We start from the raw sequence: 133,169 nt of genomic DNA on the forward strand, positions 1-133,169 counted from the left end.
TTCATACATTGAGATGTTTAAGAGTTTGAGTTTGAATCAACTAAAAAATATTGGCAAACGCTAATAAATGAGGGTAATGTTTTTAAAACCATAAAATTGTTAAAGAAAATAAACGATTTGATTTTTTTAGCTATAAATGGACTTATACCTTTTTCAATAATAACAAATTATGAAAAATATAAACATTAACAATTTTAAATTTATATTTTAATTGAAGTTGGCTTTTCTGATATGTATTCTGATATTAATGTAAAAAATAATAATTAAAATGAGAACATGCAAGTAAATAAATAATCAACTTTATTAAGAAATATTTTCAGTGGTATTATATAAGAAGTTTTAAATAAACCACTATGAAAAGTAAATTACTTCGTTAAGATATCAATAACTAAGTGGCTGGATGACCGAGCGGTCAATGTTAGCAGCCTGCTGCCCTGGAGGATCCGGGATCGAATCCGGACGAGTCGAAAAATCCCCAGGAATTTTTCGGGAGGTGGTGCATCCGGATACGTCGGTCCCCGTCCCACACCACCCGGCCGCCCCATTGTTGGCCTGGCCGAACCCATAATGGGCTTGTTATAAGTGGCCCTCTTAGTACCTCACAGGGCGACGGCCGGATGGCCGAGCGGTAAAGGTGGCAGCCTACCGCTCTGGGGGACCCGGGATCGAATCCGAACGGGTCGAATAATCCCCAGGAATTTTTCGGGGGGTGGTCCGTTCGGATATGTCGGGCCCCGTCCCTCACCAGCCGGTCGCCCCATTGTGGGCCTGGCCGAACCCATAATGGGCCTACTAAAAAGGCCCTCTTAGTGCCCACAGGGCGGAAAGAGTTAAAAAAAAAAAAAAAAAAAAAAAAAAAAAAAAAAAAGTACCCACAGGGCGGAAAGAGTTACAAAAAAAAAACAGATAATAATAACAAATGTATTCACATTTCAATCTTATTTCTTCTTTACACTTAGAATTAGCTATTTTACGTTATAGAAAGTTATTTCAATTATTGATTATTTTTTATTTTATTTTTTTTTTTTTGTAACTCTTTCCGCCCAGTGGGCACTAAGAGGGCTTCTTATAGCAAGCCCATTATGGGTTCGGCCAGGCCCACAATGGGGCGGCCGGGTGGTGAGGGACGGGGACCGACATATCCGGACGGACCACCCCCCGAAAAATTCCTGGGGATTTCTCGACTCGTCCGGATTTGATCCCTGGTCCACAAGGGCGGTAGGCTGCTAACCTTGACCCCTCGACCATCCGGCCGCTAACAATTATTGATTATTACGAATGGACTTATTCCATTTTCAAAACAAACAAATAATAATAATAAAACATTTTACAGTTAAACTTCTTTTGATTAATTTATGAACATATTGTATACCATTGACTTTGTTATTATAAATATAAAAAAAGAGCATGTATGCCTCTCTAAAACTATTATTAACTCATTTTTTTCCAAAAATGGGCTTATACCACTTAAAAAAGATTCTTATTCGTAATCAGCGCAAAAATCTTTGCAAGAAGTAATTTGCTCTGTATTTTTAGCTGAGATATTGTACAGTACATAGCTTAAAGTCCAATTTAGATGGTCTCAAAGTACAAGGGGTTTCGTGGTACTTTTTAAAAAAAACTACCAGGGCGACGCTCTGGTACGATTACACAGCTGATAAAAATATATCACACAATAGTTTACAGCTGCATTTTAAATTACAGAATATACTAAAAAGCTATTAATTACTATGTCCGCGCGTTATTTTACATTTTTCTCTTTAAATTTTAAAAATTTTTAGACGCGCAGGCTCTTTAAATTGATGTCAAAGGCAAATGTCTTCTTTTCTTGTGCATGAGATAAATATTGCCCTTCAAAGTAACAGGGTGAATCTCAGTTTGTTAGACTGAGGTACTTTGGTTTGGGACTCGGTTGAAGTAGTTTAACCCGGAAAGTTTTTCTGATTTTTTTACTTTTTTTACCCTATAGACACTAGGAGGGTCTTTATGTCAAGCCCATTATGGGTTCGGCTAGAGTCTATCCGAACCCATAATAGGCTTGATAAATGGCCGCCTCATTGTTGGTCTAGCTACTAGAATCACAATGAGGCGGCCGTGTAGTAAGGGACTGATCAGGACAGACCACTCCCGAAAAATTCCTGTGATTTTTCGACTTGTCCTGATTCGTCCACCAAGCGGTAGGCCTATACCTTAATCGTTCGGTCATCCGGCCGTCGCCCTGCGGACTTAACTCGAAAAGGTTATAACGATTCAGTTGTCCCATTGTAAGCCTGGACGAAGCTAGAACTATTGAGCACTGGTAGTTGGTCGAGGATTCGCCCCTAACCTAAAGGCCTGTTACGTGGAGTTTTCTGGAGTTTATTCATGTTTATAGCACCTAAATAGGGGCCTGTCTTCCACAGAATGTTCTCCCAGGAGATATTCCCCTGGAAAGATCGCCCATATGTCGTGTTGCCGAATACAAACAAAGAACTTGAACAAAATTTCGAATTTCTGCAACATCTTGGCGGATTTTTATTTTAAGGTTAAAATGTACCAAAGAGGAAAATGAACTTAAGCTATTTTTATAATACACTTGTTTACGTGTACTCGTGAATATGAAAAAACAGGCGGAAACACTATATCATGACAGCAATCTAATCTTTATAATGGTTAACTGAGTTTTGGTTTACCCTGTATACCGTTATGCCTGCAAATTCGACCTGATGTTTACTTTTAAACGTTCAAGGATAAATATTTGATTAAGAGGTGAATGTATCAATTTAATAATGGTTAGTCGTCATTGTTAAGATTGCTCAATAGTCTGGCAATGATATCGGATTTTGCAATATAATACCAGTCATCGAAACTACGCAGAACTGGATGACTAAAGGCTATCGACTTTCTAGTAAACGATGGAAGTTATAAATTTTCAGAATTATTTATATTAAAAAAATATCGATTGAAAGTGTACAGAATTGTTGAATTTACAATATTTTCATACTTTAAAATTGGTATTTCGATAAATTTTAAAATTGATGTTAAAGTTAATATTAAAAACTTAATAATGACGACCATCATTTTGAGAAATTATCTAATTTTTTGGTTAAAGTATCTCTAATAACCATACATATCCTATATTTTATGTCTTTTTACTTTCCCAGATGCTATGTATACATAACAAGGGAAAGTATTGGAATCGTGTCAAATTTGATCCGCCGAGTTTTCTGCAAATCTCCACATTTTGAGACTTCCTAAATGAAAAAAGTAAAAAAAATTCCAGCAACGACTTACGTAACTTTCCCAGCTGTTATGATATTTTATTAAAATTTTTTTAAAATATATTTTTAATTAAATATAATAAATAAAATTGTGTGTCGCACCGTTTGTTGTGAAATTTTGTTATAAAAAACTTTTTATACTTTTAATTACTATAGAATGGCAAAAACTTTCATTTTGACGTTAATGATCAGTTTCATTTTAAAAATATTATAAATGTTAATAACGAATAACATCATTAAGTCAGTCACTTAGGGATATGACATGTGACCATCATATATTCTTCTACCCCTCGACCTTTCACCACCAAAATTTAATAGTATCGATGCCCCTCATACACAAGTTACCGTGCAAAATTTCATTTCTTAATCCATTCCCGACCACCAAAACAAAGTTTAAAAAAAAAAAAAATCTTTTCATCTGTATTTCAAGCATTAAAATGCCTACAAATACAATATAATATTATGTATAACTAGCTGACCCGGCCACGCGTTGTTGTGGCTCAAATATATCTATATCCATTATATATATATATATATTGCTAATTATTGGATAGCGATAAATAGAGACTCGACTCTACTTGGATGAAATACAGTATAACCACATCAATTAAGACAGATAACTACTTTATCCACACTGTCCGAAATATTAAGTTTTAATTAACTAGATTTTACTTTTAATTTTAATTAATTAATTTTAGTTTCAGTGTAAAAATCAGTTTTAATTATTATGTTAGTATTTTTAGTTTTAATTAATTTCACTGGCTACCTAGTATTTTTTAAAACTCTTTCCCTCTTGTGGACACTAAGAGGGCCTCTTTTAGCAAGCCCCCCATTATGGATTCGGCCAGGCCCACAATGAGGCGGCCGGGTGGTGAGGGACGGGGACCCGACATATACGGACGGACCACCCCCCGAAAAATTTCTGGGGATTTTTTCGACCCGTCCGGATTTGATCCAGGATCCCCCAGGGTGGGATTTAATTTAAATTCAATTGCGATGCATACCGAAATAAGAAGTTGAATCTTTCTCGCACGTGCATTGATACATACAGTAATTTGAAATAACTACATCATCGATGGTTTATGTCGTAACGTCTAACAACGATAGGCGATCTCGGTACCACTAACTTCTGAATCGGTAGTCCCGTGGAGCTGTCGACTTTCTTTAACACAGGAAGTACAGGGAATTGACCATCTGTCTCCCTCGGCTCACAGGGCAAATATAACGTTCAAAATTTTGTTCGTAAACCGAATTGTTCAAATAGCGAGGCGTTCGAAACCCGAGATTTGACTGCATATAGAAAATTTTTATAACAAAATCTCATAACAGATGGCGCCACACATAAATTTATTTATTATGATTTATAATATAGAAGTTATTTTTAAAATAAATTTTCATAATAGCCGGAAAAGTTATGCAACTCTGCTAGATTGTTGTTTTATTTTTTTCTCTTTCTGTCATGTACGCCCAAAGAGGTAGTGTTGCCACCCGTCCGGTTTTTAATTCATTGTCTCTTTAAAGCTAAGTTATTTCATTTCTTAATTTAAGTTGCTCTTACACAAGTCCCTAACTGGTTTAGAACTGGCGTGAACGTTATTCTTCGCATGGTAAAATAACATTGCGCATGCGTCAGGGACTTCTGTTCAAACAAGAACCTTTCCAAAATTGTTGACCCGGACGGAAGGTCCGGGTCAGCAGTTTTGAAAAGGTGGCAACCTACAAAGAGGGCTTTTTTCATGCCCATTATGGGTTCGGCCAGGGTAATAGGGACCCGTCCCATTCATCCTTTCTTACTCTACATATCCAGGACTGATCGTTCGTTAAAATTTTTTGTGGTTTTCCACCCAAACCCGATCCGTTTCCTCAGAAAGGTAGTTTTACACCTTTACCGCCTTTGCTGTCTGATGGTCTATTTTCTGTTTGATTACGAATAATTAAATTTAAAACAACGATATTATTGCAATTAAGCCATCAAAATTTTATAATCGCCATCCAGATAGTCTATTGGATAAAAGATCTGAGTCTGATTCGTAATTAATCAAGGATAATTAGGTTCAGGGCGCCATTTTTTCGATTTCATCTCTACGATGACAGTTAGGATTCTCTAAATTTTTATTTTAATTAATAACTTACTATCTATGCTAATTCTTATTATTACTATTAATTAATACTAATGCTACTTCTAAATTAAAGAAGTAGGCCCTATTATTGTTTTCAAATTGCAGTAAGTAGTTAAAATTACCTTCTGAATACTGGAACGAATCACATATACACTTCAAACAACCTTTAAGGTTCAGTAACAAAAATTTTTAATGTAAAAAAGTTATTTTGCGTATTCCAATTTGGAATTTCGTTAATTTGAAGAACCGAAGCAGACTGATCAAAGTCGAAAACGTTTGTCAAAAGTTTTTTTTATTAAATATTTTTATTACTGAACCTTACAGGTTATTTAGTGTGTTTGCACTAAATAGGCCCATATAACGTAACATGCAGAATAATTTTGTACTGTTGTATTTTAATAAATTAGATAATATGCACTGTAGTATAATATTTAATTCAAAAAGTTACAGGAAAGTCTGTTTAAAGTGGACCATCCTACAAAACAAATACAGTAGAGTCCCGTACAACGCGCAAATAAAGCAAGCAACAGCCCTTGAATTTTGTCAATCAGAGGTATACGTTTTTTTTCAACTTATAGGCCAAGGTTTAGACTTTCATAAATCGTGTGATAATGCAGGTTTCGATAACGCAATTTCCTATAATGCGTAACGAATCCCCCGCGTTGTACGGGACTCTACTGTATATAAAACGATTTTATATGTAAAATACTATTAAACTGGAATTGTCTACACCAGCGTTTTTCAAAGTGGGCGATAACGCCTCCTTGTGGGCGGTGAGTAAATCTAGGGGGCGCTGGAGGCAGGGTACTGAACGGTGATCAAAGGTAAAAGTTCCTTTTCCTCTATCAAACGGATAAGAGGAAACATTGCATTTAATGGTTTCCAGATGTCGAGAACAATGTACGGTAAGAGCACAAAGTGTGAGATTCATAGAAAAGTTTTCCTAAGAATATTTCCAATCCTTTCTCACACGGGGGGCGTTGGGTATAACTTTATAAAACAAAGGGGGCGGTGGATCGAAAAAGTTTGAGAATCACTGGTCTACACGGAAACGAAAACTTTTTTGGTTTACTGATTGCATATAATAATCTAAGTAAAAAAGATTTCTTTTACTCTTATCGCCTTCAGGCACTAAGAAATATTTTATCAAACCCAACGTGGTTCACCGAAGAGGCTGGGTAGTGAGGGACGGGACCCGGCGTATCCGGAACGTAACTGTTTCACGTACACGAGAAAATATGCAAGAGGGAGTATAATAATTCCACTATGCAATTAACACATAGGACGTTTTGCAGGTTACGTAAGGTATGCAAATACGTTAATAGAGTTTGCAAAACCGTGAGTTCGCCGACCTGGTGGATATTGGGGACTTAAAATCCCACTTCCCGGACACGACTATAAGTTCGCCGATTGGGGGGAGGGATATTCTATAAATTCCCTTTCCGTCGGGATGGTCTTAGGCCTTCGCGCGGTTTTTATGAGGCAGAAAGAGACAAGTTGTTCACAAAGAAACCGTTTATTATTTGTAGATCATGCTTACATAATTTCGTTGAGATCCTAAGCTTCACAGCTTTGTCCGTAAATAGTTCTCAAACGTTCTTAATTTTTCTCTGATGGTCCAATGCTAGCGGAGCCCCAGGGCGGCGTCAAGTTAATATTCGTAGTTGGGAGAAACTGCACGGGATAAAGATGAGCGGAAGTTCAACGTGAAGAAAGTGACGATCACAATAAGAGAACTGGAGAAGAAGCTCTGCTGTCCTTGACGGCTGAGTTTTTATCAACTTTTTTGGATCGGTTCATTACTAATTGGTCAGGCCTTCCATGCTTCCTAATTGGTCTCTCACCATTCTATAATATTTTCGTTTCGTTTTACTTTATTGCGTCTTAAGTTTTAAATAATTCCCTTTTAATTTTCCTTTATTCTAAAATTTTGTTTTTCCCTCTTTTCTTCGAGTGATGATGTCAAAGTCCGGTGTCGTCGACTCGACATTTATACGTGGTACGATCCAAAAGTTCGGGGAATGCAGTAATCGACGACAACAAAAGCATGTATTTGAAGTTACAGCGTATGAAATGGATTCTACCAAACCACCTCTACGTGTTCAGGTTAATTTTACCCATGTCATGTGATTAAACCGCGAGCGCTGCTGTTTTTTCCCGGAGATAGTTACCTTTGTCCTGCGACGTAATCAAAGTGGAGTTTCAAGAACAACCTCCAACATTTCGACTTCACCGTGACCTTTCACCGTAGAATCACCGTACACCTTTCTTAGCAAGTTTAAAATCTCCGTAGGTTTTTTACCTAAACGCTGACAAAATTTAATGTTGGAGGTTGTTCTTGAAACTCCACTTTGATTACGTCGCAGGACAAAGGTAACTATCTCCGGAAAAAAACAGCAGCGCTCGCGGTTTAATCACATGACATGGGTGAAATTAACTGAACACGTAGAGGTGGTTTGGTAGAATTCATTTCATACGCTGTAACTTCAAATACATGCTTTTGTTGTCATAGATTACTGCATTCCCCGAACTTTTGGATCGTACCACGTATAACTTATTTTCACGACGGTTTAACTTAAAATATTTTTACATTTTCTTTTTAGGGTGGCTATTTCCGGGGCCTCACAAGTGCCTGCAAAGAAATAAACTGTGTAGAAAACGAAATTTATAATCACGGTAACGGGTCCGTAGTTGGAGAGGTCAGGGGATGCTGAGCCATCCCTGTCCATTATTCCAAATAACGAAATTCTGTTTGATTATTTATTGGTTTAGATAAATATATAATTTTAATGTTTAAATTTCGAATATCTTTTAACTATTTGTTGTACATATATTGTTTAATTATATTATATCATATTTCAAAAATTTTCTGGGTAGCGATTTTCAAATCTTTTTCTGGAGTACTCTCAGATCCTCAGTAAGGTCAGCCATAATTTGCTAGAACCACCCCTACTATAGTTAGTCTAGTTACGCCTTCATTTGGTTAACATCAATGTATATATATATATATATATATATTACGTTTATATCTTAAAGAACATTGTATAGTCCGCTCTTACATATTTAAACACGTCCTGCGAAAATATAATGCCTAGGGGCGGCAGTATTTTCGTAAGACGGCTCTCGAAGACGAGCATCGTAAGCATTGGGAATGAACGTGAAATGTCACGTCGACAAAGTTAAGCGATTTCATCCGCCACCTAAGACTGCTTTCAAAGATCCGGGTATTTGTCTGGACGGTAAATTCCTGGATTGTATGAAAACAGCATTACTTTTAGTAATGCTGTTTTCATCCACGTGTCTAGTTTACCGTGCGAAGGAAACATGACCATGCTTCTCGAGAAACGACTCCATGTAAAACTAATTACCATAGAAGTAAAAATAAAGTAGAGTTAAGAGCAGAAACGGTCTGCTATATTTTACTATAAAAATCCGTACGTGTAATATTCACTTCCGGAGTTTCTAAATGAGCATTCCCCGACTCGAAGAAGAGAACTGTACTCTGCGACGCTCGTTTTTGGATAACGTCCCTTTTCATAAAATTGCACAGAGGTACGTCGTCTGGTACAATCTCGAGGATGTCGTTTAAAGTTTTTGTCATCTTAGGCCTCTAAATAAACCCCCACTGAAGATCTGTTTGCAAAATACTAAAAACTAGTAACTAAATGGAAATTACGGTCTCTGTCATAGAGTCCTAGATTGGGCTGATCATACGGCATTCGTAACCTCTCGACCACCACTAACCTTCCTGAAACAACTTACACAATTTTGCAAAATTTTGAGAAAAAAGAATTCACTTGCATAATATATCACGACATTTTCCAGGAATTCGATTCAGTTCTTCTTAACTTACTTCTTACTACGCTTAGTGCTTATTTTGACTATCTGCCGTTGGGTAAATAACTATTTTCTGTCTAGAGTGTGTAAGATTCATTGGTAACCGAATTTCTGTCTTTCTCTCCTGTTTGCGTCATACCACAGGGTTCAGTACTAAGTATGCACTTTTTTCAGAGTACATAGATAAACTATTAATTAACCCGCTCTCCAAATTAATTGCCTATGCAGATGACGTTAAAATTTTATCTAATGATCCTTCCTCTCTACAAGCTCATATTGATTCCACATGCTTCACATTTGACAGTCATAATTTAAAAATCAATATTCACAAAACTGTTATTATGTGCTTCTCTCTAATTCGCAAACCATACTGTCCTTCAATTTATATCTGTTACCGGCCAAACCCGATTTCAGGCCAAACTAGTTTATCCTACGTGTGTCAGGCCAAACTAGTTTGTTCTAGACCGAACTGATTTAGAATTATTATTCAAGTATATTAATGGTTAAAATAAAATTAAAAGGCAATCAATTAGATGAATAATATTTATTCAAACATAGTCTACTTAATTATAAAAACGGGGTTACTGTTACCCTACGTATCGAAGGTGGCGGCTGGTCTCCCATTCCAGCAATCAGAAGACAGGGAACAGTGGAGACGCACGTTCTAACCTAACGTAACCTATTCTAATAAATTACCATAATTATTAGAATAGGTTAGATTACGTTAGAACGTGCGTCTCCACTGTTCCCTGTCTTCTGATTGCTGGAATGGGAGACGAGTCGCCACCTTCGATACCTAGGGTAACATTAACCAAAAATGGTATTGATTAGAAGTAACACAACACTTGTACAAAACTATCAAATAAAAATAAGCTAATTAGTACTTATCAGTTTATATATATATATTTAAGCCATGCACTTTTAAAGGTAATTAACTTAATAGAAATAACTTTTAGAGTCAAACTAAAATTAAAAATGAACTTATATGTGCTTCTTAGCGTAACAAATAAAATATTTTATCTTTTATTTATTTTTACAGGGTGTACTGTGGCATTTCGAATTACACAAAATTATTATTTTTTCACACTGGCACTCATTTATAGTACATAAATCAGTTCGGCCTAGGCAAAACTAGTTTTGCCTAGGACAAACTACCAAACTAGTTTGGCCTGACACGCGTAGGCCAAACTAGTTTGGCCTGAAATCGGTAACATATCGATTCCATTAAAATAAATTACGTCTCGTGATCTTGGCGTCATATTTGACGAGAAATTAACCTTTCACGATCATATTTCTGACATCACTAAACCTCTTGCTATTAGATGAGGTATCATTTGGCATTTCTGTTAAAGTATTTCTTGAAATTCCGTCTTCAGAACCTTTTTTTTTTTTTTTTTTACGAATTTTCAGTTAGTTGTGGAATACTGTTTACCTGTCTGGGCAATGATTGCTCTATATTTATTCACAAAGTACAATCCGAATTAGATAAGGTCTATTCTTTGATATGTAAATTTTGTAATCTTCCGTACACCGATAATTCTGATGTTGCTAGAGTTCGCCTTGGTCTACCCAATCTTACAGATCGTTTAAAATATTTCGATCGCATACTTTGTTTTAAATATTTTAAAGGTCAAATCTCAAATTACTGGCTAGATCGCCTTATACCTTCCGCAAGAACTCGCAATACTTCTTATTTTTTCACCATTTTTTGTCGCCTTTTTCTTTCATATAGATTTTTTTATCACATAGCCTCACATATATCTCTAGTACTGAACAGTATTTATATCGCAATTTTAGCTTTTTTAAAACTAAGTGTAAATCTATTCTTTATAATATTTAATGTAAATGTTGTGTTTTTCTCCTCGTGTCATTTTTACCTTGTTATTTATTAATGTTTTAATATTGTGTGGCCGGATGGCCGAGCGGTCAAGGTGGCAGCCTACCGCTCTGGGGGACCCGGGATCGAATCCGAACGGGTCGAATAATCCCCAGGAATTTTTCGGGGGGTGGTCCGTCCGGATATGTCGGGCCCCGTCCCTCACCACCCGGTCGCCCCATTGTGGGCCTGGCCGAACCCATAATGGGCCTTCTAAAAAGAGGCCCTCTTAGTGCCCACAGGGCGGAAAGAGTTAAAATAAAAAAAAATAAAAAATGTTTTAATATTTTATTGGGTTTTTTTTTTCCTTTTCTGTTATCTGGGAGGCGAAATCCATTCGCCTTTAGCGTTTCCAAATGTAGATGTAAAATAAATAAATACGTACTATTTTGTATAAGATAGTAATTGTTTTGTTTTTTCCCGGCCGTCCCCTCGTTTTAGTAAAATTTTATTCCTCGGCTGTTAACTAACAGAGGGATCGGTCAAAATGACCTCAAGATTTTTAAATTTTTGGACTCGGAACCAGTGGCGCACTCAGGATTTAATTTTGGGGGAGCGGAGTTTTACGGATAAAAAATTTTTTATGTGATTTCAATAAAATTTCCACCTTATATGATCGCTAATTCATTAGTGGTATATAAATAGGAGACACGACTCAATATAAATAAAACATGAATTTTAATTAAGAAAAGATTTTTGGAAAATTTTCTAGCGTTTGTTTTTCTTTTTCATTGGGGGTGCCAAACCTCTTGTCTCCTCTCTAGGTGAGTCACTGTATGGAACTTGAAACGTTGAGAAATGCAAACATGTGGTGGATTTTCTGTATGTATGAATGTATGTGTGAGCGGAAGGAATGGAAAAAAAGTCAAGCCGTGAGGCTTGAATTTTTTCCACTCAATCTGAAGCTTTATAATTCCTGCGACTTTCGTTGAAACTTTCTGAAATTTTGCAAGGAGGTTTATGTATTATGGAGAAATGTTCCTAGAGTTGTTTCATACCTGACAGAAAGCTTCCAAGTTATGAAAATTATTTTTACTAGTACATATTTTTAGTTTATCCAAAAATAAATGTATTTATTTAGAAAATGTTTTCAAGAATCACCCCTCTCGCAATATTAACGTTTTTGATGTTTTTTATAACTTTTGATCAGTGACGCGTTAACCTATGAGATAAAAGGACAATTGCTGGAACCTCCATCAACAGGGCTCCTATCCGTTCTTTTATACACTCATTACTGTAGTAACAATCAGCGGCGTCCGCAGACTATAAAACAGGGGGGCACAAGTTATGAAAAAAAGCATCGTATATACAGGTATCCTTTGATTAACACAGTTAATCTCTCGATGGTACTGCGTATATCAAAATCGCGTTAATTAAATAGTGGTACCTCGGTACTCGACCGAACAATCATAACTTCTAGAACAAATTTTCGGTTAATAACAAATATTTTTATTTTAATTTTGTCATCAGTAAAAGGTTTTGTGATAAAAATGAGTAAAGGTTTCATTGAGTAAATAAAATGAAACCTTAGTGTTCCCTTGGAGATTAAGAGAAGAGCAATTCGACGACAAAGGGGCCTCAATGTACGGGCGCCCGAGTAAGAATATCGAAATTTAAATTTGGCGCCATATCCGGGAACTCTAGTTGCCAGTTTGGCATAGAACTTAAAGGAAATATCACCAAAAGAGTATGATAACTGTAATAGGAATTTAATAAATACCTATTCAGATTACTCGACAGTCATGGACGTTACTGTTTTTAACGAAGAATTAACACAGTTTATACAATTTGCAAAAAAAAATAAATAAATAAATAAAGGAAAATTAAAATTCTTCTTTATTGATGTACAATGCGATTCAAATAGAACAAGTTTCTACGTTTTCTAATATGGACATAATTTAAAAAGTATATTTGTCAATTTTTGTTACTAACGCATCAGCTGAGCGATCGTTCAATGCCCTTAAAAGAATTAAAAATTAAATTAGAAATTCAATTGAATAAGAAAAATTATGTATTTTGCATCGCGAATGGCATTTCAATAGGGTTGATTACAATCAACTGATTGACAATTTCTCAACTCAAAAAATATGGTTTTCAAATTTTCTTTTTCACATAAATAGGGGCCAGTTTCCTTTACAAGATTTCCCAGGAGGCATTTCCTCCTCGACAGATCGGCCCTATGTCGCGTTTCCATAACCAAATAAACCAAAAAGCACAAAAAGTGAAGATATAATAAATTTTGTTTATTCATCCCTGTAATCTGTCCAACGGCCTGAAGTAGGGTCCGCTTTTGTTGCCTACCATAACAACAAAGAAGTGCACAACTTCACCAACAAGCTGGGGAAACATTGTACTGCCTATCAGGCAGAACTCTGGGCCATTTTGTCTGCTATAAGGTGGTGCAATGAGAACTACAAAAGTACTTATGTGAACATCTTTACCGACTCTTTCTCCTCTGTCCAGGCAATTGGTAATTACGACTGGCGGCACCCCATCTGCAACCAAATCTTGCACGAAATTAACACCAACACTAATTTCTATGCGCTGGTCTGGGTCAGAGGGCATTCAGGCATTGAGGGGAATGAGTGGGCGGACTCTCTTGCTCGCTCGGCCTCCACAACCAACAACGTAGTAGGTTACACTTCAACTCCCCACAGTTACATCATCCGCAAACTGAGAGACAACGCCCTCTCCAACTGGCAGCACAAGTGGAACGTGATGGGCAACACCATCACGAAAAAATTTTTTCCAACTGTTTCCACAGCCATTAAGCATAATATTGGGCATCATCTTTCCCAATTTTACACCAATCACGGGAACTTTAGTAACTACTTAAACAGGTTTGGTAAATCTACAAATAAAAACTGTGTTATTTGTGGTATTCCTGACGGGGCCGAACACTACCTTCTTCAATGCCCCATGCTTCAAGATACACGTCAAAAAATTATTTCACTTCTACCACCTGGCACGAACTGGCCTTGTCAACTGGCCACGCTTCTCCAGGAAAAAAACCTAAAGGAAACGTTTGAAGAACTGGTTAAAAGGTACTTTCAAAGGACAACTGTTAGGTAACGCACCATGGTACCAGTCTTTGCTGTATCCAGCTGTTCTGCTAGTCTTCATAGTTGCTGTCAGCGCTCCCCAACATCTTACATCTAGCTGTATGTTTATGAACCTGCTCAGCATGTGATCAACATGATAACAAAATGTATTTCATTATAATATAATTATAGCAATTTAAATATTGTAAGTTAATTGTAGCTTAATGGTATTTATTTTAAAACATTGTACTTTATTTGTAATTATTTGTTTATATGTACCACCTGTATTATAAGTGGGTAGAAGTACATCCACCTTCTGTATATACCTTCGTCTTTTTATCTAGGGGTGAACTCTGTAATGTATTGTATATTCCCCCTACTGTTCCTTTGTGTAACCTGTAGTTTTAAGTTTCACTCTTTGTTTTGGCGCTGAACCTACGAATTCAGCAGAGCACTTCATCGACACAACTTCTACTATGTAATTAATGTACATTTTTATCCTTTTTTTTGTATTCTACCTCGATGATGCCTAGCGGTATCGAGGCTATTAATTATTTTAATTAATAAAGTTTATGAAATGAATGTCCAACGGCCTGGAAGAAAACAAGTCTTGTACTCATTCCTAAAGTCAGAGACACGCCTGTTGCTTCACCACATGATTACAGGAACATTTCTCTGTTGCCCATTATGGGAAAAGTCTTGGAGAGGTTGATTTTGAACAGGACGGTTTGGTTTATTGATAAAAATAAATATCTTCATGAGCAACAATACGGATTCCGCAATGGTTATGATACTACAGACGCTATTCTATCAGTAACTACTAAAGTTAAAGAACTGCTAACTACCCACCCCTATGTGTTAGGACTAAGTTTGGATATTGCGGGAGCGTTTAACTCTGCCTGGTGGCCTATGGTACTCCTCAGACTTCAACAAAGTAAGTGCCCAGCTTATATATATAATATATTACGGAGTTACCTGCAGGACCGCACATCTACTCTCTGCGTTGGCTCAAGGACATACACAAGACACATTTCTCGAGGCTGCCCACAGGGCTCAGTATTGGGCCCATTTTTGTGGAACCTGCTATTCAACGGATTCTTAAATGAAAAATTTGGAAATGACTGGACAGTGGCGTACGCAGATGACGTAATGGTACTGGTGGCTGCTTTCTCTCGGGCAGAAATGGAAGTAAAGGCTAATTCCATTCTGGCAAAAATAAAGGACTGGGGCGAAACGAACAAACTAGAATTTAACGCAAACAAGACAAAGGGAATTATTTTTACAAAGCCAAGAGCCCCACATTTATATCGAAGAGTACCTACTATACATATGGGGCATAGTAGTGTAAAAGTTGTAAAATCACTAAAGTACTTGGGCATTGTCATTAGCCACAAGCTTTGCTGGATCCCCCATATCAAATATATATGTAATAGGACAAACAAGATATTCAATGCACTGTCAAAGGTAGCAAAGTCAAAGTGGGGATTGTGTCCTGAAATAATGAGTATTATTTATGACTCAGTGTTCCTGCCCATTATTGGCTATGCTGCACCTGCTTGGGCAGATGGGTTAGGGAAAGTCCATATTGACAGAAAACTACAGAGTGCCCAGAGGAGGGCCCTGCTGCGTATTTGCAGAGCCTATTCGACGGCTCCAACTGCTGCCCTGCAAGTTATTGCTAGCAAACTCCCAGTGACATTACACTTGGAAATTGCGGTACAAAGATGGAGAATGAGGAAGGGCCAAAACATCCTTTTAAACGGTGTAATATTTGACAATATCGAGAGTACAAATAGTTGTACCCCTTCTGTCCCTCCCTATGATTGGCCATACATTGGAGGTCAACCCTGGCCAGATCAGTCCTTCAGTGTCTTTACTGATGGATCGAAGAACAATGATGGGGTTGGATGTGCGTTTGTAGTGTATCATGGCAACCTGGAAGTGTATAATTTCTCTGATAGACTGGGCAATACTTGCTCTGCGTTTCAGGCGGAACTTTGGGCAATCCTGAAAGCAGTCAAATGGAGTAACGAGGAGCTAAGTAATACCAACATCAATCTGTTCACAGATTCCAGTTCATCACTTCAGGCTATCCACAACTTTAACTGGGGCCATCCCATAGTCAACGAAATTCTCCGGGAAATGACCAAAAACATCAATAGGTTTTCGGTGGTGTGGGTCAGAGGGCACGCTGGTGTCCTTGGAAATGAGAGAGCGGACGAGCTTGCCCGCACCGCGTCTGTCTCCAGCGGCACACCTACCTATACAGCAACTCCCCAAAACTACATAATATCCAGCCTAAAGAAGTATGCGACTGAGCTATGGCAGGGTACATGGAACCTGCGGACCAACAGCATTACAAGGGATTTTTTCCCCACAGTCTCAGCTAGTAATCATCATTATATTGAACATAGAACAACACAGTTTTATACCGGGCACGGTAAATTTAATAGTTATCTCTTCAGGTTCAACAAAACAACTGAACAGAATTGTGAACTATGCAATATTCCAGATGGTGCCAGGCACTATCTGCTGCAGTGCCCGATGCTGGACGACAAACGAAGCGCCATTCTCTCCCTGCTGCCGTCCAGTGGGAACTGGCCTCAGGACTTACATGTGTTGTTACAAGACAACAACCTTTTTCAGGCTTTCAGGGACCTTGTCACCTCTTACTTCAGAAGGACTACAGTTAATTAAGTAGGGTGCTGCGAAGACAGCTTCCACTGCCAAGTGACAGTGGTGTTGTGTCTTGAAGATATTCTTAATCTAGATTAATAATTGTATGCATTGAATTGTTGTCATTACCCCTGTGTGTTATTGTGCGGTGAGTAATCATCCCTGTTAAGACATCACCATCAGCTTTGATTATGTTGTCAATGTTAATGTAGTTTCATTGTGCTGTATATTTGTACATTTATATTCTGGTTATATTCTGTGATAAGACAGCACTGTAGGACATGTTGGTGCTGTGATTGTTGCTGTAAATGTTATATGCTGTATAAACTATACATTATAATACTTTGCTCATCGATAAGACATCAATGTATAAGTTGTTTATGCAGTGCACTCAACTGTGGCTTCCCCACGGATGTATATCTGTACATAATTACTTCTTTATCATCGTTGATAAGACATCAATGTAACTAGTGTAATACTTTCTGTTTTCCACCCCAGTGATGCCTAGCGGTACTGGGGCCTTTTAAATAAAGAGTTTTACAAAGTGAAAGTGTCCTTGTAATTGAAATTTTTTTGAATTTGTTGTTTTGTTAAGAATTGTTTTTTTTAAAATTATAAAAAGTTTTTTCTGTTATAGACTATTAATTAAATGACTGAAGATTGTAAGTACAGTACATATTATTCTATAAAAATTCTTGTTTAATTAATCTAGTTTATTATTCGGGGAAATAAAACTACATACTAACTCTATTAAGTGTATTATTTATGAATTTTTCTTATGGATTAAATTTGTTGTTCATAAATGTCATACATCTATTTTTGCTTTTATTTTTAATGAAATTTTATCTAAAATTGTTCTTTATTTTTTCTTGTATAGGCAATGTTGAATTCAAGTGGATACAGAGTGATTCCCCAAAAAATTCTCCCAAAGAAAAATGTCTGAAGTCACTACTGTACAGTACAGTACAGTTAAATTTCTGTTTGCTTTTACATCGGTTAATACTCATATCTGAATCTGTCATAATTTTGTCTAAGTATCTGATCACACTTTCAGAACTATCTTTTGTTGGTGTTGAATTTCGCATTAACAAAGCAGGTTACAGTAATAAACTAACATTCTTGACAGCATCTTCTTCATCTTTGCCTCTGATCAGGAAGTTACCTACACTAATGGCCAATTCTGGTAAACCCGGGATAACTTATCATGAAAGTTTTGAACAGATACAATGGACTGTATGTATATCTGGACGTATGGCATTGACTCTTGGTGCAAACATAGGACTGTATATAAACACATTGATGAGGTATTCAGGTGATGTAGGATTATCCATTTGTGGTAAATTATTATGCTGTAGCTTTTTCATGATCCATTGCAGTTCCTTTTTATGTATATGCTGTAATTTTTGGCATACTTGTTCTTAGAGTTTGATCACCCCAGCATTTATTTCTGCTAGTAATATGGGGTTCTCAGCATGCTGTTTGTTTTCCAATTCAATGAAGTGCATCAGTTTTTGATAATATCATATTGGCATTTTGTATAGATTGATACAGACAAATGAAACACACTTTAGGGATAAATATAGAATGCCTATGGTAATTTTATCCTATATATCTACATCAGATATACTTTGCTCCTCCTACATTCCAAAAGGAAATTTAAAAAAAGTTTTTTTTTACACTTTTAAATGAGCTTGCATGTTTGAAAAAAAGAAATTTTTTACAAACTTTTTTACATAAATTCGAATGAAGTTAAACATTTCAAATGTGGAGCATTCTACACTTCAGTGACGTAATATGAATTAAAATAAGAATTTAAAAATTTCTAAACATGTTTTCAAAAATTAAATACTAATTAATGTTTTGATTTTAACTTTTTTAATGTTTAATTTTTATACTTGTTTTTCATGATCGTAAGCACATTTTAAACAATTCATTATTACAACCGGTTTCTGTGGCAATTCACCCTTTACAGCTTGCATACAAGCATCTGTCGGTAGCTACTGGTTATCCGAACCACATATCTTTCATTTTCCTCATTTCATGTCCTCATGTGGGGAGGGGTCCATTCGGATATGTCGGGCCCCGTCCCTCACCACCCAGTCGCCCCATTGTGGGCCTGGCCGAACCCATAAAGAGGCCCTCTTAGTGCCCACAGGGCGGAAAGAGTTAAAAAAAAAAAAAACCCCGATTTTACGCTAAACTAGTTTGGCCTAGACCAAACTAGTATAGAATTATTAAAGTATATTAATGGTTAAAGTAAAATTAAATGACAATCAATTAGATGAACAATATTTATTCAAACATACTTAATTATAATAAACGGGGTTAATGTTACCCTACGTATCGAAGGTGGCGGCTGGTCTCCGATTCCAGCAATCAGAAGACAGGGAACAGTGAGGACGTGCGTTCTAACCTAACCTAACCTATTCTAATAAATTACCATAATTATTAGCAATCAAATTATTAGAATAGGTTAGGTTAGAACGTGCGTCCCCGGTGGCGGCTCGTCTCCGATTCCAGCAATCAGAAGACAGGGAACAGCGGAGACGCGCGTTCTAACCTAACCTAACCTATTCTTCTCAATGTCAGATGCGGTAACTGTATATACGCAATGTGAATGTATACCTCTTTAATCCGAATAAATATTTGGATTAAAGAGACATACATTCACACTAACCTTTTCTAATAAATTACCATAATTATTAAGTAGACTATGTTTGTATAAATATTGTTCATCTAATTGATTGCCTTTTAATTTTATTTGAACCATTAATATACTTGAAAAATAAATCTAAACTAGTTTGGCCTAGGCAAAACTAGTTTGGCGTAAAATCGGGTTTTGCCGCTAGCATATATAAAAGAAAGCAATGATAGTGATATTATTATTCCGTAGATTACTACATAAAATTATTTTATAACAAAATATAAAATAAATTTCACATATATGTATTATACTAGTAAGAATCAGCATACTCAAAAAATATAGTATATTATATATAATACCTCTTTGTAAAAAAGCTGACGTAGTTTGTTTGTAAGAAGTTGATTAGGCAAAATTAAATGCTGTTCTTCATCACTATCTTCTCATTGCTATCCTGTTTAGCAGCAATTTTGTAGCATGATATTTGTTATCACTAAACAACAGATTATAAATGTCATCTGTATCTTCTCCTTCCAATTCACTTTCTAAAATATATGCTAATATATTCACAATTTCATATCCAGTAAATAGATGATAAACAAATCTTTCATTCATTTTTATGTATACACTTTATGAATAATTCCAACAAAACTGAAGCTAAAAGTTGTAACAAAAGACACAGAAAGCAAACAAAACTAGAAGAAACATTCATATAGAAGTATTAAATTTCATAATAAATAAGTCTATTTCAGTGGCGTAGCGTGGGTGTCAGCTGCCCGGGGCGGAGGAAAATTTCACCGCCCCCTTATTTAGGTAATTTTACAAGATATTATTATTTATTGTGAAATTTTGCCGCCACATAAAAGTGCCGCCCGGGGCGGGCAGCCCCTAATACGCTACGCCACTGGTCTATTTATGACTCATGAATTCATGAAAATTCATAAGTCATATCTGAAAGAATATTCATAAGAAATTCATAAGACATCTGAAAGAAAAGTGGAAAAAATAAAAAAAGATAATAAAACAATGGAATAAATCAGTGGTCAAAATGAATGCTTTCCATAGTGGTAGACAGAGAACTTTATATCTCGGACTCCTTCATTTTATCACGATAAAATTCGGTGATAATGCAAAATAATCGAATTCAAGAAAAGTCAAAAAATTTCAGCTTTTTGTGACAAAGTTGATTAACTGGGCTAGTAAGTAAAATTCAATAGCATTCAAAATGATCTGTTGCAGTTCTAGTGTTAAAGAATACTAATATTTTTGATCCAGTGAATGAATGGGCCATCTTTAGGCATAGACAGTTAAAAGTGGAAGTTAAAAGTGCTAGTGTTAATATGGAAGGAAGATGAGATAGAGTTAACAAGCAAGGGAAGGTGAACTATGACAGTAATAATCAATGCAAAAGACTAAAGAGATATTGTCAAAAGGGAAAGGGAGTCCCCGTGCCTGGAAGAGTGTGTGACATCAATGCAGAATATGTTGAATATGCCTCAAAATCTCTCAAACAGGGACTCACTAAAAATAATGATGATATTATCTGTTATAGTTTTATCTTCTTTTGCACAACTTCTTGGTATAGAGATAGATTGGCAGGCAGCCAAATCACTATAACTATATCTTACCTTCTCACACCAGCATTGTAGAGATATGTGAAATCAAACACTCCAAAAAGCTTAATATAAGACCAATGAAGAATTTTAATTAAATATGTTAAAGACAAATGTTTTTTGATCTACACCCAAGATCTGCTTCGGGTCTGTTTTTGTTCTCTCTGGATAACAAACAGACCTGAAGCAGATCTCAGGTGTAGTGGTTCTCAATCCCTGGTCCGCAGAACACGGGTGCTCCGTGAAGCCACTCCAAGTGTTCCGCGAAAAAACAAATATACGATTAAAAATTGTTGCAAAAGAAAAAGCAATACAATGTAAAATAATTTTTGTATGGGAATGTAATTAGCAAATGTCAATGTTGTCATCTACTAGATCGAGTGTGCTTGATTTCAAAAAGATTCGCCACCCCTGCTTTAAAGCTGATGTATTGTAAGTGTTCCGCGGAAAAAAATGTCAAAGTTTAGTGTTCCGTGGAAAAATATGTGAAAGTTTAGTGTTCCCCGACTTCAAAAAGATTGAGAACCACTGGTGTATAGCATAGACCCAGTGGTTCCCAAAGTGGTTCCTACGGACCCCAGGGGTCCTTGGTACCACATTGGGGGTCTGTGGAAAATTAAAATTAATTTGGGGATACGTGGACAACGTTAGGGGGTCCGCGAAAAGTTTAATATAAAGTAAAATAATTGTGACCCATTTTCATTATTAGGATAATTAAAAATAAATAGCAATAAATAAATTGGTAGCCAATTTTACATTCCGAATAAAATATAAGTACAGTAGACTCTCGTATAAAGTGGGGGATACGTTCCACGTTGTAGGAAATCGCGTTATACGGGACAAATCAATTTATGCAAATTCAGGAGTCTGTAAATTGTAACGGTTGTCAATAAATCTGTACTATACAACCAATATTAACAAAACGGCATCGTTGGAACTTATTTGTTGATACTTCCTATAGTGAATAAATGTTAAACAGTGAAGTGCATAATTTTATTTTAAGTTGAATAAAATTATTTTCCTCTTATACCTTTAAATGAATATGTATTATTTTTTTATAAACCGCTACTTCTTTAAACTATCAGCTTCGCTATTCATATATAAACAACAGGTAAGTGTATACATTTGCTTTTCTAAACAAAAAAATCAGAAACTATGTGAAAATGTTAAATTTATCTTACGCGTTATACGGGACTGTATATCGCGTGTATGAGTACTAGTCGCAATTTTTAAGTCGCGTTGTACGAATTCGCGTTTTACGGGACCGCGTTATACGGGAGTCTACTGTATATAGGTACTGTACATAAAATAAAAAATACAAGTAATGACAAGCATCGCACGGTGAAAGTCGAGCCTACCGCGGCCACCTATTTATGCAGGTTTGAACATGAGCGGAATCTCACCGCTACACGCAATAACTTGTCTAAAATATGACACTAGACGAGTTGTGCGTCTAATCAACAATTTAATTGTTTTGTGCGTGATGTGAAGTGCATACAACAAATTTTCAAAGTTTTCAACAGAAAGTTGTATAATTTTTATTGTAACGAAGATAGAGTACGTTACGTAAGTATTTTTAAACACATTTGATATATTCTTGTATATTAAATTCATAAGTAAAATTATACTGTGGCCGTTAGCCATATTGTTATATGTGTTTTAGTTATATTTTATATTTTCTTTATATTCTGTTCTTCCCATTTTGTCATAACTTCCTTCTAGAAACTTTATTATTAACTTTTATTGCCTTAAGGAGGGATTATCTCTTCTCGGAACTCTTGATAGAACAAAAGGATAGGGGGATTATTGTTTCTCTGAATTTTGGAGAAAACAAAAGACAGGAGGAAGTCTGAAGCAAACTGCCAACGGAAGAGCCATTCTTGGTCAAGATCCCAGAGCGGACAGGAGAGAGCAGTGCTCCGGACTTGAGAAAGGGAAAAGGGGATTGCGGAGTCGAAGAAAGCCGTAGAGGTCGATGAAATAGAATAGATTACAACCACAATACTTTTGTTAAAGTTAATTTATTTAATAGTTTTATTATATAATATTTACCAATATTTTATTTATTTATTTATTTATTTATTATTACTTAAAATTTTACCCTTATATCTTAAATAATTAATTGATTCGAGTGTTACTTTGTAGTATTATTCCATTTTTAAATTAAAATAAATTATTTCTTTGCAAAAAAAAAAGAAACAGAAGTTTTTATGAATAAATAATGGGGTATAATGGTTTTTTGCAAAGAAATAATTTGTTTTATTTTCTTGTATCTGAAATTTGTGTCCTTTTTTTTACAGATAATAATATGAGTGAGCTGAAGAAAAAATGCAGACAATATAGTATTGAATATTTAAAATATGGCTTTATTCCATTACCAACAAATAGTACTTTACCTATGTGCCTTCTATGCAATAAAACTTTGTCAAACGAATCAATGAAACCTTCTAAGCTTAAGGAACATTTTTGTTGCACTTTTGTCAAAAGATAAAGATTTAACTTTTTTTAAAACACTGCACTCTTAGAACCTATAACTGGTGTGATATAAAAAACAAAGGATGCAGATCACCACAAATGTTTTTGAACTGCTGGCAGTTCTTTCTCAGGTGTGAGACTGAATTACTGATGGGACAGAGTGAACTGTTAAAGGAAATTTGAGAAACAATAATAAGGTGTTACATGAGATGCATGTGTGTTCGTCTAGTTGACCTACCATGACTTTAAAGACCTTAAAGACCTTTTTTTAAAACAATCAAAGAAAAACATTTGAAAACACTGTCATTGAAACAAGTCTTTGTGACAACATCTGAGCGAGGAGACAATGGACTGCGTGCTTCTTATATCATTTCTTTACTGATTGCAAAGTCCAGAAAGCTGCACACCATTGGTGAAGAACTCATTCTACCAGCTGTAAGTGAGGTAATACGCACCATGCTGCATAAACCAGCTTCCGATATTATAAGAATTCCATTGAGTAATAATATGATGCAAAGAAGGATTGACGAAATGGCTCAGTCCATAGAACAGGGATGAGCAACCTTTTCCTATGTAAGGGCCGCATTTTAAGACTTTTGAACTGATGCGGGCCTCATACAAGAGAAAGAGGAAAAAAAATGTTGGTAAATCAGAATTATTTATTCATATATAATTGTAAATTAGCATAGGTATACTTAATTTAGCTTCTGGAACAGATGTAAACGTAATATATTGGAAATATTTGGTTAAATATTTGTCACTGCTAGTTTTAAATTAGTTTCGATGTGTCTGTTAGTTGGTTTCTTGTTTTAATTTTTACTAAATTCATTGCAGGAAAAACTATTCACATACATAAGTTGTAAAAATAACATTTGAATTTTTGCTGCATACTTCCTTAAGCTGGGAAATTGATATATTTATTCACATTTTGTGTGTCGCAGGCTGCAAAATATATGAATGCAGGCCGCAGGTTGCCCATGCCTGCCATAGAAAATTCTTTATGTGAGTACTTAAAAACATCTGAATTCTCTATATAGCTTGACGAGGCAACTTTGCCAGGAAACAAAGCATTACTTTTAGCTTATGTAAGATTTGTAAAAGATGAGAATATTTCCCAAGAATTGTTATTTGCCAAATGTTTGGAAACTGATACAAAAGGTGAAACAATATTTAATGAATTAAAAACATTTTTCGATACAAAAGATATACCCTTGAGTAATACCCTCTTCACTGCTACTGATGGTGCTCCGGCAATGGTAGGACAACACCAAGGCTTTCTGGCATACTTGAAACAAGCTAAACCAAATATGTTATCTGTACATTGTGTCATTCACTGACACCATTAGTCGCCAAAAACCTTAGTGAACGCTTGCATGGCTCACTAGATTATGTCATTCGGGCAGTTAATAAAATTGAAAGGAATGCCTTAAATGAGAGATTATTTGCTCAACTTTGTTTAGAAAATGAAGATTATAATTGTTTACTACTTAACATGGAAGTTCTTTGATTATCTAAAGGTGCATGTTTGGATCAATTTTATGCACTCTTGCTGTCCAGGAATTCCAACAGCAAAGAATTCCTGGACAGCAAAGACAATGATTTGCAGCTCAATTTAATTAATTCAAAAGATAACCTAGCATATGTGACTGACTTATTTGCCAAATTTAATGAAACCAATTCAAAGTTACAAGGTGATCAATTAAATTTAATCAAAACTGAAAGTATAATATCTGCATTTGTTGCAAAACTTTTTTATACAAACAAAACTTGGGGAGAGGAGAATGCTCTGTTTCCAAATTTTCAAAAAAATGACATGATGATTTGCTTGTTTATTGTCAACACTTAACTGCTCTTCATTTTGACCTCAATCAAAGATTTGAAGATATTCTTCACTTGGGCATTCCCGATTGGGTGTTAGACTCTTTTGCAAGTAGACCCACAAACTCAGAAGAAGCCATACTAATACAGGAGGAACTTATTGAATTATCCACAAATGAGGAGCTGAAACCAATATTTGAACAAGAATACCACAAATTCTGGTTACAAAAACAGATATCAGTTTTATATCCTGCATTATGGGCCACTGTACAGAAAGCTGTTGATTGCTTTCTTGTCTTCCTATTTAGTAGAATGTGGATTTAGTGCAATTAAGAACCTCATCACGAAAAAAAAATTGACTGCAAATTAGTACTTGCAGAGACTTATGAATGTTACTCACAAACATCGAGCTGAACATAAATAATCTTATATCATCCCATCAGATTCACTCATCTCATTAAAAAATAATGTGTTTTTGTATTTTAAAACAAAATTTATAATTTGAATAAATACTACTTTAAATATAAAAATGTTTTATTTATATTTTATTTTTATGTCACCATTCACCATCCAAGACACCAAAGTTAAATTTGGAATTTTGCTATAATGCAGTTGTATAGAGTTATTTCACTTGGGGTTCATGGTCAGATTTTTGCTATGAGAAGGAGTCCATGGGCATAATAAGTTTGGTTACCACTGGCATAGACCCTGATTGGTTTTTTGAATGGATAGATCTAAAAAGGCAATTTTATTATTTCCCTAATATTTTTCTAGATTTTCTATAATATTTCCTAAGGTGTAGATAAAGAGCATCTGTCTTTAACGTATTTAATTAAAATTCTCCATTGGTCTTATATTAAGGTTTTGGAGTGTTTGATTTATTTATGTGACCAGCCTTGTGAAGAAAATTTAGGTAATAACTACTCCAATAACAACACCTGTACAAACAGCAGGAACAAGGACTCCTTTCCCCCTGCTAGCAATATTAACTTAGTCTTTCACATCAACCACCACTATTACAGTCCATCTTCCTTGCTTATTTACTCTATCCAATCTTCCTTATTAACACTGATATTCCACTTTCAGCTTTCTGCTTACAGATAGTTTGATAACCAAGTTGAAAACAATAGTATTCTTCATCCACTGTTAAAGTGCATTGATTGATTCAGCTGACAAGTAACTATAGTAGTTCATCCTAAACAATTATTTTTCATTTAAATGAAGTCCATCACTAATAGTTGATTATTAGTTGATTATTAGTGATGGATACTATTAGTTTATTACTATAAATTAAAAATAATTAATGCTATTTAAAAGAAATTTGTATTATTTGTTTACTGTAATACATTTAAATTTTTTGTATTGCATGATATTTGAAGTAACTGAAATAAGTTTATCCATTGATACAACAAATTTTAACTAGGGATTCATAAACTAAAGCTAAATTTATTTGAAAAAATTCATATGACATTCAATTATGTAGTTATTTAACTTCATAAAGAAGAACAGTATTTTCATTTTGTGATCAATATATGTTATGTAGCTTGTATGTGACATTTTGATAAAGTTAAAAAAATATAGAAATAAGTATAAGTAAAAATACATTACAGATATCAATAAAATAAATTCAATTTGCACAGTGGGGTGTATAACCAAAATAATTGACGTAAGTGAACCTTTAACTGCTGCATAATACGAATTCTCACTTAGAAATCTGTGATTTCTAAGTGAGAATTCGTATTATGCAGTGGTTAAAGGTTCACGTAAGTCAATTATTTTGGATATCAATAAGCATTATAAAAGTATTTTGGCCTCTTTTATTAATATTAACAACAAAAGTGAAGAAAAGACTTAATAGGTGAAGCAAGAGTGCTTTTATTTATTATGTTTACTGATTTTTATAATGTTTTTACATCTAATGTTCCTTCACTTTTATATCTTAGAAAACATTAGTTTTTATCTAAAGCTATTTGTACTGGGATATAAAAAAGGTCTTTAGTTTGTTGATTTTTATATCTTTCAACATTTAACATTTGTATCAATCACTCTAGTCAAATTTTTAAATAACTACCACTTTTCTTTAAAAATGTGTAAAAATTTGATTTATGGAGTATATATATATATCTTTCAAAATAACAATACTAACAAACATAAATACATTCCTATAATTTTTTTTAATTTGTATGGCTGTATAATATTGATATCTTTTAAATCACTTTAATCCTATTATTAGGTAGTTAGGTGACCACAATGCTCAGAGTTAGGTGACAAAAGACTTTATTGTGGCAAATTTTAAAATACTTTTACAACAAATGCATTTTGGGCTAATGTAGTGTTTTAGCCCCTCTTCTCTTATCTCTTTTTGTACTCTCTTATATCACTAAAGAGGTGCTAAAACACTACATTAGCCTAAAATGCATTTGTTGTAAAAGTGTTTTAAAACTTTCCGCAATAAAGTCTTTTGTCACCTAACTTGGAGTGTTGTTGTGGAAAAAATCTACCTAATAATAGGATTAAAGGGATTTAGAAGATATCAATATTCCCATAATTTTTCATGTTTCTTTTTATATCTCAGAATACCAGTACTGATAAAAAAAATCTTTTAAGTTTTTAACTAATAGATATAAATATAGAATGGATCTCTGGAGAGACAATCCTCTTTTAGTCATTTGGTCTAAAGGGAATTCTATAGAAAGTCAATTCATAATCTTATCTACTATTAATACAGTAAAACCTGTGTAATATGGAATTGCATTGTACTGAATATTTTTTGTGGTTTGATAGATTTCTGTTTTGATCAGGTTTTAGTACTTTTTTTTCTTTTCTGTAAGTCTTTAAACTACATCAGAAAGATGTTACACAGTTTTGTTTATTTTTATAGTGAAATCACTTTTATGTAAAAATTTTACATAAAAGTGATTACTTAAATAAAAAATTTTATTACTAGGATTAATCCAACTTAATCCAAATGATTCCAAGATGAGAGTAAGTTATTTGAATGTAAGAATTAAGAATTATTGGATTGCAAAAAGTTGTCAGTGTTTCTGAGAATTCACACTCAACCACCTTTTAAAAAACCAGTAATAGCAATTGAAAACAAATACTCTGTAATACTCTGTTCCATTATGGGATGGCAGATTCCAAAGAGAGCTTGTATACGTAGGTTCAACGAAGCGGTCGCTGGACAAACGTCTACGCGAGCATAAGTATGATATTGAACACAACAGAGGCACCACTGCCCTCTTCGCGTATGCCTCGACCCCGGGTATAACTGCTGATCTGCAAAACGCGGAATTGATTAAACTCTCCCACCGATTGGACCATCTGCGATCCCTGGAAACTTTGGAAATATACAAAGCTGGACTGCGCACAACCTGCATCAATTCTAAAGATGCGTGTAACATTTCTCTAGCTTGGAAGTTTTGTTACGAAGGGGACATTCCTCGTAGCTCCATTTAATGAACAGTACATCCTTATCCCTTCGTTTGTATATGGAATGTAATTACACTTTGTTTTTGCGCCATACGTATTACGTTTGTCAACAACACGTATGATACCATGGCAACACGAGCGCGCAACTATTCTATTCGAAAATTTGAATACGTTCTGAAAGACTTTTGAACTTGTAACGAATCTCAATCTTTAGAACCTGAGGAAGACTGAGTTAACGGTCGAAAACGTTTTCAATTGCTATTACTGGTTTTTTAAAAGGTTGTTGAGTGTGAATTCGTCGATTATACCAGTACACAAGTTGAACCTTGTTTCTGAGAATTTATGCTAGGTATTCAACTGTTCAGATGTGATCTATGAGCTTGCACAATAGCAAACAAGCTGCATTGTGTATCAAGCTAGTTCCTTGCTCTGCTGTTGGAAATTCTAATCACATTACAGTAATACAGAGACAAAGCTATTCTGTTATCCAACTTCTTGAGGAATTTTAATACTAATCAATCACGTACTTCAATCTCTAATTATCAACATGTTAATCAATCTGTTTTTGAATACTTGCTAATAGTTTGTTACTAACTACTGTATACAAAGCAAATTTGCAGCACTGATTGTCTTATTCTCCTTGTGTATCAAAATGTAGACTCTACATTGGTCTCAAGTACAGGACAAATGTGTAAAAACCTTTTTACTATTGCTAGTCAAAGTGAAAAGGTTTTTATACCCTTTTCAGTAACGACCCTTAAAAACTTTAAGGTTAAGACAATTAAACTTGGAAATTGTATAACCTGCTTTCTGCACTACTGAACAAATACATACTTCCTCTATTATTAGTGTTGGAGTGGAGTGATATAGATACACCCTATGTATCAGTGAAGTGATGGCAGCATTGGTATATTGTGGATGTTAAAATGAAGTCACTAGGATAAACCAAACTTGTGATGTACACCATGGGTAAGTCTGTTGACCTTCCTATGTAAACACAGATCTATGGGGATCACTCCATGTTGTCTTCTAGTTCTAGAGCTGTGGTTCTCAAACTGTGGTATGTGTATCCCTGGGGGTATGGACTCAACGTGGTTAATGACCATCCCAGTTATTTTTATATGGATGATCAATTATCATTGCTGGAGGGGAGTGCCAAATTATGATGATATTGATGACTAATGAATGGGTCCATCTCACATCTATCCCAGACAGCAATTTCTTTGAATCTATGTGGGCAACCTGCAAGAAATGGGACTAAGCTGCATATGAGAGCACTGGTAGAACGGATAGCAGGTGTAGGTGAGTGGAGGGGAGAATGACCTCGTCAACTTTCTCATATGGCTGAAAATTAAGTAGATAATGGATGGCCCATTCATACCCATGCCTATGGTATTTACCCATGGTCACAGTGGTACAGCCTCACAGTCATAGATCTAGCTAGTTGCAATAGTCTTACAATCCATGTTGTTGTAGCACACAGTTGTGGTTAAGGATCCTTGATGCTTCTATCTTCATTTTCTTTCTTCAATAAGTGTTGCTCTGTTTGTAACATATAAGATGAGGACTTTCAGTTTTTCTTCTAGTTGTGATTTATGAAAGGTTACAAATGAGACAAAGCAAATACCAGTTAAATTTCACTTATTAATCAAAATAAGGGAACAGATATCAGTCTGCCAGTATAGAGAATAAGAATGTATTTACACTAATTCCCTGATATTTCACTCTTCCTCCCATTCTACCATTCTTTTTCTACCACTCTTCCTCTTTCTTAGTTGTAAGTTAGCACATAAGCATTAGTTATAAGTTTTGACCTATGTATGATTGTCGCAAAAATATTTTTCATTGTGTGTTAAATCATTGTTTAATGCCTTCATGTAAGGAAGTAATTGTAGAGTTGGAATCTGAAAGAACCTGTTTACAAGCGATAATAAAATACTTTGTTTAGTAATACTGCCAAGTAATTATTGTTAAGTTTTCCTGTTTGCCAGCTTGTGTATGTTTTGCTACAAACATCACAGGCTAATGCAATACAGCACTTGAGAATGCTTGCCAGTGACTGTGTATTTCTCTGAATTACCCTATGATCCACACTCATCAGTATGGAATCTACTTCATTCTGATACACCTGATCTGGAACATCAGTTATCTGGCAGAAACAGCTGCTTGATATTTCATCAGACTGAATCTAAAAAGTCATTTTACTGAGACAAGTCTGTTGCAATTTTGAGCTGAATTACTGAAAAAATATCCTGAATTGGATAGGCTTGCAGTGAAAGTTTTGATACCTTTTATAACTTTCTACCATTGCAAGTCAGGTCTATCTGCATTGAAGTTCTAAGATCAAATACAGGCTCAACTTTAAGCTTATGTCTGACTTACAATTATGTTATGTATAATTTCTGAAAGAATTTAGAAATCAGTTAGTAAGAAATATACATTATTCTGCCCTGACCACTAGACACTTTCCTTTGCTCCACCTAGTGGTTGGAATACATTTCTATTTTATTACAACATAAAAATTATTTTTCATGCTGGTAGGATACATAACAATACTCCCTTTTTATTGATGAAGCATATGACTTAACATATGCACAATGTGATACATAGACTTTTTTTTCTTTTAGCATTAAGGTAACAATCAAATCCCAATCTGATTAAATTTCACTTATTAATCAAAATAAGGGAACAGATATCAGTCTGCCAGTATAGAGAATAAGAATGTATTTACACTAATTCCCTGATATTTCACTCTTCCTCCCATTCTACCATTCTTTTTCTACCACTCTTCCTCTTTCTCTCATTGGGAATCAAATCCCAATCTTGTGGGTGGTTTTACTACTCAAAGGACTATCCGGATATTACAAGAAGTGATATGGGAATAGTCCTTTGAGGTGAATGGTCTGAAAGTTCTGCTGGTCCAGTATATGTTAACTGGACTTTACTCTTCTGTTTCGTTCATAGATCTTTTTCTGTCTGTTATTGAACCCTGTTCCACTTGTGATTCCTCACTTGTCACTGTTGTGTATGGTTTTTTGGTTATATTTATTGTATCTTCAATACCTAGTGACACTTCTGTTCAATTGGTTAGTATGTCTTCCATATTGGCCATCTTCTAGCTTCACATAATACATTAGTGAGCCTATATTTTCAATTATTCTTGCCTTCAACTGCTTTGACTCCATCTCCTTTTCATGGGATCTTGTATATATGGCATCTCCAACTTGAAAATCAGGCTAGGTCATATTTATTTCTTGACTTTTTGTCAATGAATCTTGTTCATAGTTGTCAATTCATTCACAACTCTGTTGGTGATTTTCCAGTTGTTGTACTTGGTGTTATGAGGTTGTATAACAAAAATTCTGCAAGTTTTGTGGAACAATCCTTTCCTGATATTCTTCATATGTTTTGTTTTGTTTCCTGTACCATGCGTTCTACCTGTCTATTTGATGATGAGTGATAGGGTGTTGTGTTTACCCATCTTTAGTGCTTTTTTTTTACATGTATTTTATTGTTATTTGATTCAAAAATAAACATTAAATTTAAGAAACTCAATGTAAATTATCAGGGTTTATACCAATTAACATGGGCTTTGTGTGAAATTTCAGCAAAAGGTGTTATTTTTAAGGTTGGGGTAGATGGTCTGGGTAGTCCATACCGACTAACTACTAATGTCAATAAGTCATTAATTGTTTTATTGTCTTGTAAATAAAAACTCTCTTCCTGATTTTAAGTCAGTTGAATTACAATGTTATTATTTTACTGTATTCAAAAGAATGTTTTCTTTAATATTTGATTAACTAGTTTTTTTAGATCTGATTAATTCTATATTTTAGTTGCAGTTTAACTGGCATGCTGGAAACCCTGGGGTTACTGGTATGCCAGAGTCCCTCATATATGGCACACCATAATTCCATAAAAATACAGTATATGTAGGAATATTCTAATTTTCTTTCTGGTTATGTTTCTAAAAATGAAATCTCTGAACAATTTTTGATTTTGGCTCAAAATGGAAATGGTTATTTAACCAATACATCACCAACTGCTGTACATAATCGGGCTAACTTTTGGATATATACGATTAAAGATTATAAATAAATTTGGCACTTGAGATAGGCGTTGGGTGCCATCTCTTATTAAAATTAATAATTATATTTAAATTTAAATAATTTAGATTAAACTGGAAGAAAAGAATCGACCTGAAGCGGGACTCAAACCCGCAACTCCCGCTTACCGTGCAGTCGTGTTGCCAGTTGCCTTCAGTCCAATCTCCTCTTCCAGCTTATATAAGCCAAAGACATAACCATCGATGGCTATTACGACACCGACTGAGGACTCCTCTGTGCCCACAGCCAGAAACAACAACTCAAGGCACTCAGTCGGTCATCGCAACCCCGGCAAGGTATATACCTTGCCGGGGTTGCGATGTATTATAGCTGTCGATGGTTATGTCTTTGGCTTATATATGCTGGAAGAGGAGATCAGACTGAAAATCCGAGTAGCGTAACTGGCAACACGACTGCACGGTAAGCGGGAGTTGCGGGTTTGAGTCCCACTTTGGGCCGATTTTTTTTCTTCCAGTTTAATCTAAATTGTTTAAATTATTATAATTATTAATTTTAATAAGAGATGGCACCTAATGCCTACCTCAAGTGCCAAATTTATTTATAATCTTTAATCATATATATCCAAAAGTTAGCAGTTAATGAACCCAACCTTACTTGGCAGTGTTTCCCTTGATCCTATAGAATTTTCTTACTTGAATTTCATCTTATTCTTATAGGCAAACAAGTACTAACAACCCCATCCTTGTCACCATTTGTTATATAACTTCTGAAAGAATTTACAAATCAGTTAATAAGAAATAGACTTTATTCCACCATGACCACTAGACACTTTTCCTTTACTCCATCTAGTGGTTGGAATACAATTATATTTTATTACAACATAAAATTATTATTTTTTCATACTGGTAGGATACATAGCAAATTGAAATTTCCTCAAACCAAACTTGATATCAAAACATTATATTCATCACATCAAGCACATTGTTTCTACTGAATATACCATAACCATGACCATTTTGTCAATGTAACAGTGTTATACTTGATTATGTTCATGACAATAAATTATGGAAATAAAATCTATTTGCTTGAGATGCTTCAACATGAGTGCATTGGATTGTCATTGTTCTTCAGTGATGATCTGAAATGCACATGTAGAAACTTCTACAGTCCATACAAGGGGTACTCAGAGATTCATATTTCTGTCCAAGGTAGGGTTGCCAGATGTCTCAGTTTTCTGGGATTGTCCAGGATTTTTTTGACTGCCATCTAGCAATAGGAAGACTTTTTCTAAAAATTGTTCCCATAATGAAGTATCGTTTTCTTTTTTTCCATATTTTAAATGTATTTCTGTCACTGGCAGAGTAAAAAAATACATCCTGCATGTCCTGGAATTAAATTATCCTAGTATTTTTCAGAAAGAACTCATTTTGTCTCAGATTTTATATGCAAGTACCTGGCAATCCAAGTCCGAGGGGTATGCAGCCAAATGAAGTTTGAGAACCACTGCTCTAAGTGAAGTCAACACAGTTGGTAAACATTCAATAATAGCTGTCAAAGTTCGCATACAAACTTTGACAGCACCGGTTACAAGGTTTGCAAGAGGATTAAGTGGTTTCACCCTGGTGTATATAGGTGAATTGTCATTCAATAATAGTTGTACAAAATCCAATAACCTATTACCCATCTCATGCAATCAGTATATCATCTACATGTGGTTTTCATTTTTTATTTTTAACTCTTTCAGATCTCATTAAGTAATAAAAATAACAAAGTTAAACTAGCCACTATAATTAATTTAATGAAGTAAGCAATACATCTTTAACAGGGAGGGTAATATTGGAGAAACACTAATGTTTTTGATACTCAATGGGCCATTCTCAGGTGTAGACAGATACCTGTTACAGATTATCCTGTTAAAGGTGTATTTTTACTTCATTAGAAAATAAAAAATTCAAAATGGTCTACATTTTAACTATATGTACTGTACATCTAGATGATGTTTTAGAAGAATGGCATAATCCATAAATTTCCCGTAACGACTATCCACAAATATCACCATCACTCTTTTATTAAGTCATTACGTTTATTTCAAATTTACAGTTACTTTAATCAAAAATTTGATTTTTCTGACAGTACACAAAATAACACTGGTAAAAAGGTTTTGTTTGTGACTGTTTATTTTCTGACCATTTTTAGCTTCTCTGAAAATTGTAACAAATGTGCATTATGCCAGTGTTCCGCAAAGTGTGTGCCGCGGTCAATAGTTGGTGTGCCGCGGAAAAATGTCAAGTTTTGTGAAGATAATGCACCTACACATAGCCGAGAGTTATGCGAGCGAAGCGTTTTGTTGCGCGAGGAGCAGGACAGCCCACCCGCGCGCCACACGCATGTGTGTGTCAATGTGATATTGTAATGCTGCACCCAGCTTAGTCATCGTTGTCACGCGCTTTTGTAAACTGAAACAAATCGCTTTTCACCAGTAACTAGCTGCTAGTTTGTGATTGTGTCGTCGCAAACGTAATTGACTTTTTTTATTACAAATAAATAGACCTTAATACATGTATGTGTATATAATGGATAAATTCCTTAAACGTACCGCAAGTTCGTCAATTGAAACTAATGATTCCCAAGAAGCAGAGTCAATGAAGAAAAAACCTAAGCTTGTTAATCGAAAATATGATGAGAGCTATATACATTATGGCTTTATATATTGCGGAGATGAATCATGCCCAATCCCAAAATGTCTTGTTTGTGGAGAAACTTTGAGTAATAATTCAATGGTGCCCAGTAAACTTTTACGACATTTAACTACTAAACACCCATCGGTGGCTCAAAAAGACAAAGCCTTTTTTCAACGTTTGAAAGACCAGTCTAAGAAACAGGTAACTCTCATGAGTTCGTCTTTCAAAACATCAGACAAAGCGCAGAAAGCAAGCTATGTGATCGCTAATATGATTGTTAAATCCAAGAAGCCTCATTCTCTTGCTGAAACTTTAATTTTACCTGTCTGCAAAGAAGTTGTCAAGATTATGATTAGCCAAGAAGCTGCTAAGGAAATCGAAAAAATACCTGCATCAGCAGATATGATCTCATGTCGAATTAATGATATTTCTAGCGACATTCAGTCAACGTTAATTGAAAAATGAAGGCTTAGTGGAACTTTTGCGCTACAAGTCGACGAGGCTACTGATATCAGTGGTCACGCGCATCTCATATCAAATGTGAGGTACACTGACGAATATGAAATAAAAGAGGACTTTTTATTTTGTCTGCCACTATCTGGTTATACCATTGCAGAAGAAATATTCAAAGTAACAGACCAGTACTTCAGTGAGCATAATTTGGAATGGCACAACTGCATAAGCATTTGCACAGATGGACCAGCAGCTATGACAGGAAAAATTAGGGGATTTATAACCAGGGCTTCTGAAAAAAACCCTAATATTAAAAATGTACATTGCTTTTTACACAGGGAAGCACTGATGGCAAAGTCTCTGCCTGATGAATTGTTGTCTGTTTTACAAGATGTCGTCAAAATTGTCAATTACATCAAGTCACGACTGCTGAACTCTCGTCTGTTTAATGCAGTGTGTCAGGAAATGGGAGCAGATCATCAGTCACTTCTGTTTCGTACAGAAGTATGATGGCTTTCTCGCAGAAAAGTGCTTTCTCGAATTTACGAGCTAAAAAATGAGACCCAGACGTTCTTAGAGGCTCGGGGTTCAGATTTTGCTTCTCTGTTTAAAAGAGAAGAATGGGTAGCAAAACTTGCATATCTGGCGGATATATTTGCCAATTTAAATGAGCTCAACAAAAAACTGCAAGGTAGGAATTCTAATATTTTAATGTTATCGGACAAGATTGAAAGCTTTCGCGCTAAGTTGGTGTTATGGATCAGCCACGCTGCCAATGGTAGTAATGAAATGTTCCCGAATGTCATGGCTGCTGATTCAGAAAAAAAGTGCAGGCTTTGATAGTGAAACACTTGGAGCTATTAGGAGAAAAAATGAATTCTTATTTTCCTAAGTGTGACCTGCAACTTATGGACTAGGTACGAAATCCATTCTCAGATAGCATTTCCATTGGACACCTACTGATAAACGAGCAGGAAGAATTCATGGAGCTAAAAACTGATCGGACATTAAAACTAAAATTTTCCGAAACAGAGCTAGCACATTTTTGGCTGTATATAAAAAATGAGTATCCACTGCTTTCAAAGCATGCTATTGCAATTCTCTTACCATTTGCCACAACCTACTTATGCAAATTGGGATTTTCAACTCTCACTACGATTAAATCAAGAAAAAGAGAACGCCTGAGGATGATCAACCAAGAGATGAGAGCAGCCTTATCAATGATTGTTCCAAATTTTGATTGCCTGTGCTCAGTTAAGCAGGCTCACATTTCTCATTAAACATTGTACTGATTTTTATAATAAATAAATATTAAATAAACATTGGTTTTTTCTTTGGTGTACCTCTAAAATTTCTTGATTTGGTAGGTGTACCTTGAACACAAAAAGTTTGCGGAACACTGCATTATGCCCTTGTCAAAACATCATCAATACATGTGTGAAGTTCCAGACTGAGTCTAAATCTGTTATTAATTGTGCTAAAAATATTTTAAAATAGAGAAAAGAAATTGTAATAAATAAATGTGACATGAAAGTAAAGAAGTGCAACTCAGCTACATGTTAAGAAATAAATCAGTGTCAGGCCAGAGAGTTCAAACTTTCACTCTGACACTCATATACAAATGATCAAAGTTAAACTGAGCTGGGAAATGGGGAGGTTTGATGAAAGGAAAATGTTGCGTTTGACAGTTAACATTCCAAAATGTCAGAATAGAGAACATAACGATCAAAAATACAAATGCAGGTTTTGAAGTTCCATCAACATCTCCCAGTCAAAGTTAAGAGACGGTATTGAGTTGAATACCTAAGATCGATCTTTCTCGTGACCTGGTCCGATCTTATTTCCACCTGGAAAAAAGGGAGGAGACCAATTGGAAAATGATGAGAAGGAATTGGAACCAATCAGAGAAGGAAATTTGGTGGATGAAATCACTTAAATATCTGATTTCAAGGTTGAAGGGTGGATTTCTGTCATTTTGTACTGTCCAAAGTGACCTGTGCACTCTTCTTGTCTTTGTATGCCATTGCTTCTAACAAAGTTCTGTCATCCCTGACTGTGCTTTGCTGTCATCCTCTATCTGCTGGACTACCCACAACACTGGGATCCAATGACCAATGAGGTTCCAACAGCTACAAATTAGCATCTGTGGACTCTCTATTGATCTTTGTCAGAGAGAAGAAGTGCCTCCTGAAACAGCATGCAAGCTTTTCTTATATAAAATATATCGGGTTTCATTTGTAAAAGTGCCTGAGTCAGTGTGTCCACCACTACCCACATACAGTTCTAACCCCTTGAACTGTACATCCTGACCAGGGATGGATCTAGGTTTTTTGGGGCCTAGGGCTTATTGAAGCCCAATGGGGCCTCATTTTTATCATTCTTACCAAACTTAACCTAACCTAACCTATAAACTATTTTTTTACTATATGATAAGTGCTCATTTTTAATGAAAAAGTATTAAAAATTTTATGATGATGATTGAATTTTTGTGGGCCCTTGACACTTGGGGCCCAGGGCTTAAGTCCTATTAGTCCCTATGTAGATCTGCCCGATCCTGATGCAAGTTTAACTAATTCCACCTTTCCTAGTCAGCAAATCACATATATACAATATATAATAAATGGTATTTGATTTCTCATTAATTAATTTTTTTACCAGTCTATTTAGACTGAAGGAATGTTAATTATAAAAAAGATTAATGTATTTTCACCAATAAATTTTAATTTTGTTTCTGTATTGTCAAAATATAAAAAAATATTCTATGTATAGCTGTAAAAAATGCTGCTATATAAATTAAAGACACATTTCTTAAGTTAATATAAAATTATTTTTAAAAACATTTTATACTAATACAGTATATTTGATAAAGTTTATCATCATACCTTTTATTATACTTTCTTGATAAGGCTTCATGTTGTATATTTCTGCTAGTAACTATTGTTTTTCTCCTGTAACAAACTTACATACTGTAACTATATAATCAACTAACTGACACCTAAATGCATAATAGTTTAACACATAATAAACAAAGAAAAAAAAATTCTTTGTTTATTGCATACTGTAAGTATATCTTTTCTAAAGCAATTAGTGATCAAATAGTATTGGAAATGATTCATCTAAACTGTGTGTGTGTAAGAAAGAGACCACTGTTATCATTCTTTCATTATTTGATTTGAATTTCATTGACACCTAGCAGCAGTTCATAAGTCATTGGCTGTTTTCTTTTGCAAATAAATGCTTGTTTTTGTGTAACAAATTTCTGTGCCATCAATTTTTCAAAATGTCAAGTGTAATTAGGCTAAGAACATGCATTAAATTTTGTTTCTGCAACAGAATTACTGCTACAAAAATGTTGGAATGTTGCAAAAAGTGTTTGGTGATGATAGAAACTCGTTTTTGACAGACTGAGCTGTACAACATGTTCCAGGAAGGCAGAGGATGTGTTGAAGATGAACCATGCTTTGGTTGACCATCTACTTCAACTGATGAACATGTCACTTGAGTCAGAGATTTGATACTCAATGAGCATTGTTTAACAATTAGGGACATTATTGAACATGTTCCAGTATTATTTGAATCTTGTGAAGCAATTTTAAAAGTTCATTTGGGCTTGTGGTGTGTCACTTCTTGAGTTGTCCCAAAAACATTGAATTTTTTCCAAAAAAAAAAACGTGTTTGAGTATCTAGGGAAATGGCTTTCTTGAGGTGAATAATTCTTAAAATGCATCATTATGTATGATGAAATATGGATCTATGCTTTTGACACTGAAACAGCTCATCAATCAAGTGAATGGTGCTCAAAAGGAAAAGCAAGACTGAAAAGACAATGTCAGTCAAAAATCAAGGACATGTTGACTGATTTTTGTTTGATTGTTGTGGTGTTGTGAATCATGGATTCTTTATTTGAGCATTTTGCATTGTGTGTGTGACAAAGTTTGTAGAAAACATCCTAATTTGTGGCAAAAAACTCATGGATTTTGTTCCACAATAATGCATGTGCTTACAATGCTCTTATTGTTCATGAATTTTTGGCCAAAAATTCAATGAAATTTAGTACTGTTTCACAAGCTCTGTATTCACCTGATACAGCATCATGTAACTTTATCCTGTTTCCTCAACTAAAATTTCTGTTTCTTTGTCACCATTTTGAGTTGATTGATGCTGTAACAAAATTTGCTGAGACTCCTGAAGTGGTTTCATGAAAACGACTTTAAAGCATGTTTCAAGGATTGGAAAAAATGTTCAAAAATGTACAATGCAATGCAGTGGAAGGGATTACTTTGAAGGGATGAAATTGCAAGATTTGAAATACATTCAAGCATGATTACATTAAGATGCACATATGAAATAAATTCAAATCTTGCATTTTATTGAACAATTTCCAATACTTTTTGATCACAAGGGTACTATTATTTCAAATAAATTCTCTTTGCTTAATAAATAATAAATAGTAATAATAAATTCTCTTTGCTAGCATAACTTGATTATGAAGCAGTCACTATCAAATTATTCTTCTAGATTAGCTCAAGAGCTAAATTGTGTAAAATTATAATTTATATTTAAATAGAAATAAACTATTACTGCATGTTACTGTAAATTGTTATAAATAAAATAGTTTTTAACAAGAAGATAAAAGTGGGATACAAGTATTCTCTTATTAACTGTCCTATAGAGATTTTATGTATGTGACAAATAGGATATAGTTTGCATAAAATGTACTTTTTTTTTAACGTTCTCTCTGCCTCCTGGGTACTAAGAAGGCCTTTTTAATCATATCCATAATGGATTCACAGTCAGGTCCACAATAAGAACAGTTGAATGGTGGGGGATGGAGCCTGATATACCTGAAACAGATTATTTTTCAAAAATTCCTGGGATTTTTTGACCACCCAAATTTGATCCATGTCCTGCAGAGTGGCAGAATTTAACTGATCTTGGTTATCCAGACATCACATAAAATATACTTGTTATAAATATAGAATTTTTATTAAGATTCTTCTATTGAATATTCACTTTAAAAATATTTCAAATCGTACATTTTCAAATATGTATTTTTAATAGATCAATTTCAAAATTTCATTTTTGATCTTAACTGTTTTCTGTTTTTTTAAGAATGCTCAAGAACATTTTCAATGAAATTGTATATATATAGGGTAGACCATTTTAATTGATCAAGTAGAATAATTCAGAAAATATGCATTCTACAAAATATCATTGAACAAAAAATATAAGACTTCAAGGGGACCACAAAATGGGCTATTGATTTCATCATAGATCAGTAAACAAATCAACAAGCTACAGAGCAGTAAAAATGAGGTCAACTTCATTTTCTTAAGTGAGAACTGCCATTTTTTATTACATATTCTGATTCTACATCAAGAATAAACAAAGATTTATCTCAAACATTTTTTAAAAGATGCATTTATCAGAAGTTACAAGTGTTTGAAGTCTTATGCAGCCACCATGTAGTGCATGCATAAAACTGGATATCTGTAGAGTTTACTGAAAAAAGGAAGAAAAATGTTTACAAAAAGTCATTAGGAAACAACTATTATTTGGTGGAATCATGCTTTTTCTTCAAATACTGAATTTACGAGGACATTCCTGGCAAGGAGTCATGTCTCTGTTTTTTCATTTCCTTGTTCCTACTGAATATTGTAACTGCCACAGTTTTTCCACCAAAGGATGTGTCCAATGTTTTCATGTTGCCAAGTCATTTTTTATGAAGTAACCAATTCTTTGAGGAAATGTCAAAAAGGAGTCAGATTTTAAAATGTGGACAAAAAATATAGCTAAAATAGTGTCAAAAGTAAATAGCTATAAATCTTATTGGAGAAGAGCTATTTGATTGAAGTGAACTAGCTCAGTCAAAATTAAAATGTTTAGGTCTAAATCATGTGTATGGACAGTACCCATTTGATAGTACTTATACATGTAGATTGTGTACCCTAAAAAATGATGATTGATAAGTGTCCTCTGATTTGCTGAAAAAAGTCTGATCATTTTAACATAAAAATTTTTGTAAAATTTGTTAAATAGAAAATACAAATGTCATCAGCTGTCTCCAATACTATAATTTTTACAGATTTGATATGATTCTGTATTGTCTTCAACTAAACATTTTGATTTATATAAAAATAGCATTTACAAACAACATAGAATCAAGAGAAAGCAGTAATTATTAAAGTAAGTTAACTAAAACATTTTTACAAGGCAGTGCACCCACTAAGAACTAAAGACATCATTTTTAGTCTTTCTCTTCAACACATTTGTTAATAATAAAGCCATATCCTGGTATCTGAATTCCCAATATAAATCATGATCTTTAGTATCCATCATATCTTAATTAGATAATCATAGTGTTACAAATTTCTTTGAAGTACACACAATAAATTTGAAAGAGGCACTAGTAAAAGTGAAAAGTAGAGTATTATTTATTTTTGAATTCATAATAATTAAATTTTAATATAGTTGTGCAGTTTACTGATCTTTTTCACAAAATTTCATTATAATCTTACCAGGAGCATGAGTCTTAACTACTTTTGATAATACCAAAAGTTTAGTATCCAATATAGAGGCAACAAAAGACTTACATGTGATTTGATGTTTGAATATGTAATCTAAGCATCTAAGAGATTACGGTATGACTTCAAATATGTAGAGTAAGCTTTCTGTTGTCATTGGATACTGAACTTTCAGTATTATCAGTAGTAGTTAAGACTGGGTGGTCCACTTATACTTAACAGTTCATCACAGGTTTGCTATCTTATTTGTTTATATCATTGTTATGCTATTTCTATATAACAATAACTTAATACAAAATGTACAGTATCTTTATCCTACTCTCATTTCTTACAGAAAATGCAGTTCTTAGATAATTTCTTGGAGATAACTTTGCAAAACTGATATATATTAATTTAAACAATTATAATTTGTTTTGTTCCACATTATATATGTTAGGCTCAAAGACCGAAATTGCTCACTGAGCGAAAAAACAACCACAATGCATGTTTGAAAATGGCCATGCCTATTTTTAATAAATTTTTGTTTTCTAGTTTTATTGCAGGATATGCATAGAAATTATATAAGGACTTCTCAAAAAGGTTCCTGGACTGAAGAAAGCTTTCAGCTAGCTATAGAGCGACACGAATTTTGCTTTGTGGTCATTTTGAAATGTGCGTTGTGGCTGTTTTTTGCTCAATGAGCGATTTCGGTCTTTGAGCCTAACATATACACCTAAAGATGACTGTTATATACAGATGAAAACATTAGTAATTTGAGGTATGCTGGTATGTGTTTAAATTTTTTGGAGATACTATACAAACTTATTCATTGCATTATTGCTTACAAATATATCCTTTAATGATCTCATTAAGTGTTTATTAAGGTAATTAGAGTTTGCAGTGTTAATATTATGCTACAGACATGGAGTAATAGGTAAATAGGTTTTTTTGCAGTGTTTTAATATCATTTGAGAAAATTGGATGGGGTTATTCAGATGAACCAGAAACAAGTTATAGTTTTTTCTGTAAGAAATAATGGAAAACACACTGATATCTGAATTGTCAGGAATGTATGACATTTGAATAATGTTTTTTTTTTATGTTTGATTCTTTCTACTCTACAGGAAGTAAGAGATGTTTTGACCATACCCATCATAGTTTGGCCAAATCTATAATGGGAACAGCTAGGTAGCAAGAGACAGGGCCTGATGTATCCAAGACAGAACACTCCTGAAAAATCCCTGGGGCTGCTCATCTAAATTCAATCCTATATCCCTAGAGCAGTAGGCTGACATCTGACCATCCTTAGATAATGATGTATGACTAATAATAATTTTAGACAAAGATTTTCATATTAAAACTGTATTTATTTCTGAATATCATAAAAATCAATTATAAATGATTATACAAGGCAAAGTTAATAGATATTGAAGAGAGTGCCCACTGATAAGATTTATAAACAAATAATAAACTTAGAGCCTATTGATATATGAAACTCTGAGAAGACTGGAAGATGGAAATTTGATGAAAGACACAATATATTTAAATGAAGAAATAGACAATGTTTGGAAAATATAGAGCAGGGGTCACCAAACTATGGCCTGGGGGCCAGATCTGGCCCTTGAGGTCAGTTCATCTGGCCTGCTACCACAAAATATAATTATTTATATGGAAATATCATAATTTGTAGATAAACTTAGTATGTATAAAAAATTAAAATAATTAGTGGTGGCATCTGTCAATAATATAATTTTTAGGGAAATTAGCGAAATAAAAAATTTGGCGACTTTGGATATCAGAGCACTTTTTGTGTAAATACCTGCAATAAAGTTTCTAACAAAAGCGATTACGAACTTACTGCAGCGATTGTGTTTGTGTATTGGTAAATAAATATGTTGGTTGTCTTTATTTTTTGTATATTCAGTGTGCTGTACTGAACAAAATGGTTATGCAGCCTGTGCTTGTCATTCTGTTATCTGGCCTGCTGTGAAAAAAATTGGTGACCTCTGATATAGAGTATCTGAAATTCAATAAATATCAATATTAATAGAAAAATTTTATATTTGTCTATTTACAGTATAGTAACAGAATTTAAATGTTTTTATAAATAATAAATAAGAAGACTTTAAACTATTATAAAATAAAACAGTATTTGATTATTTTGAACTGTTCTGAACTAATTGAAGATGCCTTAAAATATAATTAAAGGAAAAAAATGCTTTTAATAAAATTTATTTTTTATGTACAGTAGACCCCCTATAACACCGAACTTATCTACCATGTTATAGGGGGGTCTATTGTATCATCAATATATGTTATTTCTTGGAGAGTTTATAAACAATAATAAGCCATGTTATTTAGAAACAAGAACTTGTTAGAACTTCAGTGGATATTTAGATTAAGAAAATTTAGAGCATTATTTTGTTCAGATTGTATTGTAAAGTTACAAGAGTTTATTGTAGAAAACTGTTGCAAAGCAATTGAATTCTACTTTAACACTAGCCCATAAAATGAGAAATTTGTCATACTGTAGATATGCTAAAAGAAGGCAGATGGTCAGAGTAGAAGAGAGTAAATTCAGCATGCCTGGCCAACACTGAAAAAATGGCAAGGAGGGAAATCTACCGGTGCAGTAGTTTATGGTAAACACCAAACAAAAGCTTGTGAGAACCTTAATATTTGTCTATTAATGAACAATGTTAACAATGAAAAACAATTAAAATATACTAATTTTACCATATCTGGTAGTAGTAATAAAGAAGTGACTTTCTCAGTTCTATTTTTTTAAAATTATGTTTAGTTTGATATAGTTTGACTACCTTGAAAACAGGTGCTCTTGCTTTGAAATTCCATCTGTACACGAAGCAGTGTAAAGTTATGCTGCAGCAAGTAGAGAGATAACAGAAGCACATGTTAGAATCTCTGTTATGGAAATCTTAGAAATAATTGCAAATGGTCATATGAGAACCTTGTACTGTCAGGATTAATTAGACTATTTAAATTCTATAAGTTTATAAACTTGAATATCTTCCTTAGCATTTTAGAAAGTAATACTTCTCAATGTTGATTTTAAGTGTACATAGGTAATTTTACATTGAAAAAATAAAAAAAAAACTCGTATTTAAACAAATTAAATTAAAAATAGAAATATGAATAGAGGTTACTTTTAGACAATTTGTTTACATACTTGTACACATGCAATTACCTGAAAGTAATTAATATATGAAATATGATGAAAATAATATTGAATCAGCAAATATATCATTAACTTATCATTATTTTTCTTGAAAATATGTAAAATTTATTATTACTAATCAAAATGTACAGTACAGTACAGTACATATAATCAATATGAAGAAATTGAAATTTTTATTATTATAATATAGTCACATAACATCATATTTCTACGTTTAAAAATAATTAAATAATATTACATAGAAATATTACTGTTTTCAAAATTTATTATATAAGTATAAAAAAATAAATTGATACATATGGCATTTAGATTCAAAAACTTTTACTTAATTTGTAGATTCTTAGCAAAATTAACAACGAAATATTTCGCTATTTGGCAATAAAATCATTAAAAAACAAACGTTAATATTACGATTCATCGATAGAAAGAGGCGCTTCAACGTTTAATTACCGTAGAAGCTTTTCCGCTTAATAAAATATACTAATAAGGTGACGCCATTTTGTTTTTTGTGTGTTGTTTTTTTTTTTTGATTATAGCTACAAGACGCCTCCTCGCGGATATCGTCGTCACAAAAGCTTGCAGAGCCCTCTAACGAGACGTTTCCTATCGAAGTCGGAGTACGCAGGGTAAGTTTGATTATTACAATTTATTAACATAAACGAAACTCTTAAAAAAATCAATAAAATCTATTTAAATTTAGTGAATTTTAGATATATTTTTCATGGTTATTTAAAAGCGACGTACTTTACGCCAACTTAAAATGTGCTTTTATATGTTAGAAAGCGATGAATTGTTAAGCCTTACCGAAGAATCTTTGAGGGCGCCACTCTCAGTGCGCGCCATTATGATAGGCTTAACGAGAAATAGATAAAAAATTAATAAAATGATTATTTAGTTATTTTAAACGTTTATGTCGTATAATAAATGTTAATAAATTCGGAAATGCTTTTCGTATTACAGTATATCGTTTTTATTTATTTGAAATTAATTAATATATCTAAGCATTGTTTGTGGTGGCGGCCGTTAATGGCGACTTTGAAAATACCTTTATGAAGTCTCATCAATTTCACTTCGAAATCGACTTAAAAATTGACATTTAATCACCTTTCTACATAAAAAACTATGCTTAATTTATCTTTAAAATACAATTAAACTATATATACAAACATTATTCAAGGAATTACATTAATTATTAATATTTTTTATGTTTAGAATGATATTAATAATGATCACATTTTTGTTTTGAAATTTAATTTCTAATGGATAAAAGTGTTAAGAATACTTTAATCATTTAAATATATAGAAAATATGTAATCTGTTAACATTGTACTGTACATGAGATGATAATGATGCACCATTTGATTAAATATTGAATTACTTGACATTCTGAATGTGAAAAAGCATGTTATTAATTAAACTTTTCAGTTTTAATTACATATTGCCACATTGATTTGTGTTTGTTTAAATAAACTTCATACAGACATTTCTTCATTGTAACACATAGTTTTCTATATAAAATCAGTTGCAGGTTGTTATAACTGGAATGAGAGACGATGATTTTTTTTTAAATAAAATTTGTTATAAAGAAGAAAATTTTTTCATAAATTATTCTGATTTATAAACTTTATGTTCAGAATGGGAAAAAAAGCATGTTTTTAATTGAAAATTTTGAGATTTAATTACATATTCTGTATTGATTTGTATATTTTAAAATAAACTAATTGCAAGCATTTCTTAGACATGACAAAATCTTACAAAATACTTTACTTTCAAGAGTTATAAATATGAATTTTTTTGCATTTCTCTGATATGTCAAGGTGTCCTGAGCCAAAATGCAAAAATCATGTAAAAATATTAAAAGTAAAAAGCAAACTTGATTGCAGAGCAGTATAGGACTAAGGGTTTTTATGCATTGATTTCTTTTCCATTATGTATTTTCATCTTTAGGTGAATGCATTTGCATCTTTGGCATTTAGGCATTGGTCATTAATTTTGCTCTTATTGACAAGACTATGTCTTGTTTATAAAATCGTACTGCCTACTGTGTTACCAGCTTAGAGGTATGAAGGATACATGTCAAGAGTTGCAATTTGGCACAGATTATTAAGTGCCCAAATCATGCGTGCATAAAAAACAGACTTGTAGGTAGTCAGGGGACTGAGAACAGAGTCAAAATAAAATACAAAAGGGCGACACACTCTATAAACAGGCAGTAGTGTGAGATTTGTGCATGCATTGCTCGTTGGGAAGTCAGAAATATGAATATTGTGAAATTGAATTTTGACAAATGAATCTTTGAAAAATCCCATTTATCTGTTTTGTGTTATTTCCGACATATTTCTGGACTGTATTCTGGTCTCTCGTCTTTCACAAGCTGGTCACTGATTGGCTAATCCAAATGATTTGCCAATCAGCAACCGGCTTGTGAGAGACAATAGACCAGAGATGGGGACCAGAATACGCCCCCTGTCGCCATGTGCTAACCTTTACTGATTGACCGGAGATATCTCATTTCATCATTAGAATGTTTTTGAAACTAGATAATGTGTGGTTATAATTTTATATTAAAACTAACTTCCAAAATATAATTATTTTTTCTTTTTACATTTATTAATATATATATTTTGTTTGTGAAAAATAAAAAAAATAATTGCGAATGATACAATAGCCACCATTATTTTTTCAAAAACGAGAAATTTTCGCATTGACAAAAATTTAACTTGGGGTGTCATGCAACAGAGAGAAATTTCAATATTGGATAGGTTAATTTCACTGAAAATGCATTGTGGATGACCTTGTGGTCATGGCTGTGATCAGCAAAGTTTGAATGATCACGCTCAAAACCAGCGATACTAAAGATGATTGGAGAATGAGAATGAGACCCGCTATGAGCGATGAAGTGATTCTGCTTAGTAGTGAGTCTCCGAGACATAGTCTTGTTCCAAATACAGCCTTGTCGTTTTACTTGTATATCTCTATTTTTGATATGTTCTTTGCAAGAGATGAAGAGTGTACTGCTTTCACAATGTTCACTTCCTCATACTTTTATCTTTTATGTTATACTTACTTAGAAGTTTTATCTAATATTTTTATTTAATATTTCTTAATTTTATTTTTGCTAATCATATTTTGTTCATTACACATTATTTTATTCATTTAAGTTTAAATTTGTATTTAGAATTTTAGGTTAAATGTAAATCTGCAATATCTGAATATTCCATTTCTATAACAATTTATTATCAAATTTAAAATCCTGAAGATGATCTACAATAATAGGTTGAAAATGTTTGTTTAATAAGCAACTTTTCTCAACAAACATTAGGTGGTGAAGTAAGATTGTTATATTTCTCTGCTGAGTGCACTGTTGACATATTTGTTTCTTAATTCTTTGTGTGAAAAGACAAAGAATTAAGAAACATGTGTTAGCCTTGTGTTGAAGTGGTGCTGGTACTCAATTAAAATGGCATAAACATGCAGGGAGTTTGTGTAGCAGTGAGGGTTGTTGTCATTACACAAAATATTAAAGACCAAATCAATTTTATATTTGCTTGTGTTTATATTTTGATTATACAATGTATTTATTATATTTTTTCTTATATTTGTTGTATTTGAATAGTACAGGTGTTCTATTGGTTTAGAATGTTTTCCCATTCATTTAAGGTTTTCCATTGCATTTGAAATGTGCTTAGTGTTCTTTGTGTTCTTTTTTCATTTAAATTTGATGTTCCAACTGAAGAAAATTTTTAGTAATAGGTTAAATGTTTTTTGTCAAACATATTTTGCTGGAGTTATACTAAGTGTTGTTCTTTTGTCATAACTATAAATACTGAATTTTTTTTCAATAAGAAAATTTATTATTATTTTGTTTCTGTCCATTATCATTAATTTTATTTTTCATTGGATTGCATTTGTTTTATGACACTTGAGCAAACAGTTGGCATTATATTTATCTTACACAGTTTTAATTATTATAGTTGTTCTCTTTTTCATTGGAATTATCAACATTGCAAACAGTTCTCAATTCTTATTATAAGTGTAAAATTATTGAAATAACTGTGTTAATAACAGAATCAGTCTTCTTAGGATGTAGAGTATGTTGTAACTGGCTCTCAATGTGAATGAGAGGAATAAAAAATAAATATTAATGATGATGATAAAGAAAAAAAATTAAAATATATTTCTTTTGATTGATTTCTCTAATATAAGTTTGTTAATATTTTGTTCTTTCTCATACAAATTATTTAGGAATGATAAAAAAAAGAATATAAATTATAATTAAGAAACATGAGAAATTTCTTATGTTGTATCCAGAGATGTAGATGTTACTGATATATCTGCATGTTGAATGCTGCCAATAAATCAGAATTGGTTCATTTTATAAATTGATGTTTGATCTTTTCTTTTTTTGATAGTTTAGATATGATAACCAATATCGGTACAGTTATTTCCATATGAATCAATATAAATCCAATTAATTCATTTTAGACACTCCAAAATACATATCAAAACACATTTTATAGAGAATAAATATGGTGTTTGATACTAAAAACAATATTCCTGATACCAGAGTTGTTTTATTAACTGATATTGATAGATCAGGAAAATTCTAATATGTTGATTTACAGTGATACCTCGATTTTCATTGATAATCTGTCCAAAAACAATCGGTGAAATCCGAAACTGATGAAAACCAAGGCAATTATTTTCATATGAATCAATATAAATCCAATTAATTCATTTTAGACACTCCAAAATACATACCAAAACACATTTTATAGAGAATAAATATGGTGTTTGGTACTAAAAACAAAAAGAAATTAATATAAAATGAATATAAAAGACTAATGTAAAAAATAAATGAATATTTAACATGGCATTCGAAGGGTTGCTTGCTCTGGAATCTTTCTTTGGTCCCATGATGGAGCTAAAAAGAAAGGAAAGCAATGGAATTGTTTGGCTAGACATGTGGGGTAATGCTCACACAATGAGAAACAATGGCACGCAGTTTAAAAATTTAACTACAACAGTTTATTAGTTTATAACATTATTAGTTTATAACATTATAACAGTTTAAAAATTTAACTACAGGTATCTCTTGATTAGATCCCAGTATCCATTGAAGGATTAACATGATTAATCCTTCAATGCTACCACGTATATAAAAATTGCATTAATCAAATACAGTGGTATATTGGTACTCAACTGAACAATCACCACAAATTTTTGGTGAATAAATAGTTTTATTTTAATTTTGTCATCCATAAGGAAAGTCTTCTATGATAAAAATGTGTAAATAATTTTAAAATAAAATGAAATCTTTGAGTTGCCTACCTTTTATCAAACAAAATTGTATTATATCCAGTTTGTTTTCCTTTTTTTTCATTTAATGCAAGTGGAACACAATCAAGTCTGTGACACACTGATTTGTTGCAAGTTTATGAGTTATTTGTCAATTTTTAATTTAATAATTAAATTAAATTTTATTATTATTATAATTATTAAATATAATTATGAAGAGTAGAAATATCAAATTTGTGTTGATTCAAATTTAAAAATGATTAAAATTCATTAATAAAATTTTACTGGTCAAAAATTATAATTAATAATTGTGGTTTTGAAAACATAAAAGGAGTGGCATATCTATGCACCTACTGGCATATCTATGCACACCTAACTATGTGCTTCTTTCTGCTGTTGTACAGTACATCTCCTTGTAATTATTGTACATAATTTATCTACATATGTAATCTATTTTCTTTTGTTATATTCCTTATAATCTGTCACTTATATAACCATGCGTGAATTTATTTTATTTTACCATCTCCTATATCTACTTTGTAACCAATTTATTGTTGTTTATTGTGCATTTATGTTAGTCTACTCTTCATAATTATATTTAAAGGTATTCATTTTGTATTTTACACTCCATACACACTACATCTTCAGTCACATATCCTGTTATTATTAAACAATCAATTGATTGTACAGTAGAGCGTCAAAAAGTGGAACCAATTGGGGACTGGGGTCCTTCCAGTTAATGATTTGTTCCAGTTTCCGACTTTGTACGAAAAAATACATTAACCTGTCCGATGTTCAAATTTTTCTCCATTGCGTATCGCTTCCTGTTGAATTTTTCTCCGTTGCGTGTTGCTTCGTGTTGAATTTTCGTCGATTTTAAGCCTAACGAAAATTTTTATAATAATCATCGAGGCTATCGTATCGTTAAAAATTATTTCTGCATTTTGTACAAACAAAATAAATATATTAAAGAATATAAAAAACATGAAAATTATACTTTAGAAGTAAATTTAGTATCAAAAACATTCGATTCAGCACGACACAGTCCGACTGAAAATCGTTCCACTTTCCGGCCATTCCACTTACCGACGTTCCACTTATCGACGCTCTACTGTATATCCATTCATACTCTGTTATCACTTTTCTCATTTATTTTAACATGTATACACATTATTGTTTATACTTATTGTCTATCTTTATTTATACTCATGTATACTTTTGCCAGCTATGCCTAGTGGTGCTCACCATGTACTTTTGTATGCCTTAATAAAACAATTGAATTGAATTGAATTGAATTGAATTGCTAGAGTGGATTAATATTCCATGTGGAGACAAATATATATAATGATACAATGCAGTTCCAAAAAAATTGGGACTACCAGATATATTTGATAATTTGTACAAACATTTTAAACATTCATTAGTTTCAAATATTTAAAATTGATATATTGTTACATTCAGATTTGACATGTCAAGAATTGAGTGTTTGGTATTGCTATTTTATATGAAAAACTAAATATGATTATAATATGCAACAAGACTAGCAAACAAATAATATAAAAATTGGATAGATTTGTATAGAGATATTAAATTATATTATATAATAAAATTACAGCCATTACATGTTTGGGACCGAATTTTTATTTAAGTAAATTTATTGTTTGCATTCAGACCATAATGGATAACATTTGTGAAAAATTACTTATTATGTCCCTTCTTTAATTACTTTTTATTTAGATTAATTAAGGCAAATAAAATTTTCAGAAACAATTCTGACTTGTGAGCATTCTGTTATCAAACAGTTAATTCAATGTTGGATAATTCATTTTTGTTTAAAAGGTTGTTTGTATAAATTTCTTTCAGAATAACAATTGATGAGATAATTTTATCTTAATCTTAATCTTTTCCATAATTAACAATTAAATTGGGTTGGTAAATAATTTATGTTTTAACAAACAACATTTAATAGGTCTGTCTTGTGAAAGTGATAAGATAATAGAATAAAATAAAATAAATGAAGCTTATTAATGAAAATATTTTTGTGTAATGCATAAAGATGAGCCATAGTTATTTGGAAAAATAGTTCAATGTACATTGATTTTGTAGCTGTCTTTATTTTGATATTCTTTGTGGTTCCTATTGAAGAGGAATATTATAAAAAATACCACCTTTTTAAACACTCCAGCAAAAGTTTAATATTTTAAAAATGTTTTTGATCGTCTTTAATGATCTTTGTCAGTTAAATGATAAAATAAAAAGAACATTACAAAATAGAACATAATAAAATTAAAATTATGAAAATAATGAGTGTGCATGTGTATACAATGTTGTGCACTTACGGGTATAAAATTCAAAATAATGATAAGGATATAAAGATATAAATACATAAATAGCTCAACAGATCCGCATTACAAATTTGTTCTTTAACTATTATAGATTATCTTGATATAACGATTTCCATGCTGTGGGCAAAGGGTCAGCATCTCTGTGATTAATACATTTTGCTTTATAAATTTCCAGCTTCTCAAGGTGTTTGATAGAGTGCCTACTAGTCGTTAGTCTAAACCAGCGGTTCCCAACTAGTGGTCCGCAAGAGCTAAAATATGGTTTGCGAAAGATTTAAAAAACTTTTATTCATTTTAAATTATTCCCACATTGATACAAACTGAATTTAATTTTTACTAAAAATGTTATGTTTTCTATTATAATAGTACTGTTAAAGCATGTTACTTTTGAGTTTAACGATTACTTATGTTAAAAGTTTTGATTAAAGTTTATTTTTAGATTGACACAGTTTATTTTTCTTAAACCTTGTGGTCCCTGTTAGCAACAATGAAATCAAAGTGGTCCCTGGTCAAAAAAAGGTTGGCAACCGCTGGTCTAAACTATTTATGTATTTATATCTTTATATCCTTATCATTATTTTGAATTTTATACCCCTAAGTGCGCAACTTTGTATACACATGCACGCTCATTATTTTCATAATTTTAATTTTATTATGTTCTATTTCTGTAATGTTCTTTTTATTTTATCGTTTAACTGATGATGATCGTTAAAGAAGATCGAAAACGTTTTTGAAATATTAAACTTTTGCTGGAGTGTTTAAAAAGGTGGTATTTTTTATAATTCTTTCTAATCCAGTATAGTTAATATAGTTTTATGAAGAGGAATATTTAAGCATTCTCTTTATTAGAGTTAGAAAAAGTTAGTATGGATAAGAGTATCTTAAATAAGAAACATACGTAATATTATTCTATAATTCATATTTTGTATTTTAAGAAGAAAGTTGAATTTATAGAAATTTCATAAAATTTCTAATTTGGTACTTTTTTAAGATATAAATTTTTGTTTGGGATTGTTTATTTATTTATAAACAAATATAAATTCTCTCTTGAGTTTTTGATGATGATCAAATGTAAGAAATCTAAGAATAATTCAGTACTTCCTCTCTCATTTCAACAATTATTAAATTGAAAGTCTGAGTTCAGCTTTGCTTATGTTTCATTTTACACACATACACACACACGTACGTACGTACATACAGGAATTGGACATACTTAACGTATGAAGAGTGCTCAAGAGAAGCACAAGATAGATCATGGTGGCATGAAATGATTGTCAACCTCCTGACAGGAGAAGACACTTAAAGAAGATACTTGTTCCACCATAAACTAATTCCATAACTCAAATTCTAGTTTTCTGCTTGCTTAGTCATTAAAAAAACAAACAAAAAGTTTAATTTATTTCCAAGTGCTTTTGGACTACTAGTCCATGTTCAGAGTTGAAATTGTTATGTTCTATTCAAATGTTTTAAATAGAATATAGTAATTTCAACTCTGAAGATGGACTAGTATGTCAAAAAGCATTTAGTGATGTAAGTTAAACTGTTTTTTATTTTATTTTTGCTAATATTGTTTGTTTTAATAATATAATACAGTCAGTCACATTATAATATATTGTGAATTATATATATGTTTGAAGGCCATGTTTAAACACAGTATGACAAAATTAAGTTAATATTTGAAGGGAGGAAAAAATTGAATATTTTTTTCAGATATAATGGGAAATAGGTAAAGCATTACCTGTCTCCTGTATAAAAATATATGATAAATGTTTATTAATGCTGTAATTCTTATGAAAAATTCAAAAACATTTTTGAATAAAATCATTTAGCAGTTCGTGCTATTTTAGTTCAAATGTTTGAAATGACGATTCTGATTAGAAGTATAAATTTCAATATTAAGACATTAGTCTCAAAAAATGTTCAATCTTTTTTAAAGATAAACTTTTTAAAAACAAACAGTGTAAGGAAGTGTTAACATAATTTTGATACACTCTTTAAATTATAAGCTTTTCAAAAATAAGTTTGTAGGATTTTAAAAAATTTTAGACTTTTTTTTAACTTCAGCTAGAAGTCAAAGATTAATAAAGTTATAAAGCTGTTTAAAGAACTGCTGAAAAATAGATAAAGATTATATCAGATATTATAACATTGAAAACTTCAAAATCTAGTTTCAAATAATCTTTTTGGATCAAAATTTATAATGGACCAACACAGATGCTTAAGATATAAAAAGTAGAAATGGTACTGTACTTTAGCTATTTTAACAAGCATTTGTGTATTAGTCACTTAAGGATCACTTAAGGAATAGACCATGTCAGATGAGATGATCAGAATAAAGATTAATTTATGGTAATTATTATATAGCTGTAACTATATTAGAATAAATGAATTACTTTTAACTCAAACTAAATAATTAAAGTTTAGTGTGTGTGTATGTAAGCATGTGCATGCATATGTTTGTATATATTTCTTTCTGACTTTCTTGCCTTTGTTTTGCAATTTTATTTACTCTCATCATTAATTTGCAATGTTATATTTATTTAAAACTTTTATCAATGTTATACTTCTACAATATAAAAATTACAATATATAAATAAATTATAGATAAACAAACTTTTTAACAAACATGTCATTTTCAAATATTTGTGATTTCAAGCTGAAAATGGCCTAAAATAGGTTGAAAGCATTTCTGTTTCAATAAGTAATTTTGGCTTTTTGAAGAAAGCCCTTTCATTTATATAGTTTACAAAATTGTGCCAGTTTTTATGTAATTTGTTGAATATAACTGTAATCTTTGGTTACTGCACTTGTGTTAAATAATCATACCCTGAAAAAATTTTAAAATGCAGTGATATTTTTAACTTTCAAGCATTTTGTCATTTTTATTTACCTTCTTCAGCAAAAAATGGCAATCGAATGATGATTTTCATTTGACATTAATGAAACAAATATATTTCTGATGAATATAATTTAAATGTTAGAACCAAAAAAGAAATTCAAAATGAGCGATGGCCGAACTTCTAAATAATATACAAATGAAAAATACACAACTAAAATACAAAAAATAATAAAAACATTTGAAAATTAAAAAATATCACTTCATTTTAAGGTTTCTTTCATGGTATGGTGGTATGGTGATTATTACTGTATTTAATTTTTACTAATATCAGTAATAATTTTGCATTCTTTCTGAGTAAATATTTGATTAACACAAAATCAGTGTTTAGAAACTGCAAATCAGCAGTAGTAGAGTTATTTCCTTTGAAAACATTAATTGCTTGAAGTAACCATTACATTTACAATGAAGAGTAATAGAAAATGTGGTAATGTTTGAAGTATAATACTTTTTAAGCTGCATACCAATAGTAATACATTTACACTAGGAAAATTAAATGAGTTTAAACTAAGGGGTGTTCGGAAATGAAAGAGTAACTTAAGAAACAACTCTACTAAAACCCGATACATTATATAACTAAAGCCAACCACTGCTATATGTTATCGGGGTAAATAACAGCTATAATATTAATAAATTACCAAAAAATTTGATACTAGAGGGAGGCGTTAGGTGCCTTCTCTTAATAAATTTAATAATTATAATTTTAAATAAATAATATAGATTATTTATTTAAAATTATATTTATTAAATTTATCAAGAGAAGGCACCTAACGCCTCCCTCTAGTATCAAATTGTCTGGTAACTTAAGAAAGCAATGTATTAACATTGTTATCTGATGCAAATCATGATAAAACTTGTAAGCCTGCTAATCAGGACATACTCACACAGACAATATTACTTTAATGGGAGAGGAAAGGTGTCAACATGCAGAGTAAAAGAAGCAAGACTCTTGTATGTGTGCTATTACTACAAAAGCATTTCAAGAAGAGATGAAAAGAAGGCAAGGCAAAATTTTATGCTTGAAAATATTTAACAAACAACTATTAATTAGATATGGGATGGATTTGACAAATATGTAACTGCAGAGTATCAAAACTCTACTGGTTGGCCTGCAAGCATAGGAGCCATGTAAGTTATGCAGACAGTGGAACCCATATTCAAGCAGGTCTCTGAGACATCAAGAACAGCAGCTACTAAACTTGCAGTAAATACCTTATATAGCATAAAAGTGAAGAAGTTAGTCATCACTGATCTCAGAAAGGAACTAGCTCCAAAATACAATCAGAAGCAGAGCAAAAACAAATTGCCAAAAACATTGTGATGTTCAGCTGTGTGCCAAAGGAGAATAAGTATTAGTGCTAGATGATGAGACATATTGCCCTGAAGACCCAAAAAAAGTGCCTTGAATAAAATTCTTCTATTCCACTAGCAAGTTAAATTCACCTCATTTAGGATTTAAGCTGGAAAAAGTTTTATGTAGCATTTTAACTAATTTTACTAAAAAGTTGTAGCAAAATTTTAGAAACTGCAGCTAACATTTCTCATCCATGATGCTGCCCAGTACAATATACAATACATTATTGTTCAAACATTTGCTTATTATAGATACTGTGCATTATTACAGTATACTGCCAGTGGCGTGCCGTCATTGGAAGCAGTGGAAGTGCCGCTTCCCTTGTATTTTCTAAAATAAAATTCATATTGGGCTATTATTTTAATATTTCAATGTACTTTGAATTAATTAAAATTAATATTTTGTTATAATCACATTATGTATCTTATTACAAATTTCTATACTACATGTGAAAAAAAAAACGATAAGATTGCTATTGTATATTCGAATATCAGTGGAAATGCTGTATTTTCAAAACCGGATCAGCTTCCAAGCAGCCACATTATAGGCATTTGTGCATGCGCTTTACAGAGCACCAGCCTCACCTGGTTTAGCTGGTGGAAGCTACACACACACACAACGCTTCCAACGATTCTATCCCTTAGCCACTGGGTAGGGAGCTATCTGACTAAGTGAATAGTTTAAGATTTAAAAAGTAGAGTATTCAATGTTATTTTTATGTATGTTTCTTTGCAAAGTTATATTTAATTATAATTTTCCTTTAATTATACTGTAATTATATTGACAGATTTTCAGACAAAATCTTTAGAATTTTTAACACTTTTAGATGTTAATAATTTTAATATTATGAAAAACAGTTTTTTCAAGCGTGTTTTAATTCTTTAAATTAAGTAAATTTTATGGGAAATTTTTTGATTTATCTCAATTACGTAGTGAATCGCAATATTTATATTTGTGTCTGGACTATATTGACAAGTAACTCTTAGACATAAAACATATTATAATTAATGTCGATCCAAACAAAGACATACTAAAAGAATTATATGATTTAATATCATTAATATTTATGGTACCATCTACCAGTGAGTCTGCTGAGTGCAGTTTTTCGACCACAAAGCAAATTCATACATTGGCCAGGAACACTCAGTTGGAGGAAGATTGTGGTTGCTAGCGTTGCTTTCGATAGAAAAAGAGCTTTCAAATACGTTGATGGAGTTGACAACCAGCGACTTTTATGATAAAGTAATTAATGACTTTGCGGGAAAAAAATGCCAAATAGAATTAGTTTATAAAAAATAAAAAAAAAACAAGTTTTTCTATTAATGTTTGTATCATATCAATTTGTATTATGTATGTATTATTTGCATTTTAGAACTAAAATACATAAATTGTTTATTTTTATCATTTCCAGTATTTGTTTAAAACTTTTATGGAAATGTCATGTACCGGACAAATCTGACCCGTGATGAAAGGCGCGAAAAAACGGTTAATTTAGAGAAAAATTTATTAGTTTAAAAAAACATAGGTAAAAGTTGTTTATAGTCGGACACCCATTGTTTATATCAAACTGCGAGGCAGAAACTATAAATCGCAGAACGAAGTCGTCCTATGATTGGTGGAAGATGAAATTTATCTTCGATTTTGACTTTTCTCCTGCTCCAGGTAAGAGTCTCATTACACTTAATAATGAAGGACCAACCACTCGGGAAGCTTGATTGAGGGAGAATGACCAATCAAATGGACAAAAGAAAGAACGGAGATTGATATAATCCCCGAGAATCGAGGACACCTTGCACTCAGTTAACGTTCTGAATAACCAAAACGCCATGTGTCAACGCGCAAAAAAAAAAAAAAAAAAAAAAAAAAAAACAGTTTCTTGTCTATTGAGCCAACCTGTAACCGGTGCCACTTCGGACTTAGACCATATCCCCGATGCCAACGGATGAAGTCTCCCCGTGCCTTACAGACTTGTCAATGCCAATGTCCCGGGGCCATCTTCAATCGACCATCGAAGAACCACATCGACGCCCAGGATGTCCGAACGATTGATTGTCCTAAAGCAAACTATTTTGTATATAGTGTATGTTTATTTTATGTTAAAATAAATGGTTTTTGTCAGATACTTGTTTTTCTCTTCTGCCACCACACACCAACGAATGGACCCTAGACCATTACTGACATGAAATTAACTGATTCCCCCTGGAAGTCAGCTTTTTACAGAAACACAGCTTCCCTATCATCAAATGTCACAGCATGTCACTGTATATTGCATTACCAATACAGTAGAGACTCGTAAATCAGAACCCCGGTAATCGGCACAATTTTCAGTCAGACTGTGTCGTGCTGAATCGAACGTTTTTGATACTAAATTTACTTCTAAAGTATAATTTTCATGATTTTATATTCTTTAATATATTTATTTTGTTTGTACAAACTGCAGAAATAATTTTTAACGATACGATAGCCTCAATTATTATTATAAAAATTTTTGCTAGGCTTAAAATCGACGAAAATTTAACACGAAGCGACACGCAACGGAGAAAAATTTGAACATCGGACAGGTTTATATATTTTTTCGTACATAATCTGTAATCGGAACAAATCCCTAATCTGAACAACCCCAGTCCCCAATTGATTCTGATTTTCGGTTCACTACTGTATAATCACAAATCTATTGTTACAACCCAAAAGTATAGATATCATACATTATTGAACAATTCTTGTTGGTTTTGATTCATACTAGGCAACAAATGCCAAATGAAAATTAAATTTCCATCTTAGGGACCATTTATGGAGATGTTTAACAAGTTGCTGATATTTTTTACATCAAGACAGTTTCCAATTGGAGTTTTTGTTAATATCTCATTGAAACATTTCACACTTAACAGTGTGCACTAGGTGTGAAAGAACAAATTCAATATCTGTTCATATATGAGAGAAGGTCATTTACAACTCTCATTTTACAAGGTAGCTTCAAAAAGTTCTTGGAATTATGCTGGGTTAGTTAATTAAAAGCAATGAAAAAGAGAACATGTGATTCATGTCTTAGCTAAACATGTCAGGAATAGAGAAATGTGTTCAAACAAATTTGTACTCATTGCAGAGATGACAACAGTTACCACTCACTGAAGGTCGTGTTAGTGAGATGTCATTAAACAGATTCTGGCAAAAATGTTTGTGTAAGAACAACGTGCAAACATAAAATTTCGTATGTTATTGGGGGAACCCTCTGAGACCTTGAAGATGCGTCAGGACATCTGTGCTGAATCTTCCATTAAACATTCTCAAGTTTGACTGGCAAAAATACTTTTGTGAGGGATGAGAAAGTATTACTGATGATTTGTGAAGTTGTTGCCCATCGACATCAGCATCTGAGGAGAAAGTGTTGGTTGTATGTGAGATTGTGAGGCCAGACAGACAACAGTCAATTGAGCTGATTATCAAGACAGCAGGAATTTTGTTGGAAGTTGTCATTCCATCTTGCATGATCAATTGAACATGCACTGTGTTTGCCAACACACAGTGCCATGAATGCTCACAGTGGATCTCATGCGATTTCTATACCTCTTCTCCCGGTTGAAAGATGCCATCAAGGGACACTACTTCAAGTGTGCAGATGAGGTTATACAGAGTGTGACATCTGTGTTGCCGGTGCTGTTGCGAGACGGCTTCCAAGAATATTTTCAGCAGCTATACTAGCATTGGCAAAAGTGTGTGGTTGACAATGGCTGAAGTGGCTGAATGACAATACTTTGAAGGACATGTTACTTGATTTGTCAACTGTAGATATATTTTGAGTAATAAGCTAATTCTGGGAACTTTTTGAAGCTACCTTATATAAACTTTAGCCAGTGACATATTCTTACATCTGACAGCAACAAATCTTTTAAACAAATCCCACTTCATCAGAAATTGTTTTTTTAAAATTACAATATTAACAATTAAGTATTTGTTTATTGGAAACTTTAGTGTCTTCAAAGCAGAGAATATGTGACACTTAATGCACAAGGTGACATCTGTCAAGGTGGACTTTTCTTTCGCATAGTTGGAGCAACAAGAGATTGCACTTGGTTAGTACTAACTGTCCCATTTTAGGAGAGATAGGGCATCCAGAATTGTTGGTTTGCCTGGAATTTTAAATCAAGGCCAGCAGCAAACAAAAATATTTATGTTTTGGCAAAACAGTTTAAAATATAAACAAAATTATATTTTAATTGAAAAAATATTACTTAAAACTTTTTAATATTTAGTATGTTTACTTATTATGATAAAATGCTTGAACGACACCTTAAATACTTTTTCGGGAACACTTTAATTTGTTTAAACAAAGTTTTTGATCCTTTTCACAGGTCTGAGTCATTAACAAGATGATTTGCACTGTTTACAAAGACAGTTTAAATCTTTGTTAAACCTGACGCAGTCCGGTGAAAAGGGGTCATTCTCTTATAGAAATTAAAGTGTTGCTGAAAAAGCATATAAGGTGTTGTTCAAGCTAAATTAGTTTCAGCCTATTGTAATGACAAAATGACTTTCCCATTATAGCTAACTATTAAAGTTTCTGTTATGATTCACAAATGATGCTGTATACATTAAATTTTCAAATGTGTTCTGCATGATTCGAAGTAAAAATAATCGTTTATGCTAAATTTACTGCTGTTTTGAGTTTTAAAAATTTATTTTTCAAGATGAATCAGTCTAGGCATTCATTTGATTCTTGTTTTCTTCAAATAAGTATAAGCAATTGTACATTTAGGAAAACCTGTGAATGAATTCGAAACATGAATGAATTCAAAACATGGTTAACTCTTGATGATGATGACATTTGTTTGGCCTGTTGCATCATTTGTTGAACCTTATTTAGTGTTAAATATGATGGAATTACAATATTTATGAGGCATGATGATTGTGAGAAGCATTAAAAAAAGAAGTGCATCATGTCATTATTTTTTCATCCTTGTTCATTGCATTGGCCAACAAAACAGTTTTCAAAGATGGCAACCTTAGCTGACATGAAGGAATAGTTTTTTTTTTCTTTTTTGAGTAAAAGGAAATTAGTTGTAATTTGTTTGTTGCAATATTAACTTTATCTGCAATATGATTACAAATTTATTTTTTTCTACACAATAAAAGCTTATATATCAACACAAATGAAGAGTTTTTGGGCTTTTTTTGAGAGATTGATTCTAGATTTCTCAATCATTTTCCATTCTTAATCTCAATGTTTATTAATTAATGAGTGTACTGTGCTCGTAATGTAAATCATTAATTTTCTAAACTAAAATAAACTTTAGAAAGTATTCAAAAGAATTGGAATTGGGAGTTTTCAGTGGAATCTAGAGAAATTTTAGTATCATCCCATTAGTAGTTAAAACATCTTAAAAATGTTATGCAATAACCATTTGGAAAATGTTAGTTTTTTAGCAAAATGTGTCAAGAAAATTGTTGCTAAATCTAAGTTCTTGTAGCATTTTAGTGAAAAAAATTGTGACAACTTAAACCCTGTACATTAAATCAGGTTTATAGGATAAGCTAAATTTTCAAAAAATTACTTAATAAAGCAAGCAATTGATGAATGCAGATACATGTTTGAATGTTTCATTTCTTGATGATCTATAAGTGTTGTTATATATCAGAACAGTTCAAAATCATAATGCAGTTAAAAGAACAAAAACATTTATTAAACAACCAACCAGTGGCGTAGCACAGGTGTCAGTCGCCCGGGGCGTAGGAAAATTTCGCCGCCCCCTTATTTAGGTATTTTCCTCCCACCCCTGCCACCCCCACTACGCTATTCCACTGCAACCAACATATAGCCTTCAATTCATTTTCCATATTGCCAAAGCGCTTGGTATTTCGACAGTCCTACAGCAGCAACAACCAACAAGGATACCTAGCCCTTTCAAGCTATCACATATAACCAGCGATTAAGTGGTATCTTCAAGGAGATAGGACAGCATTCTAACTTCCAAATTGCATATAAGAGATCTCTGACTGTCTTTTCATCATTACTTAGGAACAACAAGGATCCTCCCGATGAAAAGGCCCTTCCAGGAGTATACAAAATTTCTTTGTATCATTGTAGACTTGATTGACAATATGAATACATAAGCACTGCTTTTAGATCTCTTATGACAAGGCTCAAGAAACATCAGGACTTGATTATTAAAAGAACAGGCCCTATGGCCTTGGCCACCTACGCATCAAACGATGTAGATGTTCATTTTGATAGAGTTCACCTTCTACATCAAACTGTATTACCATCATGTCTAAAATATCTTGAGATTATTAAGATATACAGTGCTCTCTCTAGAGGAAAGGCTACCAATAGCAGGGACACGGCTCCTATGTTGCATGCCTGAAGAGCAACATTTGAACACATTTAGCAATTGTGTTGACTTTTATAAGCACTTCAGTCTTAGTAAATTTATTGTTCTTTTATCTATAGTTATTTAAATTTTTTGTATATGTTATTTTCTTCTGTTTTTGTTTTAATTTATAATATATTACTATGGTAATAATTTAATTTATAATATATTACCATAGTAATATATTATAAATTAAAACAACTCCTGCACATGAAAACTTCTTACACAATGAACATTTTAAAATATATCTTGTTTGGTATTCCATTATACCAGTAGAACCAGAGGATAGCCTTTTTAAAGGTTGAAAATTCTTGTTGTTTAATAAATATTTTTGTTGTTTTAACTGGATTATGGTCTTGAAGTGATCTTATATTGCATACATCCAGTTTAGGATAGTGTTTATGCATTGATATTTAGCTCAAAGAGCACATTAAAAAGTGCTTGACTCCCTTCATCCACCTGCATGATGCGGTGTTCTGGCCAGATCTAGCAACAGTCCATTATTCTACAGAGTTACTGAATACATTCAAAGAATTGGTCTTGAGTTTGTGGAAAATGAAAATAATACCATCATGTACCCCAGGTCCATCCGTTTGAAAGATTTTGATCACTGTGTAAGCAGTAATGTACTTCTTGTCCTAGTGGTGCAAAGTTACTTGAATTAGTTTAAACAAATTTGGAAAAATATTGTTCAAAAACTTGGGAAGAAGTCTGGCATGGAGTTCATGGCAGGAGTTTGAGCAAAATTGAGATGTATAGGATAACAAGGTGTTATGGACAATTATTTTGAAAAAAGTGAATCTGAACTGTCTGGGCTATTGCATGAATAAAATTGATCTTTGTACCTTCATTTTTTTTCTGGTAAAACAGTATCAATTAAAAATGACTCTTTCATTTCCAAAACCACTCCTTAAGTTGTCAACAGTCATAGTATGAACAAAATTAGTTTTACTATAATCTGGTTTAAAATGTCATGAAGGTTACCTAGGGAGTTTAAACTCAAGAGTACTCAAGCTCTCTTATTAGATATAGGTCTTGAACAGAACTGGATTGCCACCATTATTTTTTTATCGCTTTGGAAATATAATTTTGCAATTTGAAAATTTGGGTACATTTTGATCAGTATTATGATTTCACTAGATGTATATAACATTGTAGATTAAGTACATAAACTTATTTTGTATTTTAATTTAATGTTTATTGCTATTTGATTTGATAACAAATATGGGTCATCAAGCTGTGCTACAAGAAATGATTTAACTAAGTTCATCACAATTATGTGAACAGCATAATAGTTACTCATTTGATGCTAAATGTGATTTCTAAATGAATTTGACTTTCCTATTGTAAATGTAGTATGATGTTTTTCTTTCAATGGCTGTTCTGGAAATATGGGGTATGTAAAAGTTTTATTTCTGTTCTAGCAGTTTTCTGCAGGATAGTTGGCATAGATTTTATGATCAAAATTAGAATAGTTATTTTCATAGACTCACAAAAAACAGTTTGGTTTATAGATTTGGATGGATTTAGATTAATTGGATAACATTGTATTTATATTTATGATACTTTGAAGATTATTTGTAATAATCAAAAGCATTTATTGAAGATTGTTGGATTAACTATAAATTTGAAATCACTACTATTATTTATTTTGATTTAAACATTTTCAAAGTTAGTTAACTGCATTTAGAAAAAGCGATACACCAACCAGAGCCGAATTATCTGGCTAGAAACAGCTATAATAATAACAATAATAATTTATAAGATAATTTGGTACTAGAGTTAGGCATTAGGCACCATCTCTTGCTAAATTTAATAATTAAATAATTTAGAACTAACTGGAAGAAAAGAATCGGCCTGGAGCGAGATTCGAACCTGCAACTCCTGCTTACCGTGCAGATGCATTGCCAATTACGCTACCTGGACCTCCGGTCAGATCTCCTTTTCCAGTATATATAAGCTTATGTTACAACCATCAACGGCCAGTACAATGCCGGCTGGGGACACATCAAGTGCCCACATCCTGTAAACATCTCCCAAGGCATTCAATCAGCCATCGCAACCCTGGCAAGGCATATGTATATATATATATATATATAAACAAACTTCATCAGCTAACCTGATATACATTAAAGCAATACATCAACCAAAGCCGAATTATCAGGCTAGAAACGGCTATAACAATAATAATTGATAAGATAATTTGGTACTAGAGTTAGGTGTTAGGTACCATCTCCTAAATTATTGAAATTATTTAATTAGTAAATGTAGCAAGAGATGGCGCCTAACGCCTAACTCTAGTACCAAATTATCTTATAAATTATTATTATTATTATAGCCGTTTCTAGTCCAATAATTCGGCTTTGGTTGGTGTATTGCTTTAATGTATATCGGGTTAACTGATGAAGTTTGCATTTAGAAAATCTTTTTTATCCTGAGTATTTAAAATTTAGTAAATGATTTAGTGATGACAGCTACTAAATATTTTAATTAGATTTTTAAAAATCTTTAAATTGTTTTAAGTCAAAATAAAAACTAGAACTAATACAAATCAGTACTTGAGTTTATAATTAATATATAGTACATGTTTGTTTCTGTCAGAAAGAAATGTGATTTATGAAGAAATTTTAATAGGCATTAGGTATTTAAAGGCCAGTATAAAAGTTTTTGATTTGATTTAAGGCCTGGTTATAAAAATATGACAATGAGCTTTATTGACTGGTTTAATTGATCATTTCTTTTTGGTTTCTGTGGTGTAAATAAGAAATTGATTAGACCAATTGTTGACAATTTTATCCATGCAAATTTTTAAATCCAAATCACTTTTTCTAAATTGAAAGTCATGCTTTGATAAATTTTAAATTTCAATATTTTTAATATATGTTGATAATTTTAAAGTTATTATTATCTTACCATTAGCAATAGCAATTTTGTTGTAAATTATTGTGAAATTAAAACTGTAATTTTATTATTTAAGTTATATACAATATATCTTAAATTCTAACATTTTATTTAAAATCAAAAATAAAAAAATTCTCTGTATAATTAGCATATAATATATTTACAGGTTTGCATTTTATAATCAAAGTTATTAGAAAGGTGGACTAAAATAATTGAAGAAAATATCAAAAATCAACTGTCAGATCAATTAAGTTGTCAGTTATTTCAAAGAAAAGGCCTTATAAATAATTATTATTCAAAAATCTTTCTGAGAAGCAATGTTTTTCCACTGTTGTTTGATTTTTCTGGATGTAATAAAATAATTGTTTAGGAAAAGAATGTGCAGAGTGAAGAAAAGTTAAGATGGCCACTGTAAAACATGATGATATAATGCCACTGGAAAATGTGGTTAAAAAAAGGAAAACCACTCATTTCTGTGGCAATTCTGACCTTAAAAATGAAGATAAAGCTCATTTATCAAAAGGTAAAATCTAAGTAAACAAAATAGTAGTAGTTTAAAATACGTATAGAAAAAAATTTTTCACATTAGAGTTTTTTATATTATTATTACAGTTTCATTAATCTTTTGAAAATATATCATTAATTAAAACATTTTTTAAAAATTATCTAAATGAAAAATATATTAAATACTCATTTTGAGAGCTTTTTACAAATGTTTGTTTTTAATATTTTAAAACCAACAGTTAATTAAAAAATATTTCAAATGAAATTGTTCCAAATTAATAAATGCTTCTGAAGATGAGTGGTTACATTTAAAGTATTTGCATCTTAATACATGCTATTCAAGTTCCTTAAGCAGTTTTAAACTTTTTTTTAATAATCTTTCCTAGATTAATTTACTAGTATTTGTAGACTCACTATTTTATCTCAGAAAATTATTATTATTATAATTGGAAGTCAATTCTGGAACCATGTTGTAATACTTAATTTAATGAGTTTTCTATAAGAACAATTTGCCCAAAATAACATTGCCTTGTCAATAATCTTTATTTCATAAATTTCCATAGACTCATTTGGAATTATGTATTCCCTCTTTAGTATAGAATTTTACATCATCCTTATCATCACTTTTTGATAAGACATCTTTACAATAAAACTGTCATAAAAATTTCATGTCAATATGTGATTTATTAAACCTTTTTATTGATATCTGGTTGTTTTTTTTTGTTTATTTGAGAAACAAAAAATTAACATTTACCAAACTTGATGTTCAAATCATTGGGTAGATACTTACCAGGACAGTAATGCAACTTGTATTCAGACTTTGATGAATGTTTCTATGACATTTCTCTTAATACTGAGCTTGTTTCTATTTCATAAACTACCACATTTTTTACATGGCATCTCATCACTTAAAATACAATTTTTGACAATTGCAGATTTTGATCTTTATTGAATATGAAGAAATGTTTTCTGATATATCTCAAGTTTAAACTACTAGTTTTTTTTTGGAACTTTAACATAGCATTTGATACTAATTACTTTCTTACAACTGTCTGGCTACTTGCCTACTTCTTTTTGGTTTATTGGTATTTACATACTTCAGAATGAATGCATCCTGTGTAACTATTATGTAAATGATAGAAATTTGCATGGCAATCATTGATATCTTTCATTTTCAATTGAGCCCATCTATACGTTTTTTTCCATTATGCCCACATTTACATGGTTATCTCAGTGGAATTTGAGGGCTTTGTCTCAGTTCTTTTTGCAAATTTTTAGTTTAGTTTGCTGGAATGATGTCCATCATGATCAAATAAGATTAATTACTAATGTTTAGTATTTTGGGCAAAAACAGAGTTGTTCTGACTACAGCTCACATACTTGCAAAAAGGTTATAAAAAACCCTTTAAAAATTTTTTAATTGGGTCAATTGACTAAAGCTGATGAATTTATTGGGTTCTTGGAAAAGGTGACTTTTGGAACATCTAGGTCTATGGATTAGACAAATTTTGGGACAACACTGCACTTTCTAATTGTATTTAACAAAGGAAAAATTGATGTTTACATGTAATATTATAATGAAAGTAAAATTTATGTAAATTAAAACAAACTTAATTAGTAAAAATTTATTATTTTTCTTTACATCTTAATACATGATAAATATGTAAATTCAGAGAAAAATTAATTTGGTTAATTTACATTAGGAAAAAATATGGCATTTGATTTAAATACTTTTATATTTTATTTTTAAAAACAAAATTTGATGAAAGGTTTATTCTTAATATTTAACTGATTTTTTTCTTAAGCTTAAGTATATTTTTTAGTATAAATATCAGAAATTGAAATGATGATAGCCATAGAAATATGAATCAGTGATTTTTACTGCATAGCTATCTGTTTACCAATGTACTTTTTGTAGTCATACAAAAACAAGTGTGAAATAATATTTTTGTATAGCTATCTGTTATATATTTTAACATCATTCAATTTTATATTCTAGCATGTTAAATTAATATTTATCATTATTTCTAGGCATTCTTAGGATGACAGTTAAATGTTTTTTGAAAAAATTAAATTAGTGTCTCTGACTCTGAATATAAAACCATTTTAAAATAATTTATTAATATTTCCATTGGAGCATTTCTAAATTATATACAAATTAACTAAAAATTATGTTTCTTTATTAATAGCATCTGTCTACAAATTTAAATATGAATACACAAAGATACTCACATAAATTTTTACTTTAGTTACTATTGTCTATTCAAGCTAACTTTAAAAACTATCTAAGCCAGTAGTGCCAAGTCATAGGTAGGTGGGCCACAAATATTTTGTTAATTCCATAAACACAAAAAAGGCCTATTTTTGTCATTCCTAAGTAATATGCCAAATATGTTGAGAGACTGGATTTAGACTATAGTTTTGAACACCATTGATATAAGCTATTGCTTAAAAAGGTTCTACATAAAATTGATAAATAACTGAATTAAATATTAATCATATCGAAAGTCTAATTTTAGTAATAATTGAGGTGCTTACGTAACGTGTTGTTTTATCAAACAAGTTGAAAACAATTATTTACACTAAATAATTATACTAGATAAACACATTATTTCATATAGATTCACATTAATCCAGTTTATATTTATCTCTATTGAAAGCCCAGTTGTATGTGAAACAATAATTTATAACAATTAATTTTAATCAAATTGAAATTTGTTAGAGAATGATGTAATAAACATCCAGAACATTCTCAAAACATCCAAGAGATGTTTTGAGTATGTTCTGGTTTTTTGTGTTAGCATGATGATGATTGGGAATGCGATCACATGTTACTTTGTATTGTTTACAAGTATTTTTTTAAAGAGAATTTTGCAAAATAATTCTTCATTTTAAAGTAATTCATTGAGCTTAAAAGAAAAAGTCTGATATAACATTTCATGTCATCAACTTTATATATCAGTTTCTGGGAAGCTTCCAGTTAGCTTGAATGGATATAAAAATGTGAATTTTTGTTATGATGTAAAATTTTGGTCAGATGGCTATAAAAGTAAGATGTTGATTTATTACTATGAAAGGTTGAATCAATCCTATATATCCTCATTTAAAGCATTAAGATATCATAGTAAGGAACAGGGTATCTCTTTCCATTCCTCATCTATACTACTGTCAGATCAGTGCAAAAATAATTGAAGTTTTCAACCATTAACTTTAAAACACTCATCTTAAAGTTCATTAATTGAAATAACAACCATTAGAATGTACTGTACTTATTTTTGCCAACCAGTAACAAGTTTATTTATTCCAGTAGTTTAGAATTTGGAAGTTCTGGAACCAGTACATTTTTTAAAGGTGTTTTGGGCTGCTGCTTGGTTGTTAAAAACCTCTTACAGAAAGTTGTCAATATACTTGAAAAAATGATAATCTGTTGGAGTGAGTCTGTAAAGTAAGCCGGATGAGGTAGCATGTCATAGCTTAATTCATTCAATTTCTGCATAGTCATTTGCAAGGCATGTGATCAGGCAATGTTACGGAAAAGAATTCGTATGTTTTGATTGATTGATGTCAGACATAAATGTTTCAATTTTTGGTGCATGTTGTTGATTATATGACAATACTTCTCTGCTGTGATAGTTTCTTCAGGATTTAAGAAGTTGTAGTGGATAATTTCAATTGCCAACTACCAAACAGTGACTATAACCTCCTTTTGGTGTAGCTTTGGTTTGAGGAAGGTTGTCTTAGTTCATCTTGGTCCAGCCACTGTGTGGAACACTTGTCAGTTGTCGTACAAATCCATTTCTTGTCACACATTACAATGCGATCAAGAAACAGGTAATTTTTGTTGCGCAAAAGAAGCATAGAACAGATTTCATAATGGTGAATTTTTTTTATATCCATTCAGCTCATGTGGTACCCATTTGTTGAGCTTTTTTGACTTTCCTATTTGGAGCAAATGTTGAACTACTGTTGAATGCTTAGCATTTAGTTTTTCTGCAACCTCTTGAGTTGTTTTGCAGGGATATAGTTCAATAATGGTCCTCAATTGATTGTCATCAATCACAGAAATACGTCCATGATCTTTCTCATTTTCAAGGCTCTCATCTCCATTAAAAAATTTTTGGAACCAATTTTGAGCCATATGTTCACTGATTGTTCCCTGGCCAAATGCTTGGTTGACACTGTGTGCACTTTCCACTGCTTTACATTCTGTTTTGAACTCCTACAATAAAATTTCCCAAATTTGCTTTTTTTCCCCCATTTTTTAATTTGACCATATAAAATAAATAAAAATAAACATGAAAACAAAACCACTAGCATAAGTCAGTAGAGGCTTATGCTTAAGCTCAGTAGAGGTAGTGCTTTAAAATGGTTTATTATGTTAATATAATTAAAGTTTTAGCTCAAAATAAGCCTCAATGTTTAAAATAATGCAAATTGCAATTATTTTTGTATCAACCTAATAATTTCTTTGAGAGTAAGGATACTTTTAATGGATGTAATTATGACCAATTATAGTCTTAACATGTTTAACTGAATTAATTTGTCAATATGATAATCTAAAACATTTAATTATATATTGGAATAAAGATAATTGGATCAAGAATTGAACAAATACAGTGGGTGATCAGTTTACGAACAAATTGGATAATGAACACTTCCGCAAAAGATTTTTATCAGACAATAAACATTTCACAGAACAAACACAAGAAGAAGCGACGTAAAATAATGAATACCGATTGGTCTTCCCTTGTCTTCAGGCAACAATTCAAAACTTTTCGGAGCATGGGAGACGTCGACATCGATGCTCAACCTGGTATATACTGATCAGATAGTTTTCCTCCAAACTTTGAAACTCTCTCTTGTAATTCCAGCCTTTTATTTTTCTGACAGAAAGAATTTTTTTTAATAGTATTCGCAAGACTGTTGGGTGGCACTCATTAAGTTTTGTGTTGGTTTTTATTTTCAAAAGGTGAGAGTATACTAGCAAAGGTAGAGAGTGGGCAGATGTCTGATGTTTGATATTGCTGGGCAGTATGGCTTGAACAGTTCTACAGTAGGTCGCAGTTCAATCTTATCTAAGAAAGATACAGTATAATCAAGAAGACTCAAACAGCTGAAGGAGTAACAAAAATCACATCTGAGAAATGAAGAACATTGAAGAGCCCATAATGGAACCTGAAACAGATGTGACGGCAGAAGAATGCCAAGAACTCTTGTGTGAAAAACATTAAGAAACTCAGCAAGATAAGATATGTTTTCTTCTGAAAAAGAGGGTTAATGCCGATATCTACTATTAAACATCTTTTGAAGAAGTGGGAGGATGTCAGAACAATGGTCTTAGAATGGCATCCAAACCAGGTTGAGGTTAATAGGCTTGTGGATCTCTACAGTTACAATGCTATTAATTACTTCTGAAAAATTGTGAAGAGAGAAAAGCAATTGACATTAGATAGATTCTTTAAACCCCCAAATGGAAAAAACATGACTAATAAAAATGCAAGACTGTGTATATATGTATTTTTATTATTACATGTAATAATGTAAATAAACATAGTAAGAAAGTTTTAAAATTAAGCCAGGGCAATTTAATGTACAATAAAGAAAATAACTTTCACTAGAAGACAATACGTATATAATGTGTCTTTATACATCGGTCCTTTCTCACGCAGATGAGGGATAAGACAATTCCATGGCAGAGTTGACCTTTTATTTGAGATGGACGAGAAGCCTCAAATAAAAGGTCAACTCAAGTATTATCCAATTGGAAGTAACAATCTAATGAGCCTGTTATTTAGAAAGTGAAAAACATACTCTATGAACTGATGAAAAAAAAAACAAAAGAGAAAGTATATTTAAAAGACAATAGTGTTTACTCAGAATATAGTGTATAATGAAGTCTTTTAAAGAAAGATTTCAAAATTTTTTTAATATAAAGGTTATCATCTTTTTGTGTGTGTAAATGAATTCTCTAAAACATCATTTGTCCACTTGAGGTGAAATTTGTTTTGTTGCTCTTTATGTTACAACAGATAGTATAAACTTCTTAATTTGAAAAAATGTTAGCAACTCTTCTTGAATTTCTTGAAATTTCTACCCTTCTCAATTATTCAATTTTTACTTTTTCATAAAAAGTATTCAGTCATGCTTGACTGGAAATTTCTAGTATAATATAAATTTAAATATGTATATATATATATATATATATATATATATATATATATTGTATTTGCTTAATTTTTATTTTGAAAACACTATTTTATGTATTCTTTGTGTTAGTCCTAACTGAGGAAAACCTTTGAATAGGTTGAAAACTGCTCACAAGTATATACCAAGGCTAGACAAGAAGCATATTATAGTAGGTTGAAAACATTTTTATTATACTAAAATACTGCTGGAAATCAAAAAGGTATATTTCATTATAAAATTGTCATAATTTTTTACTTGGTGCAGTTTTTTTTACGTCTCAGATGTTTTTGTTTGGATGTCGATTGTTTTTTGGTTAACAATTGTGTTATTATGTCAAGACCTAAGATAGTGATGTGTGTACTGTACAGTTCAGTCTGAAATGCTGACCTAATGTTTTCAATATGCTGTCAGTAAAATTGTTATAAAAAGTTTTAATTTTCATAAATTTGAAATTTTGTTGTTCCAGATGACACTTTGAATGAAAACAATCCTCATACCGTTACTCCAATATCCAATATCACTTCCTAAGCCTTTTAAATTTACGTCTTATACAATTAATTTTATGCTTGTAAAATAGCTCTATAGGAAACCCTGTGAACTTTGACCTATCAACCTGAATTTTTCAAGCACCTCACATAATGAGAAAGGTTTAAGTTTTATTAATGGAATTTAAGTTATTTATGTAATGTTAAAGTTGAAAAATGAAAATCTGTTGACTGATTTCCAACTTCTGCTTTTAAAAATACTTGTACATAAGTTTAAATAGTAAATTTGAATACAAATAAAATATAAAACATTGAATATTGCATCAAATAGTTTAAATTTATATGAATTTTTTTCTCTTTAACAGACTTAGTAAACCACATTTTGTTTATATTTTCAAAAAAAGATTTTATTGTCCATAAAATGTTTTAATAATCTTTAAGAGTCTGAAACATATGCAGAGCTTGTTACAACATATTTTATTGCCTTTTTTTGTGTTGTTTATAGACATTATATATCTTTCTATCGACAGAAATTTATCATATTGCACATGTATAGACTTTATTACATGCAATCGGCAAAGAAATATTTTGACTATAGTTTTCATCTAATAATTTAAAGAACAAATTCTTATTTATGTTATCATCAATGGTTTAGTATATATTTTCAAACCAGAATTGTTTATAATTGAATGTTTCATTAAAAAATTGAATTAGAGGATGTATACATAATGCTGCATAGTGTCAAAATTGCTAGTTGGCGATAAAAATATAACACTATCAAAGCCAAATGATTACCAGATTAAATTGGGCTACATTTTCACTCTGTACAAATTCTTTTCTTGCAGAAATTTTTAAATTATTTAATAAATATTAATTTAATTATTAAATTTAATACGAGGTGGTGCCTAACACCTACCACTAGTGTCAAGTTACTCGATATTTAATAATTATTATTAGTGGGAATGTAGTCTGATTTAATCTGGTAATTGTTTGGCTTTGATATGATCCTTGGGCTTCTTGATGTTTATATATAAAATATAATACTAGCCATAAAAACTCCAATTCACTTATTTTGACATTCTGCGTGAAATTGAATCATAAACCATGTTTCAAGAAAAACAGCAGAATGTCAAGTGGCAAGTTTGGGTAGGAAAGTAGGAAGTGATAGTGATAGTGAGAACCAAAGGCAGTTTTTGTGTAATATCATCCAGTGTTTTCAGATTGGGGATTTTTTATCAGCTGAGTGAAAATTTGGAAAATTTTTGGGGTGACATTTTTTTAGTAGAACAAAGTAAACAAAAATTTTGACACATATGTTAGAATTAATAATTGGTAATTGGTCAACCAATCAAATTTTGTGAAAATTGGATCAAGTATTTAAGCTCTGCACCCAGGGGCGGAGCTAGGTTTTTCGGGGCCTAGGGCTTATTTAAGTCCAATGGAGCCCCATTTTGTTAATACAAATGATACTATAAATTATCATTATTATTATATCAGTAATATTAACTATTTTTTTACTATACGATAAGTGCTCATTGTTAATGAAAAAGTATTAAAAATTTTATGATGATAATTGAATTTTTGTGGGCCCTTGACATTTAGGGCCCAGGGTTTAAGCTCTATTAGTCCCTATGTAGATTCGCCCCTGTCTGCACTTTCAAAAGGCCCTAAAACATATTTTGTGCTTACTGGTTGCTTTGTATTAACTAATTTTTCTATTTGAATACCACCATCCTGTTGGTCTTTTGTTGGGTGGATGATAGAAGTTAACTCTCAAAAGTAATAGTTGACTTCCTCTTGGATGAGAGGGATAGTTCCTGAAAAGTTTCATTGCATTTTCTCAAATCATGAAGACATATATAAAGAACAAACTATTCTTCTTTTTATATTAGATTCTAATTCAACAATTTAGAATGAAATTGAAAAAACATAAGAATTTTTTTTATCAGTTTAAATACAAATTTTCAAATATTCTTCAAGGTTTAGTTGTTTTTTCTGAAATAACTTCATACATAAATTTTGGCAGTTTTATATTTTACTTTAATTCTAAAAATCTGAGGCAGACCTTGGTGAAGGCCGAAAACATTTGGAATTTTTGTTGAAGTTCTGTTACTGGATAAAAGGTTTTGTTTGTATTTAATTAATTCTAAACTTTAACACTGGTTCTCTTATTGATTTAACCAATTCATTGAAATTTTAAATATAATTTGGTATTATAGTTATCATTTAATGTCCACAATGTGTTCTATGAAATAGGATTTTTTGTGAACACTATATTATATATATACGTAGCAAAGCTTTATTCAATATATAGTATATGTGTATTGAGTAAATAGCCAAGGTTATTGTACAGTACAAATACAGTATTAATCAAAATGTTTATTATGTAATTATTCCTATATCTGTAATTTTATTTCTTTATTTATTATATATCTTAAATTGAAAAGTTTTTGTAAGATTTTCTATAAACACTATATTTTAATGCCTGCAATGCTATTTATTTATACCTAGCAGAACAATTGCTTTTTTCATACAAGAGATGCGAGATCATGTTGCTAAGTTTTTAACAAGCTCTTTCTTCCTATACCATCTATATTTTCCCACCAGATTAGGCCACTGTCCACCAAGACTTTTATAGTATTCAAAATTTTCCATTTTCTAAATTAAAATATTATAATAATATGGAACCTGGGATGTATATGTAGTCATTGTTTGAATTAATATATATGGTTCATGACTGTATTTACATTGAGTAAGATGTACTAAAGATTACACTGGAAGCATACTAGAATCCAGAATGTAGAGCTTCCGGCACCCATTAAATGGTATAAATATTTATAAAAACAATGAACAAAGCTGGAACTATGATTAACCTGTAACTCCAACACCATCCATCAAATACATTTATTAATAATACACGTGTTTTTGTTTTATATTTTTTTGTGCTTCAACAAATATAGGACAAAAGTAACTGGAGACACAAAATACCTTATGTACTTTTACCGACAATGTTAGTTATATTAATGTTTAAGTTGCTGGAAAAGTACATAAGGTATTTTGTGCATCTCTAGTTATTGTCTAGTTCTAGCTTATACTAGTATCAGGACAAAAGTATCTTAATTGTAAAAAATATAATAAATCTTAATCTTATAATATCTTCTATATCTTAAAAATTAAATAATGCAACTTACTGAGTAACATATCAATATACAATGTTATCATATTGAAGCTAGTGTGTGAAACCTGATGCAGGCTTATGAAATATGCCAAAATTGTGTGTATTATTATTAAATGTGTTTGTTGGAAGTGCAAGGATGATGATCGGAGTTATGGATTGTGTGTTTATGTACTGTAGTTATTATATACTCCATAGAAATCAAGATTATAAATTAAAATGTCTTATCATTCTGTTTTAAAGAATAAATAGGCGTGTTTTATTTCTCTAACAAACATCACAAATTTGTATAGTATATTGTAGAGCATCGATAAATTAAAAATCTCTATTTTTAAAATCACAAACTAATATAATTTTTATTTTCTAATAAATTTATATCAATATATCTTAGTTTGGTATAATTCTTACATTTAAATTGATGTTGTTCTTACAGTCTATTAAAATAAGATTAAATTAATGTATGTGTTGATTTAATATTATTTTAGTTTTTTGAAACTTTGATTAGAGTAATTTACACTAATACATTTTTTTAGTATATAAGAAGTAATAAAATTAAAAATACATTGTTCTCTCTTAAATATTTAATAATAATAATAATAATAATAATAAAATTTTACTTTAATTATAAACATTTTTCATCTTATTTTTTTAAAATGTGAGTATAATGAAATTTTTACTTCTATTTATTTTATTTTTTTATTTTTTGTTTTAATTTATTATTGAAAAACTTGGTGTTATAATTAAATTAGCTTTATATTTTGCTGTTCATTGTAGAAGAAAAGTCTACAATGGTGAGTACAAAATCATCAGCGTCACAAAAGAAAAATAAGTCAGTTACTTCGGGATCGAGCCAAGTTTCTCAGAAAGATGGAGCTGGATCAGGTTTGTAACTTTGAACATTTGAAATTTTCTTATATATTTGCATATTGTAATAATGATAATTTTAAATTATTTAATGTGCAGATGCATATAATGCATCTGCACATTAAGCAGAAGTTGTGAGTTCGAGTCCTACTCTAGGCTAATTCTTAATTATAATTATTAAATTTAATAAGAGACCTCCCTCTAGTTACAAATTATTTAGAAATTAATTAAAAATAATTGCAGAAAAGTAGCCCGATTTTAATCTGGTAGTTGTTTGGCTTATGAATAAACACACACTTCTTTACCAGACAGAAATATTTGAATTTTGTGTGTAAAATTAGATAAAATAATTAATATAATTTGATAATATAATTAATTGACTTACTGTTTCAATTTAGACCAACTAAGTTATAGACCAACTAAGTTATGATCATACATGTCATGGTTATGTTTTCTAAATTAATTGGCCTAGTGATGAACATTGTATGGAGATCTCGGTAATGTAATTGGTAACACATCTGCACAGTAAAAGGAATTGTGGGTTTGAGTCCTGTTCTGGATCAGTTTTTTTTTTCCAGAATATTTTATAAATTAATTAATGTATTTTTTATTATTAAATTCAATACAAGATGGCTGCTTAATCCATCTACTTTTAATACAAATTATATGCTGTCTCTATAATTTTAATTAAAATGGCTGATGGTATTTTTTAAAAAATTAAAAATTTGAAAAAACTTTGTTGTCTTCATTTCCACCATGTCCATTCATCAGAAAACAGTAAGTCTTTCTTTATAATTAATTAACTTGTATTATAACTTGTGTACAGTCAAGCAGTATCATTTGTATATTTCTGTTAAAATAAAAAAAAAAAGAACAAAATTAATATAAATAGTAAATTAAAATAATTTGGATTATTTTTATTGAATTCTATAAATAAATTGATCATCGCCAATTACATTAAAAGTATGAAATTTATTCTAGTTAGTCATGAACAAAGATGTAAATATTTAAAATAATAATTCATAATTTTCCCTTAAATGAAATAATTTAGATGGATGAAGGAATAACAAATTATAATGTATCAAATTGTAATTGTAAAGATGAAATTTAGACAGTTTAGAAAATAAACCTTATTGACAATTAAATAAGGAAGTGCACAGTTTTTGATTTCCAGCAGTAGGTTTAATACCATAGTAATGTTTTTGACCAATTCAGAGGTCTTCCACAGTTAGAACTAACAAATCTAATATGTAAGTATTAAAACAGAATAAAATACAAATTTACAAGATTGGAAGTTCTAAACAAATGAATATAATATAAAATTTTAATGAAGAAAATAAAACTTGATAAATGAAAAGTAAATAAGAATAACTAATATAAATGTCAAAGTTTATGGTTTAAAAATAATTTCTATGCTGTCAATAGGTGAGTTTTTATTTTCTTTATTTAAATTTTATATAGAACAGTAATACCCTGAACTTACGTGATAGGTGAGACCGAGCGATAACCGCGTAAGTCGGGGTATAATTTTGCATATAAATACATACAAGTTATTTTTAATTGGGGCCAGAGACTAAAGAAAACAATAATTTATAAAAAAATGTTTAATAAAATCTTAGATAATACATATGTATAACAAATTATATTAAAATCGTAAACCAAAGTTATTTTGATGTAGAAGGCTTCATAAAATCTAACAAATTCGTCTGATGGCTCAAAGATTTTTTTTCTCTTGCAAAATTTCCTCGTAGCATGCTAATAATTTTTTTATTTCTTGTTTTGTAGAAGAAATGCGCTCTTCATTGGAGCCTATATTTTCTAAAATTTGTAACCCCTTTTCAATTGAACTGAGGCCATCTGTCAAGTTTTCACAGCTTTGAGAATTTTTTCTTTATTTTTTTATAATTGTTCTGACTGTCAATTCTGGTAGATCAAACTTCTTTGCCAATTCACAAATTTTCATTTTTTGTATCAAGTCTTTAATAATGTTAACTTTACATTCCAAAGATAAAGTTTTTCTTTTCTTGTTTGATGCAGAAGAATCAATTCTACTTTGTTTGGATGACATAGTAGAGTCTTTCAAGTCTTCGTAGATATAACAAACACAGAAATAAATAACACAAATAAATTGTAGCTATGTGTTAATTTCATGCGACATGTCCAAACATGTAAGCTGAACAATAGTGTGGAGGGAATCAGTAATCAAGAGTTGCATGGCACTCAAACAAAAGACGAATCGCCGAGATTTGAAAATCGCATAACTCTGGGTTTGTGTAAGTTGGGGTATTACTGTATTTGTTTAAGTTTAGAACTTCCAATTTGTAAATTTGTATTTTGTTCTGTTTTAATCTCAAAATACTATTTATGTATTTGATTTTTTAGTCCTAACTGAGGAAGACCTATGAATAGGTCAAAAGCATTGTTACAGTTTTAAATCTACTGCTAGAAATCAAGAAAGAGTGTTTCCTTATCTAATTGTCTTACATCCAGTTTGCCTTGAGAATGTTTTAACTATTGACAATTAATTGAACAACAATTACAGTTTTGCCTGGTATGTAATCACCATCATTCAATTACATTCCCCACCTTGCTGCTTTCAGTCTCATGAGCATAGAATAACTGAGATTTTTCTTTGAAGAAAGTCTCGAGCATCAGGTAATATCATTGAATGGTATATTGGCAGTATGGTTCTGCAAGATGTGAAATAGATGGTAGTTAGTTGGCATCAAATCTAACATAAGCTGTAAGGTGGATGAAGCATAACACCCAGTCCAGACTGGTCATCTTTTCTCTGTTCTGGCATATTGTTGTTGTATTGCATTTTTTTCAATTTTTGGATGAAGTTCTTGATTTTTGTGTTCAAACAGTACAGTTGTTTACAGTAGACTTCTTTTTTTGACAGTGATATTGGTTGTAAGCAGCTCTGTCGTGATGACACCAGACAAATGCAAATTATTGTCTTCTACATGATCAGCCCTTTGACATTTGCAACAGTTGGTTGACCTTTGTTCCCTTAAAAATGCTTTAACAAACACTTAGCAGATAAGATTGTGTGCCTTTGTTGCATTGTGGCTATTTTTGAAGTGATAGAACAATAGCAAACGAATATGTTCTTTCAGAAGTTTTGTACTGTTTTATACTGTACTACTCTACTGTTTTGTACTACATTGTGATGCCTCTTTTTCAATGAAATATGTGATGAAACATCTTTGGTTACTCTACTTATATACATACATTGAACATTCTAGAATCTGTTTCTAGAAAGAAATTACATGTTTAAATTTAAACTTACAACCTGATAATGATCAAATTTTTTATAAAATAAAAATTATTAAATAAATTATGCTTACTAGTTGTTATTATTATTAAAATATTTTCATAGTTTACTCATTCAATTAAAAATACATATTATATTATAAATATATGCATTTGAATAAAATTATTAATAAAATTGCTAACTTTTTTAGATTTTTTAAAATGTGGACAATGTGGATCAATTTTTCACAAGCTTCAGCTATTTGTAGTTCATAAAACTACAGAATGCCCTGGAAATTCAACAGATGCAGATGCAAAAGAAGGACCAGAAGTAAAAAGACCAAAAATTGAGCCAAAATCCGATACAAAAAAGAAGCAGGTGTCAATTGGAACTGCTAATAAAAAACATTCAAGTTAGTAAAATAGTTTTTAAAATTTTTCAATAGTGAATTTTTTGATAGAAGAAAAATAATATATATACTAATTTAGTGAACTTTTTGAGACTTGTGAAAAATAGATGTTACAGTGAATTTTTTGAATATTTATTTTGGTAGGAAGATGTTAATTGTATCATAATGTTTTAAGTTTTGTAGCTTTGAAACTTAAAAGAAGCTCTTATAAAATTGTATTATTTAAAGTAATTTAAAAAATTAATTAAAAAAGTAAAGAAAAATATTGCTACATAAATTTGTTGTTAATAATTAAATGATGGTTGAATTAGAAAACTGGAAAATCAAATGAACAAAAACAAATTGTGTTCTTATATATTCTAAAGATGCATATACATTTTATTATTTTGGAATTACAGCAGTGAGAAAATTAATCTGAACACACTAAGATTTACTGAAACACAAGTTTACAAAGGTTAATTGTGCACCTAATATGAAATATGAGTTCTTTTAGTAACTTCTTACATATCCATTGGCATTGATTGCATTAGTTTCTGACATGTCTGTTTTTATCTCTCTTCATGAAACTACATTTTGGTGTTAGAATCAAAATGTGGTTTCATGAATGTTAAATATGATGGAATTAAAGCATTTTGATTCCATCATATTTAACACTAAACGTGGTTTGCCAAATGATGCAACAGGCTGAACAAATACAGTGGAACCTCGCTTAACGAGCGATATTTCACATAACAAATGATGAGGAGAGGGAAAGTCCCGAATTGTGTGCATGCGGCATGCTCCATCAGTCTGTTTAGCACTCCTTTCGCTAGCATCTTAGTGTCGCTTGTGATCGCATATTTTTCCAAACTTGTGTTCACACATATTACTTATAAACATCAACAACTATAGCCTGTTTATATAACAAACACACCAAACAATATGCCAAATTCTTGGGTCATTAAATTTAATGACTGATTCCAAATTAAATTTTAGAAATGTCTGAATTAAAAAGTAACTATTTATAATTATTAAATTTAATACGAGATAGAAACATAACTGCCTACCTCTAGTCAAATTAATTAATTTCTAATATTTAATTATAGCCTTTACATAACCCAAGAATTTGGCATATCGTTTGGAGTGTTTATCAAACATATTAGCTGTGATTTTTTTTTTTTTTTTTTTGTTTCTGCAAATCAAATTCTCATTCCAGGATGATTCATTCCGCACTAGAAGAAAAGATGATGATGATTCACGCTCTTTAACAGTGTATATTGTACAATTTTTTTTTAAAAATAAATGTTATACATAAAACATTTGAGCATTTTTTCAGCGTGGAATACGTTATTGCATTTTACATTAATTTCTATGGAAAAAATTGTTTCGCTTAATGAGTGTTTCACATTACGAGTAAGACTCTGGAACGAATTATGCTTGTTGAGCGAGGTTTCACTGTACCATTATCATCACAAGTTAGTCAAGTTTTGAATTCATTCCCTTGAGTCAGGTTTTCCTAAATTTACAGTTGCATTCTCTTATAGAAAAGAAAAAACAACATGATTACATGGGATAAATGTTTAAATTTTAAGTTTTGTGGTTGTTTATCACTTAATAAATATTATTATTTATTTATATTTATAGGTTCATTTTCATTACAAAAACAGTTAACCTTACGAAGAGGACTTCCAGTTGTAGCATTAAAAAAATTACCTGAAAAATCTGTTTTGCGTTCTATGTTGAAGAATTCAAAATCAACCGGCAGTGATGATAAGAAGAAAACCAATTTATTAAAGAAAGAAGTGACAAAAGAATTAAAAACAGATGTGAAAGACACACCTTTGTCTGACACAAAATCTATCAATAATAAAAAACCAACAAAACCAGCTAGATTTTTGGCTCTGCGAGGTGAAAAAGTAAAAAGTGGTTTAATAAAAAAACCAGGACAGCCATTGAAAACTAAAGTTCTTACTGGATCCATATTAAAAGTAAGATAAATATTTTTATTTTACTAAAATTTTAAATTATGTGGTAATACAGTGATACCTTGGTTTTTGTTGGTAATCCATCCAAAACCAACGAAAACTGAGGCAGTTATTTCCGTATGAATTAATGTAAATCCAATTAATTCATTCTAGACCCTCCAAAATACATACCAAAAACACATTTTATAGAGAATTAATATAGTATTAAATACTAAAAACAATAAGAAATTAATATAATAGACCAATTAGCATAAAGATAAAAGCAATGGAATTGTTTAACTAGACATGTGGGGTAATGTCTTGTAGAAGCTAGTTGGACATGAGCTTCTAGCCTATATTGCCCCGTGGTAAAGTGTGACGTAATTGTCGTGTAATAATAGCTGTATGCGTTTACGATGGCTGTATCGCAGGGAATAATGCCTTCTGGGAGGTCTGTTTAAGGGTAACTGGCCCCTATTCAGGTGTTACAGATGTGGAGAAAACCTAGAAAATTTCAAGTGGCCAGCCTGTCCTGACAAAGCTCGAACCCACAATCAAACTCCCAGTGTTCGGGGAATGGAACCATTGGCCAATGATGGGCTATTGCGCGGTAATGCTCACACAACGCGAAAATAACACCACACTGAGTCGGAAAATGCATAGGTCACCCTTTGTTTTTGAAAAATTAGCAGCAAGGTCACTTGAGCGTGCCAATGAAATCCGAGGCAATTGATGAAAACTGAGACAAATTTTTTGCGAAAAAATCAATGAAAACTGAGTTATTACTGTACAGAAGTTACTAATTGATAAATAAATCAAAGTGTTATTTTAAAATCATAACTCATAGTGACTATTAAAGATTATTTTAATATTTTAGTTTTTAAGTTTTTTGTAAATAATTGCTTACTATTTTATGGTGTTATAATTTCCAGTTAACTGTTATTTTCTATCTCTATATTAACCATAGCTCTCATTTTTGTTGAAACCAGAGCTGTCATGTATTCTTTAAAAAATTCTTGGCTTTAACTTGTAACAGCTTTCCCCTTCAGTTTGAGGATTTCATAATTCAGTGTTAGATCAAGTAGGTGAATATGTAAAGTAAAATAATCCTTATGAAGAAGTGTTTCTGTGTTTAACCAAACAAACCACAGCATTCTAGCTTCAGTAGAACCTGAGATGTTTACATTCAAAGTTGTGATTTATGATGGTGGGGTATCAACTGACATGAGCTAACATGGTATTGTCTCCACAATTTTGAACTGTGATTCATATTAAATATATAAAGTTCAAAAATTGTTTGTGATAGGTTTAGCTTTCTGTCATAGTAATCAAGAATTTAATTATTAGAATGATAACTAATATCATTTTGTAAGGAAAAAGGATTAAGCAGCTTGACACAATTCATTACATGCTGCATGTTGCTTGGCATGCATGACAATTGAATAATTATTCCTGTCTTAGCTAGAGTCTCATGATGACGTATACATGCATTAGAGTTATTCATAACTTTGTAAACCAATTTGAGGACCAATTTAATGGTAACAGAATAAGCCAAAATCATGCTTTCATGTTTGACAAGGTAATAAAGATCACAAAAACAGTAAAACTTATTCTAGAGTTACAAGCTCAATCTTGGATTATGAAATTCTTGATTTGGAGCATTGTTGGTGCATGCAATTGTAACAATATTCAAATATGAAGTATTTTTATATGTCTTATGTATAGCATTTTCTCTAAACAATAAGACAGTGGTTCCCAACCGGTGTTCCGTAAGCATCTCCCAGGTGTTCCGCAGATTTAGTCGCAAATTGGAAAGTGTACAATCATATTCGAGCCGCCGAATATCAAAAAATTAAAATCATAAAATTTTCATAAACTTAAATATATATGTACGACTCGTACTTATGGAGTGTACTACTGTTTCGAATAAGATAAAGGCAATGATAAAAACTGAATGAAATATGTAAAAAACATCAGGCACAAGTTTCCCATTAAAGTTATTTAGGTATATTTTTTCCTGTCTTAGAATTGGCATTAATAATATGAGTAGAGATTTTGAATTATAACTGCTCAATTCTAATAAAATAACTGATGACAAGCTTATGTATTTCATATTAACTTAAGTAAGTGTTCCACTAAAGAAAATTGCTCACAAAAGTGTTCTGCATCCTAGAAAAGGTTGGGAACCACTGGAATAAGAGGTCTCATGAATATAATTTATAACTCTTGTTATTATTTAGATCAAACATTGAGGTAGTTTAATAAATATTTAATTTATTTAGAATTTCAATTAAACTGGTGGATAAAACTAATTATGGTTGTGTTTTAATTTAATGTTTTAAGTTTTAAGGTGATTACACCTTAAAATATTAACCTTTTTTTCAAATTACTAACCAAATTTTATTACATTGTGATACGCTAATGTCTGTTTGTCATTTGTGAAAATGTTAATATTTCTCACCTGCATTTTATTGAAATTGAGTGATCATCTCATAAAATTTAAACTTTGTAAAATTGATTGTTAAAAGTTCATATTGGTACCTATAAATTTATTAAATGTTTAACAGAAAAAATAATTTCACAAATGTCAAAATTCAGATTTTGAAACAAATTTCGTTGATTATCGTACTGAGTTTTTCTTTTAAAAAAGTAAAATTAAATTTGAATCAAGAAATTAAAAATATTTTACTTTTTTATGTAAAAAGTGTATTAAATATTATTATAATATGAAATCATTATAATTTTTGTAAAAATACATTTTTGAAAGATTTTGATTTAGCAAACAAAAAATTATATAAATTTCTTATTTATGATGATAGAAAACTAACAATGAACCACCAAAGAAAGTTAGACCAAAGGTAATAAATTGTGGAAAATGTGAAGCATGTTTAAGAGAAAGTGATTGCGGAGAATGTAGTCATTGTCGAGTAAGTAAAAAATTATACAAAAATTTTGAAATACTTACATATTTTTTATGTTGATATTAAAGACATATCTATATATGGTATGAAAATAATTTATTAAATAATGTAAACATTGTTATTCTAGAATTGGTATAAATTAATTATACAATTTTAAATTATATTAATAGGATAAACCCCGTTTTGGTGGTCCAAACAGAATAAAGAAGAAATGTCGACTGAAAATTTGTATAAAAAACTTGGTAAAATATTTATGGTATATTTTAAGAATAGTGTTTTTAAAAGTAATATATATAATTTTTTATTTTTAATGTTTGAGTTATTTTTTTAGTAGCATATGACTCCATTGTAAAACAAGTGGTAACAAAATACAAAATATTTAGAATTCTTGAGGTTTATACGAGATTAAATGTTTTTTGAAACATTATATCTCACCTTCAAGTTATCTCAAAAAAATTAAATTAAAATTAAGAAGAAAGAAGAGCCTTTAAAAATATTTCTGGAATGTTTTTAAGGACTTCTTTTTTTTATTTGAATTTTATTTAATAAACCACTTGAAGTTGAGGTAAAAATGCCTGTAAAACATTTGATCATGTAAACCTCTAGACACAGTATTTAAATGATGATTTAATTAAAAGTAATTAGTTATTTGTGTTAATTGATATTTAAAATAATTTTATTTCTAAAAATTGCATTGAGCAATTGTGATATAATCAACAGTTTTCAATAAAACTTTGAATTTAAGTAATATTAGAAGAAATTATCTTACAAATTATATATTTATTTATTTTTTTGCCTCAGAAAACACGAAAAACTCCACTATCATCATCACCATCAACACCTGTGACATCATCAACTACTCCATTATCAGCCATAACCATGCAAACTCCTTCACCTCTACCATTACATATAGATGATGATGATTTACTCTCTGATCAAGCAAAAAAGAAAGGTTTTGGATGTGGAGAGTGTCCAGGATGTTTAAGAATTGAAGATTGTGGAGAATGCCAAACCTGTTTGGTTTGTGATCCTCTTTACTTTTTTCTTATTGTTGTTTAAATTTGTTATATTGACCGATAATTAATGTTGTGTTAATTAGGATGAAAAACATGCCAGACCTAATAGTCCTAAAAAGAAATGTCTTCTTAAGGAATGTGAAATGATTTCTGTAAGAATTTTTATATACTAATAATGAATATAATTTTCTTATATTTTGAAATATAAACTTTTTAAACCAAGGAACCAGTCAGCTAATTAGAATATTAATTTTTTAAATAAAATTTTCTAATATGATAACTACTACATTAAAAAGATATAGTATTTTTGAATGGAGAATTACAAATTTAAAAATGAAGAGTGAATGATTTTAAATATTTGTATAGAGTTACTTTTATTTTCTTTAAAAGTGATATAAATGGAGATCAGATTTTGTAGCCACAGAAAACTGAAAAAGTAGTGAAAACTGAAAAGTGTTTTGAAAGTAGCAAATTAAAAAAAAAAAATTTTTTTGTTAACACATATAAGACAAAGAAATGAAAAAGAATGAACAATTAAGTGAACCATTTCTACTACTACTTACATTTCTTCTTTTACTACTTTAATATACTATTTGTTGTATTTTTATTATGATTACTTTGTTACTATTTTAATTTACCTTTAAGTTAATATTATAGTGAACCAGTATGTATATCATTGTATTTTTCAGCTTCAGTATTGTTATATGATGATATGATCATAACATCAACTGTTTTATGTGCATATTTAAATATAGTAATGATGATTGAATCTTTATCTACTTTATATCTTTTCTGTGCAGTTTTTTCTTTGTAGAGTTTTCTGTAAAAACAAATGTTTGCAGAAATTATATGAAAATAGAAGTTAAAGTATATGAATAAGCACACTGCACTAAGAAAAAAATTTGCATAGTAACATGAAGCAGGAATAAAGGAAAGGAATTGGTTTAGTGTATTGCCAGCTCTGAACTCTGTTGAGCTGTCAATATTGAACTTTTTCAGAACAAACTTGCATTAACTGAAACTACATATATTGAGTAATTATTATTGCCTTATTGTCCTTATTTCAATACTTATTATATTTGTCAACTTGGACATAAATTATTAATAAAGGAGGAGGCTCAATAAAGAAAGTCTGTTTTCTTTGAGAAATTTTGCAATAATACTTACACCAGTTTAACAGTCCTATTAATAATTTATGTCAAAGTTGACAAATATAATAAGTACATATATTGAGAGTTAACTATATATTTTATTTTGATGATAGACTTAGCAACCATGTGCTGAGAAGTTTACTGGAATTAGTATGTGAACATTAATTCTTTTTGTTGCAAGAGTACAGTACATTTAAAAAATGGAAAAATGCATGTGTTTCATATGGAAAAATTTAACAAATTGTGTGTAAAAGATAAGAAAAAAAATAAAATAAAATAGCATTAAAGTAGCATAACTGGATTTATTTAGAAAGACTCCCAGTAAAGATATGTTATCAGGAATGATTGATCTCTGAGCAGAAAAAAAGTATCAATTGCTACCAAAGCTGATCTCTAATAATAATTGTTCTATTGAAATAGATATTCTTTTTATAAAATTTATTTTTGTTTTTGAGAAGTAAATAGTTTTTTTTTTTTTTTTGGGGTATTTATTATATGCTAGCACTTTACTGCTGCACAGTATATTTTTCCTGATTATTTGTCAAGAAGTTTCAACAGTTTAAGTTGAATGATAAATATTTTTATTAAATCTTATTATTTTTATTTTAATAAAAATTATTTATATTTGTTATACTTAAAAATAACTTTTATCTTATTATTTTAGGGTGAAAGAGTTTATCAAGTTGAAAAAGTTTTAGGAAAAAGATTTCAGAATGGTCGTTTGGAATATTTACTTAAATGGAAGGGTTATCCTAAGTAAGGAGATGAAAAAATATTCATTTTTAATGTTTACAATATTAAATTTAATTGCTTAATTTTGTTTTTAGTTCTGAAAATTGTTGGGAACCAGAAGAAAATATTTTAAGTCGTGATCTAATTGAAGAATTTGAAAGATCTAATCAAATGGAGAATGAGGATTCTGTGACTGAAAAAGCAATTCAATTACCTGAAAAACGTCAATGGGAAGAAGATTCTGATCAGGAGGCAAAAAAAATTAGACTTGATGATGAAGTTAGTTCTTTATTTTAACTAAGTTTAAAGTATCACCTAAATTTTTAAAATGCAAAAGAATTTATTTCTGTTAAATTAGTTAAAATCTGAAATCAAATTTTTATGACAACATTTTTATAAATTTTATTTTTTCACAAAAAGCAAATATTTTTATATTGATAGATATTTACTTTTATTTCAATAGATATTTAGAGTTTTGTCATGAAGTCACTCATTAATTTTTTCAGGCTGTTTTATCAGAAACAGATTTGGAAGAGTTGCAGGAATTTGGTTCCAATAAAGATCCTCTGCTGGAAGCATTGGGACTTCAAAAGCAGAGTGATTCCGAAACACCTACATCTCCTACGTCAGAGACGAGGAAAAAGCGAACAAGCAAACAAGCAGCAATGAATTTAATAAAAAGTGTTTGTGGTAAGAAAAAACGAGTTGTTGTCGAAAGCCCAAAACAAAAATTATGGGAAGTTATGGATGATGAATCCTCATTTATAGATCATACTAAAGCTCAAGATGTAGATGACGATAGTCCCGAGTTGACAACATCAGTATTATACATACCAAAACCCGATGAACCAGGAAAATATATTCTAGTCATGGGAGAACAGAAACAACTTGACATGTTAGAAAAAGCAAATTTAAATCCAAAAGTAATTTTAGGGCCAAAATCAAAAGAAGTAGAAGAGGCTGAAAATGAGTTGAATGTTTCTACAAAAGTTTCTTCTGACAAAGAAAATAGTTCATCGAGTGAATCGAAAAACTTAGAAGATAAATATGATGAATATGATTTCAGCCTAGAGGATGAATTACCTCTAAAGAAACCATTACATGAAAAAAGTGAACAACCTACTACTGAAACTAAAAAGAAAAGCAAATCATCTAAACAAGATAAAGACAGTAATTCTTCAGTTGGAAAATCACCATCAAGTAAACGTAAAAATAAACAATGCAAGGAAGAAAGTCTTGCAATTCTTCAAATGATGAGTGATATATCTGAGGCTAGAGCCAATACTCGAAATATCTCTATTGATGAAACTGAAGTTCTTAAACCAAATAAAGGAACAAGTGGAAACAGTATAGTAGAGCAGTCTTCTGAATCACCTGTTTCTACATCTAATAATAACGATTTACTTTCGACTGCTCTTACTATAAAAAGAGGACCTGGAAGACCACCAAAAGTTCCCAGACCATATTTAATTCCTCTGACTGGTAACCCACCATTACTTCAAGTTGTTAATGATAAATTAGTTCCAGTGAAAAGAGGACGTGGTCGACCTCGTAAAAGTGAATCACAACTTTTATTAAAGGATAAAGGATCCAAAGTAGAAAGAATTGTAACATTAGTAGATAAAGATGGTATACCAGTTTCCAAAATCATCTCAAATGATGATGATAAAATTCTTTCTGGTCGTGCATCACCAGTAAAAGAAATGGCTATTGATATACTTGTTGACACCACAGGAAATTTAACAAAAGGAAAGCCACGGAAAAATGTTGACGATGATAGCATGTATGATGAGGATCCTGACAGTGATGGTCAGAGTGGATCTAAATCTGACACAGCTTCTCTAGAAGGTAGTTCAGAAAAGTTTTCTAGTAGAAAGAAAGTGAAATCTCCAACTCTGATTCGTAAACAAGAAACTAATCTTTCTAAAATAAAGAAAAATAGGGTTTTTGTAGTCATGCCTGATGGAACTATGGTAGAAGTTAGTGGAAGTGATCGCCAAAAAGCAATTGCTCGTGCAACAGCCAAAGTCGAAGCAATAAATAAAGGAGAAAAATCTAAAGAGGTAAATATTAATTTTATTTTCATAATACTTGTGGATAATTTGTCTGTAAATAATATTAATATAAAAGAATAAATGAGTGAATATTTATTTTGTCAGAAACTTATTAAATATGCAATACAAGTATTGCATATTTAATAAGTTGTGTTTAAAAGCATTTTTTGAAATGGTTCTGTAAAAAAAAAATACACGATACTTTTAAAGCAGCAAATGAAATTTTGGAATTTTATATATTTACACAAGATCAAAAACATCTTTTTAATTTTGATTGTTGGGATTGAAAATGTTATCATTTAACTTAGAAATAATGAAATGTAATCAAACAAATAGCTAGATCTTTATCAGACTATTTCAGGCTAATTAATTAAGTAATTTGACTACAGACAGATGGTTAAGTTGCTATCTTCTGTTAAATTTAATGAGAGAGTGGCTTACAAACGTAACTCTAGCCTAATTATTTAATACTCAGCTGGCGAAAAATAACATAAAGTAATTAGGTGGAATTCATCATGCAGCAATTTTTTGCATTTTTGGATAATTTTTTAAATTGTGATATTTCGCTTCAAAATCGTGCTATATTCAATCTGTTTTTTGTGTTTGATTAAAAACATATTACAGTTTATGAATGTTTAATTTTTATTTAATTCACATTTAAAATAATATTAAAATTTGAAGTTTATGAAGAAAAGAAAAAAAAAATTAATTTACAGAGATTCACTGAACTTTGTACATCTGTTAGTTAGATAGATACATCAGTCTTCTTTTAAACAAAACAAACCGCAATTCTCTAGCTAGAGCGGGGGGGGGAGAAGTTATTGCCGTTATTTACACTACATCTCTAATTACTTAGCCAGGAGAGGAGTCCATTGTTATTGTAAAGTGAGGCATCAAAGTTTATCAACATATATTTCTGCTTCAAACAGTGAATATTTGACACATTTTATATATTTTTTCACTGCTTTATACAATAATACACTATAATAAGTGATTAGTTAATTTTTTCATGCAATTATGCAATATTCGGAAGTAATGAGTTTACCGGTAAATTTTTCAGCTGGAAACTTTTGATAAGAAATCATCTTGTCAAATTAGAGTCAAATAACATAAAAACTAGTAGAATTATGCTTTAAAATAAAGAATATTTTTAACGTTTATGTTATTTCTGACTCCAATCACGTGGATTGGTTCTTTGCAGGAAAATCCTGACCAGATGGTTCTGAAAAAACTCTCATTCGTCGAAGTTGATTCAGTCATAATATAAATTTCCAATTAGAGTGTAATAGTCATAGAAACAAAAATTTTAAAGCAGTTAACAGCAAGATCTTCCATAGACTTACTATAGGGGGGTGTAGTTTTCTGGGATTATTTATTGCTAGATAGTTTTGAAAACATATTTACTCACCTAAATATTGTAGAATTAGCTAATTTAATGTCTCTGTACGTTAAATTAGTTAATTAGAGCTAAAAAAACTATTTAAAAAGTAAATTTATTGTGATTGTTTACATTTTACTTTGAAGGTTGGAGGCAGGGCCTTTTTGTGGCAAGTTTTTCCTTTCACAAGTCTGTGATTAGTTAAAGCAATGTCAACAAAGACAGAAGATACCAAATAAAACCTTAGAAGGAGTTTCCCTTTGATTGTTTTCAGCCAACTGTGTAGTTAACTGTGAAGATTTACTGTAGAATGGTAGAGGGATGTATTTACCGAAATATTTATGGCCCAGGAGTGGTAACAAAACACTTATTGACTTAAACAAAGTCAGTTGACCTTGAAAAGAGCGAATCAAAGCTAAGATCGCTGGAAAACTCGAATATAATGCAAATTAATGGAATTTTTTGGTTAATTTTTTAATTTACACTAAAGGGCGTATTTCGCATTACTGATTAACGAAAAAGTCACATGATATACACCTATTGGTGTCTAACTGCCTGGAAAGGGTAAATTAATTGATTAATAATTAATTAGGCTTAAGCCTGATTAAAAAGTTTGGCTATTTGTTATTTAAATTAATTATTGGGTTGGTTGCATATATAGTCAGTTTTTTAGTTTATATTGTAAAAGAAATTTGACAAGTTAAGAAAAATTTAAAAGTTTAAATTCATTAAAATTCCCCTTTTGTATGCTTCTTATTAACTAACTCTGCCTATCCAGATAAAATAACTCAATTTTCATCCACTTCCCAATTTCTTATCTAGTTGAAACTTTGCATATGTATGTATTCCTAATGACAATACATTTGGGGTTTTTTTTTTTTTTTTCAGTTTGCAAACAATGTTAGCAATTAGTGAAAAATTAAAATTTGTAAAAATCTGATAACAGATCTGCTACACATGAAATGGGGCAAACCTCGCCCCATTTTGGTCATACTGTCTGTATAATAAAGTTTTGTAACTGAATTTTCCATACCCCAATTAAATGCTAAAACAAGAAGAATTTCAATAATTTATTGTTATCTATATAAAATTAAAAGATAGAAAAATAAAAAATGTAAAAAATTTTAAAGAAACTCTTTATTTGCATAAATGCACTAAAAAGTAAAAGAACAAAATTTTCTTCAGCTTTCACAGTATTCTTTATATTACACAACTAAAATAAATGCATGAGGCACTCATGTTTAGAAATATTCTTAGTTACACTTCCTATCAATTTTTTCCATGCTTTCATTTTTGGTCACATAATATTGAGACTACTGTGGAAGCTGGGGAAAAAAATTTATTTTTTAATTTTTAGTGGATTTATGTTAATAAAGTGTTTCTGTGTAATTTTGTGACAGTAATGAAAAATTGTAAGCATAAGACAGTGATTGTCTTATGCAGAGATTTTTTTGAGCATCCATGATAAGCAGAAAAAATTTCCAATTAAAATTTTTACATACAACTCTGCTTGCAGTGAATTGCATTTAACATTTAAACTTTCAGAAATTTGCATAAACTTAAAAACTCTTATGCACATATTGAACCAAATGCTATGAATAATTTCTTTTGTAAATAAACAAGTTCAATCCAATAACTTATTACCTTAGATTTTATTTTAGTTTAGAATACATTGCAAGATTTTTATATTATATTTTAGCTGTGTCTTGGTAATGCATTACAATAACGTTCATTCAGAAAGGCTTTTTAGAGAATTTTCTGAGTGTCTTAGTTTTTTATTTTGAGGAAACCGTGTTTTATGTTTTCTTTCTTGCGTAGACACAATGCAGTGACAGTTGATTTAAAACACTGGGCAAATTTTCATCCTTTATTCGGTTGGAACGCCTTTTACATTGCGCATTTCAAGCCTATGCTCCTCTTCAGCCAACTTAAAATTGTCTGTACATGTTACAAATACATGTGTACAAACAGCACAGCATTTGTTGGGGGTTGTTATCTCCTGAGTGTTGGTGTTAAGAACTTGTATACTTTATCTTTTCTTGGTATTTGTTATCTTGATGTTAAACCAAGTTCTGCTCTCCAATGATGATATTTGCCATTTCTATATTAATAATTTAATTTTATCTTGAGGAAACTGTGTTTTATGTTGGCTGAAGAGGGGCATCGGCCCGAAACGCGCAATGTAAAAAGCATTCCAACCGAATAAAGGATGAAAATTTGCCCAGTGTTTTAAATCAACTGTCACTTTATTGTGTCTATGCAAGTCTTAGTTTTTCTTGTGTCACATGTCTAGCATATGAAAACAAGTCACTTTTAGCATTTTATATTAATGTCTGTGAAAAATGGCAAGAGGTAAGGCAGTACCAGAACCAATCAGGAAAGTTTATTATTCAGTAGTGTAAAGAAGGAATCTCCCAATGCAGTATCAAATAGATGTACAGATATATCAGACAATCTAGAAAATCATAAAATTTTTCTGAGAAAGGGAGACCACTCTTCCAGGAAAAGCTCTAGGAAGAAAACTACTACTAAGTACTATGCAACTACAGTCCTTTTGACAAATATTCTATTATCTGAATGCACAGTGAGTATGTATATATATATATATATATATCTGACGATGCAAATACAGGCTCTACAAATTTAAAGGAAAACCTCATAAATGAATCATATAAGCATAGACATTCAGCTTGGACTAGAACTCATCTGAAGTGGAAAAATATTGATTGGAAGAAAATACTATTGTTGAATGAATTAACATTTTATGTAAAACTGTGGGAATATAGGCAAGAATATCATTCATACTAAAGATGAATCTAATAATTTAGCATGATATTCAAGACAACTCCATAAGCCACAGTCACTAATGGTTTGGAGATGGATTAGCTCAAAGGGTGTTTGAGATTTCTTTTCTGTAATGGTAGTGTGAACTTTGAAATCAACATTCTAATTCTTTGGCAACATCTATGTAAAACAAAATGTAATTTTCCAAAATGAGCTTTTATGTTTCAGCATGACAATGCCCACATTTGCACAATGCTGGGAAAACCAAAGTCTGGCTGCAGTGTAATCATGTATATGTACTCTTCTAGTAAGCATCAAACCCAGACTTTTGTCCAATAGAAAATGTATGGAGATTTTTGAAAAGTAAGATAACTCAATGCCATCCTCACATGTTAGAACAATTACATATGTATTTAAGCAAAGAATGGTAAAAAAATTTCCATGCAGTTGCTGCACAAGTTTGTATATTCCATGTCTTAACACTTTCCATCTATTAAGCAAAAAGGTGATGATGTGACATTCTGATTACAGAATCTTAACACATTGAACAAAGAAACATGTTGCAAAGTCTCTACAAATTATAAATTACATATCTTAATAGCAAAATATTTTCCTAAAACCTGGGTTTCTAATATGTTTGTGTGATCACTTACTTACCTTTTTAATAAATTATTTTTTATTACAAAAATCTGTGCATTGTAGTATAAATTATTTTGTTTTTATTGGTGAAAAAAATTGATTGTATTTGGGGTTGTAATTAGATAAATAGTGAGGATAATATGAAAACACAGCTAACAAAGAGAGGGTCAGATATTTGGGTCTCCAATTCAAATGAAACTTGGTGAGTACATAGCCCTAAACACAAACAGCTACTTGTCCAAATAATAATCACTTCTCAAGCATTTCTGAAAAACAGGCCTTTGAAAATTGAGTATTTAGCATTATAAGTTTTTTTTAGAGGTTCCACATCTCTGAGTGGCAAAAGTTATAAAAAGCAGTTTTAAACATGATGCCATTTCCTGTTTAGCAAAAAATAGACTGTAGACTAAACTGTTAATGTTGTTATATGAAATTTTTATTTTTTCGTATTTAATGACAGAAGAGTTTAATCTACAGAGACTTCTTTTTTGCTAAACAGGAAATGACATCACATTTAATGCTTGTTTTGTAAGCTTTAAACATGAGTCTGAAAAAATAAACATCAGTGTTTTCAGTAAATAACTCAGTTGAAAGAATATTTAGCATTCTAAAAGTTTACATTTAAATCAGAAAAATACCAATCAAAATAAAAATATCTTTACCCATTTATTAACAAATGATCCAACTAGTATAAAAAAACTTCTGTAAGTAGGTAGCCATTTATACACTATTGAAACAAACTAAGGAAAATGTAAATTATATATCTTCCTGCCACCTGCTGAGAAAACAGAAAACTAACTTAGCACATGGCTTACCAGTCCTGACAGGTTCTAGAAGTGTTTCTAAAATTAGTTAAAGAATTTGAGACTTGAGTTCCATCAGACCTGAAAGAGATATAGCAGAAAATGTGTAAAGTGAGATTGTCAATAGCAAGGAAACTATTAAACAGTAGAACATTAAATACTATTATAAACTTGAAAGCATTTAAATCTATTTTTGTTAATTTATCTCAACTGCAAAAAATTACAATAATAATTTATAATTATAATTCATAAATATTTAATGAAAATAACTATTGGAGTCAAAATTTATTTAATATAATAATTGTTTAAATTATAAGTTTTTTTTATGTGTATGTTTTTGTCATTGCAGACATCCAAGAAAAAGGCTGATACTCGTCCTTTATTGGAAGAATGTACTTTAGATATTGATGATTCCGGAACACTGAAATTACCAAACACCATACAACTAGTTGAAAGTGAATTGCCTTTGGGTGAAGCAGAAAATGCTGAAAAATTAATTGGAATGTATCTGTTTCGTCAAGTGTATTCACCCAACGATCCAACTTTGCAGTGTTTGTTTTGCCGGGGAAAATATACACTTCGTTTTCCTGTTGATTTGGAAAAACATTATCATGTCGTTCATGAATTGGCTGTACAGAGTTGGAAAGCGGAATTTAGTGAAAATATTGTGTTTGTTTGTGTACCGTCAGACGTAACAGAAGATACAACTTTAAATTCTGCTTGCCGATTCTGTGAAGTCACTCTGAAGACATTGTGTGAAGTTCGAGAACATTATCCTTCTTCTCACGAAAAGATTGTGAGACTTGTACCCGAGTCAGCAGTCACCGAATTAGGGAATTCTTTTTATTGTAGTATATGTTCCTGTGCATCGGAAGATTTTGTCACTCATCATAAGCACATGAAAAGTGTTCATCGAATGCAGACATACGTTTGTCGTTACTGTAGTTATTGTACTTCCCGTCCAAGTCGTCTTCGAACTCATGTTAAACAGCGTCATTTACAAGAACAACCAGGTCCTCACTTGCAATGCTCAGTTTGTTCTGTTTATGTTCATGGGAAAGAGAGACTGAATAAACACATACTGTTATCACATGCAGTTCAGACAGGTAAATTATTATTTTTTAATAATTTAAATGGAAGCTAAATTCATTGTTATGAATTTGTTTTTATTTAGTATAATTAAGATAGTTTGAAGTGAACAGTGCTAAGATTATGTATTGCATAGATGTCATCTAAATAAATTAATAACTACAATTTATGATTTGTAGATATTCATTAATTTATTAATGAATGTTAACTTGTCTTCTAAATATAAGATATTAAATTTAAGCAGATCACAAAAAATTTATTTTCTGATTTAACATGTAGAAGGTTACTCTAACTTGTATCTTGTATTTTGATGAAATAAGATAGAATGTTGTGTGTATATGTGTATATATATATATATATATATACACATACTATGCCAGGGTAAAATGATGGCTGGCTGAGTGACATAGTGGATGAGTATATAGGCCATGGACATAGGAGTTGTACCAAGTCAGTGCCGTGAGTAACCGTGCATGGTTATATCAAGATTTAAATTTGTCTGGAAGCAAAGAATCACTGGGGGTCCAGGTGGCATCACTGGCAGTGCACTGCACAGAAAGCAGAGCTTGCAGGTTTGAATCCCATTCTAGATTGATTTTTTTCTTCCAGACTGTTTTAAAACTTATTTAATAAATATTAAATTATTATAATTATTAATTTTTATAATAGATGATGCCTAATGTTTATCTCTAATACCAAATTACTCAAATTATTTAATATCTAATTATTAATAGTAGCAGAAAATAGCTTGATTAATTAAAGCAATCATTTGGTTTATTTGAAGAACTTCAAATCTAACTGAGAAAAAAAGTCACATGAATAATGTCATGTTTGTCCCAGAAAACACATATCATCACTTTGCCTACAGTTGTTCACATTTTTGGGTGGTGGTGAGTCCACGTGCTTCCACTGCTTTAAAGCTTATTTTGATTCCAGAGTGAAGTGATACATCCATGTTTGTCACTTGTAATGATGTGATCTAGAAAATTCCGGCCTTTGCTGTCAAAATACTCCTTCAACTCTTCTGTGCCAGTCAAATGCAGAAAGCTGGCTTGGTAACTAGCATGCACTAACTTTTCAAAAATGCACATGTTTATGAATGATTGTGTTCACTATCCTCACAGAAAGATTTGTCTCTTGTACAGTTTCATAATGATTATCTAGGATCAGACATTCCACATGCTGGATGTTCACAAGAATAACTTGAACATCCAGCATGTGCTTGAAACATCACAGCTAGAATTGTCATTCATGGGCCTCTCACCATCTTTAAAATGTTTACACCATTTGAATGGTGTAAACATTTTAAGTGTTGCTGTGGCTGAGTGTTTCATTTTTGTATGTGCTTTGAAGTCTTCTGTGACTATTTGCAGGTTTTATGCCTTCTTTCATGAGAAACTTCACAACTTGCTGTTCTATGCAAGAATTAGTACAGTTGTCTGCCATTTTGAATAACTGTCACATGATTGGCTTGCAAAGATTGCACAGTTCTTAAAAGAATTTGATAAGTTCTATTAAAAGTTAGGATCTTCTCTTTAAAATTGAAATTATTTTAAAATGTTTAATATACTTTGACATAGCTAGCAACTGAGCCAGCAATTAATTTTTTGTTTTTTAAGTTATAAATTTTTGATATACTGAAAATTAAATGTCATTATAAAAACATGTGACATATTTCCAGAAACTGTTATGTTTAGAAAACAATCCTCATACCGGTACTCCAATATCCAATATCACTTCCTAAGCCTTTTAAATTTCCGGTACTCCATACGAAAATTAACAACTAATTAACTAACGTTTTCGATCGCCTCTCGCGATCTTCGTCAGGTTTTATCGACGGTTTTGAAATAGAATGCAAAAAGAATTATTTCAAAATTCAAATGATCGAACCTCTCCCGCGTGCAATAATTGCGAATGATCTAACATGCAATTAATCTAATTATCATATGCGTGGCGGTATGTATCCGATATGCACCCGCAATGGTAGCATCTCAGGATAGTGTAGTATTCCTGTATGGATGGACAGAGACATTTTTATGATGGTATCAGGGAGATTAATTGCATGTTAGATCATTCGCAATTATTGCACGCAGGAGAGGTTCGATCGTTTGAATTTTGAAATAATTCTTTTTGCATTCTATTTCAAAACCGTCGATAAAACCTGACGAAGATCACGGAGGCGATCGAAAACGTTAGTTAATTAGTTGTTAATTTTCGTATGGAGTACCGGAAATTTAAAAGGCTTAGGAAGTGATATTGGACTGTTATGTTTGAAAGTAATCTTCTATATTGAAAACATGGTAGCAGGGAGTAATTGTAATAAAAATCAAATTTATTTTAACATTTATAATTTTTATTTTTTTTTTTTAATTTATTTTTATAATTTTTATTCTTGCAGGTCCACAGATCTGGTCATGTGCTAAATGTCTTCAACCTTGTGGAGATGCTAGAGATTTGATGGGTCACATATCTAACTGCCCTCTTATTAATTGCGAACAGTCTCCTCAAGAGAAAGAGACTGCTGTTACAAATGCAAAGTCGACATTATTTTACAAGTGTAATAATTGTTCGTTAACATTTTCTTCAGAAGAAGAAATTAAGGTGAGCTTATTGTTATAAAGTAAAAACCTCACTAAGCCAAACTATAAAGAGTAAAAAAGAGTTTTGAGTTAACAAGTTTAATACCAGATTTTATCAAATTTTTCTGAGGCCATAAATTTTCCTAATCCAAACTCTCACGCAATTAATTTAATATGTTGAGGTGTGTGTGTGTGTGTTTGTGTTAGTGTTACTGTGAACAACTGATATCTGGCAAATGTCAATATTCTTCAGAAAATTCAGCATTCACGTAGTTGGTCAGTGTATGCACAAAATATTTGCTAAATATCATTACTTCTCACTTACACTGGCGAATGTCGACATTCAGCATGCACTGATGGTGAATGTTGAATAAAAATATTTTTATTACGTTAAGACAAAAATGCAACTTCTTAATATATGATATACTGTATGTCAAAATAGAAAGTTTAATTAAGTAACAGCACATGTAAATAAACTTTTGAACCCAAAACGAACAATACATTCTAAATCAGAAAAGAAAATAATAGTAATAATAAACTTACACAAAAATTGTGATAAATGTTATACAATCTTATTTATTGCAACAACTTAAACTATTATGACACTTTGAATTGCACAAGAGTCCCTTGCTTTTACAACTGCGTTTATTTGTGGAACATTTCTTTTTGCAATGACAGCATGTATAGCCTTGCCCTCCACTTCTCAAATTAGTTGCAGCTGCTTCTCTCAGCAATATTTCTTGAGAAGAAATCTCATCTATGGAAAGTAACTTTTCTTTACAAATTACAAACTGATTAAGGATATAAAGCTGCTTTGAAGGTGCCATTTTTGTTTGATAATTTATAAAAGTCAGTGTCTTCTATTCCAACAACAACTGCCAACACATTTCAGGCATCTGTACGACCATGGTCGACATTAGGGGTTTGCATTCGTATAGTATCGCTAGTTTGAGCAGGAGGAAACTTTCTTTTTGAGGTTCGTAATATTTTCGTTGCTTACAGCAGAAGATTCTCTTTCGCAGCTGATCTTTTTATAGAAACAAACTGTTGTTGTGCAGTCAGGGCTTGATATGAAGACGTGGTAGGTTGCAGCTCCTCTTGAATATGGTTTTCTGTATGGTCTCTGCTCAAATTTTCTTCAAAAGTATTAACAATTTCTTTGGTGTTTTTTGGTTTCATTATTTGCATTTACTCGCCAGGTAAACTATGCTGCCTCTTTTTGATTTAATGCTAAACAGGACTCTTAAGGACTTTGGCATATTCCTTCATGGTATGTTGTGTTCTTGGCAAAAAGTTTTTAAAGATCATAACTGGACAAACTTCATTAAATGGTCTTGATATAGGCTACCATTATGAACTTGTAATTGCCATCCCTGTGTGATTTCAGGCCTATCAGATCAACTTTACATCTTGACTCCAAACTGACCATTGGTTTCACAACAGTACCTGTTTTAGGTGCACTATGTTTTATTTGACATTGTTTATATAAATTTAAATACATTACAACTTCATATGTAATATTTTTGTATTTAATTTGCAATTCTTTAAGCATACATGTTCTTCCTCCATGGCATATTCTGATGCGAGTTTTGGATAGTATACTGAACAATTCAGTATTGGTAACATAATATTGTACATTTGTTTCTCCTGGTTTTAATGGCACAATTAACTTCTCTTCATCATTAATTTTTTAAATGTCAAAATGTTTTAGTTGTTTGTAATCCAAAGGTGTACTGCACTAAGTTTTAGCAGAAATCACTTCAGAAAGTATTTTAGAGTACTTTTCTTGGGAAAAATAAAAACAATTGTCTTCTCATTTACTCGCAATTAATGCATGTAACTTTTGAAAAAATATCACATTTTACTGCAGTAGCCATTCAATATAAATTTGGATATCAGATAAAAAAAATAAAAATTAAGCAAACATTGCACACACAAGCAAACCTTGCATAAGACTGACAAACAGCATAGTGTTCGAGAATACAACAAATAGATGCCACGTGACCTCATTCATGGCAGAGGATTTGGTGTTCTTGTCACTTCTCTCTGGCCGTGACTTTTCAGCTTGTCATTCCAACCTCCACCAGAGCTTATCTGTGCTTGTCAACATATACTGGCAATGGTTCAAATGTATAATAATATAACCAAATATTTGGTCTTTTCATTGATATATTTGGTGTGTCAACATTCACCGAAGAATATTGACACAATCTAATTTTGGTCTTTTGCAGTAACATACATACATACATACATGGTTTTGTGTACAACATGGAGTTGTCATGATTATCTTAATGCTGTAAGATACTTAATTTAATAAATTATGTATATATTTTTAGAAACATATGGCTGATGGTATTCATGCTCCACCAGAAGAAATAATAGGACAATTACCTCAAGTAGAAAATGGTGAAAATTCCGATGATAATATATGCTTCATATGCTGCATGAGATTTACTAGTCGTAATCAATGCAACCATCATCAGCATCATGTGCATATGAGATGGGTAGACAAGAAAACAGTTGACTATTCAGAGGAAGAAGGCTTTCCTGGTAACTCCTTTAATTATTTCTGATATTATTTTGAATATTCAATCATGTTTCATTAAAATATATTAATTAGCTCAAAATGAAGATGAATTAATGGATAATCCTTCAAACGAAAATGCTGCAGTAATCACTCAAGAAATTTTATCTCAAGAAATAAATAAAAATGAATCTCAAGAGTTGGACACATTAAAAGAAAATAATTCACAAGCTCTGTCTTTAGAAGGCATTGAAGGTAAATTTTAAAAAATAATTTATTATTAGTAATTTAGAGAATTTCATAAAATGTTTTCAGTTAATTAAAATTAATTTATTTTTAGCAGACAGTCTTTTACAACAAGTAAATGAAGATAGTCAACAACTTCCAAATGCTTTAGAAAATAATAAAGATGACATGAATAAAAGTTCAGTTGCAAATGACAGCATTATACAAAATAAAAGCATTGTTGAAGAAGAAGATAAAGAAAAGAAAAATCTGTCAGAAAGTACAAAATTAAGCCAAGATGATGCAAAGGATCAAAATGCAAGTATTAAAGAAGTGCGCATGTGTGATCTTCCTACTGATAATCAGTTGGCAGAATTAGGATTTCCTGCAAAAATTGGACATTATTGCCATTTGTGTGATGCTGTAATTAAAAGCTATGCTCTGTATTATTTGCACATGCATAATTTACATGATTTGGAAAAGAGATTTCAGTGCATTATTAGTGCGTGTGGTCGCACATTTCGAAACACAGCAGCTTTTCAGCGTCATGCTATGCAACACAATCAAAAATCTGAAAGCTTCTGTAGTATGTGTGATATGGTGTTTGGAGACAATGAAGTTCTTCAAGAACATTTACTAAGTCCTGAACATGCTAATAAATATATGAAAGTACAGGTAAGTGTAATTGATATAAAAATTTAACTTTACTAAATTAAAATTTTAACAAAACTTTATTTATAGGAAAAATATAACCGGACAGAACCTCGAAATTACCGATGCAAAGTCTGTCACAGTTGGTTTGGTCTGTTTGCTACATTTGTCAAACATATGGAGACTGAAAGCCATCAATACCAGTGTCAACATTGTGGACTTTTATTTGTCCAGCCAGGACCAAGACGAAATCATATTCAGAGTATACATCCAGAGTTAGCAAATGTCTGTGAGGTATTGTATTTTTGTTTCTTATAAGCATAGTTTGATACATAGATAAATTTTATTTTTTTTCCTGTTAGTTAGTTTATTTAGAATTTGTTTGTTTGTTCAAAAACATATCTTTTCCCCTTGTTGTATTTAAATAAGAACTGTCAGAACCATTTTGGTCTCTAAAATAAAATATTATAAAGATTTAGGTAAATAATGTGAAATGAAATGAATCAAAATTATTTTTTTAAGAAAGAAATATATTATGTTAGACTAATCAAATGTTCTTTGAAAATAAAATTTAGGTAACTTGCAAAAAAAGATGATAGAAACATAGTTTTACGTGGTACGATCCAAAAGTTTGAGGACTGCAGTAATCTATGACAACAAAAGCATGTATTTGAAGTTACAGCGTATGAAATGGATTCTACCAAACCACCTCTATGTGTTCAGATTAATTTCACCCACGTCATGTGATTAAACCACGAGTGCTGCTGTTTTTTTCCAGAGATAGTTACCTTTGTCCTGCGACGTAATCAAAGTGGAGTTTCAAGAACAACCTCCAACATTAAATTTTGTCAGCGTTTAGGTAAAACACTTACGGAGATTTTAAACTTGCTAAGAAAGGTGTACGGTGATTCTACGGTGAAAGGTCATGGTGAAGTCGAAATGTTGGAGGTTGTTCTTGAAACTCCACTTTGATTACGTCGCAGGACAAAGGTAACTATCTCCGGGAAAAAACAGCAGCGCTCGCGGTTTAATCACATGACGTGGGTGAAATTAATCTGAACATGTAGAGGTTGTTTGGTAGAATCCATTTCATATGCTGTAACTTCAAATACATGCTTTTGTTGTCGTCGATTACTGCATTCCCCGAACTTTTGGATCATACCACATATATATACAGTACACTTTTGCTCTACTCTGGTTTCAGTTATTAGGCATCCTTCCCAATATAATTACCTATGTACTTCTGTTTCTGTGAAAATGTTAATTACATCACATGCCCTGTTTTCCCATTTACTCTAGTTCATTTTCATGTACAGTAGTTCATGTCAGTGTGCCATATTATTTGCACATTCACCTCCAAAAAGAATATGTACTGAAGGGCTATGGGTCATGTCATTTATACTTTTAGATAGGTTTTAGGTTTATATACACTTGGTAATCTAGTACTGTTGCTAATGTGGCATCTCTGTGCAAGGAATGGATAATTCACAAGGGTCATGTGTGTGTATTTATTCTATATATTTTTAAAGTAGTTTTTTGTTTTTTATATAAATAATTAAGTTAGATAATTTGAGTTACTATTAAACATTTCTTGATTTCTCAATTGTTTTTACTTCAACAGATATGTGGTTCAAAAATGCAGAATTCTCAAGCTCTTTGGAGCCATTTATCCTCACATAGTATTGTGCATGAGTGCCAGAAATGTCATAGGCGATTTTTACAGAGAGAACAACTGATGGCTCATATGGAAGTTCATGCGTAAGTGTGGCTTAAAATAATAATTTTGAGAAAACATAATTAAAATTTGTTCTATATTGCTTGATATATGGTTTGGGAAATTGTATTCTGAAAGTATAAGTAATATCAGGGATTGAATTAGACATGAAGTAAATATATGTATTTTATACAACTATTGGATGACTAAAACTAAAGACAGACATATGTTATTATTTAATAGAATTAACTACATACTTCAAATATGATTTTTCATTAATTTTAATGTTATAATGAGACTACAGTGAATTAATGCAATTGAATAAATTAAACTTGTTCACTAGTTCTATTGGTTCTCATTTTTATTTTGTTAAAAAAAGGAGGGGAAAGAATGAGGACTAGTAAAAGGTGACCCTGAATGCAATGTAGTGGTTTTTATCCAATTCCTAAATTAAATCTGAAATTTGTGATTTCAGATTTAGATATTTTTTGGGTTAAATTGAATAAAATATATATTGTTTAGAATTTCATAAGCTTCTTAGTTCTATTTTTCTTTTATTATTAAATATTTATATTACTGATTATGGTTTTTTTTAGTAAATTCAAATTTATGTCAAATGCTGTAATGGTATTATAAAATAAACATCTCCAAAAATATTGCTTAATATTACAGTATATTCTATAATACTTGAGAATGAATATGATGAAATATTTTTATCTATAAAATATTTGTATATAGTTATTTACATTGCATTCTAATATAGTTATACATGATGCTTTATGCCTTGATTAATACATTTGATTTTTTTTTTCTTTATTATCAAATTTACATTAATGTAATTCAATTTCAGTCCACCAACTCCTTGTCCTTGGGAGGGATGCAATCGAAAACTTGCAACAAAAGTTGGATTATACAATCATTTAAGGATGCATCGTGGAGATACAGATTACAAATGTAGCATTTGTACTAGAGGTAATAAATTTTTGATAAATTACTTTTTAACTTTGAAAACCTACATTGCTAATACAGGTACCTTTTGATTAACATGGTTAATTATTCCCTTGATCCTCCAAATGTGTATACCAAAATCACTTTAATCAAAATATGGTATCTATGTTAAGTAAAGAAAGCTGTGTAAATTAAAATTTCTACTGCATATATAAAGGGATTACCTCAATTAATTTTGTGTGTCAATCAAATTCCACATTAAGCAAGGGATACCTGTATTAATTTTGGAATTTTAGACATCACATGCTGTATGGAGCATATAATTTCCCCCCCAGTACAGTTTCTAAATCTCAATAAAAATAATATGTATGTTGTAATTGTTGTTTGTTAAAACGTTTTAAAGGAAATTTTACATGTTTGTCAGTTTGATACAATGAATTTTTTTAATAAGAGTTAAAAGAATTTCAAATTATATATTATAATTTAGTATGAAAAAATAGATTTAATTGATGTAAGAATTTATTATTACATTGTTATTTTATGCTATCAATATAAAACTAATGCACTCTTGCTAATTCAAATTCCACTCATTTTGAATCGGTTTCATTCATTTTTCTACTAAATGTTCTGACCTATATATATATATATATATATACTTATTTGGTATGTATATTCATGTTAAAAAGTGTAGTACATATTTATCTTACAAATCAGTCATGTTTTAAAAAAATAATCTATGATTCTAATTTGTTTTTGGCCAGAACATGTAGCAAAAAAATGAATGAAACTGATTCTAAATGAGTGGAATTTGAATTAGCAAGAGTGCATTAGTTTTATATTGATAGCATAAAATAACAATGTAATAATAAATTCTTACATCAATTAAATCTATTTTTTTCATACTAAATTATAATATATGGTTTGAAATTCTTTTAACTTTTATTAAAAACATTTATTGTATCAAACAGACAAACATGTAAAATTTACCTTTAAAACTTTTTAACAAAACATATAATACTATTTTTACAGAGATTTAGAAAATGTATGGGAGGGCCGGAAATTATATCCTCCATACAGCATTTGATGTCTAAAATTCCAAAACTAATATAGATATCCCTTGCTTGATGTGGAATTTGATTAACACATGAAATTAATTGAGGCAATTCCTTTATTTATGCAGCAGAAGAATAGATTTCATGATATATATTGTGAAATCTTTTTTACTTTATCTTAATGTTATTTTGTGTGTGTGTTTATATAAAACCTGACTAATCTGAACTTTTTACTAATACAGGGTTGGGAAAAATGTATATTCAGATATAAATGAGGCAGAAAAACATAAATCACTAGATGACTATTTTTCAAAATAACATGAGTACACAGTCAAAGATAGGCAATTTGCATAGCACAACCTTCAAAAGTCTTTTCCCAAATATCACACCAGGTATGTAGATACCACCATGAACAACTCACTCCTTCAACTGCTGGATGAAAGCTTGCATTACATGATCTAATATGTCAAGAGGAATATTTTTCTCAGTATCAATTACATGGTTCTTCAGGTGCACCATTGTTTGAGGGCATGTAGCAAATATTTGACGTTTCAGATACTTTCATAAGAAAAAGTCCAGAGTAGCCAAATCTGGTGACCTTGCTGGCCAGTGAATGTCTCCAAATCTGAAATCAGCATATTGGGAAATTCTTGTTACATGATTGTGATGGACTGATGGGCAGTAAGGACTGTTACTGTATCTTGTTGGTACTATACTTTAAGTTCAGGTTAGTCAGCTCCAAAATGAAAAATTTATTTAACATCTTGACAATTATTGCTGCTAACTGTAACAACATAACCCTGAGTATTCTCAAAGAAATTTTCATCTATGATGCCAAACAATGCAATGCCATGCCACATTGTGATACATTCACAATGGTGTGGTCTTTCATTTAGCAGGAGTTTGTTTTTTTGTCCAATATCTTGAAATTTTGCCTGTTTGCACTCCCAGATAGTTCAAAATGGGCCTTGTTGGACATGAAAAGTTGTTCAAAATCAAAAGTCCTAGGAAATTTGTGGTGAAGGTCTTTCAATGCACTTTTTTTCTACATCTTCAAATGTTGCATGATCTGGATTTTGTAGGGACAAAAGTGCAGGTCAGGGTGGATGATGTGGTATAGTGAGCAAGCTGATATTTCAAGCACTATAGAGTCCCTGTTGCCAAATTGCCAAGGATGGCACCCTATGAGGGGTCTGTTGAGTCTTTGGCTATCTAGTGCTTTTACCATTTCTTCATGATGCAGTATTCTGGAACTATCACCTACCTCAATATCATGCAGACAGTAATGGACTCTAGCATTCTTCTCCAGCCCAGATTGGGATCAGATTTTTTGCATAGTTATGGTAGACTTCATTATTTCTGGAATAAGTTGACCACAATGACATTTTTAATTATGTCATTCTTTCCCCAACACAACTGAATGTGGTTTTTTGTGACTACACACAGAGTGCTGCTGTTCCACTCTGTATGCAATTATTCCAAATAGCACATCTTTAGCTGTATATTGATATTTTTAGAAATACAGTAGAGCATCGATTAACCGACTTATCGGTTAACTGACTACGTTCTAGTCGGCAAATTCAAATGTCTGCTAGTGATGTGGCACTACAATATTTGGTTATGTCTTGGCTACTTTAATATTATTTACCATCCAGTGGTTGTTTTTCAATAGAGATATTTGTCTGATATCAAGGTCAATATTTGATTTGATAGCTTTTTAATTGCAACGAAGATTATTGTCTGGGACAATTCATTGACCAAAACACAAATCTTTCCAATAAAATTATTCTTACTAAAACAATTACTTTTTGCTTTTAAGCATTAACAGTCATAAACTAAAATGTGAGCAAATTTTAAAGATTGTTATCTGTATGTTAGCCTGTAGTTTTTTAGAAATTGTATAAAAATTTTCAGAGTGGTGCCCAAATTACAGACCCAGATCAAATTTGGCCTGTGGCATATGTTAATTTGGCTTACAAACATATTTGACACACCATTTATAAATCACGAGAATGAAGGGAAACCTGAACACACACCATTTATAAATGATAGAAGTATGCCTACTTTCAGTATATGTGAAACATCAAAATATTTGTAGCTCGCCTACCTATGACTTACGCACAGTTTGGCCTGCCACTTAGTTGTAAGTTCACTGGTATAAATCAAAGCAATAGCATTCAGTTGCATAAATATCTTAAGTTTTGTTTTTAACTAAAATGGTCAGTAAGTCATTTCTAACCTAATAATAAAAATTTGATTTCTAAATTTATATTAGAAATAAGATATAATTGTGCATTAAATTAAAATAGCTTGCTTTTAAATTATTTTATTTAAACTGATAAAGAAAATTACTTTTTATTTTTAGGATTTTTCAAGAAAAAGTCATTAGAATCTCATATGAAGACACATGATGAAAATCGTGATGGGAAATCACTAATTATAGGTATTTAATTTTTACAATATAATAGTGTCTCAGAAACTTTCATAATAATAATAAATGTAATCTAATGTTTATTTCTACAATGTTACACTAAGATTAAGTAAATTATTATTCACTGGTGACACTTGATAATAGCATAAATTCCACATGTCAACAAAGAATATAATGCTTTTCTAAAGGTGCATCTGTGAAATGCCACTAACTCAAAAGCAGCTGCTCAATGGCCAATACATTTTTTAATTAAAATTTAACTACAAATAGAAATAATTATTATTGGTACAGTATAACCTCACTTAACAAGCATCTCTCGTAATGAGTAATTCGCATAATGAGCCAAACAAATTATAAAAAAATGACTCACTTAACAAGCAACATTTTGCATAATGAGTGACGAGGAGAGGGAAAGTTCTGGATTGTGCGCATGCTACATTAGTCTCTGTTTAGCACTCGTTCCACTTTCATCTTAGTGTCACTTCTGATCACACATTTTTCCAAACTTTTGTTCAGACATATCACACACAAACATCAACAACCATAGCTTGTTATACAATAAACATGCCAAACAATATGCCAAATTCTTGGGCTGTGTAAAGGCTATAATTAAATATTAGAAATGACTGTAATTCGATTTTTATTTGTTTTTTGCAAATCAAATTCACATTCCAGGTTGGTTCATTTTGCGCTAGAAGCAAAGATAAAGATGATTCACACTCCTTAACAATGTATATTGTATAATTTTCTTTAAATGTTATACATAAAATATTTCAGTATTGTTTTTTTTTGGGCATGGAATGCATTATCGTATTTTACATCAATTTATATGGGAAAAGTGTTTTGCTTAACAGTATATTTTGCATTATGAGTAAGGTTCTGGAACGAATCATGCTCATTAAGTGAGGTTCAACTGTATATGGTTAATATGTATATGAACGCCATTATTTAAACTAGCATCATCACTATCCATAAAACTTGTCATTTTCAGTAACTTGGCACCTTCTCAGTCCACATTAAGTTGAGTTTGTCGGACTCTGCTGTAATAACAAAGTTGATTAATTTCAAAGTTTTAATTTTACTTTTAAAAATTAGTATTAATTCTGTAGCTAAAACTATAAAAAATTTAAAGTTATGTAATAAGTAAAAATTACTTTACCAAAAATTAGAGATTATATTTTGAATTTGAATAAAAATTTATATTTGTGCATTAGTTAGATTTCATACAGTTAAATTAAACTATTCTAAAGGTGCCTGAGAAATTAGAATGCCTATTTAATCTAGTCTAATTTAACTTAAAGTATAAATAAAATGAAGAAAAATGCAAAAATATGTATTGTGGGAGACGGTTTAAGATTATTTCTTCTATCTATTCCACACAGTTTCAGAATAAATAAAGTAAAAACATAAAAAGTTCAAAAATTGGATAAATCTTGTTCTGGTGATCATGCTGACTCAAATGAGGAATCAATATGATTAAAAAATTTTGATGATTATTATTATTATTATTATTTGTATGTTAGATTTGAATTAACATACCAAATTTTAAGAGAGATGATAAAGGATTTATCTAAAATATGGTTAATCTATTATAGTATTTTATGTATTACCAGAGATACTTGTATTGCTTAGGGTAATGTGATATTGTACCTTTAAAATTGTAGAAAATTTTAAAAAGACAATTTGCATTCAGAAATAGTTATTATAATAAAGCAGATTGATATACAATATTTTCGGTCTTTGAACAAGCCAATACAATTTTGTCACACGAGGGTAATCCCAAAAGTAAGGTCTCCAATTTTTTAAAAATACAAAGAGACGTTTTATTTTCAATAATGTTCATATCATTTTAAAGCCTAAACATTTATCTATTTTTCTACATAATCACCATTGAGGTCAATGCATTTTTGTAGGTGCTGTGGCAGGTTTTGTATGCCCATGTCATACCAGTTCACCACCATGTCGCGGGTACCGTCTTGCGCACACCTTCCGATATTGAAACTTTTCTATTAAAATCCTATGAATGGTGCTTTGGAGAATCCCCAAGAACCAAAATGCAGAGATCATTCAGAATGATTCGCCGATTTTCAGGCATGCTTTGCTCAACCGTCGCGACTGTCTCGTCGAAAATTGACGGTCTTCCGCTTCTTTTTTTGTCATGAATTTCAGTATGATCAGCTGCAAACTCCCTACACCACTTGAGGATGTTTTTGACATCTGTGCACGACTTGCCATACACTTCTGTCAATTGGCGATGAATTTCAATCGGTTTAACACAACATGGTGGCGAGCTGGTATGACATGGGCATACAAAAATTGCCACAGCGCATACAAAAATGCATCGACCGCAATGGCAATTATGTAGAAAAATAGATAAATGTTCAAGCTTTAAAATGGTATGAACATTATTGAAAATAAAACGTCTCTTTGTATTTTTAAAAAATAAGAGATCTTACTTTTGGGATTACCCTCGTACATTGCCCATAATTTTAAAAGGAACATTGGCCAATGAACTTAGTGTGCTTGAAAACTTCATATTTATGGAGATTTGTGTATGAGCCATAACTGAAAACTAACATACAGGTTCACTTACAGAATGGTTTTCTCCCAGTCATTTTCACTTGACAATTGCTCACTCTTGATGGTGGAAAAGTACCAATTGATCCAGAAAGCAGACTTGTCATATGACATTAAAAAAGGAATTATGGTTGAAAATGTAATAATAATGTAAAACTTCTAGACTTTAACTGGGATGTTTTGAGTCACCCTGCATATTCTACAGATATTACTTCCTCAGACTATCATCTTTTTCATTTGTTGCAGAATAATTTAAATGATATAGAATTTCAATCTTTAGAAGGTATTAAAAATCATTGGTAATTTCTTCAATCAGAAACCCATTCAATTTTACACAGATGGAATTATGAAACTACCTGTCAGATGACATAAGGTTATCAGACAGAAGGGTGAATACATTGTGGATTAAAAGTTTTTATTTCAAAATAGTATATTTTATTTCTTTCTAAAAACTAATGAACTTTCGGTTCAACCCAATATATAATCATAAACTAGGTGATGAAATACTGTTTTTTTATAATCTGTAAATGAGATAGAATTTCTCATTTTTATTTCAAGTGACATGCATTTCCCGGATGTTTTGCATCATTGTTAAAAAGCACTTTTAGTATATTTTGTTAAAATTATTTTTAATTGCACTATGATCATCTCTAGACTTGTAGTTGTCATGAGGTTTTTTTTCCTAGTGACTGTAAAAGAGGCTAAAAGATTTAGTTGATGGCCACGTAATTTTTTATTACCTTTCATAGGACAATGAAAGTTAGATAAAATTTATTTGCTGAAACATAGAATTATTAATAAAATTCCTAAACTAATTGTATAAACTCTAATTAATAAATTTAAGATTTGTAATTTTTTTAACTAAACTCTTATGATTAGTGCACTTAAAATATTTTTATAAAGTTCTCAAATACAATGAATGCTAGAACCAAAACTTAACCTGTTACATTTCTGGACATAATATTGGACATCATGTTTGAAGTGAGAGTTGAAAAGCTACAACTTTAAGACCAAACAAAAGTTAGTCAGATACATGTAATGAGCAGATTGGTCAAGATACTCAGAAAATTTTTTGAAATTTTAGGATCTATTTGCAAAATTCTTATAAGAGATGTAGTTGGGAATTTTTCCACCTTATTGCATTTATAGAAGCTGTATAGTTTAAATTCTGTGCAACAGAATGCATTCTGAAGAAGTCTGCTCAGAAATGAAGACCTTCTATGAGAATTACCATAGTCTTTGAAAGGTAGAGGAAATAACAGCATTTCTAGGACTATTGTCTGTATTATTGAGAACTGCAGTAGCAGAATAAGAAAGAATTGGGATGCTCATCAGTTCCAAACCAGCAAGACAGATGTTTTTTGCTGAAAGTAAAAACAACAATTAGACAAAATCAGCTTGTTACAGTTACACATCACTAAGAATCCTTGGATCTAAAAGAAACTGCCCATGACCTCAGTACACAAGCAAGAGTAGCCAAAGTTTACCTGGCTCCATCTCTTTGAGCACACCAATCCTACAATCTAATATTGCTGTTTCTTCAGATGAAAAGTATTTTTCTCTGGATAGCCCTGACAACTTGTTTTCATATTTGCTCAGATATTACAGCACTGCACTTGACTGTCAATGTATGATAGTGTTTGACAGGAAAGAAGAAACATTGATTTTAATGGCAAATTTCAATAGAACAAGTTAAGGCCATCAATCAGTAATATAACAGCAGTGCTTATATAGAGGATATTTCTCCTATGGATGAAGTGCTAGTTTGACTATACAGTAGAGAGTCGTTAATTGGAATGATTTTCAGTCGAACTGTGTCGTGCTAAATCGAACGTTTTTGATACTAGATTTACTTCTAAAGTATAATTTTCATGTTTTTATATTCTTCAATATATTTATTTTGTTTGTACAAAATAAAGAAATAATTTTTAACGATACAATAGCCTTGATTATTATTATAAAAATTTTCGTTAGGCTTAAAATCGACGAAAATTCAACGCGAAGCGACACGCAACGGAGAAAAATTTGAACATCAGACAGGTTAATGTATTTTTTCGTACATAATGGGTAATCGGAACAACCCCAGTCCCCAATTGATTCCGATTTTCGACTTTCTACTGTACTTTTATATTTAATGATTTTATTTTGCCATTGCAGTTAAATTGCTTTCTCTGAAGTTAATATGCATAATTAACTCAAAGTTGTGGTTAGAAGAATGTTTTGGCTAGAATCATAAAATTTTATGTAATTATTTATTAAATAAACAATTACTTTATAAAAATAAATTTGAAGACAGAGTCTGTCCAAAAGGAACCACTTTGTGTTCCAGACTACAAACTTTTTTGACAACTGACCTTTCTTTGTAGGCTGCTTGGCTGTCAAAATTAAAAAGTCCTTTAAAAACACACAAAATATCCACTTAAATCAGACTCCGTCTTCAAATTTATTTATATAAAATAATCACCATCCAACAACCAAAATTCTACAACAAACAATTGCTGTTGAATTAAGAGATTCTGTGACTGATTTTTGAAAGTTTATTCTTAACTTCAAATTTTGTGTTATACAATTTTCTGACTGGAAATTTTTATATTAACATAAAAGCAAAGTCTGTTATTGGTGATTTAAGTCAATGAGAGTTGTTATAATTATTAAATAAAGTATTCTGACAACTATAGAAATTTTGAAACTGTTAACTTAAAATATAACAACTTACAAAAGTTTGTAATCTGCTGTACAATGTTGTAATTTAAATTATAAAATTAAATAGTATTGTAATGATTAGATTAATTTAAGTTCTTAAATACTTTTTACCTCATCAGGAATTCATTTTATAACTTTAGAAGTAACTTATTTTACTATATTTTAGTTTGTTAATCAAACTCATGAGGCATATGATTCTGTTTTCCAGCAATTATTTATTTCTCATGAGTTTAAAGGAGGATATTATGGATTACCATCATCTTTTCTGAATGTTAGCATATTTTAGTTCTTTTATATAACAATATAAAGATCCCTTGATCTTGATATTGTTAAATTGCAAGTTGCAAGAAACTGTAAACACATTTTACGTTTCATTGTGGAAAAAATTAGAAGATTTTATTGTAAAATTTATGTAGAAATATTACAAAATGTTTTTCAAACATCTCTTGTTTAGTATAGTGTAATTAAACATAATAGTCTGCAATTTTATATATTTTTGATTGATCTATCTATACAATTAATTTTCATATTAATGCATATTTTACTTAATGCTAAATAATAAATAATTTTCAGGAATGAGAAATCAAAGTAGTGCTACTGAATGTCAGCAACAAGCCCAGTTACTTCAAGATGATAGTGAACAACTGACAGCTAATGTTGAATTAGTTCAGCTTATCTGTGCAGGGTGTTTGAATGGATTTGATTCAGAAGACCAGTTTGCAGCTCACATTTGTACTGGTCAAGCCGAGTATGTTTTACATTTATAAACTTATTTGCAAAGATTTCTTTAACAAATGATAACCGTTATAAAATTAATTTTAAACTTTTATTACAGTGTTCAGGATCAAACTCAGACAATTGTAACATCTGGAACTGATTTAATGGATCAGCACCATCAGCAGATAATAGTCCAGACAACACCAGGAATAAGTACTGCTGAAGAAATTAGTATTGCAGCTGCACAACTTGTTACGGCTGCTCAAGAACTTTCTGGAACAGCAACAGTAACATTCAGTTCTCACGAAGATATTACTGATCAGCTTGCGAGAGCTGTGGCAGAAGCAACACATCCTGGTAGCCAAGTGACCGTAACTATTGGAAACTCTGGCATGGGTGTAAACACAGCATTAAATGTTAATTCCCTCACTTCTCAATCAAATAATGTGCAATTTACATCAGAAGTTAGTGATAATATCTTTATGCAGGAAAATGTTGTCGAAGAAAATCAGTTACAAGAAGAACCTACAAACATTACAGAATCATCGGAACCACAATCTGGTGGGTTTCCTTCTAATTCAAACCCACCTTTAAATACCAATTTAACTGAGGAGACCCAAAGTGTAGTTCCAGTCCCAATGGAAACAGATGAAAACATACTTAATTCCAGTGGTGTAAATAATAATTTAGATACTGATCAGAACATAACATTTCAGCAAGAACTCCAGACACAAGAAGAAGGTACAACATATGCAGTAACAGATCAGTCGGAGACACAGAATGTTGAACATATTCCTGAAGAATCGAGTGAAGAGATCTGTGGTAATACCTCTCTACCAATGGTTCAACAAGATCAAACAATGGAAGAAGAGAATCCCATTGGAATGGAAATAGAGGATTCTGAAAATCAAGTTGCAGACATTGTAATGATGGTACCAGATGATCAAGGAGGAGACTCCCAACAAATTCCTGTAGAATTATCTGGTGATCAGTCTTACGGTACAGCAGTACTAAATGTTCCAACATCTGATGGAACTCAGAGAGTTTTATTGATACCCATCAGTTCTACTGAAGGTGGTAATACCGTTTTAACTTTACCCAGCGGCATCACTATTGGTTCCGATGACTCTGACAGTGGTAATATGACTGTGGCTTTAAATGCACAGAACACAAGTGAAACTGTTGGAGATTCAGAACAGACTTTCCTTACCCTAATGCCAGAGACTGGTGTTGATGAAATTTTGGAAAACAATGCAGACAGTGAACATTTACAGGATAGTTCGATCATAACTGGGAATTTAGTCGAAGACGAGGTGACGACGCACAATCTTGTTCTTAGTCAGGATCCAAATGTTGCAACCACAATAGCAGATTCTGGTCCGTGATTATTTTAATCATTACAGTTTACCAATTTGTAATGTTATCATCCGTGACATGTTTTCATAGAATGACAATTTGACATTTCATCTCATTTTTGCACTCTGAAATCAGAAAAAAAGACAAAAAACTGTGATTTCACTTTCCCACAGATGTTATATATTTGTGTTTAAATACTTATATCCTCCAATATTACAGTAGTTATAAAACATGTTTTTATAATACCCTTTGGTTGAAATAATGGAGTTTGACCATAAAAATTAATTTTTAATGCCAGTGTTAATATTTTATAGTAAAAAAATATCATATTCAACAATAAAAATTAATCATTATATCAAAACAAAAATAGATAAATTTCTCTCTCTCGATGTACAAAGACTTCTGTTCTTCTGTGATTGTATCGAATAACTATTTCAGGACCAAAAATGTATCTGTCAACATCGACCATAGAACTTCATTTTAAGTTTACTTTGAAGTATTTTTAAGTCCCATTACATTCATAAAATTGCTAGATAATCTGCAATATCTGGTTAAACATTAGTGTAACATACTAATGATTTGGTGTTGATCCATAATTCCAGAAAAAATTTTTACTGTTGAAACCCGCACCTTCAGGCTGATTTCTGACACACTCCAGAAAGATATATACATCGTCAGGTAACAAAGCGCTTTTATCCAGCAGGGGTAACACAATAGTACTGCTGTGAATCATTAGTTTTTGCCAACCTTATAGCATCATCATTTCTGCATTGTAAAGTACCCCATTTCGTGTTTAAGGAACTCGTGACATTGTGATCGTGCAGGGTCTATTTCAGCCGCATCTGTGAATCAATATTTCTCCGTACGAGGAAAGGCAGTTTTATGATCACAATGAATAATTCATTTTGACATTTGAAGAACGTCGTCCACCAAACTAACTCATAAAAAAAGGCGTAAAAGTTCAACATGTTCATTTGGCGCAAGGGAACATCTTCAAAAGGAAATCATTTGGAAATAGATAACAATATATATTTATATATACGTATATATTGTTCAGCTGGCGAAATGTTTAATGTCTGGTTTCCAATAAAAAATTTATCTGTATATTACCATAATTTTTTTCTCCTTTTAATTTTGAGAAATTCGGTATTGAATTTTATATGTTTATTGGATAATGGTATCACGTACATTTCCTATTAATGAATTGGGAAGAGTCTTCTCGTTTAAAATATGCATACTGATGAAAAAATCAATAAATTTTATCCTCAATTTAGTGAAAAAACAAGATTGCCCTAAGAAATTTGAGCTAATTGCTCAAAAACAATACGAAAAATATTGAATTTGACGGACAAAAGAGAATATGGTTAATTAACATGTGTAAAGATATATATTTCTGCTAATTGTAAAATTAACAGAATTTTCGAGGAAAAGTGTCCCTTTTCCCGAAGAAAACATGATTTTATGCTGTTAAAAATGTAAATAACGAGAGAATTTTGGAGGAATAGGATTCAACACCAGATTATCAAGGATAAGACGAATCCATCTGTATGAAAAGTTGTATTGAATCAGCTTATATATATATATCGCTAATTTTGAAAATTCGTGATTGAAAATTAAAAAAACAAAAGTGTTATTGATTAATGTAATAATAATTCAATTGTAACGGAAGAAAATGGATAATAAACGATAAAATTCAACAAAAATACAATCTAAATATGTGAATGCAGCGCGAAATTAGGGATTTTTTTTTTTCCTGTTAAAATACACTACATTTGTATAGTTCCCCTTAATGACGATACGCGCTGTAAACCATTCTTACTGAAGCATTTAGCATCAATTTTCAGTAGGGAACTTCAGTTTGTCCTACGAAATCGCAGCAATAACTGTATATTGCTTATATGAAAATTACCAAATTAGGTATCTCCTTTTCTGGCTATTCCATTGGATCAAATACTGTTTTAGGCGTAAAAATCTTGCTAGTGCCTGACTCTTCAGAAGCTTCACGCGCTCACCAGCACAAGATAGGATTCTAGATCTGATATCGACTAGCGTGTGATACAGGCTTTGCATTAATTAAATCAAATGTACTAATGATTTTAGATCGTACGAGGACCCTTATGTAAGACTGCACAATTTAAAACCATTGCATTTTACTAGTTTTTCAATTAATTTATGAATATTCATAGTAAGTTGTACTTTTGCACCTGTGCAGACAAGGCAATCTTAATGAACTAATTGATTTTTATAACTGAAAAATAAAAATACTTAAATTTAACTATTCACCCGAAGGTTTTTCATTATCGATCATGCATTTAATCTTCATTTACGTGTGGGGCAAGTGCAACTTATGGTGATAATGGGTTGAAAATTTATGCGCGAGAACGTGTAATAGATCATTTGATTTTGGTGTAATTCAATATGAAATCGTCATTGATTTTTAAATCAACTACTCTGTTGTTTCATGAATGAGTGTTTATTCATGAAACTACAGAGTTCAATTACGTGTGCGCGTAAATGAAGACTAAATATATGATCTTGATGGAAAACCAACCAGAATGACATTTTTGACGTAGATGAATTGCTGCAGTTATATACAGTGTATTTCAGAAATATTTAATCAAATTTCACAGACTTATAGAAGGGAAAACCCAAATGAAATAACTGAAATTAAGCTTCGGATCAAAAACGGTTTCTCGACCAGCGACGCGTTATTCTATAGGCAAACAGAGTAATTGTCCGGGGCATCAAACCAATCTTTTGTAAACTCACTACTGTAGTAAGAATATTGAAATTAAATTTGGGGCCATATCTGGTGTACCTAGTTGCCGGTATGGCGCAGAACATGAAGTATCTCCAAAAGAGTATGATAAAGGGATGTCCATAAATAACGCCCACACTAGAAGGGAGGGGGGATTATGACAAGTCGGGCAAAGAGGGGCGGGGTTGAACTTCAATGGACTTCTGTTTTATTCCAATTTATATCTTTTATTACTCGTGAAGTAATAAAGATTTCGAGGGTTAAGTTTTGCTGGATGTCCGAAGAGAGGATGGGTTACGGAACTTGGACAAACTGGACAATGGGGAGGGGAGTAAAAATTTCAAAAAGAATGCAGACGAAATTTACGGACAACCCTTGTATTATGAATTTAATAAATACCTATTTAGATGGTATCAACTTTACTATTTTTAACCTTTTTATACTCGCGGCCCACCAAATATTTCATAATTATTTTGTGACCCCCCTTTTTTAATAATAATTTATATTTGTTAAATTATCTATAATAAATTGACTTTTTTATTATTGCTTTATTTTTTATATAATAAATGTAAATCATAACTTTATTATTTCATTATCTATTTAAATAATTTTGTTTGACGCAAATGGTTCAAATAGTTCTTTACAAATATTAAACATGGCAGGTTTTAATAATTCTTCGGCTATTGTAAATGGTGTTTTTGCTTTAACAACGTGAAGAGCTGCAATAAATGAAGCTTTTAATAATTCTTTATTTTTAGTAGTAGTCAGATTTATGAGCGTCTTTTGATTTTTTAATTCGTCTCTTTTTTTTATAAAGAAATCCTGCGTTTTGTTTTTATATTGTTCGTGCTTAGAATTTAAGTGCCTCGACAATTTATTTGGTTTCATTGCTTCATTGGAGAGAACTGCACCGCAAATGACGCATTGTGGTTTTATAGTTCCTTGAACTTCTATGTTTACGAACCCATATTTGATATAATCACGATCGTATTTTCTAACCTTAGTGTTATTTAATTTTATACCTTTAGTTTTAGGACTTGTGGTTTTTCCGTTGCATTTTTCACTGTATCATCATCAGAACTTTCACTAGTATTTTCTTCACTATATTTTCTTTTTGAAGGTCCCGGCCCGCGATTACTTACATTAAAAAATTTTTCTAACGTTCCTTTCTGTTTTTTGCTCATTTTTATGGGTTAATTATAAATAATTAAAACTAAACACACAATATAAGAAAGAAATGCACTATTATTCGATCCAAAGTCGATGCTAAAACTAAACCAAAACTAAAACACCCACAACTTGTCGTAAAGATTTTGCATATCTTTTGCAAATTATTTAAATTTTCAAAGCCAGCTACTAAGCCTACTGTTTTTCCTAATTATTTTTAAAATTCCAAGCATGAATGATTTCTTAGAATTACTTTGGAATAAAAGAGGTAAATACTGCGGTATAAGTAGCATATTTGCATTTATTTCTTCTGTACTAACAAAGTTGTATATAGGAAGAAATAAGAAATAAATAAAGAAAACTAAATAGGAAAACTTTATCTTTCTTATTTCACTTTTCAATACGATATTCGGTTATGCATCAATTTTCTTTTTATTATATTCCGAAGGAAATTTTGCATAATTTGGCGGCCCCCGGCAAACTTCTTATGGACCCCCCAGGGGCCGCGGCCCCCTGTTAAGAATTACTGCACCAGAAGTCGTGACGATGTAGAAACCCAATTTTTACCATTGATTACCATTAGCAACAATGGTTAGTATTACCTTAGGTAGCCAAGATGGCGGCTCGTCTCTAATTCCATGAAGGAAACAGTGGGACGCACGTTCTAACCTAACCTATTCTAATAATTTGGTTGCTAATAATTATGGTAATTTATTAGAATAGGTTAGGTTAGATTAGAACGTGAGTCCCACTGTTTCTTTGCTGGAATTAGAGACGAGCCGCCATCTTGTCTACCTAAGGTAACATTAACCGCAACGATTGCTAATTGAACTCTAATCTGTGTTAACTTCAATGAGTGAAATTTACATAAAATAATCTAAAAGTAATAGAATACGTGTATAATTTTTAAAAAATCTTCATTAAACTGATATTTTTATACTCTAAAAAGGTTTGAAATATTCAATATATATTACTTTAGCTATTACATGTAATTTAAGCTCATAAACTATCGAAAAATGTTTAATTTCGTCCCCGTAAAAGTTGTGTCGTAGTATAATAGTTAATTTTCTAAACTATTCTAATTTATATACTTTTATTTTTAAAACCTTTATTTTTTTATATTCATTAAGTTAACGGTTTAATTTAAAAAATAATAATAATAATAAACACATGCAAAAATTTACTGATGTCTAGAAATTACATCGAATTATTACAATTTTATATATATATATATATATAAAGTACTTTGTTTATATTATATCCGGGATTTAGAATTTTTATTTAGAGTTGTGTAAAAAATTCCATAAAATAAATATTATTTATGTATATTGTGATATTACAATAAAATATAGTATTAAATTTTTTGTCGTTTAGTGTTTTGTCTATTTCCAAAATCTCGAGGCACTTTTCGTTTAACTTCTAAATATTTATTATACAAAAAGAAAAACCTCGCGCAGTTGTATAATATAAAAGTAAATTTTTGCCTATATTACAGCATGTTGGGATTTCCTGAAATAATTCGTTATAGTGTCAATAATATTATTCATATTTAAGTTACAAATTTGTGACCACACCTATGCATTTGCCGAGAGGAAATTTTTAATTACTAACGTTTTCAGTCTACTCCTATAGTACTGTAAATATTTACCTTATGAAAATCAACAGTTAGGGGTCCAAAAGGATTACGTCGGAGTCAAAAAAAGTAACCTCATGGTGCGATTCAAGGAACACAAGTGCAATGTAGAGAATGGTCATAGTAATACAATTTTAGCGGTAATGTCACAGGTGGAAGGCTCTGTTATAAAGTGGAATAAAGAGAACATCATTAAAAGGGTGCATTCTCCAACCATCGCTATAGATATGAAAAAAATAGAAATTTACAAGAGCGAGATCAAGAAGCAGTGTCTGAACGAGAGAGATGCAAACGCATTACCTTCAGCCTGGAAATACATCATTGAAAAAAGATTTGGACATAAAAATCCCTGAATTATGTGTCCCCGTATAATCGTATTTAGTTTGTGTGTTATACTCTCACAGTTTTTTGTTTTTTTGTGTGTGTGTGTGTGTGTATATTTTTCTTATTAGCATATTTATTTGTATTTTGTTAACCTTGTTTATATTTTTTACGTTTATTTTTATTTATTGTTAACCTCATCTTTTTCATAAGTTATTTATTTAACTGGTTTCGATTTAAATTTGTATTTAGAATTCTTCAAAAGTTAAAATTTAAATTGAATGTTCTATTTGTGGAACAATTTCTAAAAACGGTTTTAAGAATCCTGAAGATGGCCTATGGGAGTAGGTCGAAAACGTTAATTAAAAATTTTCTCTCAGCAAATTCATAGGTGTGGTCGTAAATTTGTAATTTATTCTCTGCCGAGAATGTCCGAACATTATTCATATTTAAGTTTGATGTTAGAAGACTGGTTATGCTTCTGAATGAGTTCTTCGGTAACAACACAAAGTTTAAATGTAATGTCAGGCACATAATTAAATACTTCCATCTGTATTCTGTTAATCTTTTCGAAGCTAGATGTAATGTTCTCTGATTCTATGGTCAAAAATTCTTTACAGGTTTTACACATTTTTATAGCCTTTAATGCACTTCCGGCAATATAATAAATGTTGTCATATTCAGCATTTGATAAAAAATTAGAATTTTCATCATTTATTAATAATGATTTCTGTCGTACTTTTGTTATTTTGTTTTTGGATTTTAATAATCCAACAGAACATTGTCACTATCACAAAAATAATTTGTATTTTTAGATAGTGATATAAATTGTAAAATACAAATTAATTTGATTGCTTTTAAACAAGCTAAAGTGGAGGATTAGCGCCTATTTTACTTTTAATCTGAGAAAAATTATTCTATCATAAACAATCTTCCTTCTACATTTTCCAAGCCCTCTTGGGAAAATCCGCTTCCTAATAAATATCCATAATGTTATTGGAAAAAAATTGGATAATTTAATAAAAGACAATGTTGTCAACCATGATCCAGTATTTAAAGGTTTAAGGTATATAATAATTTGTTCTTCGGAAAAAAATTCAGACAAAGCCAATTTTATATTTATAGTTTCAGTAGAAACATACAATACACCTTATCGCTGAGAACAAACAATTTATTACCTAAAACTAACGTTTTCGGCCCAATTTATGGGCCATCTTCAGGTTACAGTTGTTCGATTCCGATACAAAATCGAACACATTCAAAATCAAACCAAAATAGAACATACGTTTAAATTAAACCAATAGAACAAGCATAGTACAAAATAATAAATAACAAAAATTAAAATAACACGAAAAATGAAAATGAAATTAAAATACAAATAAAATACTGTGACTGGCCGTCAATCTTAAGGAACCATTCGTTTTGCATTAACCCAGAAGCCTACTGAGTGACGGCAGACTCATTATCACGCGTGTTACGTCTTACTATGTATTTCCAGGATGACGGTAACACCGTCGCATCCTTATAATTTAAACATCTGCCAGCCAAACTCGCTCTGTAGATTTCACATTTCTCAGTTATGGACGACAGCGTTGGCGAGTGTACTTTTACAAGAATTTTGGCATTTTCCCATTCTACCACTGAACCATCTGCTTGCGCCATTTTGGATAACGCTGTTGTGCACCTGTTTTTTGTGACATCGTACCGATGCTCCTTTATCCTCACTCCAAGGTTTCTATTAGTGACACCTACGTAGTTGTCACTAATAGGTCTACGTAGTCTACGTGACTGTTACGTGTCACTAATAGGTCTACGTAGTTGTCACTAATAGGTCTACGTAGGTGTCACTAATAGAAACCTTGGAGTGAGGATAAAGGAGCATCGGTACGATGTCACAAAAAACAGGTGCACAACAGCGTTATCCAAAATGGCGCAAGCAGATGGTTCAGTGGTAGAATGGGAAAATGCCAAAATTCTTGTAAAAGTACACTCGCCAACGCTGTCGTCCATAACTGAGAAATGTGAAATCTACAGAGCGAGTTTGGCTGGCAGATGTTTAAATTATAAGGATGCGACGGTGTTACCGTCATCCTGGAAATACATAGTAAGACGTAACACACGTGATAATGAGTCTGCCGTCACTCAGTAGGCTTCTGGGTTAATGCAAAACGAATGGTTCCTTAAGATTGACGGCCAGTCACAGTATTTTATTTGTATTTTAATTTCATTTTCATTTTTCGTGTTATTTTAATTTTTGTTATTTATTATTTTGTACTATGCTTGTTCTATTGGTTTAATTTAAACGTATGTTCTATTTTGGTTTGATTTTGAATGTGTTCGATTTTGTATCGGAATCGAACAACTGTAACCTGAAGATGGCCTGAAGATGGGCCGAAAACGTTAGTTTTAGGTAATAAATTGTTTGTTCTCAGCGATAAGGTGTATTGTATGTTTCTACTGTATTCATTAAGAAGCTGAGTCTGAGCAGAAGATTAATTTATAGTTTCTTTCTTCGTGGATTCATTTTCGTTTTTAAGATTATTTCTTCCTTTAACTTGGAAATAACTTTAGGAAATTCTTTAGCTTCAATAATGAGGTTATTTTGTGTTGGTTGTATTTCATCCATATATCCTACATAACAAATTATACAGTTAGTAAGGATAATGAAGTTAAATATATAGAACTAAAATATTTATATACTGAATATAATTTAATTATAAATTGAAAAAATAGGGACTAAATTACACGAAACGATATACACGTATGTTAGCCTACAAAGTAGATTGGTATTCATGAATAACAATGTTGTTACATTAATGGAAGTAATATTTTAAGGTATAAATAAAAAAGTTATTTACTCTTTTACTATTTGTTTGTGTTGTCGAAGTTATTCTTTCATAAACATTCTTCCCTCTACATTCTAAAACTCTAGGAAGATTAGGTAGGCTTACATCAAATAATGTAGGAATACATTTGGCTTCAACTTCATTTTGTCACTAGCCCTATGCTGTTCAAATTTGCTTTTCTCAAAGTGAACCTGTTATGATGTGCATAAAATTATTTTTAAACATTTCTTATTGAACCATTTTGTAATAATTATTTTTAAAAATTAAAATGCAAATTTGTAAAGAGAACTTTTGAATTATAAGAATCCAATTTTAGAAAAATGTTCCATTGGGTTTTAGTTTTTTAATAATATAACCACAATTAAATAAGATTTTTCCATACTGTCAATATCGTCATTGTAAACATGAAAAATCATATTTATATATTAAATTTACAAATTGAAAGTCTAAGAAACAATTATATTTTAAAAAACTTGATTAATTTTAGCAATGAAATCAATTATGTAATTGCTTAAAAAATTTAAATGTCAATACTGAACTTATTGCTTCGGCTGCACATAAATTAAGAGAAAAATAAGTTACTGAATTTCTCAAATATTAGTAACAACAAAGAACTAAAGAAATGAAATAAAATAAATATATAAATATTAATTAATTAATATCATGAATTTGCAATATTTGATAAACTTTGAGTGTTCAGATATGATTGATAAATTGATTAGGACTAGAATACTTAAATTAATCTGACAAATATAATTATAAAAATAATATTTTACCTGTTATGCATGACATATTAATATATAAACCTATATTAATAACAATACGAAATCATGAAATTTATTACAAAATACTTTACATAGAAAATTGTTTCTACTTGGTATCCAATCTGCCCGTCTCGAATTTATTTACCACATTTTTCTATAATTTTCACCACTTGGAAAGCGAAAAAATCGATATACAGTAGAAACTCGTAAATCGGCACCCCGGTAATCGGCACGATTTTCAGTCGGACTGTGTCGTGCTGAATCGAACGTTTTTGATACTAGATTTACTTCTAAAGTATAATTTTCATGTTTTTTATATTCTTCAATATATTTATTTTGTTTGTACAAAATTCAGAAATAATTTTTAACGATACGATAGCCTCGATTATTATTATAAAAATTTTCGTTAGGCTTAAAATCGACAAAAATTCAACACGAAGTGACACCCAACGGAAAAAAATTCAACAGGAAGCGACACGCAACGGAGAAAAATTTGAACATCGGACAGGTTAATATATTTTTTCGTACATAAACCGTAATCGGAACAAATCCCTAATCTGAACAACCCCAGTCCCCAATTGATTCCGATTTTCGGTTCACTACTGTACTTTATGTCTGCTGCTGCTGCTAGAACAGTTTGGTGCAGAACAACCAATCATATTGTTTTTGAAAAATAAAACATAAACCAAAAAACCTTGCTCAGTCAATATAAGCACATCAGTGGCGTGCCGTGACATTTGATGATAGGGAAGCTGTGTTTCTGTAAGAAGCCGACTTTCAGGGGCAATCAATTAATTGCGCGTCAGGGCCCGTTCGTATTCGTTTGTTCGATAAGCCAGTAAAAACCGTATACTTCTTTAAATGTATTTTTAATAGATTATCTGACGTACTTAATAAATAAGAAAGTTCAATATAATTACCTCCGTTATTAGATTCAAGAAATTCCCTACGCCCTCTAAATGCCAATTCTTGCTTTGAGAAAAAACATATAACATCTATTAATTTAGATATATCTATTAATCGTAATTATCTTGTTATAATTTTCAATATTTATTTTATATTGTCTACCAATGTTAAATTCTATTCCTCTTTGATTTCCAAATTGCTTCAATTTTACGAAAGAATCGTCATTCGTCATAAATTTTATCGTCAAAATGTCGAAATTTTTTGTTGACGTATTTATATTTAATTTAGGCACTGGTCTTTCTCTTTTAATAATGTTTTCTTTTTCATTATATGGTCTTGAGCCAAAACTTTTTTAAAATAAATTTTTTTAATCACTAGCCACGATATAAGGGCTGAAATTAAAATTATCAGAAAAACTTACTTGGTAAAACAAAATGTGTGACCAATATACATGTCTAGTACAAAAAATTCTTCAATTGTATGAATATACTTTTAATGAAACTTATAATTAAATATAACTTTGTGAAGAAACGTACATAAAAATAACAAAATATTCTTTACTTTTTAAATCTTAAAACAATCCACTTAGTGAAATAGCTCCCTACGAGTGGCTAATGAATGGAATCAGAGACGGTCCAGATAGGTGTGCGGTGTGTGCGTGCCAAATCCCGAGGGTGCCGATACCGGTCAATGTCAAATGCCTCTTTTGTCGCATTACTAGTATACCTCAAAGGACGCAACAGGGTTGTTGTAAATTTTAAACGTTTCTCACCATAGCTGTAAAAATATAAATATGTTAAACTTAACAGATGTCCGTCGTTCGTTTTCTAAGTAATTCGTTTTAGGACCGAGTGTTCACAGAAATTTCCAAAATTTACAACTTTTCGGTCACTCTCATTGAACTGGAAAAATTTCTGTCTTTATTACATCTAATATTATGAAGAGAACAGACCCCACTGTACTCGGCAAGAGATTGGTTCGGTTAAGCTTCTGTTTAAGTAAAACTTCGGCTCTTTCATCAGGGTTTTATTTATGTTTCTACTTCCTAATCGCTTAATTATTTAACTATTTCTTAAGTAGAAATAAGTTGAAACCGGTTACTTTGTACTTGAATATTTGTAGTCTTGGGAAAGAAGTGGAAAGAAATTTTTATGACAACCGACACATAAATCGTAAATTTAAGGAAAATAAATTCTAGAGCTTTTTTGTACCATTGTACGTCTCATTCATTAAATTTGGTTGTAAATGATGCTGCCAAAGTAACAGTTAATTTTTTAACACTGTACTAGAATTGTACACGTTTTTTCTGCATCCCCTTACAGATGGGACATACTAAATCGTAATATCACCGGTTTAACATTGAAACCTTTTTTTTTTTTTTTTTTTTTAACTCTTTCCGCCCTGTGGGCACCAAGAGGGCCTCTTTTAGTAGGCCCATTATGGGTTCGGCCAGGCCCACAATGGGGCGACCGGGTGGTGAGGGACGGGGCCCGACATATCCGAACGGACCACCCCCCGAAAAATTCCTGGGGATTATTCGACCCGTTCGGATTCGATCCCGGGTCCCCCAGAGCGGTAGGCTGCCACCTTTACCGCTCGGCCATCCGGCCGTCAACATTGAAACCCGTAAGTAATATAAGATGGGAGAGCGGAATAAACGCGGAATAAATATATCAAATATTTTAATGGATTTTTTAAAAACTCCTGTCAACTATACAGAACTATCATAAAAACATGCCAGTAAATTCCTATCGGTTGGGTTAAGTTATAAATCTAGTCTAGGGTGGGCAACCTTTTTTATAACATGGGCCAGAATAAATTTTACGTTTTTTTCCGTGGGCCGTAGTAGTTACTTGACGCCTTCTTGTGACTTGTAATATTTTAGTCTGCAAATATGAAATAAATAAATAAAAAGTTAATTACTACATTTATTTCTCTTATCGTTTTCGAAAATTACAAAGAATTGGAAAAATAACTATTAATTAGTTATTTTTCCAATTTAATAATCTATTAAAGATCTCGCGGGCCGGATAGAAACTTTTCGCCAGCCGTAGCTGGCCCGCGGGCCGGGGGTTGCCCGCCGTTGATCTAGTCTACTCATGATTCACATAATCGGGCGAAGGCGGACGAACATCTAGCAGGCAGGCGGCTAACAGCCCACAACCGGTCCGGGATATAAAATTAGAAGCTTTATGCGTGTGTTGCTTCTACCAGCTAAACCGTGACGTTGGTGCTCTATAAAGTGCATGCGCCAATGCCTATAATCTGGCTGCTTGGAAGTTGACAGGCAGGCGGCTAACATCTCCATATCAAACAAGCGAAAGGAAAGGAAAGGCGGCTAACAGCTCAGAACCGGTCCGGGATATATAATTACAGTAGAGAGTCGAAAATCGGAATCAATTGGGGACTGGGGTTGTTCCGATTACCGATTATGTACGAAAAAATATATTAACCTATCCGATGTTCAAATTTTTCTCCGTTGCGTGTCGCTTCGTGTTGAACTTTTCTCCGTTGCGTGTCGCTTCGCGTTGAATTTTCGTCGATTTTAAGCCTAACGAAAATTTTTATAATAATAATCGAGGCTATTGTATCGTTAAAAATTATTTCTTTATTTTGTACAAACAAAATAAATATATTGAAGAATATAAAAACATGAAAATTATACTTTAGAAGTAAATCTAGTATCAAAAACGTTCGATTCAGCATGACACAGTACGACTGAAAATTGTTCCGATTACCGACGTTCCGATTAACGACTCTCTACTGTAGATGCTTTTTGCGTGTGTCGCTTCTACCAGCTAAACCGGGTAAAGTTGGTGCTTTGTAAACCGCATGTGACAATGCCTATATAATCTGGCTGATTGGAAACTGACCCGGTTTCGACACTCCTTCCGCCACCGAATTATTCGAATATACAATAGCAATCTTATCGTTTTTTTCACATGTAGTACGCTGTATAGAAATTTGTAAAAGATACATATCGCAGTTATAATAAAATATTAATTTTAATTAATGCAAAGTACGTTAAAATATGAAAATTTATATTTTATAAAATACAAGGGAAAATCATTGGAAGGTGGAATCGGCGCTTCCATCGCTTCCAATGACGGCACGCCACGGAAGCACATGCTAAATATCTCTAAATTAGATACAAAACGGCGAATTGTTATGCTCCTGCATATATAGTGCTTTAAGGTAGGGGGTTACGACAAATCAGACAAAGTTGGACAAGAGGAAGAAGAGGGACTGAGCTTCTGTGGACGCCGTTTATTTCATTAAATTTTATACAGTTTGGTTATTTTATTTTATTTATTTCAAAATTTCTTGTATGTTTCGTTTCTATTTATGGTATCTATTATTCACAGTGACAAAGGATTTAAGGGAAGTTGAGTTTTGTTGCACTTCGGAAGAAGAGAGCCTACCAGTGACTGGTGAATAAAACCACTAAAAACTGATAGTTATTTGTGGGGGGTCGCGCCTCGCCAACGGGCTGGCCGTGTCGAATTTTTTGTTTTCTTCACGTTTAATAACACCCGAATAAGGGTCAGTTTCCCATAAAAGACTTCCACCGGTGCTTGACATATTCGGATGGATATGTCGGGCCCCGTCCCTCACTACCCGGACGCCACATTGTGAGCCTGACCGAATCCATAACGGGCCTGCTAAAAAGAGGCCCTTTTAGTGCCCACAGGGCGGAAAGAGTTTTAAAAAAAGTTACGAAAAGAAAACTCAGAAAACTCCACGTGGCCAGTCCATTTGTTGGGCTTAAATCCGCGACCAACTGTCAATAATCAATGATTCTATCCATTTGTCATCGGTGGAATTAAAACCTTATAGATCTAATGCGAATTCTCGCAGTTTAATATAAATTTTTATCCAAAAAGTGCCAAAATAATAAACTGAATTGTTACTAAAAATAACTAAGTATTTCTTTACGTGTTGTTTGTCCGAGTAAAATTTGCAAAACTGTTAATTCCGGATCACGTCTATGTAAATAATACATTTTTTGTTTTGTTTAGATTCTTTCCAACCTGTGGACACTAAGGCCTTTAAAGTTTTACAGGTTAAGCCATAACCACAACAGAGGAGATGGTGAGGAACAAGGATCTATCGCTCCGGAACGGACCCACCCCGAAAATTTCTGGGGATTAAATCTCGGATTCCCCAGAGCGGTAGACTAACTCCTTAACAGCTTCGCAAATTTGGCTGGCTCACATGATAAATCTTATCTTTAAAAATAACATATTTGTAGATAAAAAATAATACAATTTATACATTTATAAGTTTATCGGAAATTTAACAATTTAAAGACATTAAAGATAAATATACAATATGTATATAATGTAATGTAAAATAATGAAATTCGCGATAAAAGGTATCACAGTAAACACTTCAATTATAAAGATTAAACGTTAAAACAATTTATTTTATCATCTTATTTTTGAAAAATAATGACTATTTATCATAAACAATTCTTATATCTCGAATTTCTATTAATAATTTAAATAAATTATCTATATAAATCATGTTATACGTCTGTTGGTGATTAGTTTGCTTTGTAATTGGTGAGTCATATGTGAATTTTAACCATTAAAACTATATAAAGACTTACCTTCTGTAAAAAATTGTTATATTAAATTTATATAACTAAAAATAATTTCCCTTTGCTTCAATAAACATTAAAATAAGCATAGAAGTGTTTTTGAAGGTTGATTAGTTCGAGTCATTTGATGTTTACTCTTGCATATTTTTGATTTGAATTTAATAATTGAAAGTAAGAATTTATCGACATTTTTGAACTTATTTTAAAATATTTACTACTTGGAAGGGAACTATTGAAGTTTTAGTCGAAAAATCACTTCTATAAATCTATTATTCATGCACAAATTAAATAAGATCGCCATTCTTTTGTAGTAGATTTCCAATCAGGCGATCGCGATCGATTAAACGTAATCAACTATCGTTTAGATCTCCAAGTAAGAAACGTTGAAAAATGCTAACATATATTAATAAAACAATAAAATTTATTAAAAATAAGTCAATTGTTAGATTTTATTATA

At 31.3% G+C, this 133,169-nt stretch overlaps 2 protein-coding genes across 5 annotated transcripts; both read left to right on the plus strand.

The window, feature by feature from the left end:
* The first annotated feature begins 35,429 nt into the window (after window positions 1-35,429).
* On the plus strand, window positions 35,430-36,002 carry LOC136989851 (zinc finger BED domain-containing protein 5-like). Its single transcript, XM_067288133.1, has one exon. It carries the CDS (start codon window positions 35,430-35,432, stop codon window positions 36,000-36,002), a length of 573 nt encoding a protein of 190 aa, XP_067144234.1.
* A 10,230-nt stretch (window positions 36,003-46,232) lies between these two features.
* On the plus strand, window positions 46,233-118,829 carry LOC136989777 (uncharacterized). Of its 4 annotated transcripts, XM_067288043.1 has the most exons (24): window positions 46,233-46,315; window positions 67,015-67,371; window positions 77,973-78,080; window positions 81,530-81,730; window positions 83,351-83,694; window positions 86,490-86,597; window positions 86,762-86,833; window positions 87,393-87,611; window positions 87,691-87,759; window positions 89,423-89,514; window positions 89,586-89,769; window positions 89,997-90,180; window positions 90,259-91,553; window positions 97,498-98,254; window positions 100,636-100,838; window positions 103,153-103,366; window positions 103,437-103,595; window positions 103,681-104,240; window positions 104,307-104,510; window positions 105,838-105,974; window positions 106,781-106,902; window positions 110,296-110,373; window positions 116,215-116,389; window positions 116,477-118,829. In XM_067288043.1, the coding sequence occupies exons 2-24, from the start codon at window positions 67,251-67,253 to the stop codon at window positions 117,741-117,743; spliced, it is 6,873 nt and encodes a 2,290-aa protein (XP_067144144.1). In that variant the 5' UTR covers window positions 46,233-46,315; window positions 67,015-67,250; the 3' UTR covers window positions 117,744-118,829. The 4 variants fall into 4 exon arrangements, with proteins under 4 accessions (XP_067144144.1, XP_067144142.1, XP_067144143.1 ...); XM_067288041.1 differs by having other exon boundaries at window positions 89,997-91,553; XM_067288042.1 differs by having other exon boundaries at window positions 89,997-91,553; window positions 103,684-104,240.
* The last annotated feature ends 14,340 nt before the right edge of the window (window positions 118,830-133,169 follow it).

The sequence above is a fragment of the Centruroides vittatus genome, unplaced genomic scaffold (assembly GCF_030686945.1).
Source record: "Centruroides vittatus isolate TY-2023 unplaced genomic scaffold, ASM3068694v2 scaffold_769, whole genome shotgun sequence".
NCBI lineage: Eukaryota > Metazoa > Arthropoda > Arachnida > Scorpiones > Buthidae > Centruroides > Centruroides vittatus.

Excerpts from the sequence above, each read along its gene's own strand:
- LOC136989851 (XM_067288133.1), top strand. The coding sequence starts at position 35,430 with ATGGATAAATTCCTTAAACGTACCGCAAGTTCGTCAATTGAAACTAAT.
- LOC136989777 (XM_067288041.1), top strand. The coding sequence starts at position 67,251 with ATGGCCACTGTAAAACATGATGATATAATGCCACTGGAAAATGTGGTT. Across the intron at positions 67,372-77,972 it reads TAAAGCTCATTTATCAAAAG|AAGAAAAGTCTACAATGGTG; the intron begins GTAAAATCTAAG and ends TGTTCATTGTAG. Across the intron at positions 86,598-86,761 it reads GAGAATGTAGTCATTGTCGA|GATAAACCCCGTTTTGGTGG; the intron begins GTAAGTAAAAAA and ends TTATATTAATAG.